Genomic DNA, 110643 nt, shown 5'->3' with positions numbered 1-110643 from the left:
TGAAAAATATTGAACTATTTTATTTATGATGAAATCCACTGGCTTTCTAGTTTTTATTAGATCACATATTCCTGCTACTCTGTGAATGTGTAAGTTAAGTATTTTCTTTCTTGTCACAGTCACCACTCACCACGTAATATCCTCATGGCTCCTAAGTTCAAGCACTAGTTCTAGATTTTGGGAACAGCCAAAGTGTTTTGTACAACACTCGCTGGGTCACTATTATGAAATGGTTCTTTGCATTAGTGTCCAAATGTACTTGGCCCTGTCCATTGACAGAAACTTACAGATGTTTCAAAGAACTCAAAAGGACTAAATAGTTGCTCCGTGATAATGTGGATGTCAAGATAACAAGAGACAGAAAGTAGAAGGGTGACTGCGACAGCCGGGGAGAAGGGCACAGCTGACAGTGCCCTTTCAGTTGGGGATGATGAAAAAGTCCTGGAGATGGAAACAGTGATGGTTGCACAACAAGGTGAATGTACTTAATGCCTCTGAACTGTACACTTAAACTCTACAAACAGGATGAATAAACTGTGGTATATGTACACCACGGAATACTATTCAGACATAAAAAGGGGGAGATTTTGTAACAATGTGGATGGATTTGGAGAACAGTCTCCTAAGTAAAGCACCAGTTTCCTCACTGCAGGGACCCTCCAGGGCTTGGCCCCACATGCTGTCTGTCAGTCCCACCTCTCCTCACTCTCCACAGGCAGTTTCACCAACACTCATTCCAACCCATGCACAAAAGAACCAACAATTCCCACACCCTTCCCACCTTTGTCCACATCTGCAACTGTTCAAGACCCAATGCCAGCTGACTCCAAGTATCCCCCAACTCCAAGGCTGCATCTGTCAGAGTAAGATTAGGGTACTGACCCAGTCTAATAACAGCCACTAAATTCCCACGGGCTGTTTCTAAATATCTGGCATCCTTACCATGACTTGATATTTAAACCATTCCACCATGATTCATAAATATTTCCGAGTTTTGAATCTCACAAATTCTCACCTTTCCCCCCACTTTACACAAAGGGGTTCATCTCCTATGACACAGATGAATGAGACAATTTGAAGAAGTACTTCAGCTCCTTGCTGAGAAATCTACAAACATCCCTGGCTTCTTACCCAGCGGTGGCTCCTGTCAAAATAGAGACGTCATCTCCACCCCCCAGCCAGTGTTTCTATCTGCTTTCCTTCCTCTCTTCTCTTCCAAGGACTTTACATGATTGTTATAAATTGAATCTCTTTAACATCAACATCTCCATCATTTCTCTATCCATCCCCTCATCACTTAAACTCAGTCTCTTCATTCTTGGAACAAAAACCTCCTGGGAACTTATTTTTTTCTCCCGTCTGTGGCCCATGCCTGTCTTCTTCCAATCAACTTCAAAGAACCACTGCTCAAAGTAGATTTCCTCACATCTTCTTGTGCTACCACTTACTAAGACCAAGGGTCATCTTTCCATAAATAAATACTGTTAAAATTACCAATAACTGCCCATACCTTAATCCACTGAGTATTTTAAGTCTTTTGCTTGGGACCAAAACAGAATTGGAACATGACCTCCTTTGGGGAATTTCCTTTTTCTTAGGCTTCTCTGACATCTCAGCTGTGGAAACACTGGGTGGTTTGATTTCTATTTTTCCACATAAACTAATTCCTCAGCTAGGTACTCTGAAATTGTCTGCCCTCTGCCCCAGGCCAATCTTTGTGGAAAAGGGCATTGACTTTTATAGCTCCCTCTTCCAAATAAGCTGCAGGCACCCTGGAGTCTCTCCTTCAGTTCACTCTCCAAGTCCTCAGAAAAGGGATCCAGTGTTACTTCTGAATTTCTTCCTGTGCCTGTACTAATTCAAGTCTGTCTACACCTGTGTTGTTCAGAAGCTGGGCAGAATGACACTGGGACAGAGTTTGAGTGTCCCTCTCTGACTCTGGGATTCTACTGTGATGCTTTCATGTCTGTGGGGGCACAGGGATTATCTGATTATGGGAGGGCTGTATAGAGTGGGGATTTCCCTGTGTGGCATGGGGAGGTGGCACCACTGCAGTCAGATCCCTTCCCATCCAAACTAATAATATTGATCATGCACTCGTACACATGTAATACCAAATGAGGATGTATACCAGGCTGAAATGAAAGCATTTTTGTGCAATTATATTAGAAATTTTTATCTAACTGTCAATGCTGGGTGATATTTTTAAACAAGTGGAAAAGTTAAGCAAAATTCCAGCGAAAATTTTTGACAAAAAAAAAAAAAATAAATCTGCATTCTTTATTAGAAGGCCTATGCGGGGGAGGAGACAAGATGGCTGACTGAAGCCAGCTTTCCACAGAGGCTCCCATCCAGAAGGAGAGTTAAAGGACAAAAATTCAGCAAGTAACCTGGTGGATTTGAGCTGCACTAAGAGAGAAGGTTGTAGAACACATGTCAACCCCACCGAGGTGAGCTGTGACCACAAGGATACAAACAAAAGGTACAAAATCCATCACCAAGCAGACAGGAGTCCCCTCCCCCATGAGAATGGCTCAGAGTGCCCCACAAACAACCGGGCAGAGTTCAAAGGTCCTCCCACTACACTCCATGGGAGAGACCCTCTAAAAACTGGACCTACCTCTCCTACTAGGGTGCCACGGCGTCCTCCTGCCAGGCATAAAACTGTATAAACTGTATATAGTCTCTACCTGGAATTCTGAGCTCCCAGTGCTCCACTTCACTCACACTGGGGTCTGGAGGCCAGTCCCTGTCAGTTGGTGGAGAGGGGACTGGACCGGAGTGGCAGTTCCCTGAGGCACAGTGCGACAGCCGTCCTTTGGTGACAATAAGGCCAGGCATAAAACTATGTAAAGCTGTGTAAAGTTGTGTGTGTTCTCTGCCTGCAACCCCAGGCTCCCAGCACTCCCCGCACTCCCCTCTGCTCTCGCTTCAAGGTCTGGAGGCCTGTCCCCCAGGGGTCCAGACTCTTGGGCAATTGCTCGAGGGGTGTAGACAGTGCTGGGCTGCAGCCGGTCGGTGCAGACTCTGGGGTACAGGAGCGGAGAGAGGACGGTTGGCCGGAGGGGAGCTACACCGGAGCAGCAGTTGCCTGAGACATAAAGCAGCAGCCCTCTTTTGCTAGCAATACGGCTCACTACAGAATATTCTGAAGCCACACCCTCTGTTTCCCTGGGCAACCAGAGACTCTGAGTTTGCCTGAGGCAACTCCAACTTGCAAACCAGGGAAACTCCCAGGGCAGGGCTGACCCAGAGGTCGGCTTTACTAAACCTAAGACGCACCTGGCCCTCAGGGGATCGTCAGCCTATAGACAATACAAGAGCAAAGATAAGCTGATTTGGAACTCAATTCAGCTGCTCTTCTGCAGGGGAACCACAGAGTTGTTCTGTTCTGTTCTGTCAGTAACATTAATCAGGGGGAGACTGGACCTCAGTGAAAACCCCCCAACCTTCATCAAGCACCCGAGGTTGTTAGGCCTCATCTCCTCCTGCTGGAGAGAGGCAGAGCGCAGCGGCCTGGCAGACTTCCTTGTGATTCAGGCAGGTACAAACTCCTGGAGTACCGATTCACTACAGGCAACTGGGTCAGCCAACTGCAGGGCTATCAGTGACTGGGTCTGAAGTGGTGCAAGGTGGGGAAGGAGGAAGCAACCTTCCCAGACTGATTTATTGGCTGGGTGGCTTCTCCTGACTCCATGCAGCACTGGAGCAAGCTACACCAGAGTAGTCACCAGACCCCTGTGATCCAGTTCCCAGAGACCTCTTAACTCTCTCACCCAAGACAGGTGCAGACTGAGACAATTGATTTGGACCTTTTTGAACTGAACCAATCGCCTGAGGACAAATCAGGTGGTGCCCTGGGTGCACGGTGGTAGGAAGGTTTGATTTTTCTTTTCCAATTGTTTGCCGGTGGGGGGGCAGGGTGACTTAATTGCTGATATTTCTCCACAGCTGAGACTTCAATCCAAAGTATCTGTTTCACTAGGGTGGAACAGAAACCAGCTGAAAACAAGACAGAACAACTTAACCTCACCACACCAGACAGGGCCCCAGTTTCTCAGGCCACAACACTGTGCAGGCCCTCGACAAAGCCCTAGGTGAAAAAATCAGAGGGAGTAAAACAACCATGGGGTGGAATCAGCGGAAAAACTCTCGTAACATGAATAACGATAATAGATCAACCCCCCCCCCCAAGGAAAGATATGGCAGATGCAATTGAAGATCCCATTCATAAACAACTGGCTGAGATGTCAGAAATCGAATTCAGAATTTGGATTGCAGACAAGATTAACAAAGTGGAATTAGGAATTCGAGGAGAAATTCAAAAGTTGTCTCAAGAATTTAACGAATTTAAAGACAAAACCACCAAAGACTTAGACACACTGAAGCAAGAATTTGCAGCCCTCAAAGATATGAAAAATACAGTAGAATCCCTCAGCAACAGAATGGAGCAAGCAGAAGAAAGGATTTCTGACATCGAAGATAAAGCCTTTGAACACTCCCAAACTCTCAAAGAGGAAGAGAAATGGACAGCAAAAACGGATCATTCTCTCAGAGAGCTCTAGGATAATTTGAAGAAGGCAAATATCCGAATCATAGGAGTTCCAGAAACAGATGAAGTGGCTTTGCTGGGCACAGAGGCCCTTCTGCATGAAATTATGAAAGAATTTTCCACACATGCCTAGAGATTCTGAAATTCAGATAGCGGACAGCTTCAGAACCCCAGCACAACTCAACCCCAATAAGACATCCCCCAGGCATATCATAATTAACTTCACTAAAGTTAATATGAAAAAGAAAATCCTCAAAGCTGCCAGAAGAAAGAAAACCATTACCTTCAAAGGGAAGAATATTAGAATGACTGCAGATCTCTCTGCTGAAACTTTTCAAGCCAGAAGAGGGTGGTCACCGACTTTTAATCTCCTCAAGCAAAATAACTTTCAACCCCGGATTTTGTATCCAGCTAAACTGAGTTTCATTTATGATGGAGAAATTAAATACTTTAACGACATTCATATGTTGAAGAAATTTGCCATAACCAAACCAGCTCTTCAGGATATTCTCAGACCTATCCTCCATAATGACCAACCCAATCCTGTACCACAAAAGTAAACTCACTCAGAAACTTTGGATCAAACTCCAATTTCCACACTGGCGAAAGGATTAAAAATACCCACTGGACTTTTGAAAAACTCGATACCCAAAACTTCACCAGACTTATCAATATTCTCCATTAATGTGAATGGCTTAAACTGTCTTCTAAAGAGGCATAGGTTAGCTGATTGGATACAAAAACTCAGGCCAGATATTTGCTGCATAGAAGAGTCACATCTTAACTTAAAAGACAAATACAGACTCAGGGTGAAAGGACGGTTGTCCATATTTCAGGCAAATGGTAATCAGAAAAAAGCAGGTGATGCAATTCTATTTGCAGATACAATAGGCTTTAAACCAACAAAAGTAAGGAAGGACAAGAATGGTCACTTCATATTTGTTAAGGGTAAGACTCAATATGATGAGATCTCAATTATTAATATCTCTGCACCCAACCAGAATGCACCTCAATTTATAAGAGAAACTCTAACAGACATGAGCAACTTGATTTCCTCCAGCTCCATAATAGTCGAAGATTTCAACACTCCTTTGGCAGTGTTGGATTGATCCTCCAACAAGAAGCTGAGCAAAGAAATCTTAGATTTAAACCTAACCATCCAAAATTTGGATTTAGCAGACATCTACAGAACATTTCATCCCGACAAAACTGAATACATATACTTCTCATCAGCCCATGGAACTTACTCCAAAATCAATCATATCTTAGGTCACAAGTCTAACCTCAGTAAATTTAAAGGAATAGAAATTATTCCATGCATCTTCTCGGACCACCATGGAATAAAACTTGAGGTGAGTAACAACAGGAATCTGCATACTCATACAAAAACATGGAAGTTAAATAACTTTATGCTGAATGATAGCTGGGTCAGAGATGAGATTAAGAAAGAAATCGCCAATTTTTTGGAACAAAACAACAATGAAGATACGAACTATCAGAACCTCTGGGACACCACAAAGGCAGTTGTAAGAGGGATATTTATAGCACTGAAAGCCTTCCTCAAGAGAACGGAAAGAAAGGAAGTTAACAACTTAATGGGACATCTCAATCAACTGGAAAAGGAAGAACACTCCAACCCCAAACCCAGTAGAAGAAAAGGAATAACCAAAATTAGAGCAGAATTAAATGAAATTGAAAACAAAAGAATAATACAACAGATCAATAAATAAAAAAGCTGGTTTTTGAAAAAGGTCAATAAAATAGATAAACCTTTGGCCAACCTAATCAGGCAAAAAGGAGTAAAATCTCTAATTTCATCAATCAGAAACAACAAAGACGAAATAACAACAGACTCCTCAGAAATCCAAAAAATCCTTAATGACTATTACAAGAAACTTTATTCTCAGAAATGTGAAAATCTGAAGGAAATTGACCAATACTTGGAAGCACATCACCTTCCAAGACTTAGCCAGAATCAAGTGGAAATGTTGAACAGGCCCATATCAAGTTCGGAAATAGCATCAACCATACAAAACCTCCCTAAAAAGAAGAGCCCGGGACCAGATGGTTTCACGTCTGAATTCTACCAAATCTTTAAAGAGGAATTAGTACCTATATTACTCAACCTGTTCCAAAAGGTAGAAAAAGAAGGAAGACTACCCAACACGTTCTATGAAGCAAACATCACCCTGATCCCCAAACCAGGAAAAGACCCAACAAGAAAAAAAAATTATAGACGGATATCACTAATTAATATAGATGCAAAAATATTCAACAAGCTCCTAACAAACAGAATCCAGCAACACATCAAACAAATTATACATCATGACCAAGTCGGTTTTATCCCAGGGTCTCAAGGCTGGTTCAATATACGTAAATCTATAAATGTAATCCAGCACATAAACAAATTAAAAAACAAAGACCATATGATTCTCTCAATCAACGCAGAAAAAGCTTTCGATAATATCCAGCATCCCTTCATGATCAGAACACTTAAGAAAATTGGTATAGAAAGGACATTTCTTAAACTGATAGAGACCATCCACAGCAAACCCACAGCCAATATCATATTGAATGGAGTTAAATTGGAATCATTTCCACTCAGATCAGGAACCAGACAAGGCTGCCCATTGTCTCCATTGCTTTTTAACATTGTAATGGAAGTTTTAGCCACTGCAATTAGGGAAGAAAAGGCAATCAAGGGTATCCATATAGGGTCAGAAGACATCAAACTTTCGCTCTTCGCAGATGATATGATAGTATATCTGGAAAACACTAGGGACTCTACTATAAAACTCTTAGAAGTGATCAAGGAATACAGCAGTGTCTCAGGTTACAAAATCAACATTCATAAATCGGTAGCCTTTATATATACCAACAACAGTCAAGTTGAAAAAAGAGTTAAGGACTCTATCCCATTCACAGCAGTGCCAAAGAAGATGAAATATTTGGGAGTTTATCTAACCAAGGACGTGAAAGATCTCTATAAAGAGAACTATGAAACTCTAAGAAATAGTGAAAGTATTAACAAATGGAAAAACGTACCATGCTCATGGCTGGGAAGAATCAACATTGTTAAAATGTCCATACTACCCAAAGCAATATATAATTTCAATGCAATCCCTATTAAAGCTCCACTGTCATACTTTAAAGATCTTGAAAAAAACAATACTTCGTTTTATATGGAATCAGAAAAAACCTTGAATAGCCAAGACATTACTCAGAAATAAAAAGAAAGCAGGAGGAATCATGCTACTGGACCTCAGACTATACTATAAATCAATAGTGATCAAAACAGCATGGTACTGGCACAAAAACAGAGAGGCTGATGTACGAAACAGAATAGAGAACCAAGAGATTAACCCAGCTACTTACCATTATTTGATCTTTGACAAGCCAATTAAAAACATTCGGTGGGGAAAAGATTCCCTATTTAACAAATGGTGCTGGGTGAACTGGCTGGCAACCTGTAGAAGACTGAAAGTGGACCCACACCTTTCACCATTAACTAAGATAGACTCTCACTGGATCAAAGATTTAAACTTAAGACATGAAACTATAAAAATGCTAGAGGAGAGTGCAGGGAAAACCCTTGAAGAAATCGGTCTGGGCGAGTATTTTATGAGGAGGACCCCCCAGGCAATTGAAGCAGCTTTAAAAATACACTACTGGGACGTGATCAAACTAAAAAGCTTCTGCACAGCCAAGAACACAGTAAGTAAAGCAAGCATACAGCCCTCAGAATGGGAGAAGATATTTGCAGGTTATGTGTCCGACAAAGGTTTAATAACCAGAATCCACAGAGAACTCAAACGCATTAGCAAGAATAGAACAAGGGATCCCATCTCAGGGTGGGCAAGGGATTTGAAGAGATACTTCTCTGAAGAAGACAGGCATGCGGCCTTCAGACATATGAAAAAATGGTCATCATCCTTAATCATCAGAGAAATGCAAATCAAAACTACTTTGAGATACCATCTAACTCCAGTGAGACTAGCCTATATCACAAAATCTCAAGACCAGAGATGTTGGCGCAGATGTGGAGAAGAGGGAACACTTTTGCACTGCTGGTGGGAATGCAAATTAATACATTCCTTTTGGAAAGAGATATGGAGAACACTTAGAGAGCTAAAACTAGATCTGAAATTCAATCCTGTAATCCCTCTACTGGGCATATACCCAGAAGACCAAAAAGCACATCATAACAAAGATATTTGTACCAGAATGTTTATTGCAGCTCAATTCATAATTGCTAAGTCATGGAAGAAGCCCAAGTACCCATGGATCCACGAATGGATTAATAAATTGTACATGTACACCATGGAATATTATGCAGCTTTAAAGAAAGATGGACACTTTACCTCTTTCATGTTTACATGGATGGAGCTGGAACATATTCTTCTTAGTAAAGTATCTCAAAAATGGTAGAAAAAGTACCCAATGTACTCAGCCCTACTATGAAACTAATTTAGGGTTTTCACATGAAAGCTATAACTCAGTTACAACCTAAGAATAGGGGAAAGGGGAAAGGGAGGGGAGGGAGGGGAGAGGTGGGTAGAGGGAAGGGGATTGGTGGGATAACAGCAGCGGTGCATCTTACAAGGGTATATGTGAAACTTGGTAAATAGTCTGTGAAGCTAGTGAATGATGCCCCATGATCATATCAATGTACACAGCTATGATTTAATAAAAAAAAAACTATGAACAAAAAAAAATAAAAAGGCTTGCCTACTCCAAAGTAAAAAAAAAAAAAAAAAAGGCCTATACTCTTGCTTACAACAAACAAAAGTAACTCTGCAAGTGTGTTTGAAGTCTACAACTATTGCAAGACATGTGAATGTATTTTCTAGATTTGAAAATGAATAAAAAAAAATTAAAGTCAAAGAAGTTAATAATGCGTGATCCCAGGATGAAAGTTTCAATTATTTTGGGACACAGGCACATAACACACTTTTAAAAGAAGATAATAAATATCCTAATTTCATCATTATATTGGAGATTTCACTTATTGACTATTCTGAAGAGAAAATTTAGTTCATCGCACACATCTGATTTACAAAACACAGCCACCAGCCTGTGTCTTAAATTCTGTAGATATTTCATTTAAATGGTTTTAAGCACCAGGAAATATCAATAATAGGTATTAAAGAATCACCATGTTTTTTGGACCGTCTAAAAATGATTCATGACTTTTGCTTAATACCACATTATCCAGATCGAGAAGTTTTCTTGACATATTTTTAAACGCATCAGTTATAGTGAGGCCCTGAAGGTGATTCAGCCAGTCGGAATTAATTAAAAATTATACACAACCACAACTGGAACTTTACCTAACAAATGCAAACATTGTAACCTAATCTTCTGTACCCTCATATTAATCTGAAATAAAAATCATTTAAGATCACTGGGTCATGACTAATTGTCAAACAGCAATTCTCTCAAAAAGAGGCAAGCTATTAAGCATATTTTAAAAATATTACAGATTAGTTTGCTTTCATAGAGCCAGGAAAGTAAAATTATACTGAATTCTGGTTCTGACGTTGGAGACACCAGCCGCTGACGGGGCGCCCAGGGCTCTGTGAGAAAGTGGAGACCAACCCCGGGTTCAGTCCAGACCACGAAGCTTCCGCGCTCCTATTAGGAGAAACGTCCTGGAGCAGCCGGGGACGAAGCTCCCTCCTCCGCTGTCAGTCCCCAGGTAGGGTTTTTCCTCTCTTAGGACGCCGCTACAGCTCGTCCAGAGGCCGCGGCGGTCTCCAGGGAGGAGCAGGTGCCCATGCGGGACGCGGTGGCTGCGCTGCGGGGGAAACACGCGCGCGGAGAGGCGCATCTGTGTCCGCGAAGGAAACGCAGTGCAGGGAGTTCGCGTCCAGTTTCACGAGGGCCTTGCGCCCTCTCCTGGCCATCTCTTGAATTACTGAACCCCAGAGTTCAGACCATTCAAAGCTCTCACTCTCCACCCGACAACAGCCGCAATGCTCTCCAGTATTCCTCTCCAGGGCATGGGAAACAATTTTCAGGTTAACCCAAACGCCACAAAACAAGTCTCGATAGATTTAAAAAGACTGAGGTAAACAAAATATTTTCTCTAACTATATTACAAGGAAACTAAAAAACATGAACAGAAGGAAAAACAGAAAATTTCCAAGTATGTGAAAATTAAACTCTACCTTACCTTACCTTTCTTCTTTTTTTGAGACAGAGTCTCACTCTGTGCCCTGAGCAGAGTGCCCTGGCCTCATAGCTCACAGCAACCTCCAACTCCTGGGCTCAAGTCATCCTTCTGCCTCAGCCTGCCAAGTAGCTGGGACTACAAGCGCCCTCACAACACCTGAATAGTTTTTCTGTTTTTAGTAGAGAGAAGGGCTCTGGCTCTTGTTCAGGCTGGTCTCCAACTTTGAGCTCAAGCAATCCGCTCACCTCGGCCTCCTAAAGTGCTAGTTACAGGGGTGAGTCATTACATCATAGGCCAGAAGCACAAAAACTTCCAAAACAGATTGAAAGAGAAATAGAAAATCTAAGAATACCTTTTTTTTTCAGATTAATGTGGGAGCACATAGAATTAGGTTACATTGTTTGCATTAAAGGATATCTTTTTAATAAACAAAAAGAATGAATCAGAAACCTATCAACAACAACAAAAGGCTAAATGGCTTTACTGGTGAATTCTATCAAATATTGGAAGAATGAATACCCATCTTTCTCTAATTGTAGTCCACCAAAGAGAACCAATCCTAACTCATTCTATGAGACCAACATTACTCTTTATAACTGCCTCAAAGATGTCATAAGAAAACTACAACCAGTACTTGTTATGTATACAGTTAAAAAAATCTTTATCAAAATGCTAACAAATTGAATACAGAAGTGCACTCAAAGGATTATGCACTATGATATGACCAAGTTTGATTTATCTCATGGATACAAGTTTGGTTCAACATAAAATACCAATTAATGTAGCAGACCACATTAATAGAATGAAGGGAAGAATCTCACATGATTATTGCAGTTCACGCAGAAAAATAATTCAACACCCTATCATCATCAAAACACTAAAAAACTAGGAATAGAAGGGAACTGGTTCAGCCTGATAAAAGGAGTTTAGGAAAACCCCATCTATAGCTGACATCACTTCTCACTCGTGAAAGACAGAAAGCTTTCCTTGTCAGATCATGGACTCATCACTTCTATTCAACAGCCTCCCAAAAGTTCGAGCCAGATATTATGAATGAAAAAGAAATAAAAGGCATCAACATTAGAAAATAAGCAAAAATATCCACTTTACAGATACATGATCTTGTATATTGAATATCTTAAAGAATATACACACATACCCAATTAGTGCTAATATGTGAATTTAGCAAAGCTTTAGTATACAAGACCAACAAGTGATACTTGGTTATATTTCTACACACTAACAATGAATAATCCATAATGGAAATTAAGAAAACAATTTCATTAATAATATATTTAGTAAGAATAAAATACTTGAGAGTAAGTTTAACCAAGGAGGTGTAAGACGTGTACACTGAAAACTACAAAATTTGTTGAAAGGAATTAAAGAAGGCCTAAATAAATGGAAAGACTTTCCATGTTTATAAATGTTAAGACTTAATATTGTTCAAATGGCAACACTACCCCAAATAACCTACAAATGTAATGAAGTTCCTATCAATAACTCAATGGCCTGTTTTTGCAGAAATAGAAAAACTGATTCTAAAATTCGTATGGAATTGCAAGGGGTCTCAAATAGACAAAACAGTACTGAAAAAGAACAAAATTCAAAAACTCATACATCGTGATTTCAGACATTACTACAAAGCTACAATAATTAAATCAATCAAAACTTTTCATCAGGGAAATGCAAATTAAAATCACAATGAGATATCATTTCACCCCAGTAAAAATGGCTTTTATTAAAAAGACAAAAAATAATGAATGAAGTTAGCAAGTATGTGGAGAAAGGGGAGCCCTCATACATTGTGGAAATGTTAATTAGTAAAGCCACAAGGGAAACAGTATGGGGGTTCCTCAAAAAACTAAAAATAGAATTACCATATGATCTAGCAATCCCACTACTGGGTATATACTCTAAAGAAAGGCAATCAATATACTTGCACAGTTGTCTGACTATTTATGGTAGCCCTATCCATAATAGCCAACATGTAGAATCAACTGATGTGTTTGTCAACCAATGAATGGATAAAGAACATGTGGTATAAGTATATATATATGTGTGTGTGTGTGTGTACACATACCATATAGTAGAATATTATCCATTCATTAAAAAGAAGGAAATTGTGTCATTTGGAGCAACTTGGATGGAATTGGAGGAAATTATATTAAGTGAAATAAGCCAGGCACAGAAAGACAAATATCATATGTTCTCAGTCATGTGGGAGCTAAAAAATGTGGATCTCCAGAAGGAAGAGATTGGTGACCAGAGTCTAGAAATGGTGGAGGGGGATGAAGAGAGGTTGATTAATGGAATTAATCAACAAAAATAGAATTGTATACAAGGAATAAGATCTAAGTTGATATTTTAGTAGGGTGACTATAGTTAATGATCTATTGTAAATATATTTCAAAAGAGCTAGAAGAGAAGAATTCAAATGTTCCCAGCATAAAGAAAGGCAAATGTTTGAGATAGTGGATATTCCAATCGCCCTGATTTGATCATTACACATGATATGATTGTATCAAAATATCATATGTACTCAAAAAATACACATATGTACAACAATTATATATCAATAAAAATAAAAGAAAAAACAATCAAAATGGTTCACTGGCATAAAGAGACAAGTATAGATGGATGGAGTAGAATTTAGAGTCTCTAAATAAACACATACCTATGATCAACTGATTTTCAAAGGAGGTGATTACGCCAGTCAATATGGAAAGATTCTTTCTTCAACAAATTGTGCAAAGAAAACTCGATATCCACATACTAAAGAAAGCAGAACCCTTTCTTCACGCCACATACAAAAAAATCCTCAAATGGATAAAATACATAAATATAAAAGCTTGGACTTGGCAATGGATCCTTAAACATGGCAACAAAAGTACAAGCAACAAAAGCAAAATAGGTAAATTGAACTCTATCTGAATTAAAAAGTTTCCTGCATCAAATGCCATTATCTATTGAATGAAAAGATAAACCACAAAATGGGAAAAATATTTACAAATCTGTCTTAGTATGTTTTGTGCTCTATAGTAGAATACCACAGTCTGGGTAATTTATAACGAGCAGAAATCTATTGGTTCACAGTTCTGGACAATGGGAAGTCCAAGATGGAGGGGCTGGTATCTGATGTGGGCCTTATTGCTGCATCATAATGTGGCAGAAGGTACCACATCGCAGAGGGCAAAGAGAGGGAAGGAGCGACGCTGATGATAATGGCATTAGTTCATTCATGAGGCAAAACTCCCATGATCTAAACACGTCTTAATGGTTCCACCTTCCAATACTATCACAATGACAATTACATTTCAACAGGAGTTTTGGAAGGGACACACATTCAAAGCATAACAAAGTCTTATAGTGTATAAGGGTCTAGTATGCACAATGTATAAAGAATACTTACAATTTAATGGCTACAGTATCATGGACTGTTCCTCAACCATATAAGGAAATGTAGCATCGATACCTACTATAACAGGAATGAACCCAGACAACACGCCAAGTGAACAAACCAGAGAGAGAACGCCACTGCATATTGTTTAATTCACTTATATGAAATGCAAAAATTAGGAAAATCCATAGAGACAGAAGAAAGATTAGCATTTGACAGAGCCTGGGAGGAGGGGGGAATGTGGGGTGATTGCCTGAGTACAGCATTTCCTTTTGGGATGGTGAAAAATTCTGGAGCTAGGTAGTGGTGATGGTTGCACAACATTGCAAATGTACTTAATGTCATTGAATTGTACACTTTAAAATGGTTAGAATGATGAATTTCATATCGTGTGTATTTTACTACAATAAAAATGTTAAAAATAATTAGGTATTTCATAATATTGTTGGATTTCTAGGCTACAGAGCAGAATCTCAGGGGATAGTATTAGAGCTATGGGAGAGGGTGACAAGTGCAGATGTTGACAGGAATAACGGAATCCTACACAGCACTCAGAAGACAGGAGTTAGCGTAAAGACAGCAGAAGAATGGAGGAAACTTAAACACGTATTACCAAGTTACAGGCACCAATCTAAAAAGGCTGCACACGGCATGATTCCAATTACATGACATTCTGGAAAAGGCAAAACTACACAGACAGTAGAGAGATTTCCAGGGGTCGGAGGGAGGGGTGATAGGCAGAGCACAGAGGATAGGCAGTGGAACTCCTCCGTGTGACAGTCTAGTGGGGAACACATGCTGTTCTACATTTGTCCAAAACCACAGAATATACAACATGTAGAATGAACCCTCTTGTAATCTATGGACTTTGGGCAGTAAAGATGTGTGACAGTGATGAGTGATCTTTGGATGATAATCATGTGTCAGTGTAGGTTACCAATTGTAACACACGTACCACTCTGGTGGGGATGTTGGGAATGGAGGAGGCTGTGAGTGGGGGAAGGGAGTATAAGAGAGATTTCTGTACTTCTGGTCAATTTTGCTATGAACCTAAAAATACTTAAAAAAATAAAGTCTAGATTCAATGCAACCCCCATCAAAATATCAATGACATTCTTCACAGAAAAGAATAAATAGAAAATAAATAGAAAAATTAATCTTAATGTTCATATGGAACCACAAAAGACCCAGAATAGCCAAAGCCATTCTAAGAAAAAAGAAGAAAGCTAGGGGAATCACATTACCTGACTTCAAATTATATGTAGTACTACAGAGGTATAGTAACTGAAACAGCGCAAAAACTGTTTCAGTTTTTACTGGCACAAAAACAGACACACAGTTTTACTGGGACAAAACAGACACACAGGTGAATGGAACAGAATAGAGAACCCAGAAATAAATCCATACATCTATAGTGAAACCATCTTCAATGAAGGTGCCAACAACATACAGTGGGGAAGAGACAGTCTCTTTAATAAATGGTGATGGGAAAACTAGGTACCCATATGCAGAAGAATGAAACTAGACTTCATCTCAGGCCAGGTGCAAAAAGCAAACCAAAATGGATTAAAGAATTAAATACAAGACTGGAAACTGTACAACAACTAAAAGAAAACATTGGAGAAATGCTTCAGGGCATTGGTCTGGGCAAGGAATTCTTGAGTAATAACTCTCACAGCACAGGCACCAAAAGCAAAATTGGATGGGATCACATCAAGCTAAAAAGCTTCAGCACAGAAAAGGGAACAATCAACAAAGTGAAAAGACGACCCACAGAATGGGAGAAGATATTTGCAAATTACCCATCTGACAAGGAAGTAATAACTAGGATACATCAGGAGCTCCAACAATTCAATAGGAAAAGTCAAATAATCCAATTAAAAACTGGGCAAAGTATGTGAATATACATTTATCAAAAGAAGACATACAAATGACCAACAGGGATATATAAAAAAATGCTCCACATCATTAGTCTTCAGAGAAATGCAAATCAAAACTTCAATGAGGTATCACCTCACCCCAGTTAGAAAGGCTTTTGTCAAAAAAGAGAGGCAATAATGAATGCTGGTGAGGATGTGGAGAAAGAGGAACCCCCAGACAGTGTTGGTGGGAATGTAAATTACTGCAGCCACCGTGGAGAACAGTATGGAGGCTTGACAAAAAACTGAAAATGGAGCTACCGCATGACCCAGCAATCCCCTGCTACGTATATATCCAATGAAAGTCAGTATATTGAAAAAGTATCTGTGCTCCCATGTTTACTGCGGCACTATTCACAGCAGCTGAGATAGGGAGTCAACCTAAGTCTCCAGCAACAGATCAATGGATGTGGAACACACACACAATGGAACAGCATACAGCACAAAGGAGAATGAAACCCTGCCACTCGAAATAAGCCAAGCACAGAAAGACAAATCTTGCTTCTATGTGGGAACTAGATATTACAAATAATTGACTTCACAGAGACAGTGAGATGATGGTTACCAGAGGCTAGGAAGGGTAGCAGGGAGAGACGATAAAGTGGGGATGGCTAACGGGTGCAAAAATAGATTTAGATAGATAGAATGAACAATATCCGATAGCACAGCAGGTGACTATAAGTAACAATAAGTTAGGGTATACTTTAAAATGACCGAAAGAGTGGAATTGGAATTTTCGTAACACAAAGAAATGATAAAGGCCTTAGGAGATGGATTCCCTAATTGCCCTGACTTGATTAATTCACATTGTATGCACGTGTCAAAACATCACATGTACCCTATGAATATATACAACTATTATGTACTCATAATAATAATTAATGATTAAAAAATCCCAACTGGTGTCTCTTATGGGCTGAATTGTATTCTCTCAAATTCCTGTGTTGAAGTCCTTATAACCCCCAGTACCCTAGAATGTGACTGTATTTGAGGAGAGTGTCTTTGAAGAAGTAATTACATTAAAATGAGGTCAGTAGGTAGGACTCATCCAATCAGTTAAAGGCCTTGAGAGAAGAAGGACTGGCCTCCCCCTAGGAGAAGGGAATTCTGCCCGCAGAGCACCTTCAGATTGAACATCAACTCTTTCCCGAGTCTACAGCCTGTTGGCCTATCCTTCAAATTTTAGACATTGGACCACAATTGAGTGAGCGAATTCCTTAAGATAAATCAGTCTCTCTCTTTTCCTCTCTTTATTTCTCCTTTTCTCCCCCATCTCCCTCTCTCTCTACACATGCAATCTATTCGTTGTTTCTCTGGAAAATCCTGACCAATATTAATATAAGGCCTTATTCCCCTTCAGATTCTAGTTAAAGCACAAGGATAGACATTTTCTTATGAATATTTTCCAGAAAATAAAAGCACTGGGGAAGTCCCTACCCCTATAGTAAATAAACTGCCCTCCCCATATATGTGTGCATGTGTATGTTTGTGTGTATATTTACTTAAAAGACTTATGGAGCAATTGGTTGAGTTTAAGAGAGAGGAGAATAAAACATAGATACATTAGAAGGGAACTAAAACTGCAAAGACAGAGTGCCAATGCTCTCAGTTTAAAGAGGAAAAATGAAGTTGCAAAAAGTGGAGTCCCCAGATAGCAGGCAAGCCTGAGAAGATGCCCCAAAGCAGGGGAGAAAATAGAAATAGAGGAAACAAGTTGAAAGGAGGTAATAGATGTGAGCAGAGAGAAACATACTCATCCACTATCTGATGATAATAATCCAACATATGGAGCAGTAAATGGAATTTCTGCAAAAAATGCGCAACAAAAGGAACAGAAGCGATACTGAGACACTTAAGTAGAAAACATTTGTAAATTGGCTGAATGAAGGATATTATTTTGTAATTACTCTGTCAGAAATTTTAATTGGCATTTCTCTTATAATGAACGCTGTTTCTTACATGTTAATAAGTAACTCATGCTGTGGAGCCCGGTGGTGTGTGCATGTAACCCTAACCACTCTGGGAGGCTGAGACAGGAGGATCACTTAAGCCCAGGGCTTTGAGGTTGCTGTGAGCTATGATGACACCCCTGCACTCTATCAGGGGACAGAACAACACTATGTCTCAAAACAAACAAACAAAACGAAAACAAGTAGCCCTCACCCTAACCCTAACCCACCACGCACAATGTAAGGGTACACAGCACACCCCCTGGGAGAGGGGCTCAACTACAACCCGAACTTTACCTAACAAACGCAAACAATGTAACCCAAGCATTTGTACCCTCATATTAATCTAAAATTAAAAAAGCACTTTATTTTACTGTATTTCATTTTCTATGAATTGTTTTGCCCTTATCTGTTTTCTGTTGCCTTTTTTTTTTTTTTCCTTGTCTTTGTCTTTCAGGGGCTTACTTTTTTGGTGACTTGAAGGTGGGAAAGGCGGAGAAATGTGAGGCTGTCTCTCAGGGTAAGGTCACAAACAGCGCAAGTTTGCTCTATTAAGAAAATGGGCAATTGACCCCGACGTGACTTGAACACGCAGCCTTCTGATCTGGAGTCAGACGCGCTACCATTGCGCCACGAGGTCGCCAAGGGAGTCTGGCGTTTGATCTTTAAAGCTGTTTGCTCCTGCACATCCTGGCCTTTTCCTCAAGCAAATCTTTTTTATTTTTCGCCCGAACTTGGGGCCAAACCAAAAAGGAGTGCAGGGACGGGTCGGAGGGCTCGGCGGGGCGTCCAGCAGCACTGCGGGGACGCCGCCCCCCGCCAGGAAGGTCGCCGGGCGCCGTGGGGCTGCGGGTTGAGGGCTGGGCCGCCCGAGGGCGCCTGGCGAGCCGGGCGCGGAGCGCTGGGTGGGGTCTCTGCCGGCCCGAACGACCCAGGCGGTTGTCTGCAGGGGGCGCAAGTCCCGGCAGAGCTGGGGGGCCAGCCAGGGGCTTCTCCCCGCCCAGGAGAAGCCAGAGAGACACTGGGGGAGGCGGCTGTGGAACCTGCGCCCTGCTCGGCGCCGGGGAGTGAGCGCTGGGAGGACGCCTGTCCCCTGGGTGTTCCTGTCTCCATCCAAATGATAAAAAGGGAAAAGAAGACTCTGCGGCCACGCTTAGAAAGTGACTTTGTAGCTTAGAAGAAAAGCAGAATACCGGCTCGGCGCCCGTACCTCGGTGGTTACAAAGCCCGCCACATACACCGAGGTTGGCGGGTTCGAACCCAGCCCGGGCCAGCGAAACAACAATGACAACGGCAATACAAAAATAGCCGGGCCTTGTGGCGGGCGCCTGTGGTCCCAGCTACCTGGGAGGCTGAGGCAAGAGAATCGCTTAAGCCCAGGAGTTGGAGGTTGCTGTGAGCTGTGACGTAACAGCACTCCACCCAGGGCGACAAAGTGAAACTATGTCTAAAAAAAAAAAAAAAAGTGCTCTGAGCGCTCACCCTTTATAAAAATTTATTTTTGAAAATGTAGACATTATAGACAAGTGTAATAAAAATTAAAATCAATAATCCCAGCCGGACGCAGTGGCTCACACCTGTAATCCTAGCACCTTGAGAGGCCAGGCCGGTGGAGAGGAGTTCCAGACCAGCCTGAGCAAGAGCGAGACCTCGTCTCTACCGATAAGAGGAAAACCAGCAGGGCCTGTGGCAGGTGCCTACAGTCCCAGCTACTCGGGAGGTTGAGGCAAGAGGATCCCTTGAGCCCAGGGGTTTGAGGTTGCTGTGAGCTAAGATGCACTGTAGCCTGGGGCAACAGAGTGAGATGTCTCAATAAATAAATAAAATAAAATAAAATAAAATAAATAAAATTTAAGAACTCAGTAATCCCACCATCCACTGTAAGCACTTTTCTGTACAGATTTCCTTCCACTCAAGGTATACACAAGTGTCCACCAATGTTTGTCAAACCTTTCTTACTGTATACAAGAATGACAGAAAACGGAACAAAATAAAAATACTGCTTATTGAAGTGTCACAAGGGAACACATTTGTCACTGTTAGCCAGGCCGAGGAACAGAACCTGCTAGCCACCTCCAAATCCTCCGTTGTCCCCCCTCTCCGCCTTCCACCTGACTCAGCAGGGTACCCCCTTCTCACTTTTCGTTACAGTTTTATCACACACACGTATACACATATATTTATAATGGCTAGTATGAATGTGCATCCCAAAACACTACAGTTTAGTTTTGTCTAATGAATGCACCACTTTTATTTTATTTAATTTATTTTTAATTTTTGAGACAGAGTCTCATTTGTCACCCTCAGTAGAGTGAGTGCTCTGGCATAACAGCTCACAGCAACTTCAATCTCTTGGGCTCAAGCGGTTCTCTTGTCTCAGCCTCCCGAGTAGTTGGGACTACAGGTGCCCGCCACCCCACTGGCTGTTTTTGAAGACAGGGTCTCCTTCTTGCTCAGGCTGGTGTCCAACTACCGAGCTCGGGCAATCCACCCGCCTCGGGCTCCCAGAGTGCTGGGATTACAGGTGTGAGCCACCTCCCCACTTCTAATCTAGTGTGGGGTCGATAGGTCTTGTTACTGCTGGTGTTAACCTCAATCGGCTGTGTGTCAGCTGAATTTCTCCACTGCAACGCTATTTTCCCTTTTGTAATTAATAAATATCTTAGGGTCAGTGTCGTCAGACTATGGAAACATCTTGTTTCTTCTCAAATTTGCACCCACTGATTGTGGCAGCCTTCTTGACTGCAACAATTATTACCGTGGTGTCGTCTACTGGTTTCTATTTCCCTTTTTCCATCTGCACTTATCATTGTGATTCTCCTATAGGAAAGAGCTGTTCTTCCTCGTTTGCTTACCTACCGCGTATTATATGTCCAGTTATTTATTTGCATCAATACAGACTTATGGATGTTTTTTCAGTGGTACAGAATACCATTTAATGGCACAGAATACCATTTTTCTATTATTTCTGAAAATGTTCGGGCTGCAGCCATCAGAAGCTTCTTCTGGTTGGCTCTTGTGTTCTTTTGACAGGCCCCCATCTTCATCTTAACACTTCCTCACTTCAGGGCACAAAGTATTCCAGGCTTATTTTGTGCTTTCCCTGTCCCCGCCCTAGAATCAACCATTTTTCCAAGGGGCACTGTTTCCAATTCAATTATGTTGTTCAGAAACCAAAAGCTGGGTTTTAGCTGTTCTGGTTGCAAGGTGTTATCCCTTCCCTTTTTCTTATTTGACAGTGAGAACCCCGGCTCTCTATATTGTACAGTACATACTTATTATGAAGTATGTGTATGAGTAGATATTTAAAGAAAATAATTAAAACCAATCAGGGCGTGTGTGTTTATGTATGTGCGGTGTGTGAACCTGAAATGGAACCTAAAAGTAACCAATAAGCTAACTGTATCACAAATGAATAACACAATCAAGATGAAGGCCTTGGGGACGAAAAGAACTAACCTAGATTACTTTGCAAGAAAAAGTAAACTGTAAATATAAAAACAAAAGGCTCAGCGTCCAGAGCACAGTGGTTAGGGTGCCAGCCATGTACACCAGGGCTGGTGGGTTCGAACCCGGCTCCACCTCCTAAACAACAACAACAACAAATAGCTGGGTGTTGTGGCAGATGCCTGTAGTCCCAGCTACTAGGGAGGCTGAGGCAAGAGAATCTGACACTAGGGCACTCACCAGAGAGTGACAAAGTGAGACTCTTGTCTCAAAACAAAAAAAGACAAAAGCTAAAGACATAAAAAACTATATACACACAATGTAATCATCTCAGTAAATATTTTCTCTCAGTCATGTGGGTTAATAATTCTGAAACACACATGCATGCACACACGTATACACATACGTACATGTACATATATTTACAATGGCTATTGTGAATAATGCTGCTATGAGCATTCGTGCCCATGTTGTGTGAACATAGTGTTTTCTATTCTTTTGGATATATAAGTAAGAGTGAAATTGCTGGGTCATATGGTAACTCTTTGGGGTCATATATTTAACTTTTTGAGGAGCTGTAAGACTGCTTTTATGGTCTCACCAACATTCCTGTTGCAATTTCTCCACGTCCTCACCAACATTTGCTATTTTTTCATCTTTTTCATTACAGCCATTTTAGTGGGTATGATGTGGTGTATCACTGGAGTTTTGGTTTGTATTTTCCTCATGAGTAAGGACTTTGATCATACTTTGTGCTCTTTTTTGACCATCTCTGGAGCAATGTCTGTTCAAACTCTTTGTCCATTTAAAAAACTGGATTGCCTTCATTATTGAGCTGCAAGTCTTTTATCAGATATTTGGCTTACAAATATTTTGTATCCATTTTGGGTTGTCTTTTCACATTTTTGATATCCTTTGAAGAATAAAAGTTTTAAATTTTGATGAAGTCTAATTTATCTATATTTTCTTTTGTCACTGTGCTAAAAATCATTGCCTATTCCAAGATCATGAAAATTTACTTCTATGTTTCTTCTAGTAGTTTTATAGTTCTAGCTTTTACTTTTAGGTGTCTACTCAATTCTGAGTTAATTCTTGTGTATGATGTGAGGTAGGGACCTAATTTCATTTTTTTAACTATGGATATCTAATTATCCCAGGGCCATTTATGAAAAAGTCTATTCTTTCTCCATTGAATTGTCTTCTCACTCTCACTGAAAAGCAATTTGTTTCTAATGATATTTTTCTTTCTTTATTGTGATAAAATAAACCATAGAATGAAATGGTAACATTTTATTATTTTTAATTTTTAAAAATATTTAAAAGTCGGGTGGCGCCTGTGGCTCAGTGAGTATGGCGCCGGCCCCATATACCGAGGGTTGTGGGTTCAAACCCAGCCCTGGCTGAACTGCAACCAAAAAATAGCCGGGCATTGTGGTGGGTGCCTGTAGTCCCAGCTGCTCGGAAGGCTGAGGCAGGAGAATCGCAGAAGCCCAAGAGCTAGAGGTTGCTGTGGGTCCTGTGACATCATGGCACTCTATGAAGGTGGTAAAGTGAGACTCTGCCTCTACAAAAAAAAAAAAAAAAATTTTTTTTTAAAGTAAAGTTCTGTGCCATTAAATACATTTACACTGTTATACATTGACAGTATCTCCAGAACTTCATAATCTCCCCCCAATGAAACTCTGCCATTAATAGTAACAGTCCACTCCTTTCTAACCCCAGCCTCTGGAAACAAACATTCAATAGTGTAAGAACTTCTTGTAAGTGAAACCATACAATATTTGTCCTTTCAGGACTGGCTTATCTTACTTAGCATAGTCTCTTTAAGGTCAATCGTGTTGTAGCATGTGTCAGGATTTCCTTCCTTTTTAAAGCTGAATAATATTCCATTGTCTGTATATAACACACTTGGTTTGTCTACTTATCCAGTGATGGACACTTGGATTGCTTCCACCCTTTGGCTATTATGATGCCACTGCTATCAACACTGGTGTACAAAAATCTGTTTGAATTCCTGCTTTCAATTCTATTGATTATATACCCATATGTGTTTATTCATGTCTGTTATTCATTTTCAGTTATTTATAAATGGCAATAAAAATTTTTTCACATATGGTACATGTGACATTTTGATATAAGTATAAATTGTGACATGACTTGATCAAACAAATTACATATACATTACCTTACATACTTAATCATTTTTTGTGGCAAGAACACTTAAAATCTACTCTCAATTTTCAAGCACATGATACATTGTTATCAAGTATAGTCACCATGAGGTATGATAGAGCTCTTAAAATTATTCCTCCTGAACTGAAATTTTATACCCTTTGATCATTATCTCCCTGATTCTCTCATCTCCTGTCTTTAGTAACACAATTTCATTCTCTACTTCTGTAAATTAAGCTTTTTTAGATTACATGTACAAGTGAGATCATGCAGTATTTGTCTTTCTTTCTTGGCTTATTTCACTTAACATAATGTCCTCTAGATTCATACATGTAATTGTAAATGACAGGATCTCTTTATTTTTAAAGGCTGAATAGTATTCTATTGCCCGAATGTATATATATACCATTATACATATATGTGTGTGTATATATATATATATATACATATATCACATTTTCTTTATATATATGTGTGTATATATATATATATCACATTTTCTTTATAAATTCATCCATTGATGGAACTTTGGTTGTTTCCATACTTGCCTATTGTGAACAAGGCTGCAATGAACATGGGAATACAGATAACTTTATAAGGTAATGATTTCATTTCATTTCCTTTGGGTGTACCCAGAAGTCAGGTTGCTGGATCACATGGTAGTCCTATTTTTAATATTTTTGAGGAAATTCCATGCTGCTTTTCATGATGGTTGTACTATTTTACCTTCTCACAAGCGGTGTACAAGTGTTTTCTTTTCTCCACATGCGAGCCAACACACTTGTTGCCTTTCATCCTTTTCATAGTAGCCTTCTGACACGTGTGAGACAATGTCTAGTGACTTTAATTTGCATTTCCCTGAGGATTAGTGATGTTGAGCATTTTTCATATATCTGCTAGTCATTTGTATATATGTCTTCTTTTTAAAAATGTCTATTTAAGTTTCATGCCCATTTAAAAAATAGGAATATTTGTTTCCTTTCTACTGAGCTCCTTCAGTTCCTTATGTGTTTTGGATATTAAACCCTAATAAGATGCATTGTTTGCAAATATTTTTTCTAATTCCATAGATTGTCTCTTTATTCTACTGCTTGTTTTCTTGGCTGTGCAGGAGCTTTTTAGTCTGATGCAACCTCATTTGTCTATTTTTGCTTTTGTTGCCTGTGCTTCTGGGGTCGTACCCCCCAACTCATTGCCCAGACCAGTGTCATGAAGCTTTTCCACTTTGAAGAAATCTAGCTGAGAATTTATCCATATGGATGAAAGACACCATAGCACAGTCTCAAGAAGCTCTACAAAACCTCAGTATGATTTAAAAACAAACAAAACAACTTCCACACCTAGGCTCATTGAAGTAAAACTTATGAAAACTAAAGACAAACAGAAAACCTGAAAAGCAGCTACAGAAAAACAAAAACAACAAAAGGATTAATAATAGACTTTTTAGTAGAAATTCTGGGAGCTGAAGACAATGGGATACCATTTCATTTTAGATGCTTATGAAAATCCCCCAAAATGATAGCTTAGAACTCTAGTCCAAGGGAAATTATCCTCCTAAATGAATGTAATATAGGGATCTGAACAGCAGATATAATGCACTAAAATCTTAGGATAAAATGCCAAAAGAATTAATCAGGAGGAAGGAAAATGATCCTAATTGGAACAAGGAATTTCAGGAAAGAATTAAGAGCACCAAAATAGCTAAATATGTGAGTAAATGTAAATGAACATTGGTTATAATAATAACAGTAATAATATCTTTTGGAGTTTAAAACATACATAGAAATAAAATATATAACAATGTAACAAAAGGAAGGGAGTAAACTGAATTAAACTGTTGGCTTTTTTCATTGTTTTGAAATGACAAAAATATTAACTTCAAGAAAGCTCCAATGACCCAAAAATTCATAGGGAATTTTAAGCGCAATCATTTTTAAACATTTCAGCCTCACGACTTCTTTATAGTTTTAAAAATTAGAGGAGAGCAAAAAGCTTTTATGTAAGTTGTTTCTACTGATATTTACCACAATTGAAATTAAAATTGGAAAAACTAAAAATATTTATTAAAAATAAACTACTACCTGATATTGCAAATGTTATGTTTTTAACAAAATATTTTCAAAACAAAAATCAGTGCAAAGAATGGTATTATTTTACATTTTTGAAAATTTCTTTAATGTCTGACTGTCTTAGTTTGCTGGGGCTACCATACAAAATACCACAGACTGGGTGGTCTAAACAATGAACCTTGACTTTCTCAGAGTTCTGGAGGCTGGAAGTCCAAGTTTCAGGTGCCTGAAGCATTGGCTGATAGTTGCCATCTTGCTGCCGTTTCCCATGGTCATCCATCTGTGTGAGCATAACCCTGTGTGAGCATAACCCAAATTTCCTCTTCCTATAAAAATACCAGTCAGAGTAGATTAGGGCCTGGCTTAATGAACTCACTTTACTTAATCACCTCTTTATAGGCTCTATCTCCAAATATCGTGACATTCTAGGGTACTGGGGGTTAGAGCTTCAACATGTGAATTTGGAGGAGGGTACGTTCATAACAGTGGTTTAACACAAGATAGTTGAATTCTCATATCTCCTTCTTCATTAAATCTTTTGCAGTATCACATGCCATGTAGCTTCTAAATAAATATGACTGTACACTCACGAGCACAATGAGAGTGAAAAGGTAAATAATATCATAGCATTGTTATGAAAATAGTTTTGAGAACAACTACTCTAGGGTTATCACTAAAATAATAAATGAGTGTAAATTGAATTGAAGATGAGATAATGAAAAATATTTGATTAATTCAAAGAAATACATGAAAGTAGAAATATAGGAAGAGACAGATAAAAACAAATAGCAAGATGACAGACTTAAACCAAACTACATTACTAATCATATTAAATGTAAATGGATTAAACAATTAAAGTATAAAGATGCTCAGACAAGATGAAAACAAGATCCAAATATATACTGATTTCAAGAGATATACTTTAAGGACATAGATTATTTGAAAGTAAAGGAGTGGAAAAAAGATACATCGTGTGTGTTATTTTTCTACTGCTGCATAACACATTGCCACAAACATTGGCTTAAAACAACAATTTATTAGCCCGAAGGCTAAGCATGTTAAGGCTAGATTTTCTGCTTGGGTTTCTTTTCTTTCTTTCTTTTTTTTTTTTTGCAGTTTTTAGGCAGGACTGGTTTTGAACCTGCCACCTTCAGCATATGGGGCCAGAGCCTTACTCCTTTGAGCCACAGGTGCCACCCATCTGCTTGGGTTTCAAAGGCTGAAATCCAGGAGTCAAATGGGTGTGGAGATTTGGGAAGAATTCACTTCTAAGCTCACTCAACTTGAACAGAATTTTTTTACAGTGGTAGGAATGAGGTCCCCATTTCCCTGTTGGCTGGCAGCCACGACTGCTCTCAGTTTCCAAAGTGTGTCCACATTCCTTGACACATATCCTCTCCATTTTCCAAGCCAGCAGTGGAGAAGGTATCTCATATTGAATCCTCCATAGTGTGTCAAATATATTTCACTGGAGAGCCCCATTCTTTTTAAGGACTTACTTGGTTAGGTAAGGCCCATTGAGGCCAATCTCCCTTAGGGTCAACTGATTTGGGACATTAACTAAATCTGTAAAATCCCTTTACAAAAGCACCTATCTTGTGTTTGACTGAATAACTGGGAACTGCATGTACACTTCGTGGGGTTAGGAATCTGGGGATCATTTTAAAATTCTCACTATCACATCATGCAGTCATCAAAAGAAAATAATTTTTGACTATATTAACCTCAGAAAAAATAGAATTTATTGTAAAAACCAATTATTAGAGACAAAAGTATTCAATACTGACAAAAGGGTCAATTCAGCAGGCATATATAAGAAAACTAAATTCGTATGTACTGAATAACACATAATCTGACAATTAAGTTCATGAATTAGCCACAATGCACTTACATGGACAGCACTGCACAAATAACTCTGTAAGATTTCATAACCAAGGTTTCAGTTGTGCTCATGTTGACATGTAGTGAGGTTTATTTTATTTTATTTTTTATTAAATCATAGCTGTGTACATTAATGTGATCATGGGGCACCATACACTGGTCTTATAGACCATTTGACACATTTTCATCACACTGGTTAACATAGCCTTCCTGGCATTTTCTTAGTTATTGTGTTAAGACATTTATATTCTACATTTACTAAGTTTCACATGTACCCATGTAAGATGCACCGCAGGTGTAATCCCACCAATCACCCTCCCTCTGCCCATTCTCCCCCTCCCTTTCCCCCTTCCCCATATTCTTAGGTAATAACTGGCTTATAGCTTTCATGTGAAAGCCCTAAATTAGTTTCATAGTAAGGCTGAGTACATTGGATTCTTTTTCTTCCATTCTTGAGATACTTTACTAAGAAGAATATGTTCCAGCTCCATCCATGTAAACATGAAAGAGGTAAAGTCTTCATCTTTCTTTAAGGCTGCATAATATTCTATGGTGTACATATACCACAATTTATTAATCCATTCATGGATCGATGGGCACTTGGGCTTTTTCCATGACATAGCAATTATGAATTGGGCTGCAATAAACATTCTGGTACAAATATCCTTGTTATAATGTGACTTTTTGGTCTTCTGGGTATATACCTAGTAGAGGAATTATAGGATTGAATGGCAGATCTATTTTTAGATCTCTAAGTGTTCTCCAAACATCTTTCTAAAAGGAATGTATTAATTTGCATTCCCACCAGCAGTGTAGAAGAGTTCCCTTTTCTCCACATCCATGCCAACATCTCTGGTCTTGGGATTTTGTGATATGGGTTAATTTTACTGGAGTTAGATGATATCTCAAAGTAGTTTTGATTTGCATTTCTCTGATGATTAAGGATGATGACCATTTTTTCATATGTCTGTAGGCTGTGCGCCTGTCTTCTTCAGAGAATTTTCTCTTCAAGTCCCTTGCCCAGCCTGTGATAGAATCGCTTGTTCTTTTCTTGCTTATACATTTGAGTTCTCTGTGGATTCTGGTTATTAAACCTTTGTCGGAGACATAACCTGCAAATATCTACTCCCATTCTGAGGGCAGTTTGCTTGCTTTACTTACTGTGTTCTTGGCTGTGCAGAAGCTTTTTAGTTTGATCACGTCCCAGTAGTGTATTTTTGAAGCTGCTTCAATTTAGGTCCTCCTCATAAAATACTTGCCCAGATGGATTTCTTCCAGGGTTTTGCCTGCATTCTTTTCTAGTATTTTTATAGTTTCATGTCTTAAGTTTAAATCTTTAATCCAGTGAGAGTCTATCTTAGTTGGTGGTGAAAGGTGTGGTTCCAGTTTCAGTCTTCTACAGGTTGCCAGTCAGTCCACCCAGCACCATTTGTTAAATAGGGAATCTTTTTGCCACTGAATGTTTTTAATTGGCTTGTCAAACATCAAATAATGGTAAGTAGCTGGGTTAATCTCTTGGTTCTCTATTCTGTTTCGTACATCAGCCTCTCTGTTTTTGTGCCAGTACCATGCTGTTTTGATCACTATTGATTTATAGTATAGTCTGAGGTCCAGTAGCATGAGTCCTCCTGCTTTGTTTTTATTTCTGAGTAATGTCTTGGCTATTCGAGGTTTTTTCTGATTCCATATAAAATGAAGTATTATTTTTTCAAGATCTTTAAAGTATGACAGTGGAGCTTTAATAGGGATTGCATTAAAATTGTATATTGCTTTGGGTAGTATGGACATTTTAACCATGTTGATTCTTCCCAGCCATGAGCATGGTACGTTTTTCCATTTGTTAACATTTTCAGCTATTTCTTTTCTTAGAGTTTCATAGTTCCCTTTATAGAGATCTTTCACGTCCTTGGTTAGATAAACTCCCAAATATTTCATCCTCTTTGACACTACTGTGAATGGAATAGAGTCCTTAACTGTTTTTTCAGCTTGACTATTGTTGGTATATATAAAGGCTACCAATTTATGAATGTTGATTTTGTAACCTGAGATGCTGCTGTATTCCTAGATCACTTCTAAGAGTTTTATAGTAGAATCCCTGGTGTTTTCCAGATATACAATCATATCATCTGCGAAGAGCGAAAGTTTGATGTCTTCTGACCCTATATGGATACCCTTGATTGCCTTTTCTTCCCTAATTGTGATGGCTAAAACTTCTATTACAATGTTAAAGAGCAGTGGAGACAATGGACAGCCTTGTCTGGTTCCTGATCTGAGTGGAAATGATTCCAATTTAACTCCATTCAATATGATATTGGCTGTGGGTTTGCTGTAGATGGTCTCTATCAGTTTAAGAAATGTCCCTTCTATACCAGTTTTGTTAAGTGTTCAGATCATGAAGGGATGCTGGATATTATCAAAAGCTTTTTCTGCATCAATTGAGAGAATCATATGGTCTTTGTTTTTTAAATTTGTTTATGTGCTGAATTATATTTATAGATTTACATATATTGGACCAGGCTTGAGGCCTTGTGATAAAACCGACTTGGTCATGATGTATACTTTGTTTGAAATGTTGCCGAGTTCTGTTTGTTAGGATCTTGTTGAATATTTTTGCATCAACATTCATTAGTGATGTTGGTCTATAATTTTCTTTTCTTGTTGGGTCTTTTCCTGGTTTGGGAATCAGGGTGATGTTTGCTTCATAGAACGTGTTGGGTAGTCTTCCTTTTTCTATATTTTGGAAGAGGTTGAGTAATATAGGTACTAGTTCCTCTTTAAAGGTTTGGTAGAATTCTGAAGTGAAGCCACCTGGTCCTGCACTTTTCTTTTTAGGGAGATTTTGTATGGTTGATGCTATTTCAGAACTTGCTATTGGCCTGTTCAACATTTCCACTTGATTCTGGCTAAGTCTTAGAAGGTGATGTGCTTCCAAGTATTGGTCAATTTCCTTCAGATTTTCATATTTCTGAGAATAAAGTTTCTTGTAATATTCATTAAGGATTTTTTGAATTTCTGAGGAGTCTGTTGTTATTTCATGTTTGTTGTTTCTGATTGATGAAATTAGAGGTTTTATTCTTTTTTTCCTGGTTTGGTTAGCCAAAGGTTTATCTATTTTATTGAACTTTTCAAAAAACCAACTTTTTGGTTTATTGATCTGTTGTATAATTCTTTTGTTTTCAATTTCATTTAATTCTGCTCTAATTTTGGTTATTTCTTTTCTTCTACTGGGTTTGGGGTTGGAATGTTCTTCCTTTTCCAGTTGCTTGAGATGTCCCATTAAGTTGTTAACTTCCTCTCTTTCTGTTCTCTTGAGGAAGGCTTGCAGTGCTATAAATTTCCCTCTTAGGACTGCCTTTGCGGTATCCCAGAGGTTCTGATAATTCGTGTGTTCATCATCATTTTGTTCCAAAAATTTGGCAATTTCCTTCTTAATCTCATCTCTGACCCAGCTATCATTCAGCATAAGGTTATTTAACTTCCATGTTTTTGTATGAGTATGCAGGTTCCTGTTGTTATTGAGTTCAACTTTTATTCCATGGTGGTCTGAGAAGATGAAAGGAACAATTTCTATTCCTTTAAATTTACTGCAGTTAGACTGTGACCTAAGATGTGATCAATTTTGGAATATGTTCTGTGGACTGATGAGAAGTATGTGTATTCATTTTGTTGAAATGAAATGTTCTGTAGATGTCTGCTAAATCCAAATGTTGGATGATTAGGTTTAAATCTAAAATTTCTTTGCTCAGCTTCTTTTTTTTTTTTATTGTTGGGGATTCATTGAGGGTACAATAAGCCAGGTTACACTGATTGCAATTGTTAGGTAAGGTCCCTCTTGCAATCATGTCTTGCCCCCATAAAGTGTGACACACACCAAGGCCCCACCCCCCTCCCTCCGTCCCTCTTTCTGCTTCCCTCCCATAACCTTAATTGTCATTAATTGTCCTCAGATCAAAATTGAGTACATAGGATTCATGCTTCTCCATTCTTTTGATGCTTTACTAAGAATAATGTCTTCTACTTCCATCCAGGTTAATACAAAGGATGTAAATAAAGTCTCCATTTTTTTTAATGGCTGAATAGTATTCCATGGTATACATATACCACAGCTTGTTAATCCATTCCTGGGTTGGTGGGCATTTAGGCTGTTTCCACATTTTGGCGATTGTAAATTGAGCTGCAATAAACAGTCTAGTGCAAGTGTCCTTATGATAAAAGGATTTTTTTCCTTCTGGGTAGATGCCCAGTAATGGGATTGCAGGATCAAATGGGAGGTCTAGCTTGAGTGCTTTGAGGTTTCTCCATACTTCCTTCCAGAAAGGTTGTACTAGTTTGCAGTCCCACCAGCAGTGTAAAAGTGTTCCCTTCTCTCCACATCCACGCCAGCATCTGCAGTTTTGAGATTTTGTGATGTGGGCCATTCTCACCGGGGTTAGATGATATCTCAGGGTTGTTTTGGTTTGCATTTCTCTAATATATAGAGATGATGAACATTTTTTCATGTGTTTGTTAGCCATTCGTCTGTCATCTTTAGAGAAAGTTCTATTCATGACTCTTGCCCATTGATATATGGGATTGTTGACTTTTTTCATGTGGATTAATTTGAGTTCTCTATAGATCCTAGTAATCAAGCTTTTGTCTGATTGAAAATATGCAAATATCCTTTCCCATTGTGTAGGTTGTTTCTTTGCTTTGGTTATTGTCTCCTTAGCTGTACAGAAGCTTTTCAGTTTAATAAAGTCCCATTTGTTTATTTTTGTTGTTGTTGCAATTGCCATGGCAGTCTTCTTCATGAAGTCTTTCCCAAGGCCAATATCTTCCAGTGTTTTTCCTATGCTTTCTTGGAGGATTTTTATTGTTTCATGCCTTAAATTTAAGTCCTTTATCCATCTTGAATCAATTTTTGTGAGTGGGGAAAGGTGTGGGTCCAGTTTCAGTCTTTTACATGTAGACATCCAGTTCTCCCAACACCATTTATTGAATAGGAAGTCTTTCCCCCAAGGTATGTTCTTGTTTGGTTTATCGAAGATTAGGTGGTTGTAAGATGTTAGTTTCATTTCTTGGTTTTCAATTCGATTCCAAGTGTCTATGTCTCTGTTTTTGTGCCAGTACCATGCTGTCTTGACCACTATGGCTTTGTAATACAGACTAAAATCTGGTATGCTGATGCCCCCAGCTTTATTTATTTATTTATTTATCTTTTGTAGAAAGAGGGTCTCGCTCTTTCTTTTTTTTTTTTTTTTTTTTTTTTGTAGAGACAGAGTCTCACTGTACCGCCCTCGGTAGAGTGCCGTGGAGTCACACGGCTCACAGCAACCTCTAACTCTTGGGCTTACGCGATTCTCTTGCCTCAGACTCCCAAGCAGCTGGGACTACAGGCGCCCGCCACAACGCCTGGCTATTTTTTTGTTGCAGTTTGGCCGGGGCAGGGTTTGAACCCGCCACCCTCGGCATATGGGGCCGGCGCCCTACTCACTGAGCCAAGGAGCTGCCCTCCCCAGCTTTATTTTTATTACTAAGAACTGCCTTAGCTATACAGGGTTTTTTCCAGTTCCATACAAAATGTAGAATCATTTTTTCCAAATCTTGAAAGTACAATGTTGGTATTTTGAGAGGAATGGCATTGAATAGGCAGATTGCTTTGGGAAGTATAGACATTTTAACAATGTTGATTCTTCCCATCCATGAGCATGGTATGTTCTGCCATTTTTTAATATCCTCTGCTATTTCCTTTCTGAGGATTTCACAGTTTTCTTTATAGAGGTCCTTCACCTCCTTCATTAGGTATATTCCTAGGTATTTCATTTTCTTTGAAACTATGGTGAAGGGAGTTGTGGTCCTTAATTAGCTTCTCATCTTGACTGTTATTGGTGTATACAAAGGCTACTGACTTGTGGACATTGATTTTATATCCTGAAACATTACTGTACTTTTTGATGACTTTCAGGAGTCTTGTGGTTGAGTCTTTGGGGTTCTCTAAGTATAAGATCATGTCATCAGCAAAGAGGGAGAGTTTGACCTCCTCTGCTCCCATTTGGATTCCCTTTATTTCCTTGTCTTGCCTAATTGTATTGGCTAGAACTTCCAGCACTATGTTGAATAGTAAAGGTGACAGAGGACAACCTTGTCTGGTTCCAGTTCTAAGAGGAAAAGCTTTCAGTTTTACTCCATTCAGTAAAATACTAGCTGTGGATTTGTCATAGATAGCTTCAATCAGTTTTAGAAATGTGCCACCTATACCTATACTCTTCAGTGTTCTAACTAGAAAAGGATGCTGGATTTTTTTTTTTTTTTTTTAATTTGGCCGGGGCTGGATATGAACCCGCCACCTCCAGCATATGGGACCGGCGCTCTACCCGCTGAACCACAGGCGCCGCCCGGGATGCTGGATTTTATCAAATGCTTTTTCTGCATCTATTGAGAGGATCATGTGATCTTTATTTTTGCCTCTGTTAATATGGTGGATAATGTTTATGGACTTGCGTATGTTAAACCAGACTTGCATCCCTGGGATGAAGCCTACTTGATCATGATGAATGACTTTTTTGATGATAAGTTGTAATCTATTGGCTAGGATTTTGTTGAGAATTTTTGCATCTATATTCATGAGTGAGATTGGTCTGAAATTCTCCTTTTTGTTTGGGTCTTTTCCTGGTTTTGGTATCAGGGTGAGGTTGCTTCATAGAATGTGTTGGGGAAGATTCCTTCTTCCTCAAGTTTTTGGAATAATTTCTGCAGTACAGGAATAAGCTCTTCCTTGAAGGTTTGATAGAATTCTGGAGTGAAGCCATCTGGACCAGGGCATTTTTTAGTTGGAAGATTTTGTATTGTTTCTTTGATCTCAGTGCTTGAAATTGGTCTGTTCAGGAGCTCTATTTCTTCCTGGCTGAGTCTGGGGAGAGGGTGTGATTCCAAATATTGATCCATTTCCTTCAGATTGTCAAATTTCTGGGCATAGAGTTTCTGGTAGTATTCAGAGATGATCTCTTGTATCTTCGTGGGATCAGTTGTTATTTCCCCTTTATCATTTCTGATTGAGGTTACTAGAGATTTTACTTTTATATTTCTAGTTAGTCTGGCCAATGGTTTATCTATTTTATTTATTTTTTCAAAAACCAACTCTTTGTTTCATTAATTTTCTGAATGATCCTTTTGTTTTCAATTTCATTGATCTCTGATTTGATTTTGGATATTTCTTTTCTTCTACTGAGTTTAGGCTTAGATTATTCTTCTGTTTCCAATTCCATAAGATCTCTTGTGAGATTGTTGATGTGCTCTCTTTCTGTTTTTTGAATGTAGGCATCTAAAGCGATGAATTTTCCTCTCAAAACTGCTTTTGCAGTATCCCACAGGTTTTGGTAGCTTGTGTCTTCATTGTTGTTATGCTCAAGGAAGTTAATGATTTCCTGTTTTATTTCTTCCTTCACCCATCTGTTATTCAACAGAAGATTGTTTAATTTCCATGCCTTTGGATGGGGTCGAGGATTTTTGTTAGAGTTGAGTTCCACCTTTAGTGCCTTATGGTCTGAGAAGATAGAAGGTAAAATTTCAATTCTTTTGATTCTGTTGATATTTGTTTTGTGTCCCAGGATATGATCAATTTTGGAGAATGTTCCATGGGGTGATGAGAAGAATGTATATTCTTTATCTTTGGGGTGGAGTGTTCTATATGCATCTATCAAGCACAGTTGTTCTAGGGTCTCATTTAAATCTCTTATATCTTTGTTTAATTTCTGTTTAGAGGATCTGTCCAGCTCTGTAAGAGGAGTGTTAAAGTCCCCTGTTATGATGGTATTATCAGATATCATATTGCTCAGACTGAGTAAGGTCTGCTTCAAGAATCTGGGAGCATTTAAATTGGGTGCATAAATATTTAGAATTGAAACGTCTTTTTTTTTTTTATTGTTGGGGATTCATCGAGGGTACAATAAGCCAGTTACACTGATTGCAATTGTTAGGTAAAAACCCTCTTGCAATCATGCCTTGCTCCCATAAAGTGTGACACACACTAAGGCCCCATCCCCCTCCCTCCCTCCCTCTTTCTGCTTCCCCCCCATAACCTTAATTGTCATTAATTGTCCTCATATCAAGATTGAGTACATAGGATTCATGCTTCTCCATTCTTGTGATGCTTTACTAAGAATAATGTCTTCCACTTCCATCCAGGTTAATACGAAGGATGTAAAGTCTCCATTTTCTTTAATGGCTGAATAGTATTCCATGGTATACATATACCACAGCTTGTTAATCCATTCCTGGGTTGGTGGGCATTTAGGCTGTTTCCACATTTTGACGACTGTAAATTGAGCTGCAATAAACAGTCTAGTACAAGTGTCCTTATGATAAAAGGATTTTTTTCCTTCTGGGTAGATGCCCAGTAATGGGATTCCTGGATCAAATGGGAGGTCTAGCTTGAGTGCTTTGAGGTTTCTCCATACTTCCTTCCAGAAAGGTTGTACTAGTTTGCAGTCCCACCAGCAGTGTAAAAGTGTTCCCTTCTCTCCACATCCACGCCAGCATCTGCAGTTTTGAGATTTTGTGATGTGGGCCATTCTCACTGGGTTTAGATGATATCTCAGGGTTGTTTTGGTTTGCATTTCTCTAATATATAGAGATGATTAACATTTTTTCATGTGTTTGTTAGCCATTTGTCTGTCATCTTTAGAGAAAGTTCTATTCATGTCTCTTGCCCATTGATATATGGGATTGTTGGCTTTTTTCATGTGGATTAATTTGAGTTCTCTATAGATCCTAGTTATCAAGCTTTTGTCTGATTGAAAATATGCAAATATCCTCTCCCATTGTGTAGGTTGTCTCTTTGCTTTGGTTATTGTCTCCTTAGCTGTACAGAAGCTTTTCAGTTTAATGAAGTCCCATTTATTAATTATTGTTGTTGTTGAAATTGCCATGGCAGTCTTCTTCATGAAGTCTTCCCCCATGCCAATATCTTCCAGTGTTTTTCCTATGCTTTCTTTGAGGATTTTTATTGTTTCATGCCTTAAATTTAAGTCCTTTATCCATCTTGAATCAATTTTTGTGAGTGGGGATAGGTGTGGGTCCAGTTTCAGTCTTTTTCTTGTAGACATCCAGTTCTCCCAACACCATTATTGAATGGGGAGTCTTTCCCCCAAGGTAAGTTCTTGTTTGGTTTATCGAAGATTAGGTGGTTGTAAGATGTTAGTTTCATTTCCTGGTTTTCAATTCGATTCCAAGTGTCTATGTCTCTGTTTTTGTGCCAGTACCATGCTGTCTTGACCACTATGGCTTTGTAGTACAGACTAAAATCTGGTATGCTGATGCCCCCAGCTTTATTTTTGTTACAGAGAACTGCCTTAGCTATACGGGGTTTTTTCCGGTTCCATACAAAACGCAGAATCATTTTTTCCAAATCTTGAACGTACGATGTAGGTACTTTGATAGGAATGGCATTGAATAGGTAGATTGCTTTGGGAAATATAGACATTTTAACAAAGTTGATTCTTCCCATCCATGAGCATGGTATGTTCTTCCAGTTGTTAATATCCTCTGCTATTTCCTTTCTGAGGATTTCATAGTTTTCTTTATAGAGTTCCTTCACCTCCTTCATTAGGTATATTCCTAGGTATTTCATTTTCTTTGAAACTATGGTGAAGGGAGTTGTGTCCTTAATTAGCTTCTCATCTTGACTGTTATTGGTGTATACAAAGGCTACTGACTTGTGGACATTGATTTTATATCCTAAAACTTTACTGTATTTTTTCATGACTTCTAAGATTCTTGTGGTTGAGTCTTTGGGGTTCTCTAAGTATAAGATCATGTCGTCAGCAAAGAGGGAGAGTTTGACCTCCTCTGCTCCCATTTGGATTCCCTTTATTTCCTTGTCTTGCCTAATTGTATTGGCTAGAACTTCCAGCACTATGTTGAATAGTAAAAGTGACAGAGGTCAACCTTGTCTGGTTCTAGTTCTAAGAGGAAAAGCTTTCAGTTTTACTCCATTCAGTAAAATATTGGCTGTGGATTTGTCATAGATAGCTTCAATCAGTTTTAGAAATGTGGCACCTGTGCCTATACTCTTCAGTGTTCTAATTAGAAAAGGATGCTGGATTTTATCAAATGCTTTTTCTGCATCTATTGAGAGGATCATGTGATCTTTATTTTTGCCTCTGTTAATATGGTGGATAACGTTTATGGACTTGTGTATGTTAAACCAGCCTTGCATCCCTGGGATGAAGCCTACTTGATCATGATGAATGACTTTTTTGATGATAAGTTGTAATCTATTGGCTAGGATTTTGTTGAGAATTTTTGCATCTATATTCATGAGTGAGATTGGTCTGAAATTCTCCTTTTTGTTTGGGTCTTTTCCTGGTTTTGGTATCAGGGTGATGTTGCTTCATAGAATGTGTTGGGGAAGATTCCTTCTTCCTCAATTTTTTGGAATAATTTCTGCAGTACAGGAATAAGCTCTTCCTTGAAGGTTTGATAGAATTCTGGAGTGAAGCCATCTGGACCAGGGCATTTTTTGGTTGGAAGCTTTTGTATTGTTTCTTTGATCTCAGTGCTTGAAATTGGTCTGTTCAGGAGGTCTATTTCTTCCTGGCTAGGTCTAGGGAGAGGGTGTGATTCCAAATATTGATCCATTTCCTTCAGATTGTCAAATTTCTGGGCATAGAGTTTCTGGTAGTATTCAGAGATGATCTCTTGTATCTCTGTGGGATCAGTTGTTATTTCTCCTTTATCGTTTCTGATTGAGGTTACTAGAGATTTAACTTTTCTATTTCTAGTTAGTCTGGCCAATGGTTTATCTATTTTATTTATTTTTTCAAAAACCAACTCCTTGTTTCATTAATTTTTTGAATGATCCTTTTGTTTTCAATTTCATTGATCTCTGATTTGATTTTGGATATTTCTTTTCTTCTACTGAGTTTAGGCTTAGATTGTTCTTCTTTTTCCAATTCCATAAGATCTCTTGTAAGATTGTTGATGTGCTCTTTCTGTTTTTTGAATGTAGGCATCTAAAGCGATGAATTTTCCTCTCAAAACTGCTTTTGCAGTATCCCAAAGGTTTTGGTAGCTTGTGTCTTCATTTTTGTTATGCTCAAGGAAGTTAATGATTTCCTGTTTTATTTCTTCCTGCACCCATCTGTTATTCAACAGAAGATTGTTTAATTTCCATTCCTTTGGGTGGGGTTGAGCATTTTTGTTAGAGTTGAGTTCCACCTTTAGTGCCTTATGGTCTGAAAAGATACAAGGTAAAATTTCAATTCTTTTGATTCTGTTGATATTTGTTTTGTGTCCCAGGATATGATAAATTTTGGAGAATGTTCCATGGGGTGATGAGAAGAATGTATATTCTTTATCTTTGGGGTGGAGCGTTCTATATGCGTCTATCAAGCATAGTTGTTCTAGGGTCTCATTTAAATCTCTTATATCTTTGTTAAATTTCTGTTTAGAGGATCTATCCAGCTCTGTAAGAGGAGTGTTAAAGTCCCCTGTTATGATGGTATTATCAGATATCATATTGCTCAGACTGAGTAAGGTCTGCTTCAAGAATCTGGGAGCATTTAAATTGGGTGCATAAATATTTAGAATTGAAATGTCTTCTTGTTGTAGTTTTCCCTTGACCAATATATAGTGAACATCTTTGTCTTTTTTGACTTTAGTTGCTTTAAATCCACATGTATCTGAAAATAAGATTGCAACTCCTCTTTTCTTCTGAATTCCATTTGACTGAAAATTTGTCTTCCAAGCCTTGACTGGGAGCTTTAATTTGTCTTTTGAAGCCAGGTGTGTTTCTTGCAGACAGTAAATGGATGGCTTGTGTTTTTTAATCCAGTCAGCCAATCTATGTCTCTTCAGTGGGGAATTCAAGCCATTAACATTTATTGAGATAATTTATAAGTATGGTAGTATTCTATTCGTCTTATTTTGTGAGAGTCCATTGCTTAGTTTTATCTTTTGCATCAGTGTGGAGGTTAGGTTCCGTCCTTTGATTTCTGAGTTCTTACTTTGCTGCTGATCCATTGTGGTGGTCAGTGTGCAGAACAGGTTGAAGTATTTCCTGTAGAGCTGGTCTTGTTTTGGCGAATTTCCTCAATGTTTGTATATCCGTAAATGATTTGATTTCTCCGTCAGTTTTGAAGCTTAGCTTAGCAGGGTACAGAATTCTGGGCTGAAAATTGTTCTGTTTAAGTAGATTAAAGGTAGATGACCATTGTCTTCTTGCTTGGAAAGTTTCATTAGAGAAATCTGTCGTCACTCTGATGGATTTGCCCCTGTAGGTCAACTGGCGCTTACTCCTGGCAGCTTGCAGAATCTTTTCTTTTGTCTTGACTTTGGACAGGTTCATCACAATGTGTCTTGAAGAAGCTCGGTTAGAGTTGAGGCGACCTGGGGTCCGATATCCCTCTGAAAGCAGTGTGTCAGAATCTTTGGTGATGTTTGGGAAATTTTCTTTTATAATATTCTGTAGTATGGCTTCCATTTCTCTGGGGCATTCTTCTTCCCCTTCTGGGATTCCTACAACTCATATGTTGGAATGCTTCATAAAGTGCCATAATTCTGACAGTGAACATTCTGCTTTCTCTCTCTTCTTTTCTGCCTCTTTTACTGTCTGAGTTATCTCAAGAACTTTGTCTTCTACCTCTGAAATTCTTTCTTCTGCATGGTCTAACCTGTTGCTGATACTTTCCATTGCATCTTTAAGTTCCCTTATTGACTGTTTCAGTTCCTTCAGCTCTGCTGTATCCTTTTTATATTCTTCATATCATTCATCTCTTAATTGATTCTGTTTTTGGATTTCCTTTTGGTTATTTTCCACTTTATTAGCAATTTCCATCATTGTTTCCATCATTTCTTTCATTGTTTTCAACATGTGTATTCTAAATTCCCTTTCTGTCATTCCTAACATTTCTTTACAGGTGGAATCATTTGCAGTAGCTACCTCATGGTCCCTTGGTGGGGTTGTTCTAGACTGGTTCTTCATGTTGCCAGAAGTTTTCTGCTGATTCTTCCTCATGAGTGATTTCTTTTATCTGTTTCCTTGCCCTAATTTTCCTTTCACTTCCTCTTGCTCTTTAAGTTCTTGTGCCTGTGGACTAAGGGTTACAGGACCAGAAGGGTGAGAAGGTTGAAGAGCAAAAAAACGATGAAAGAAAGGAGGACTGAGTGATAAGAAAAAAAGAAAAATAGAGAAAGGAGAGTGGGTGGGTATAAGGAATATTGACAAAAAGAAGAGAGGCACAGAAAGAGGGAGACAGAGCAATATAGGTGTACAGTAGGGTACTTTGACACAACCTTAAGAAAACTCCACCTTCTGGGGGTGCCCAGTTGCGTCATTCCCTTGAGGTCAGCAGCTCTTTGCTAACCTGGTCAGACACAGTACCCCACCTCCACCAAGTAGAGAGGAAGGACAAAAATGCTATAAAGCAAACCAAAACAAGGAAACAGAAAACTTTACGGGGATAAAATTGGGTGAAAAACCAAATGATAGCGGTAGAAACACTAGCAAAAATGAAGTTCTAGTTATTAAAAAAGGCAGCAATGGGAAATTATAATTAAACTAGAAAAATTGAGAAAGAAAAAGGGATCTGTATGGAAAAGATTGAAATTAAAATACAAAAGAACATCAACAACGTCAAAATAAACAAAAAACCCCAACCAAACAAAAAAAAGAAAAAAGAAAAAATACACAACCAAAAACAAAGCAGTTTGTATATGTTATTGAATATTGTCTGGGCAACACGTGGTCTTCTGGGGTATGAGATGTTAATCACAGTTCTGATACGACTGGAGGCTGCTGATTTCTCAAACCCCAGCAGGTAGACAGCCTAAATCTCTCTTCAGCCCACTTAAAAGGCACTTTGAACTTGTAAACTTGCTGAGCAGAAGCTTTACCAGCTTTCTCGCTGGAATCACTGCTGAAGTGGCTATCCACTTACCCAGTGTGCCAAAACTGGTCTCACTCTGCCCCTGAGGGTTAGGGCTGCAAGGCGGCTCAGACCCCACCCTTAGGCTACTTGGTTGCTGGGTTACCAGCTCCCACCCGTTTCTAGCTCTGCGACCCTGAGGGCGGAGCTTGCCGGGGCAGATCACTCACAATTGCTCCCTGTGACCCATAGCCAAACACTATTAGCTCTGTCTGGCTCAGCGGCTCAGACTGGGGCCCTAGAGAACAGCCAAAGTTCTCCGCACTCCTGCTCAGGCTCTCCCCAAGGCAGTTCAACTGAGTGCCAAGTCCAAAGACACCAAAACAGTTCACAGGTAAGGCCTTTCTGGTTTGTAGTCTCGCTGCTACTGAACTTACAGTTGCAGGCTGGTTTAGACAGATTGAACACACGCAACCATTTTTTCGTATGTTTCTTGGCCATTCATCTGTCTTCTTGGGGAGAAGGTGCTGTTCATGTCTCTTGAAAAAAGATAAATGGGCTTGTTTGCTCTTTTCTTGTTGATTTGCTTGAGATCTTTGTAGATTTTGGTTATTTGCCTTTTGTCAGATTTGTAATATGTGAATATCTTCCATTCCAAAGGTTGTCTATTTGCTTTAATTGTTGTATCCTTAGCTGTGTAGAAGCTTTTTAGCTTGATCAGGTCTAATTTATTTATTTTTGTCATTGCTGCAATTGCTAATAGGGCCTTCTTCATAAAACCTTTCCCTAGGCCCATATTGTTAAGAGTGTTTCCCATACTTTCTTCTAGAGTTTTTATTGTTTATGATGACAGCTTTGATGGCCATTCTAGAAAGAGCTCTAAAATGGGTTTGAAGGGTGGACTAGATAATCACACCAGTGAATAGCTTCTCAAGGAGAATATTTCAAAGGTGACCATAGTGATATTTAGCAATGAGGTATATAGCACTTTTTCTAGAACAAATTCACAAACTTCATTGTCAGACCTTGTATAGCTTCAAATTATATGATCATTGACAGAAATAGAGGAAAAGGTAAATCCAAAATCATAGTTGGAAAAGTGAAGACATCATTCTTAGTGGCTGACAGAATAAGTAGAAAAGTAAATCACTAGGAATATAGAAAATTTGAAGAAAAACTACCAACCAACTTGATCTAATCAATATTTATAGACCATTACATCTAATTGAAGAATTTTCAAGAGAAAATTCTCACTTCCATATTATTTTCAAATGAATATAGAGCATTAACGTTACGGGAGTACAAACATTTTGGTTACATAAATTGCTTTTGTACCATTTGAGTCTCAGTTACAAGTGTGCCGCTACCTAGACATGTTTTCAAAAGTGTTTGTACCATATTGCAGCCCAGCCACAGTGTGTGCTGTTTCACCTATTCTCAGCTTTGCCAACTCATGGTATTGTGAGAGTTTTGGTTTGTACTCTCATAATGTTCTGAAATAAAATTTAAAAAAGAAAAATCAAAAGGAAGTTTGGATGGGGACACAGACACAGGGAGAACACCATGGAAACTTGAAAGCAGAGATCAGGGTGATGCATCTCCAAGCCACGGAACCCCAAAGGTTGCCAATGACCACCAGAAGCTGTGACAGGCCTGGATCATATTCTCCCTCACAGCCCTCAGAAGGGGCCAACCCTGTCGACACCTGTATCTTGGGCTTCTAGCCTCCAGAAGTGGGAGATAATAAATACATTTTGCTTAAGTAAAAAAGAAAAAACAAATAAACAAAATAATTGGCAGTTTCTTAGAAAGCTATATGTATATTTACCAGCCACCCAAACTTAGAAATTTATGCAACATGAAAGAAAATGTGTCTACACAAAAACATGTATATGAGTGTTCATAGCAGGTTTATGCATAAAAGCCACAAACTGGAAACAACTGAAATGTCCAATGAGTGAATGAATAAACCATAGTAGTACATTTATACAATGGGCTACACACCAATAAAAGAGAATGAAATATGGACACACACCATACGATGGAATCTCAAAACTTTATGCTGAGTGTAAAGAAGGTAGATACAGAAGAGTATGCTTTGTAATTCCATTTGTATGAAAGTCTAGAAAGTAGATGTATTATTTCTTGGAGTCAGAGGTGGAAAGCATTGCCTGGGGAAGCATACACTGGGAAGTGTTTTGGGGTGGTAAAAATGTTCTGTTTTGATTGTGGTGGTGGTTATACAGGTGTTTAAATTTGTCAAAACGTGAAGTTAAATTATGTGCAATTTGTTATATGTAATGTCCCAATAACGATAACACACATCTATTTGATGCAGCTAACTAGATACTTAGAAATGTATAGTGTCAATATAAATATTAGCAAAAAAGAAATGTTGGAAATCAGTTATCTCAGATTTTATTTCAAGGAGCTAGATAAAAAGTTAATCATATTCAAATCAAGTACATAGAAGAAAATAAAAGATCATGAATCAATGAAGAAGATAATTATAGCTATATAAAAATTCAAAGTGGGTTTTTAAAAAAGATTAATAAAATGTTAAATCCTTAGAAAGTCTAAACAAGAAAACAAAAAGAGAATATACAAATTGCCAATACCAGGACTGAAACAAAGAACATCACTTTAGATCCTGGAGATACTAAAATTATAACAAGCAGATATTATAAAGTATTTAAGGACAATAATTGGACGTTTTGATAATACGATATGGATATATTTTTCCAAACTCTTACCAAAACTTAAAAAAAGATAGAAAATCGAGGGACTTTACCTAACAATTGCAATCAGTGTAACCTGGCTTATTGTACCCTCAATGAATCCCCAACAATAAAAAAAAAAAAAAAAAAGATAGAAAATCTGAATAATCCTTTGTTGATCAAAGTAATTGAATTGATAATTTAAACTTCTCTACAGGCACTTGTAGGCCCAGCTACTCAGGAAGCTGAGATGAGAGACAAGCTCAAACCCAACAGTTGAGCTATGATGCCATGACTCTCAACCCAGGGCAACAGAGTGAGACTCTATCTCAAAAACAAACAAACAAATGAAACAACTTCCCTATGAAGATAATACCTGCCCAGATGGCTTCACTGGTGATTTTTACAGAAAATAGTTATAGAAAAAATAATATTAATACCAATAATACTAATCTAATGCTTTTCCAGAGGATCAAAATCAAACAAACACAAAGCCCCTAAAAACAACAAAAAAGGAATTCTCAATTCATCTTATAAGCTCAACATAACCTTAATATAAAGCCCAACAAGATTACCACAAGAAAATATACAAGACAATATGGATAAAGACATAAAATCCTATGTAAAATTTTGACAAATTTAATCTAACAATATACTAAAAAGATAATCCAGGAAGTGCCTGTGGCTCAGGGGGTAGGGTGCTGGCTCCATATACCAAGGGTTTGATCCTGGCCCCAGCCAGCTAAAACAGCAATGAGAATTGCAACAAAAAATAGCCAGGCATGGTGGCAGGTGCCTGTAGTCCCAGCTACTCGGGAGGCTGAGGCAAGAGAATCACTTAAGACCAAGAATTGGAGGTTGCTGTGAGCTGTGATGCCAGAGCACTCTACTGAGGGCGACAAAGTGAGACTCAAAAAAAAAAAAGGCAATCCACAATGACCAAATGGAATGTATTCCAGGAATTCAAAGTTTCTTTAAACAAAGCAGGATGGTGGTTTCCAGGGTGTAGGAGTGCTAAACAGAGTTATTGTTTAATGGGTATTGTTTCAGCTTTGCAAGATGAAAAGAGTTTGGAGATGGATGGTTACATGGTATGACTTAACACTAGTGAACTGTACACATAATACTGGTTAAGATGATAAATTTTATATTGTTTTTATTTCACTGCAATTTATGTTTGAGACACAGTCTTGCTCCGTTGACCCAGGCTACAGTGCCCTAGAGCCATATCTCTCAGCAACCTCAAACTCCTGAGTTCAAGCCATCTTCTTGCCTCAGCCTCTCAAGCAGCTGGAACTATAGGCAAGTGCCATCATGTCCAGCAAATTTTTCCATTTTTAATAGAGATGGGGTCTTGGTTTTTCTCAGGCTGGTCTCAAACTCCTGAGCTCAAGCAAACCACCTGCCTCAGCTTCCCAGAGTGCTAGGATTATAGGCGTAAGCCCCTGTCACCTGGCCTTAGCACAATTTAAAAAATGTTTTAAATCAGCCCATATAAATCAAGCACATTAACAAAATGAGAAAAACCATAACCAATAGTTACAAAAAATGTATTTGATGAAATTCAATACCTATCACAAACCTCAGAAAACTAGGATTTGAGAACTTCCTTAATGTGATAGAGATTATCCAAAATTTATTACTCATATCATACCTAATAGTAAAGTGTTTAGTTTTTCTTTTAGATTCTGGGGAAAAAGTAAGGATGTCTATAATCTCTACTTCTGCAGGTCCCCGCCTCCTAAATTGCACATGAATTTTAAGGACAACCTATATATACACTGGGTATATCAAAGATATTATATACCTATATTGTGGCAAGAATCAGAAAATGAAATTAAAACAATAAAACATCAGATGCATAGAGCTAATTTAACAAAATTTCTATAATTGAAAAAATACAATGGTGTGTGGAAATGTGGGAGAACAAGGCTGAGGGAGTTGAGGAAGAAGAGGGCACCCTTTTGAAGTATTTACATAAATTGGATTTTTATGAAATGTTTTTGTTGGTAAGAATCAAAGGATGTGGATTATGAGAAATAGGATGATGGAAAGATAGAAGATGTGGATATTGAAGAGAGTAGGTATGCAGGGAGACCACACAGTGTATCAGGAGCCCCAAAAGTCTGTTAACATGACAGAATAGGCCTTGGAGAAAGGGACAAGAAATGTCTTGCTGAGGCCTGACCTTTCCCCAAAAAAAGCCTGTACAAAGGTTACTAGGGGCAAATAAGCCATGGCGAGAGGTGCTGGTAGCAGCATGTGCTTAAGGCTCTCCATAGAAAAGAAATAGTCTCTTGAAACAGCTTCTTTCTCTCCGGCTCCCTTAAAGGTCTGGCTTCAGCCTGTTGAGCCCGTCTGCCCTGCAGGGACCTGGAGACTTAATTGCCTCCATTGGAAACGGTGTGCATGGTCAAACCTGCTGTGGGCTCTCGCACCCTACTTCTAAGTCTTGTTCCTTTATCTATGAACTATATCCCATTTCCTTAGTTTATAAATAGCTTAGGGTGGAGTAAAGTAGTTTCAAAAGTGAGTTAAACCGTGGCTTAGCTGAAATTGTAAGTACCCCAAGAATGATGAGACATAGTGCTGTTTTTGTGATTATTCATTTGCTAATTTGGAGATAACGTAGGTAATAAACACTGAGTTAAGCCAGAAGGGAGGCCTTTGCTTTCCTCGCATTAGGTGGTGATGGTCCCCTGGGCCCATTTTTAAATCCTATCTTGTCTCTGTCTTTATTATTATTTTTTTTCTATTTCTTTCTTTTTTTTATTAAATCATAGCTATGTACATTAATGTGATCATGGAGCACCATACTCTGGTTTCATAGACCGTTTGACACATTTTCATCACACTGGTTGACATAGCCTTCCTGGAATTTTCTTAGTTATTGTGCTAAGACATTTACATGAAACTTAGTAAATGTGGAATGTAAATGTCTTTATTTCCTTCATTCTCTCATCAGCTCCAAGCATTGGAGATACCCCGGGCTGGTCTCCTACATACAATAACAAAATTAAGAAAAAAATGTAAAACTTGTACATTGCACAAATACACAAATTGCTGAAATTAAAATATTTATATAAGTGAAAATATTTGGCATCTTCATAGGTTGACTGTCTCAATACTGTTAAGGTATACATTCTTCAAAAGTTAATCTATTTATCTGATGTAATGCCAACAAAATCTGAGCTTTTGGGTGTGGGGCAATTGAAAAATATCATTCAACAATGTATATGAAAATGCCAAGGACCAAGAAGAGCAGTGATGACTTTGGACAAGAAGTAAAAATTTAGAAAACACATACAGTTGACCCTTCCTTGAACAACACAGGTTTGAACTGGTAGGGCCCATTTCTACATGAATTTTCTCCCACCTCTGCCACCTCTGAGACAGCAAGACCAATGCCTCCCCTTTCTTTTCTTCCTTAGCCTACTAAATGTGAAGAAGATGAGTATTAAGACCTTGACAGTGATCCACTTCTACTTAATAACTAGTAAATATATTTTGTCTTCCTTACAGTTTCCTTAATAGTTTTTCTCTAGTTTATTGTAAGAATATAGTATAGATAACATACATGCACCATATATAACATAACATATAAAGAGATACATATAACATACAAAATCTATTCACTCAACTGTTCATGTTATTGGGAAGGCTTCTGGTCAGTGAGAGGCTATTAGAAATTAACTGTTAGGGAAATCAAAAGTATCACATGGGTTTTTGACTCAGGGAGGGGGTCAGTGTTCCTAAGCTCTGCCTTGTTCAAGGGCCGACTGTACTGCCTGTTTTCATTAAGGATTTTTGGTATTGGTACAATGATAAACAAATAGAAAAATGAAATTGAACAGATAGTCCAGAAGACTCTCACATATATGATTATCTGGTTTATCGTAAATGTTCCATTGCAATACAAGGTAGAGAGAGGAAGGTGGCCTTTTCAATAAATAATGTTGAATAAATTGTATGCTTGTAATGAAAAACATTAATTTTGGTCTCTACCCCATACCATATATAAATATTAATTTCAGATGCATTATAGACATAAAGTGAAAAGTGAAACAGGAGATATGTGGAAGAAAATGCAGAAAGGTATCTTTATGACCTTGAGTTAGGAAAATATTTCTTTAACTAGGCAAAAAAAGCGCTAATCATAAAAGAGAAGATAAATTATTCTTCATCAAAATTAAGAACTATTCATTAAACGAGTGAAAAGGCAAACTGTGGATGAGATAATGTTTGTAATACAATTATCTAGAAAATATCTTGTGTCCAGAATAAAGATCCTACAAATGAATATAAAGTCAAGAGTTCCCAATACAAAAAAATAGGCAAAATTCTTGAACAGGCACTCCTCAAAAGATTTCACAAAGCCAATAAGCATCTAAAAAGGAACCTCAACATCACTATCATCATCCACTGAGAAAATGCAAATTAAACCCCAAATGAGATATCAGCCCACAGAACCAGGCTTTGGCACCTTACCACTCCACTGAAATTGCTCTGGTCGAGTTGGCCCGTGTTATCCCCATCCACTAACCTAACAGACACTTTTCAGTTTTTATGTCATTTGAAACTGCTCTCCATTCTCCTCCACTTGAAGTGTTTGCCTCTGAGCAGTGATAAAAGGCACGGTTGAGGTGTAGTGGGGATTAAGAGGTGAAATAGAATGATCAACAGAGTGGGCATCACAATATGTCAACTTCTTGACAGCAAGGCTCCTTAAGGCTCTGACTCTCAAACTTTTTAGTCAGAAAGTAGTATATTAAAACTATTTTTTAACTAACAAAAGTCTTGGCTGGGTGCAGGGGTTCATGCTTGTAATCCCAGTGCTTTGGGAGGTGGCTGAGGCAGGAGGATTGCCTGAGCCCAGGATTTGGAGGAAGATTTCCTAGTATTCCCAGAAGTTCCAAGCGTTCATTAATAGACTTGGGAGTTAGTGGTTGTCTCTCCTCTCTACACTTAATCATGCAAAATTTGGAGGCTTTACATAGGCCTATCTGTAAATTCACCTTCTTATGCCATTATGACCTTTCTTTGAGTGCCAGGCTGAAAGTGAAACTTCTTTCTGAGGCTTGTCTGGTCTGAAGTACAGACACAAGTTCCAGGATCCACTTTTCATCTATCTGGAATTTCCAACAACTTCTCCAAATGAAACTCAGTGGGTTGTAGGAATAAGGTGTTTAGTAACTATTTTGGAATTTAGGCAATATCAGAACCCATTCTCACGCTCTCGTGTACAGGAGTAGCTCTCCCCCCACTAATGTGTATCCAGTATCTGGCACACAGCAGGCGTGCAATAAATTACTTCACCACAAAAAAGGTTTTTTCATTTTATGTAAATGTTACATGTTCATTGCATAGAAAAACTTAAAAATACAGAAAAGCACAGCAAAGAAAGTCAAACAAACAAAAAATACTGGATACTCCACCAACTCTGAAACACCTACCATTAAAATTTTAAAGACCATTCCTTTATTCATTTCTCTCAAAAGTTCATACAAATACATAATATGACATATACAGTTTTATACTATACAGGCTGTACTTACATTCTTCTGTTTTTATAGTCACTCCCTCCTTATCTCCACTTTTCCTTTTCTCACTCCCATAAAGATAATCAGTATTAAGAGTCTGGTGTATATTCTTCCGTACCTACTCCCATGCATCTCTAACACATGCACACATAAATATATTATTAATGTATGATCATTATTTTAACAAAAATGAAATGTTATATACACATTTTATAAAGCAATTATCAAAACATGTGGAAATACATGGAAGCCAGTTAGTATAGATATAGATAGGACTCATTTTCAGAATGACTCACATTGTTCCATAACACAGATATATCATAATTTATCCAACCATTCCTGTAGTAGAAGACATTCATTTTGTTTCCAGTTGGTCCTCTCCCCCGGTCTACAAACAATACTGCTACAAACATGCTTATTTATTCATATTATTATGTGTTGATTATGCTTTTATTTCTGTGGGACAGATTCCCCAAAGTGAGACTACTGGGCCTAAGGGCATATACTATAGTTAATATTTTAATTATATATTGCTGGATTGCTGGTGGAAATAGAAGTTATACAACCTTAATGTAAATTATTTTATAAACCTCATTAGTAAAAGATCTCTTAATTTTTGCCATCTCCATGAAGGAGAAGTTTCATCTCACTGGTCATTTTATTTTGCATTTCCCTGAGCACTATTTAGATTCAAAATATTTTCGTAGGTTAATGGTCATCTATAGTTGTTCTTCTATGAAGAACCATCCAGTCCAGAGGGACTTAAGACTTGAATGTAAAAACTAAAGTTAGAAACAAACTTTCTAAAATCTTAGAAACAAACTGAGGATATCCAGGAATTAAGGATACCTCTTTTAATCTAAATGAGTAAATTGAGAATCTAAAAATGAAAAGATATAGTTTACTCTAAGAATAAAAATGTGACTCTATTTAAAAGTATAATGACAAATACTAGATTAAGATAAATATTTGCTACACAAATAACAAAGGACTAATATCTAAAATATATAAAAAGTACCTCAAGATTTATAAGAAAAGGCAGATAAACCAATAGAAAAATAGGCATATATATATAAATTAATTGAAGATAATTTGTTAAATGAGTAAAGTATGAAATCTGAATGAAGACTTTCATTTGTATGTTATTTTTCTCTAGTGTGAATTTTCTTATAACTTCTAAGGTCTAATATAACTAAATGCTTCTCCACATTCATTATGTTTCTAGAGTATCTAGTGTATATTGTGGGTGAATTTTTAATGAAGATTCCCCACATTCATAAAATATAGTTTATCAAATTCATCTTGTGGAGTTGACATTTGAATGAATGATTTATGGTTCTCTATATTAATTGAGTTTCTCTCTGATGTATTTTTTGATGTACAGTAAGGCTTGAACTACTCCTGAAGGCTTTCCTACATTCATTACATTTATAGGGTTTTTCTCCAGTATGCATCCTCAGGTGTACAGTAAAGTCTGAGTTAGTTCTGAAGGCCTTTCCACATTCTTCACATTTATAGGGCCTCTCCCCAGTATGAATTCTCTGATGTAGAGTTAGCTGTGATAGAGTAATACAACCTTTTCCACATTCCTTACAGGTATAGGGCTTTTCTCCAGTATGTGTTCTCCAATGCACTGTAAGGTATGAACCCCTCCTGAAGGCTTTTCCACAGACGTCACACTTATAGGGCTTCTCTCCACTGTGGATTTTCTGATGTTCTGTGACATGTACCATCTGGCTAAATGCTTTTCCACAGTCATTACATTTAAATGGTTTTTCTCCAGTATGTGTTCTCTGATGGGTATTAAAGCCTGAGTTACTTGTGAAAACCTTCCCACATTCATTACATTTATAGGGTTTCTCTCCCGTGTGCCTTCGTTGATGCACAGTGAGCTGTGATGTATTAGTGAAGGCTTTCTCACATTCATTACATTTATAGGGTTTTTCTCCAGTATGTGTCCTTTGATGTACAATAAGGTATGACTTAGTCCTGAAGGACTTTCCACAATCATAACATTTATAGGGTTTCACTCCAGTATGAATTTTCTGATGTTCCTTGAGATTTACCATTTTGGTGAATGCCCTCTCACAGTCACTACATTTATAAGGTTTCTCTCCAGTGTGAATCCTCTGATGCACAGTTAAGTGTGATTTTATTCTGAATGATTCCCCACATTCATTACATAGATAAGGTTTCTCTTCAGTATGAATACGCTGATGTATAATTAGAGAGGAAGAACGCACGAAGGCCTTTCCACATTCATTACATTTATAAGGTTTCTCTCCTGTGTGCATTCTGTGGTGTACAGTAAGGCATGAATAATTAATGAAGGCTTTTCCACATTCATTACATTTATAGGGTTTTTCTCCTGTATGAATTCTCTGATGTTCTGTGAAATTTGCTATGCGGTTGAAGGCTTTCCCACATTCATTACATTCATAGGGTTTTTCCCCAGTGTGAGTTCTTACATGTACAATAAGGCTTGAATTACTTCGGTAGGCTTTCCCACATTCATTACATCTAAAGGGCTTCTCTCCGGTATGAATTCTCTGATGAACATTAAATATTGTGGTATTCTTGAAAGATTTCCCACACTCATTGCACTTATATGGTTTCTCTTCAGTATGGGTCTTTTGGTGCACACTGAGATATGACTTATTCCTGAAGGCTTTTCCACAATCATTACATTTGAAGGGCTTCTCACCATTGTGAGTTTCCTGATGTCTTGCCAGTTTTGATTTGTCACTAAAAGCTTTCCCGCATTCACTACATTGATAGGGTTTCTCTCCAGTTTGAACTCTCTGGTGCTGATTCAGACGGGCACACTGGCTGAAGGATTTTCCACAGACATTGCATTGATAAGGCTTCTCTTTTGTATGGATTCTCTGATGTACCATCAGTGATGAAGAAGCAATGAAGGCCTTTTCACACTCATTACATTTATAAGGTTTTTCTCCAGTGTGGATTTTTTTATGCTGACTGAGATACGAAGGCTGGCTGAATGTTTTCCCACATTCGGCACATGCATAAGGTTTCTCTTTAGTGTGAGTTCTTTGATGTTGAATGAGTAATGACCTATAACGAAAGGCCTTTTCACATGTACTACATTCATAGGGTTTTTCTCTATCATTGGATTTTTTCCCCAAAGTAAGTTCTGAAGTCTGCTTTATGGTTTTGCTGCTTTCTGTGTCCTTGTAAACTATCTTCCCCAAATGGGTACCTGTAATAAAATCTAAATTCTCTGTGAAATTTTCCTCATGTATTTGGCATCTGCTGTGGGATTCTTCTGTGGCAAGTGCTGGTTCTGTAACAAGAACAGATCCAAATCTATAATCTCTTTGACCAGTGGGAGTTTTCTTGTGAGTAATTGTTCTTTGACTCAAATTACTGTCCTGACTATTTTGCTGTCTTAATATCCTGTCATTCCATTTCCATAATCCTCCCATTCTGGAATCCCACAGACCACTCTCGGTGAGTTTCTCTACTATGGCCTCCTGTGATAAATCTTCAGAAATGTCATCTGTTAGTGTAGCATTCTTGGTTCCAGGTTTGGTCTCTAAGTCTAGGGGGATAAAAAGAGAAAAATCAAGTAACTCCTTTCCTAGCTGAGGAAATTTTATTATCTTAACAGGACAATAACTCCCAACCACACTTTCTATTTGTTCTCATTCTTGGTCGATTAGCTCTATTATGAGGGTTTTCTCAAATTTCCCTGGAAGAACAGTTTATTCAAGTCTTTGTACATCCTATTCAGTAGAACTTTTATGGAAGAAAACATTTTGATTTCCAAAAAGTGAGTTGAACAACAAGCTTATCAAAAATAATACTTGTATTTACTGATATTTTTAATAGTGAGAAGTACTTAATCAAGAGTGACTTTTGCAACCTTTTTATGGACCCTAAGAACATTTTTAACAGTTCGTTAAAAATTCACTTTAAAAATATTCTACTATGGGTTATAGAACTTATGACTTGCTTACATCTGAAATTCAGTATATATATTTATTAGAGACATGGTCTCAATTAGTTATCTGGGCTAGAGGGTGGTGGCATCATCATAGCTTACTGCAACCTCAAACTCCTGACTCAAATGACCCTTATGCATCAGCCTCCTGAGTACAGATGTGCACCACCACAGTCAGCTAATTTTTCTGTTTTTTTTTTTGTAGATAATGGGGTCTCACTATGTTTCCCAGGCCAGTAACTCAAGTGATTCTCGTGCCTCAGCCTCCCAAGTGGCCCATGCCTGGCCTTGCAATTTAATATATTTTAGAAGACATTTTTATACTTTTTAAAACTGTTAATTCATTTTTAAGTAATCATGTCTAAATTCAACAGAAAAATTCTGTGGACAGCAAAATGGTTTTATGACTTTAAAACTCACTTAGAAGCAATAAATTTTAAGTTATTTTGCCTATATAAAATAAAAATTAATTTTCTGTCATGCAGAAATATTTTATATTTTACCATTCTTTACTTTTACCTTTTAATAGTTTTAATTATTTATTATTATTATTTTTTAGAGACAAAGTCTCACTCTGTCACCCTTAGTAGGGTGCTGTGGCATCACAGCTCACAGCAACCTCCAACTCCTGGGCTTAGGTGATTCTCTTGCCTTAGCCTCCTGAGTAGCTGGGACTACAGGTGCCCGCCACAATGCCCAGCTATTTTTTTGTTGCAGTTTGACCGGGGCCGGGTTTGAACCCACCACTCTCGGTATACGGGGCCGGCGCCCTACCCACTGCACCACAAGTGCTGCCCAATAGTTTTAATTATTGGAGTATATATGTTTATTGTCCTAGCATATTATATTGCCATTATCTGACAAGAATTTTTTTCTGTCAGAATAAAAGTTATAGAAAAAATAACAACTTGGGATTCAGAAACTAACATGTTTACAAGATCAAAAGACTATAAATTTGGAAAGCAGGCAAAACTGCTATAAAATATACTAAAATTATAAAAGCTTAGGATGCAAAAGGCCATTATATTAGCAATTAGAAATTTTCTTCAATAAATTTACTTGCAGAAACTTTATCAATATATATGTGCTAAATCTTCATCTTTCCTGAGTGGAACTAAAATGTCACTTCCTTTTAACAAGGATAAAAAACAGAAACCCAACTTTTACATTTCAAGAGAGCTGTACTTTGGTAATGTCAGACTTAAGTATTCTGGACCTGAATTATTTCTGATTACAATTAGGAAAGCTGGACAAAATAGAGAAACAAAGTCTGTCTGAAAGCAGCTGAAAGCTAGAAAGACTTAAAGAATTACTATGAGAAGAATGAACCTCCCCAAAGAGATCTCACAATCTATATATCCAGTGAGATAAGAATTATTTTACATTTTTAAGTGGTTAAAAAAGATATCAAAAGAATGGTACATTGTGACATATTAAAACTGCATAAAATTCATATTTTGGTGTTCATAAGGAAGTTTTAGTGGACCATAACTATGTTTATTGTTTAACATATTGTCTATGGATGCTTTTGTGCTACAAGGGCAGAATGGAAAGCTGCATCAGACTTATGACCCCACAGAGCCTAAATATTTGCTGCCTTGCTTTCATAATATATTTGCTGGTTCCTAAATTAGACAGATGGTTCACTGGTCAACAGATTCCTTTTTTCATTTGTTTGGGATTTTTTTTTTTTTTTTTGTGACAGAGTCTCACTTTGTCACCCCTGGTAGAGTGCTGTAGCCTTATAGCTCACAGCAACTTCAGACCCTTGGGCTAAAGTGGTTCTCTTGCCTCAGCCTCCCTAGTATCTGGGACTACAGTTGCCCACCACAACACCTGGCTATTTTTAGAGGTGGAGTCTCCCTCTTGGTCAGGCTGGTCTAGAACCTGTGAGCTCAGGCAATCCACTTGCCTTGGCCTCCCAGAGTGCTAGGATTACAGGTGTGAGCCACTGCACCCGGCCACAACAGATTTTATATAAGACAGAAAACAATGAAATGATACCTTTGAAATGCTGAAAGAATATAACTGCTAACCTAACATTCTAAACTTACCAAAAAGATTCTCCAAAAATAAAGGTCAAATAAAGATATTTTAGGCAGAGAAAGAATGTGACACAAGCATATATGAATAAAAGGAAATATTAAAGGGTGTTCTTTAGGTAGAAGAAAAATAATCTCAAATGTAAGCTCACCAATGAAAAAATGAGAGAGGAAAGGTAAAAATATGGGTCCGTTTATGATCACATATGTGATCTTACATACATAGAATTAAAACACAAAACTTCAAAAATATATGTGAGGTTAAATGGAATAAGCTGTTTTAAAGTGCTTGTGTTGCTTGGGAAGAAGGAAAAACCTGTATTAGACTATTGAATCAAATACATGCTTTAAAAAAAACTTATTTTGTTTTTTTGAGACAAAGTCTGACTTCGTCATCCTGGATAGAGTGCCATGGCATCATAGCTCACAGCAACCTCAAACTCTTGGGCTCAAGCAATTTTCTTGCCTCAGCCTCCCAAGTAGCTGGGACTATAGGCACCTGCCACAATGCTCAGAAAGTCTTTGTATGTTTATTAGAGAAGGAATTTTGCTCTTGCTCAGACTGGTCTTGAACTTCTGAGCTCAGGCAATCCACCCCCATTGGCCTCCCAGAGTGCTAGAATTACAGGCATGAGCCACCGCGCCCAGCCAAGGATGTATGCTTTAATCTCAGTGTTAACCACTGAACCAGTAATTAAAAATGTTATAACTACAAAGTGACTAGAGGGGGCAAAAAGAACAATAAAGGGTGATAAATCCAAAGGAAGGCATGAGTAGGAAGATAAAGATTACAGAAAAGGCAAAACTCTTTCACAGTTAAATGGTACAGTTAACAGATTATGTAATGATTGACTTATAAATGAACTGAACACTCCAAAGACACAAACTGTCAGATAGATTAAAAAAATTAACAATATGCTATTTATAAAAGAAAGTGTAGGTGAACAGATGAAAAACAATACCCTATACAAACAATAATCAAAGGAAAGATGCTCTAGAAATACTGGCAAAACAGACTTTAACACAAAAACCATTAACAGGTAAGACATTTTTCATAATGACAATTTACCAGAAAGATGTAATAATTCTAACTTCACATTTTTTAAATAACATAGCTTTGAAATACATAAAAAATTAAATGAACTAATATAAGAAACAAATTTACAGTCTCCCTAGAAGACTTAAAAAATATCTTTCTTAACCAATAGAATAAGTTTTAAGTATATACACTTTAGCTACAGAATTAAGGAACTCAACCTCTTGACATATCAATAGCACTGTACCAAGACTATACATTTTTTTCAAGTACACAGAAAATGTTTCCAAAAATTGACATTATGGTAAGTAAAGCAAGTTTGAAGAAACCTGCAAAAGCTAAAGAATACATAGCATGTTTTCCGACCACAGGAGTATTAAAGACAATAAGATTAGCAGAAAATTCCCAAATGGTACAAATTAAGAAAAACACTTCTAGGGCAGCATCTGTGGCTCAGTGAGTAGGGCACTGGCCCCATATACTAAGGGTGGCGAGTTCAAACTTGGCCCCAGCCAAACTGCAACAAAAAATAGCCAGGTGTTGTGGTGGGCACCTGTAGTCCCAGCTACTTGGGAGGCTGAGGTAGGAGAATTGCCTAAGCCCAAGAGCTGGAGGTTGCTGTGAGCTGTGACGCCAGGGCACCTACCCAGGGCAACAAAGTGAGACTCTGTCTCTAAAAACAAAAGAAAAACAAACAAACAAACAAAAAAACCCACAAAAAATAAAAACAAACAAACAAAATACTTCTAAATAACTCAAAGGTCAAAGACACCACAATATAAATCATTAAATATATTAAGCTCAAAAATTATGAGGATGCTACATAAAAAGTGTGATATATTCCTGATAGCTTTAATAATTAGAATGATCAAGAATCAATGATACAAGTATCCAATTCAAGAAGTTACAAAAGACCCACAAATTAAACCTTCAGAAGGTAAAAAAATGAAATAATAATAAAGAGCAGAAAGTAATAAAACAGATAAAATATAATGACAAAAGATTACAAATGGTTCTTTCAAAGCAAATAAACTCTAGCGAGACTAAGATAACAGAAAGAGGACCATCCCTTCAGATCCACATGAACATTTAAAAGATAACGAGGAGGCACGCCAGTAAGATTAACACTGAGATTAAATAGAACAATTCCTAGTTAAATATAATTTGCTAAACCGGAAAAATAGACGTAATAAATATGAATAGTCTATAAGTACTGAAAGTATAGAAGCCGTCATCAAACATCTTCACAATAAAAGCAGGAGGCCAAGAGGGCTTTCTGGTAAACTCCATGTCCCATAAGAAATATAAGTTTCCTTCTCTCATGACTCTTTCCTCACTATCAGCTGATGATCTTGCCTCGCACATTAGAAAACATGGCAACCATCACAACATCATCCCATCATCAGTGGACCCGTGTGGGCACCCACCTTCTCCATCATCCCCAGTGTTACAACACACGAGTGGCCTCCCTATTCAAGGTAAATTTCTTCTTTAACATTCTAGATTTTATCTCCTTTAACTTCCTCAATTTTGTCTTTCAGTGATGCTGTCTTTGGCAATATCGATTTCTACCTCTCCACTGAGGTAAAATCCTATTAGCACTCACACATGCCACAGAAACCTCCATCTCCAAAATAAAATGGGTGCTCTTTTTCTTTAATTTTTATATTATTTTTAAGAGATGGGAGGTCTCTGTCACTTGGCCTGGAGTGCAGTGGTGCGATCATGATCATAGCTCTCTGCAGCCTTCAACCCCGGAGCTCAAGCAGTTCCATCCCTACCCCTGCCACCCTTCCAGCCTCCAGATTGTCTGGGACCACAGACCCCCCCAGGGCTGGCAGTGTTTCTTGACTCCATTCTTTCTTTAGTTGCTGCTCCATTTTTCCTTCCCTCTTCACAGTGGGGAAAACTCCTTCTCTAAACTTGTCTAAACTATCTCCAATGCCTACTCACTCTTAAGTATACATAATATTTGATATATAAAAAGAATATACATAATATGTAACACATATATGAGTTATGAGTGGTATTATAATAAAATGAATATTCAAATTAACTTGAATCCATTTCTCTCAGACATCTCTAACTGCCATCACCCGACTCAAAGTTACTATCACCTCCTGCCTAGACTACTCTAACAGCTTCAACTTACTGTCTGCATAAAGCAGCACCTTTAAGTTTTAGCTCCATAAACAGAGTTATTTTCTAAAAATCCTCTCCAGGCTTTTTCACTTAGATCATCTACAAAGGCCTGACAGCTCCTGACTCTCTGACCTTCTTCTGTACTAATTTCCCCTCACTTCAACCACAACAGCTTCCTTTGATTTCTGGAACAACATGACATACTTTTCTGTATCAGAACCGGGCCCTGCTGTTCTCTTTGCCTGGAATGCTTCTCTTCTCCTCTGCCCTCCTCTGGCTTCTTCTGACCCTTTAGGTCTCAGCTTAAATGTTGCTCCTCCAGAAGCTCCCCTGATCACCATGTCTAAAGGAGGTACCCTCATATCACCCCAGTTTATCTCATAGCTGAAAGGCATTGCAGCCACCATTTAGTTTGTTTTTATTTACTTGCTAGTTGCCAATTGCCCAAAATTTAATCTTCATGAAGGAGAATGAAGGGACCACCATCTAGTCCATTTTATTCACTGCTGTAAGCCCTAGTATCTAACCCAGTTTACAGCATATAGATGTATAATAAATACTGATTAAAGAAATGAATATTGTATTTTAATTCTCAACTGACTACTTGCTTGTACTCCCAATTAGTTAAGAACCTGGAGGACAGGAAGAGGGCTCCCCCAAGGTTTCAGCAGTCTTACAGGTGAAGAAAGTTAAATAATGAGTTAATAGGTTTACCTTAAAAAACATCAGTGGGGACCATTATGAAAGCATTTTTAGGAAAATGAAGGAAGAAATGTGAGATATTAGTGAAATAGATGAGAAAAATGTAAAGTTAACTACAGAAGATAGAACTGAAAGGAATTTTATGTTTGAATAAAGAAGAAATGAAGAATAATTATGAAAATCATGTTCCCAGGAAAGCAGAGAATGGGATAGAGAAAAAAGTGGAGGACAGAGAAGGGAGACTGAAGAGGGAGTGAGAAAGATGGACTGAGAGACAGGGGGATTTTCTTCTGCTGAGACAGCTTTGAGCAAAGATACTGCTGAAGATATTTCAGATATTTTGCTGAACATCCCTCCATGATCTATTACTTGAAATAAATCCCACTTTCTTAACTCACCTGGATAGGGTGTTCTTGTGATTTCTCTCACCATGGCCCATGGTCCTTTCCCATTCTCCAAATGGGATATCATGTCTGGTTTGGAAACTGCAAGCCCTGTTCAGAGAAAAATAAATAGGAGTTGATTGGAGCTGTAAGGAAGAACTATTGCCAAATTCAGTCCCAGTTCTTAATTTTCTGTGCAGAATGGCCATTATTGAAAGTTGTTTTTTAACATTTTATTTATTTTATTTTATTATTTTTTTGAGACAAAGTCTTAGTCTGTGTCCTGGGTAGAGTGCTCATAGCAACCTCAAACTTTTAGGCTCAAGCAATCCTCATGCCTCAGCCTCCCAAGTAGCTGGGACTACAGGCTCCTTCCACAATGCCTGGTTAGTTTTTCTGTTTTTTAGTAGAGATGAGGTCGCTCTCTTGCTCAGGTTGGTCTCGATTTTCTGAACTCAAGCAATCCACCTGCCTCAGCCTCCCAGAGTGCTAGGATTACAGGTCTGAGCCCCCATGTCTGGCATTATAAAAAATTTTAAGAGTGGCATTATCCAACACAGCAGGGATCCTCAAACTACGGCCCGCAGGCCATATGTGGCCTGCCAAGGACATTTATCCAGCCCGCTGGGTGTTTTTGCCACCGCTGCCTGTCCTGCTTAGCAGCCGACTGGTCCCGGCCCGCAGTGCACATGTGTGGAATGTGCGCCACACTCTCCAACTCCCCTCCTTCTCTCTCTCAACTCCTCCTCTCATTCTTGGGACTAACTGATGCACACTTGCATCACTTGTTATGACTAGCAGTGACAAATATGGAACCAGACACTGACCATCTCATTAACCAAAAGCCAGGCCCATAGTTCCCATTGAAATACTGATAAGTTTGTTGATTTAACTTTACTTGTTCTTCATTTAAATACTGTATTTGTTCCCATTCTGTTTTTTTACCTCAAAATAAGATATGTGCAGTGTGCATAGGAATTTGTTCATATTTTTTTTTAAACTATAGTCCGGCCCTCCAACAGTCTGAGGGACAGTGAACTGGCCCCCTGTTTAAAAAGTTCGAGGACCCCTGTAATACAGTATCTGATAACCATATATGGCTATTGAAATTTGAATTATTTTTATTAAAAAAATTTCTTTTTTTTTTTTTTTTTTTTTGTAGAGACAGAGTCTCACTTTATGGCCCTGGGTAGAGTGCCGTGGCCTCACACAGCTCACAGCAACCTCCAACTCCTGGGCTTAGGCGATTCTCTTGCCTCAGCCTCCTGAGTAGCTGGGACTACAGGCGCCCGCCACAACGCCCGGCTATTTTTTTGGTTGCAGTTTGGCCGGGGCCGGGTTTGAACCCACCACCCTCAGTATATGGGGCCGGTGCCTTACCGACTGAGCCACAGGTAATATATGGGCACAAATAATTAGGTTACTTTTTTTTTTTTTTTGCATTTGTTAGGTAAAGTCCAAGCTGTAGTTGAGCCTTTCACCCAGGAGGTGTATCCTATATTCCTACCTTGTCCCTGTTTGGTGAGAACTGACAAACCTCCTCCCTCCTTCCCTCTCCTTCCTCTTTCCTCCCACGACCTTTCTAGAATTTAATTGTGTTTTTCTCTTGTGTGGGCCAGTGCTTTCTCATCTACTGGTTTCATACTAGTACTGAGTAATTGGATGCTTGGTTTTCCATTCTTGTGATAATTTACCTAGGAGGATGTACTCTAAATCTTCCAGGTTAATACAAAAGATGTAAAGTCTCTATTGTGGCTGAATAGTATTCCATAGTATACATATACCATAGTTTTTTACTTATCCATTCATGAGCTGATGGGCACTTGGGTTGTTTCCACATCTTGGTGATCGTGAATTGAGTTGTGATAAACAATTTAGTGCAAATGTCTTTATGGTAAATTATTTTTTTCTTCTGGATAGATACCTAGTAATGGGATTATTGGATCAAATGAAAGGTCTACTTTTAATTCTTTGAGGACTCTCCATACTTCTTTCCAAAAATGCTGTGTTAGTTTGCAATCCCACTAACAGTGTTCCCTTCTCTCTGCCCCCACACCAGCATCTGCAGCTTTGGGACTTTGTGATGTGGGCTATTCTGACTAGAGTTAGGTGATATCTCCAGGTGGTTTTGATTTGTATGAAATTTGAATTTAAATCAATTAAATTTTAGGCCAGGTGTGATGGCTCATGCCTAAAATGCTAGCACTTTGGGAGGCTGAGGTGGAACAATCACATGAAGCCAGAAGTTTGAGACCAGCCTGAGCAACATAGTGAGATCCCATCTCTACAAAAATTGAAAGATTAGTTGGGCAGGCGGTGGGTGCCTCTAGTCCCAGCTACTCAAGAAGTTGAGACAGAAGGATTGCTTGAGTCTGAGTTGTGGTGAGCTATGATGATGCCACTGCAGTTTAGCTCAGACAAGAGAATAAGACTCTGTCTCAAAAAAAAAAAAAAAGTGCAATTTAAAATTCAGTTCTTCAGGCTCAGCGCCTGTGGCTCAAGTGACTAAGGCACAGCCACATACACCTGCGCCAGTGGGTTCAAATCCAGCCCAGGCCTGCCAAACAACAATGATGGCTACAACCAAAAAAAAAAAAAAGTAGCTGGGCATTGTGGCAGGCACCTGTAGTCCCAGCTACTTGGGAGGCGGAGGCAGAATTGCTTGAGCCTAGGAGTTGGAGGTTACTGTGAGCTGTGATGCCACGACACTCTACCCAGGGCGACAGCTTGAGGCTCTGTCTCAAAAAAAAAAAAAAAATTCAGTTCTTCAGGTGGACTGCCCAAATTCCAAGTGCTCAATAATGGCTACTACCTGCCATATTGGACAGCACAGATACAGAACATTTCTATCATAGAAGAATGTTTTATTGTGCAGAGATGTTCTAGATGATTACAAAGATACCTCAAAGGAGCTCAATACTATGATCTAGATTTGATGGAATAATCTGAGTTTACTCCCGTCTACGGAAGTGGCTAGGAAAACTTTGGTTCGAAATCTGTAACATTGTCAACAATGTCCAAGATGCCAAGGAAATAAGTATTTCTTATTCTACCATAGGCAGACCAGTTAGTTAAGAGAGAGGAATAGCATAACTCCCAACAACATTCCCCTAAGATGAAGAGATTTTTGACACCTAAACTCTAATCCAAAATTTAGTTAAGAACTTTAGAGGATCTATATCTTGGGCAAACCTGGTAAAATGGGCAGACAGAACAACACAGAGGAGACGTTGCCCTTACCCAGGGAGGCCAGATTCCTGTAATTCTCCAGCATCACATCCTTGTGCAGGTCCCTCTGTGTAGGGTCCATCAACCTCCACTCCTCCAACGTGAAGTCTACAGCCACATCTTTAAATGTCACTGATTCCTAAAATAATTACACTGTGATCACTCAGAGACTACACAATTAGACTTGTTAGGCAGAATAATACATATAAAACTGGAGAAGAACTCCAGAAATCACAATCACCAAATTATTATATAGGTCAGCCAGTTAATCCTGTATGAGATGTATGAATCTTTCCAGTGACAAGAACTTAAAACCATGAAAGGAAGCTTATTCCATCTTCAGAGTGTCACCTGATAGCAGGAGTTTTTATTTTATTTTATTTTATTTTTTTAAAGAGATTACATAAGGTCATTTAATATTGATAACATGAAGGTATAACGGTTTTCATGCTTTTTATGCAAACAGCATATATTGTCAGTAATAGAAACATTAGCAGAAAGACAAAAGTGAGATGCTTTGACATGTCGCCATCAACCTAGTAAACCAAGTAAACAAAACTAAATGTTAGAGAATTTCAATCACGTGACAAACAAATTGGAGGTAATAGATGTATACACCTATATGATCTAAAAGAGATAATCTCTGGATGCCCTCAACACAGTTTTTTCAGAGGGCAATTTGGTAATATGTAGCCAAAGTCTTTGAAATGTGAATCTTCTTTAATCCTGAAATTTTATTTATTTATTTATTTTTAATAACTACATCTGACTGTCTATAAATATTGGCCCTACTGCATTATCTGGAGTCAACAGTATGGTTTCCTCCCTTCCTAGAAAGTATTTAAAATACTTGATAACAGCTAGTAGTCTCCACCCAAATCATCTTTCTTTCTTAAAACCCTCATTTATGTAAAGTATCAATTTTATTTCAGTTCCAATCAATAGAATATGACTTACTAAGAGATATATTTTTCCATTTAGATTGTGGATATAGAATAAAAAAATAGAAGAATGAGTTATACAACGTTTTTAATGGTTGCTTATTGGGAGAAGGAGGAAACAGTGTAGAGAGGAGGGCTGCAATGGAGGCTCAGCTCCTTTGAATATTTGGCTTTGTAGATCTGACTTTTGAAACATAATACTTCATATTATTACAAAATGAAAATTAAAAAAGCAATCCCTAAAAATTAAAAGTAAAATGAAACTAGTTGGTAGCATACCCATTCATCATAGAGGAACAATTTGAGTGACTTTAAAATACTTTAAATCCCTCATGAGATACATCCTGAGGAAAAAAAGAACTGTGAAACAAAAACAAAAACAAAACACTTTCAGTAAATAATCGTATTGGTTGTAGTGATGGAAATGCTGAAATGCTATTCTGCAACTACTGGGTAGGTATTGTTGGATAAAGCAAATCAGCATATTGATGTCATAAATTTGGCATGGGAGAAAGAAGATACAAATGTAATAATGACAAGATAAAGTTTAAAACTTCATAGCTCCAAATCTGAATTGGAAGTATCAGTATAAAATAATAAAGTATTTTATGTTTAAGGAAAGAATGAAACGTATTTCCTAGCTTCATCTACTAAAAGGGCTTAGGGACAATAACGAATGAGGCAGCGTTATGCAAGTCTGCTGTGACCTGTAAACATTACCTCCTACTCTAAGGAACCAGGGCCTGGAACATTCTGACACAAAAAGCAAGGAAGCTGTCCAGAACTACCAGGCTTACGTCTGACACACTGGGGCCAAGCTGAAGAGGCATCCTCTTGCCAATAATGTGAAAACTTGGGGAGCAATACAGATTTCAAAAATGTCTAATATGGTCATATTTATGAGTTTATAATAAATTATTTTTTAAAAACCTTTCTCATCTTTGGAGAATGCTGGAAACTGGCAAATTAAAAAAAAAGTATCAACTGTTTGTCCTTCCTGTCCTATGCAAACTACACATAGTTTGTATAGTAACCAAATTAAATAGTTGATGAAGGGAGGTTGTCCTTTATGGAAGTACTCCAGCTAGTAAATGAAAAAGGAGTAAAAATTAAAACATCACCACTCTGAAACCTCTAATGAATTAAGGGGTCATTGGGGGCTGCTAACATAAGAGAAAGGCCTCAATTAGGCATTACATATATTCTGATGGTATATACCCGCCAGCAATATGAAATAACTCTGCCAGAAATATCTTAAAAATCAAAATAACAAATAATTTAAAGAAAATACAGGGACAGAGGAGTGTGTTAAATAATCCTAAGGGAATGTAATCAGTAAAATCCATATTGTGTGAAATTCTAAATTAATGCTCTATCACTTTGGCAAACCCGGTAAAATGGGCAGATACAACAACACACAGGAGACATCATCCTTACCCAGGGAGACCTATAATTCTCTAGTATCACATCCTTGTACAGGTTATAGCAAATATAAATATATAAATATATATAAAAATATTTCCAATAGAAATATAATGCAAGTCATATATGTGACTTTATATTTTCTAGTAACCAAAATAAAAACAAAAAGGAATTGGTGAAATTAGTTTTAATAATATATTTCACTTTGTCCAATATATACAAATATGATAATTTCAACATGATAAATATTAATTTAAAACTTTACACTATTTTTATCATACTAACTTTTTGAAATACAGTATGTATTTTAAATTTATAACACATCTCAATTTGGACTAGTCACTGTGGCAGTTCTGAAGACTTAACTAGTGTAAAGCATTTAAAGAAATCTGTCTCCTTTAATCACTATGTTAGCCACGCAGAGATTTCAATGGCCACATGCAATAAAGAATACAGACTTTACAGATTAGTCCCAGAAAGTTACTAAACAAACAAAGCTGCTATAGCAGCAGCAATTGCAACAACAAACTCTGAAGAAGGGAGTTGATTTCAATAGCGACTACATTATATTATTTAAAATATCTGGCTTTCAACAAAAAATTACAAAACATACAAAACATCCATCCATATATATGGATCCATATACAGTAAACACCCCCCACCCAAAGTAGTCAACAGAAACTCTTCCTCTGAGGAAGTCAAGATATTGTAACTATTAAATACCTATTATGCTCAAAGACCTAAAGAACCACGTGTAAAGAATTTTTAAAAATTCTGAGAATGCTATTTTACTAAATAGGAATTCTACAGATGAAAAGCACAATAACTGAAATAAACACATCAGTAAGACATAACAAATTTAGACATGTATTCGCTTAAAAGAACCTCATAATACTAGAAGCAAAAATTTACATAATTATAGGGTTAATGAGACAATTGAACAGTAATAGCTAGAGACAGTGAAAGCAGTGCTGAGAGGAAAATTTATAACTGTAAAATGACTAGATTTACAAAAGAAGACATCAAGTCAATAACCTAAATTTATACCATAAGGAGGTAGAAAAGAGGAAACAATATTCTTTTAGAAAGGAAATAAAAAAAATGTTAGAATGAAGATAAAAATACAGAACAGAAAAACAATAGAGTAAATCAAAGACAAAAGTTGTCTTTGGAAAGATTAAAAAATGTCAAGACTTTATCTAAAATAAAAAAAGAGAAGACTCAAATTATGAAAACCTAAATGAAAAAGAAGACATTTCAATTGACCTTAAACAAATAAAAGGATTATAAAGAAATAGTATGAACAATTGTTTCCTAATAAATTAGATAACCTAGACATGAACAAATTTCTTATAAAGATATAAGATAGATTTCTTATAGAGACATAAGCTGCCAAAATTAACTCAAGACTACATAGAAAAATTTACCTAAACTTTCCATGAAGAGAAGCCTGGGTTCAAACAGCTTCACTAGTGAATTCTAACCAAGAGTCCAAGAATTAATTATTAAATTCTTTGCTACTAACTCATCCCCCAAATGGAAGGGAATAATTCCAAACTCATTTATGAGGCTAATATTACTAAAATTAGACAAAGATATCAGAAGACCACTACGAACCAATATTCTGATGAAAACAGATACAAAATTTTCAACAGAATACTACCAAAATAGATTAAGCAACAAATAAATATAGTATGCACAATGACTAAATGGGATTTATCCCAGGAATGCAAGGGTTATGTAATATTGAAAAATCAGTCAATAAATTAAAGAACATATTCATAGAATAAAGAACAAAACCATACAATCATCTTAATAGACTCAAAAAAGTGTTTGACAAAATTCAACAAACTTAGAAACAGAAGCAAACATCATCAACCTGATAAAGATCTTCTATGAAAGGGGCAGAGCAAGATGGCAGCCGAGTAACAGCTTCCTTGCATCTGGGCACCGTGAGTCTGGGGAGATAGGACTCCAGGCATCTCTGGCTGGTGGGAACTGCCTATCATCACTCCTATGAGGATACAGGGAGTCAGCGAGAGACTTCTGGACCCCAAGAGGAGGACTAAAACAGTGGAAAACCAGCAAGTGGTCGCGTGTGTTCAATCCGTCTAAACCCGCCCACAACTGTAAGTTCAGTAGCAGTGAGACTGCAAACCAGAAAGGCCTTACCTGTGAACTGTTTTGATGTCCTTGGACTTGGCACTGAGTTGAACTGCCTTGGGGAAGGCCTGAGCGGGAGTGCGGAGAACTTTGGCCGTTGTCTAGGGCCCCAGTCTGAGCCGCTGAGCCAGACGGAGCTACTAGTGTTTGGCGGTGGGTCACATGGAACCATTGTCAGTGATCTGCCCCGGCAAGCTCCGCCCTCAGGGTTGCAGAGCTAGAAACGGGTGGGAGCTGGTAACCCAGCAACCAAGTAGCCTAAGGGTGGGGTCTGAGCCGCCTTGCAGCCCTAACCCTCAGGGGCAGAGTGAGACTGGTTTTGGCACACTGGGTAAGTGGATAGCCACTTCAGCAGTGATTCCAGTGAGAAAGCTGGGAAAGCTTCTGCTCAGCAAGTTTACAAGTTCAAAGTGCCTTTTAAGTGGGCTGAAGAGAGATTTAGGCTGTCTACCTGCTGGGGTTTGAGAAATCAGCAGCCTCCAGTCGTATCAGAACTGTGACTAACATCTCATACCCCAAAAGACCACGTGTTGCCCAGACAATATTCAATAACATATACAAACTGCTTTGTTTTTGGTTGTGTATTTTTTTTTCTTTTTTTTTGTTTGTTTGTTTATTTTGACGTTGTTGATGTTCTTTTGTTTCTTAATTTCAATCTTTTCCATACAGATCCCTTTTTCTTTCTCAATTTTTCTACTTTAATTATAATTTCCCATTGCTGCCTTTTTTAATAACTACAACTTCATTTTTGCTAGTGTTTCTACCGCTATCACTTGGTTTTTCACCCAATTTTATCTCCATAAAGTTTTCTGTTTGCTTGTTTTGGTTTGATTTATAGCATTTTTGTCTTTCCTCTCTACTTGGTGGAGGTGGGGTACTGTGTCTGACCAGGTTAGCAAAGAGCTGCTGACCTCAAGGGAACCACCCAACTGGGCACCCAACCCCCAGAAGGTGGGGTTTTTTAAGGTTGTGTCAAAGTACCCTACTGTACACCTATATTGCCCTGTATCCCTCTTTCTGTGCCTCTCTTCTTTTTGTCAATATTCCTTATCCCCACCCCCTCTCCTTTCTCTACCTTTCTTTTTTTTCTTATCACTCGGTCCTCCTTTCTTTCATCCCTTTTTTGCTCTTCAACCTTCTCACCTTTCTGGTCCTGTAACCCTTAGTCCACAGGCACAAGAACTTAAAGAGCAAGAGGAAGTGAAAGGAAAATTAGGGCAAGGAAACAGATAAAAGAAATCACTCATGAGGAAGAATCAGCAGAAAACTCCAGGCAACATGAAGAACCAGTCGAGAACAACCCCGCCAAGGGACCATGAGGTAGCTACTGCAGAGGATTCCACCTATACAGAAATGTTAGGAATGACAGAAAGGGAATTTAGAATACACATGTTGAAAACAATGAAGGAAATGATGGAAACAATGAAGGAAACTGCTAATAAAGTGGAAAATAACCAAAAGGAAATCCAAAAACAGAATCAAATCAGAGATGAACGAAATGAAGAATATAAAAAGGATATAGCAGAGCTGAAGGAAATGAAACAGTCAACCAGGGAACTTAAAGATGCAATGGAAAGTATCAGCAACAGGTTAGACCATGCAGAAGAAAGAATTTCAGAGGTAGAAGACAAAGTTTTTGAGATAACTCAGATAGTAAAAGAGGCAGAAAAGAAGAGAGAGAAAGCAGAACGTTCACTGTCAGAATTATGGGACTTTATGAAGAGTTCCAACATACGAGTTATAGGAATTCCAGAAGGGGAAGAAGAATGCCCCAGAGGAATGGAAGCCATACTAGAGAATATTATAAAAGAAAATTTCCCAAACATCACCAAAGATTCTGACACACTGCTTTCAGAGGGATATCGGACCCCAGGGCGCCTCAACTCTAACCGAGCTTCTCCAAGACACATTGTGATGAACCTGTCCAAAGTCAAGACAAAAGAAAAGATTCTGCAAGCTGCCAGGAGTAAGCGCCAGTTGACCTACAGGGGCAAATCCATCAGAGTGACCTCAGACTTCTCTAATGAAACTTTCCAAGCAAGAAGACAATGGTCATCTACCTTTAATCTACTTAAACAGAACAATTTTCAGCCCAGAATTCTGTACCCTGCTAAGCTAAGCTTCAAAATTGATGGAGAAATCAAATCATTTACGGATATACAAACATTGAGGAAATTCGCCAAAACAAGACCAGCTCTACAGGAAACTCTTCAACCTGTTCTGCACACTGACCACCACAATGGATCAGCAGCAAAGTAAGAACTCAGAAATCAAAGGACAGAACCTAACCTCCACACTGATGCAAAAGATAAAACTAAGCAGTGGACTCTCACCAAATAAGACGAATAGAATACTACCACACTTATCAATTATCTCCATAAATGTTAATAGCTTGAATTCCCCACTGAAGAGACATAGATTGGCTGACTGGATTAAAAAACACAAGCCATCCATTTGCTGTCTGCAAGAAACACACCTGGCTTCAAAAGACAAATTAAAGCTCCGAGTCAAGGGTTGGAAGACAATTTTTCAGTCAAATGGAATTCAGAAGAAAAGAGGAGTTGCAATCTTATTTTCAGATACATGTGGATTTAAAGCAACTAAAGTCAAAAAAGACAAAGATGGTCACTTTATATTGGTCAAGGGAAAACTACAAGAAGACATTTCAATTCTAAATATCTATGCACCAAATTTAAATGCTCCCAGATTCTTGAAACAGACCTTACTCAGTCTGAGCAATATGATATCTGATAATACCCTCATAACAGGGGACTTTAACACACCTCTTACAGAGCTGGACAGATCCTCTAAACAGAAATTAAACAAAGATATAAGAGATTTAAATGAGACCCTAGAACAACTATGCTTGATAGACGCATATAGAACACTCCACCCCAAAGATAAAGAATATACATTCTTCTCATCACCCCATGGAACATTCTCCAAAATTGATCATATCCTGGGACACAAAACAAATATCAACAGAATCAAAAGAATTGAAATTTTACCTTGTATCTTTTCAGACCATAAGGCACTAAAGGTGGAACTCAACTCTAACAAAAATGCTCGACCCCACCCAAAGGCATGGAAATTAAACAATCTTCTGTTGAATAACAGATGGGTGCAGGAGGAAATCAAACAGGAAATCATTAACTTCCTTGAGCATAACAACAATGAAGACACAAGCTACCAAAACCTGTGGGATACTGCAAGAGCAGTTTTGAGAGGAAAATTCATCGCTTTAGATGCCTACATTCGAAAAACAGACAGAGAGCACATCAACAATCTCACAAGAGATCTTATGGAATTGGAAAAGGAAGAACAATCCAAGCCTAAACTCAGTAGAAGAAAAGAAATCTCCAAAATCAAATCAGAGATCAATGAAATTGAAAACAAAAGAATCATTCAGAAAATTAATGAAACAAGGAGTTGGTTTTTGAAAAAATAAATAAAATAGATAAACCATTGGCCAGACTAGCTAGAAATAGAAAAGTAAAATCTCTAGTAACCTCAATCAGAAACGATAAAGGGGAAATAACAACTGATCCCACAGAGATACAAGAGATCAGCTCTGAATACTACCAGAAACTGTATGCACAGAAATTTGACAATGTGAAGGAAATGGATCAATATTTGGAATCACACCCTCTCCCTAGACTTAGCCAGGAAGAAATAGACCTCCTGAACAGACCAATTTCAAGCACTGAGATCAAAGAAACAATAAAAAAGCTTCCAACTAAAAAATGCCCTGGTCCAGATGGCTTCACTCCAGAATTCTATCAAACCTTCAAGGAAGAGCTTATTCCTGTACTGCAGAAATTATTCCAAAAAACTGAGGAAGAAGGAATCTTCCCCAACACATTCTATGAAGCAAACATCACCCTGATACCAAAACCAGGAAAAGACCCAAACAAAAAGGAGAATTTCAGACCAATCTCACTCATGAATATAGATGCAAAAATTCTCAACAAAATCCTACCCAATAGATTACAGCTTATCATCAAAAAAGTCATTCATCATGATCAAGTAGGCTTCATCCCAGGGATGCAAGGCTGGTTTAACATATGCAAGTCCATAAACATTATGCACCATATTAACAGAGGCAACAATAAAGATCACATGATCCTCTCAATAGATGCAGAAAAAGCATTTGATAAAATCCAGCATCCTTTTCTAATTAGAACACTGAAGAGTATAGGCATAGGTGGCACATTTCTAAAACTGATTGAAGCTATCTATGACAAACCCACAGCCAATATTTTACGGAATGGAGTAAAACTCAAAGCTTTTCCTCTTAGAACTGGAACCAGACAAGGTTGTCTTCTGTCACCTTTACTATTCAACATAGTGCTGGAAGTTCTAGCCAATACAATTAGGCAAGACAAGGAAATAAAGGGAATCCAAATGGGAGCAGAGGAGGTCAAACTCTCCCTCTTTGCTGACGACATGATCTTATACTTAGAGAACCCCAAAGACTCAACCACAAGACTCCTAGAAGTCATCAAAAAATACAGTAATGTTTCAGGATATAAAATCAATGTCCACAAGTCAGTAGCCTTTGTATACACCAATAACAGTCAAGATGAGAAGCTAATTAAGGACACAACTCCCTTCACCATAGTTTCAAAGAAAATGAAATACCTAGGAATATACCTAATGAAGGAGGTGAAGGACCTCTATAAAGAAAACTATGAACTCCTCAGAAAGGAAATAGCAGAGGATATTAACAAATGGAAGAACATACCATGCTCATGGCTTGGAAGAATCAACATTGTTAAAATGTCTACACTTCCCAAAGCAATCTACCTATTCAATGCCATTCCTATCAAAGTACCTACATCGTACTTTCAAGATTTGGAAAAAATGATTCTGCGTTTTGTATGGAACCGGAAAAAACCCCGTATAGCTAAGGCAGTTCTTAGTAACAAAAATAAAGCTGTGGGCATCAGCATACCAGATTTTAGTCTGTACTACAAAGCCATAGTGGTCAAGACAGCATGGTACTGGCACAAAAACAGAGACATAGACACTTGGAATCGAATTGAACACCAAGAAATGAAACTAACATCTTACAACCACCTAATCTTCGATAAACCAAACAAGAACTTACCTTGGGGGAAAGACTCCCTATTCAATAAATGGTGTTGGGAGAATTGGATGTCTGCGTGTAAAAGACTGAAACTGGACCCACACCTTTCCCCACTCACAAAAATTGATTCAAGATGGATAAAAGACTTAAATTTAAGGCATGAAACAATAAAAATCCTCAAAGAAAGCATAGGAAAAACACTGGAAGATATTGGCCTGGGGGAAGACTTCATGAAGAAGACTGCCATGGCAATTGCAACAACAACAAAAATAAACAAATGGGACTTCATTGAACTGAAAAGCTTCTGTACAGCTAAGGTGACGATAACCAAAGCAAAGAGACAACCCACACAATGGGAAAGGATATTTGCATATTTTCAATCAGACAAAAGCTTGATAACCAGGATCTATAGAGAACTCAAATTAATCCACATGAAAAAAGCCAACAATCCCTTATATCAATGGGCAAGAGACATGAATAGAACTTTCTCTAAAGGCGACAGACGAATGGCTAACAAACACATGAAAAAATGTTCATCATCTCTATATATTAGAGAAATGCAAATCAAAACATCCCTGAGATATCATCTAACCCCAGAGAGAATGGCCCACATCACAAAATCTCAAAACTGCAGATGCTGGCGTGGATGTGGAGAGAAGGGAACACTTTTACACTGCTGGTGGGACTGCAAACTAGTACAACCTTTCTGGAAGGAAGTATGGAGAAACCTCAAAGCACTCAACCTAGACCTCCCATTCGATCCTGCAATCCCATTACTGGGCATCTACCCAGAAGGAAAAAAATCCTTTTATCATAAGGACACTTGTACTAGACTGTTTATTGCAGCTCAATTTCCAATTGCCAAAATGTGGAAACAGCCTAAATGCCCACCAACCCAGGAATGGATTAACAAGCTGTGGTATATGTATACCATGGAATACTATTCAGCCATTAAAAAAAATGGAGACTTTACATCCTTCGTATTAACCTGGATGGAAGTGGAAGACATTATTCTTAGTAAAGCATCACAAGAATGGAGAAGCATGAATCCTATGTACTCAATCTTGATATGAGGACAATTAATGACAATTAAGGTTATGGCGGGGGGAAGCAGAAAGAGGGAGGGAGGGAGGGGGGTGGGGCCTTAGTGTGTGTCACACTTTATGGGGGCAAGACATGATTGCAAGAGGGACTTTACCTAACAATTGCAATCAGTGTAACTGGCTTATTGTACCCTCAATGAATCCCCAACAATAAAAAAAAAGAAAAAAGAAAAAAAAAAAAAAAAACAGATCTTCTATGAAAACCCACATGTAACATCATACTTACTGGTAAACAGCCAAATGCATTCCCCCTGAGATCATGAACAAGACACACATGGCCGCTCTTCCTACTTCTATTCAATATTTTACTGTATGTTTTCACAAAGGAAACTAGACATGTAAAATAAATACAAGGTATCCAGATTGTATAGGACAAAGCAAATTTACACATGCAAATGTATAATCTCTATTTATAGATAAAATTATCTTGCATATGAAAAACCCTAAGAAATACAAGAAATATAAACACACACACACACACACACACACACACCACTCTCACCCACCCATTATAGCTTAGGCTTTGTGGCTCACACCTATACACCTATAATCCAAGCTACTTGGGAAGCTGAGGTAGGAGTCTGATAGGGGTTGTACTGAGCTATGATGATTCCACTGTGCTAATTCTAAAAATAGAGAAATAAATATAACAAAACAAAAAGCCCCCACTAGAAGTAATAAGCTAGTTCACCAAGTTTCAGGATACAAGATCAATGAACATTTCAAAAAGAAATTAAGAAAAAAATCTACTTACAATAGCAAAAAGAATAAAATACTTAGGAATAAATTTAACAAGACTTGTACACTGAAAACTACAAAACATCACTGAAAGAAACTGACAGATACATAAATAAACGGGAAGACACCATGTTCATATACTGGGAGACTTAATCTTGTTAAGACAGCATTATTCCCCAAATTGATCAACAGATTTAACACTGGCCCTATGAAAATTCCATATGACTTTTTTTTTTCTGAAATAGAAAAGGTGATCTTAAAATTCATATGGGAACACAAGGGCCCCCCAGTAGCCAAAAAAACCTTGAAAAAGAACAATGTTGGGTGGCAATTGTGAACTGAGCTGCAATAAACATCATCTAAACAAAATGCAATAAACATTCTAGTGTAAAAAAAAAAGAATGAACAATGTTGGGGAATCCTACTTTCTAATTTCAAAACTTACTTTAAAGCTATGGTGCTTAAGACGTTGTGGTACCAGCATAAGGACAGGTATTACATCAATGGAAGAGAACTGAGAGTCTATAAATAAATCCTTACATTTATGTTCAGTTGATTTTCAACAAGGGTCTTTTCTTTCTTTCTTTCTTTCTTTCTTTTGTTTTTTTGCAATTTTTGGCAGGGGTTGGGCTTGAACCTGCCACCTCTGGCATAGGGGACCGATGCCCTACTCCTTTGAGCCACAGACACCGCCCCCAACAAGGGTCTTTTCAATGAATGATGTTAGGTGGATATTCACATGCTAAAGAATACAGCTGAATCCCTACCTCAAACCATATATTAAATTCACTCAAAACGGGCTATAGACCTAAATGTAAGAACTAAAACTATAAAACTCTTAGAAGGAAGGATAGAGGAAAATCTTCATGACCTTTGATTTGGTCATGGACTTTTAGATATGACACCAAAAGCATACTAGAAAAAAGAAAAAAACCAGATAAGTTGGATTTCATAAAAATTAAAAACTTTTATGCTTCAAGGGACATAATCAAAAACTCAAAAAGACAACCCAGTACAACTACAGTTTGGACTCTGCCTAACAAATGCAAACAATGTAACCTAATCTTCCGTACCCTCATATTAATCTGAAATGAAAGAATCCCCCACAAAAAAAGAGTACACGGAAAGCTCTCTCATGCTTTCCATCACATGATGGCAGAGTGAGAAAGTGCCATCTGTAAGGAAACGGGTCCTTATCAGACACTGAATCTTCCAGCGCTTTGACTGTGGACTTTCAGCTGCTAGAACTGTAAAAAATAATTTTATTTTTAAAAAGACAACCCAAAGAATGTGAGAAAATATTTACAAACCATTTATCAGATAAACAATTTATAACTAGAAGATATAAAGAAATCTTACAACCCTAAAATAAAAAAAAAGGCCCAATAAAAAAAGGGCAATGGACTTGAATAGACATTGCTCCAAAGAAGATATACAAATGGTCAATACATACATGAAAAAATGCTCAAGAAAATAAGATACTATTAAATAAGATACAAGAAGATATACCATTTCACATTCAACAAGATGTATATAACAAAACAGACAGACATTATCAAGAGTAGTTGAGGATGTAGCGAAACTGCAACCCTCGTATAAGTACATTGATGGTGGGAATATAACATGGTGCACCTGTTTTGAAAAATGATCTGATAGCTCCTCAATATGGTGTCACATCACATCATTCCAATCCTAGGTATATATACCTAAGAAAAATAAAACATACACTCACACAAAAGCCTGTACACAAGTGTTCATAGCATCATTATTCACTACCCAAAAGTAGAAACAACTCTAAACTATCCATCAACTGACTAATAGTTAAACAATATCTGGTGGAACCATATAACTGACTGTTACTTGGCCATAAAAGGAATAAGTACTGATACATCCTACAACACAGATGAACCCAAGCATGAAGGCAAGCAGTCGCAAAAGACCACACAGTATATCTAATTCCATTTATATGAAATATCCAGAATAGGAAATCTACAGAGACAGAAAGATTAGTGTCTGTCAGAGGCTGTGAGGAGGAGGAATGGAGAATACTGCTAACACATACAGGGTTTCCTTTGAGGGATGATGAAAAATCCTGGAATTAAATAGCAGTGATGGTTGTAGAACTCTGTGAATACATGTATATTTAAAATCCAGTGAAATGTATACTTTATAAATTTCATAATAGTATTAGGAAGTTATTCTTTCCCTCTCAGGGAAAAACCAGTAAAGAAACAACGATAAAAAAAAAAATCAGGGAGTTGTGTTAGGTGAAGAACAAATCACACTGCCTATGGTGCACCAGTTTTATTTTCACTTTCCATTCATTTTTTCTTTCAATGACTGTCGTGCCTCAGTTGAACTTTCCAGTAATCTAACCATAGAATGTAGAAGTGTGAATTAAGCTCTAAAACACAGTAAGACTGCCAAAAATGGAAGTTTTGATGTTGGTGAAAGTGAACTCATTTACCTATCCCTTTATTCAGAAGGGACCTTTACTTGTCAAACTAAAGAAATGATTGCTAAAATTAATGTTTTATTTTTATTGCAAAAAGTTCCTGGAGAGTTAGAAGAGTACTGATTTTTTTCAATTACACTATCCCAGACTAACTCTATTCTTAATTTAATTAAAAATTAAAATTAAATTAAGAATACCTTTGAGAAGGACACAAAGTGGGGTGGAAGGAAAGCCTGGCCTGATGAACAAGGAAGTCTGGTGGACCAGTAAGAATGTGGGTAGATAGAAAGAGACAATAACCAATGACCAATAGAAAAGTTCAATAATGCCTGGAGGCAGAGAGAGGCCAATGAAATATCTGCAACCAATTTCAAATGGAGAGAAACTGCATCTGAGCCTTTGGGTCTCTCTCTGTCTCTTGCACCTTCTCTCCATCATGAGAGGGACCCACTTCCAACTCTATTTGGAGATGCTCTAAATTTTCTTTGTTCTTCCTAAATAAAATTTCTCTTTGTTACACTGAGACTTGTGCAGGTCACTTTCACACTGCCTATGGTGCCCCAGTTTTATTTTCACTTTCCCTTCATTTTTTCTTTCAATTATTGCCATGCCTCAGTTGAACTTTCTAGTAATCTAACCAGGTCAACTGGGTTCAGGGAACCCAGACCCCCAACAAATTTAATTTGAAATTAAGAGTACAATTAAAATCACCAACTACATGCACAATACCCACAAACCTTTAAAATATAGACAATACCCACTGTTGATTCTCAGTTTCAAAACTAGTCTTTTATATTTTTTGCTGAGAAAATAATATTAATAAGCCAGGTTGATGTAAAGTTTTCTTTTTAATAGAGTTTGAGAAAGTAAAAATTAGCTCAGACCAAGAAAACAAAATTCTGCTCTTCCATACTTCAAGCTAGGATAAGAGACAGATAAAACCAGCTGCAAAGTTGACAAAAATTAGTTATTTCTCCCAAGGTCATGTTGCAGCTATGAAGTGTCATAATGATCCCTTCTTTGAGTAACCAATGATTTGTTACTCACCACGAAGCTGTCTTTTAAAATCAAAGAAATTTTGCAGTTTGAAATCATACCAGTGTTTAAAGTATACCTAAAGAGACAGACAAAATGGACTTTGTGTTTAAAATGAGACATACCCTCCAAAACAGAATCATCAGACATCTTATTTTGCCACACACAGAGCCAAATTCTACCTCTATTCCTCCACCCGAAAGTAAACATAAGATGTATGTTACTTATATATTTAACCACTACATACATGCCTGACTTGTCATAAATATTCGTATTTCCCTCCAGCCCTCCTCAATATATACGTAAGACTAATTCCATAAGACACATCTACCAGTTCTTTGCTCCCTTCTGCTGAGGGTACACTTTTGGTTTTCCCCCAAAGTTGTGTTTGTTTTTTCCTCTTAAAATTAAGTGTCTCCCTGGGCGGTGCCTGTGGCTTAGTGAGCAGGGCGCTGGCCCCATATACCGAGGGTGGTGGGTTCAAACCCAGCCCCGGCCAAACAGCAACAAAAAAATAGTCAGGTGTTGTGGCAGGTGCCTATATACCAGCTACTTGGGAGGCAGAGGCAAGAGAATCGCCTAAACCCAGGAGTTGGAGGTTGCTGTGAGCTGTGATGCCATGGCACTCTACTGAGGGTGATAAAGTGAAACTGTCTCTTAAAAAAAAAAAAAATTAAGTGTCTCCCTTTCCTTCCTCCTTAGAGCTCATGGTCTTTTACTAACACAGGAGAGAATATTAAGTGACTTCAATGCACATAAGTGGTCTTGATTTCTGATCTAAGTGCATATTTCACATGAGGAGCTTGTGAATGCACTATTTTACCTTTATCTTAACTTCATATTTTCTAAGGAAGCAGAACCCCAAGTCCACTTTGCAGTCTGGACATGCTGTTGATACCTTCACATAGAGCCCACTTTGTTTTAAGCCTATCAAACCAATGATTTCATTAAAATTTCTTATGAATTTCACCCTTCCTAAGAAATTAGGTAATAACCCTATCTCTTTCTTTGTCCTTTACTGCAATGGCAATGAGCCCTTAATACTGAAAGACTCAGCCTAGTGATCTTTGATTAATTGAGTAGGACCACATATTAATTTTTATATCATTATAAAATTACAAATAATCATTTGATTTTAAAGGCTTATTATCTCCTCTTCATCTTGAGGCTATACATATCTTGCTCTTTTTTATGAAATTAAGTTGCAACACTTGCTGGCACTGTGATACTCTCTATGACTTCATTGGTTTTAGTTTGTGACGTCACTAGTATATAAATATCTTAACCTTATCCATTAGAAAGTATCAAGACTGTTTTGACGTGTTCCTTTTGGTCTGATTATAATCATGCATATACAAGTTCTTCATCAATCTTCTACAGTTTCTTTGTTAGATGCTTAAACTGTTAATAGAAAACATATACCTAGAAAACAAAGGACATTTACCAATGAAATTTATTCTTTTGAAGAACTGTGCTAGGGAAAAAAAAACCTTAAAAATATAGACAAAAGCCACACTATACACAAAAAGAAAATTAAATTGATGATTTGTAGATAGTTATTATTAAAATGTTGACTCTATTAAAATTAAACAAAGCTAAGTTTAATACTTATAAAAAGCATGTAGAATTTAAGGAAAAGCCAGACAAAATTAATCTTCTGCCAGGGAAGAATCTTCCTGTCAGGAAAATAATAACCATATGAATTATTCACCATGTCAAAAAGTATTGTATTTTCCTGAGGTTCATGATTCACAGTATAAAACTATGAATATTTTTACCTTAAAATTTTAAAGTCTATGCTATTATTGTTAAAGGAAAATTAAAAAGAAATCACTGGTCCAGTACCACATTTTGAAAATTTTATATATTAAGAATGAATCCCAGAATATATTTTTTCATAGAAAGAAAAAGAAAAATCCCATTTATACAAAATGTTTCTGGAATAAAAAAACAACTATCAAAATACAGTTTTCAAAAACTTAAAAACATAGTTCTCCTAAAAGCATAGTGAACAAAGATTTACTTAAATCATTTGTTGACAGACCAGCAGCTTAAAAGAACTGGTTCTAAGAAGATGCAAGAAACAGATGTATAGAGAATGGAAAAAAAGAATGCTGGAATAAGATTACAAAATTAGATGCAAAGCTGGTTTACACCCCACAAGACAATAATACCACAACTTTGGGTATCTTTTCTTTTATATAGAAATAATTGGGAACTTTTCAATCTTTTATAAGTTAACATGTAACTTTGAGGGTTTGAATATTAATCAATAGTAAATGTAAGTCAAACAATGCAACCTTCCTCTGCTATATCCAGAGCATGGTCTAATATGACAATGAAAGTACATATGTTTGTCTTTTGCCTTATTTCTACATTTTGGAAATTTTTTTAACATGATACATTTTTAATTTTTATTTTTCCTGGAGAAATTTCTTATTCTGATTCTGTACTCAGAAATAAGAAAGTAAGCTTAACAAATATAATGAAATAATTATATAAACTAGATGTGTCTTAAGACTATATTCACCAATGTTAATGTATTCTTGATATTTTTAATAGTATAATAGTAGGTCTTACAATGCAAAGCAAGAATCAGACTGTGATTGTAGGATATTTTACCATCAGCAATTATGATGTGACTATCTGTCAGATTAGGGCTGCCACCTCCAAGAGAAATGAAATCTCTTAAATTAATACCATAAACCCTGGAACTACCATACCTATCAAATACTACATGTTAATTGTGAACTTGCAATTCACTGGGAACATTAAGAATTAGGGGCAGTAAAAAGGCATTTTCTCTTTATTCCTCTTCTATACAAGAGGTAAATATTATCTTTGTTTCTTCTATGGGAAGATGAAGATCTTCATCTGGCTGGGTAACTTCATGACTCTAAAGGGACACAGGGTAAAATCACTCAGTGACAGGTTGCCTATAACCTGAAACAGAGACTCAACGAGAGCCACCAATCCACATGGGTGTGGTGTATATAGGATGCCCTCCTTTATGAAGGACTAAAATTAAGGTCCCATTGTAACATTCAATTATAATCTTCTTTCTCCTTGTTTGAGACAAAGACAAACACACCATGATTCAAGAAGATAAAACTGCATAATTTTAAAAATATTTTATTTTAGAATATTACAGGGGTATACACATTTTAGTTACATAATATGCTTTTGTACATTTTAAGTAAAAGTTGTAAGTGTGCCCTTCACTCAGAATATGTGCAGTGCACCAGTTAGGTGTGAATTTACCTTACCCTCCGTCCACCCCCCACCCCTTACTTAATTTCCTTAAGAGTTTTACTTCCGTATACGTACATAAGTATTGATCAACTAGTTCCAATTTAGTATTAAGTACATGTGATGCTTGTTTTTCCATTCTTGATATGTTCCACTTAGAAGAATGGCCTCCAGTTCTATCTGGATTGTTACAAAAGATACTAAATCACTATCCTTTTTATGGCCGAATAGTAACTGCTTAATTTTAAAGGCAGCTTTTAACATAGAGCCTATCAAAACAAAAGTAAATTTATAATAAAAGGCCTTCAGACATTCCATAATTCTGCTTTTTCATATGGGGATGAAATCTATTTCTCAGAAAGTATCTATCCTGCTCAAGAATAATATTCAAAATCTATTAACACCACCTGTTTTCTATAATTGAAAAATTAATACAGTGTCTAGGGGGGCATGATTCCATAGTTACTCAGGAAATATTTCATCAACTCCTCATAACATTGTTTTCTTCTAAACCTTAGAAACAAGGGCTTGATTTTATAAGTAAAGTGAAACTTTACCTTGTAGTAATAGTTACATATTTTAGATTTTATGCCATTTGAAAATCATAGATAGGAAGACTATATACTTGATTTCACTAAGAAAAAATGTTATTTTAGTTACTTCCTCCCAAGTTCTGATCTAAAAAAAGTAAATTCTTAGTTTCCAGAAAATTAATGATGATAGGAACCCTCAGCTCTGATAATTAGGGATGGGATTGATTAGGCTGCGGTATCTGACTAGATAAATATGGTTGGATTCAGTGATCAAGTGTAACATTTTGGTTTTTAATTTATCTTCTCAAGGGTGTATCTTAAGAACTATTTACACCAGTGGTTCTCAACCTTCCTAATGCCGCGACCCTTTAATACAGTTCCTCATGTTGTGGTGACCCCCAACCATAAAATTATTTTTGTTGCTACTTTGTAACTGTAATTTTGCTAAATATAATTTATTTATAAAACTGTAATTTTATAAATATCTGATATGCAGGATGGTCTTAGGCGACCCCTGTGAAAGGGTAGTTTGACTCTCAAAGGGATCATGACCCACAGGTTGAGAACCGCTAATTTACATGTTACACAGTCTGGTTGCAAAGAATAAAAGATCCCTAGTACAGGGCGGTGCCTGTGGCCCAGTGAGTAGGGTGCTGGTCCCATATGCCGAGGGTGACGGGTCCAAACCCAGCCCCAGCCAAACTGCAATAACAATAATAACAAAAAATAAAATAAAAATAAAATAAAAAGATCCCTAGTATAGCTTATTACAGATCATTACAACAATAAACTGTATTTGTTGGTATTACCTTTCTTCAGAATATCCTACTTCTAAAAGTCATTGCTAAAATACAATTTTTATCATATTAATACTCATCATAAATACACTCAAACACACATATATACCCATACGCACACATGTAAATGTAAATGTCCTCAGGGAAACATTAAAAGATTCATCTTAGATATCTAATTTCCACCCTTATCTGCCACAACTTTCCAAATTAGTTTACCCACTCTTCTCTGCCCCTGAGCTTTGCCCTTAAACTCCTTTTTCACCTGAAGTATCTTCACAATTTAAATTTCACTTCTACTTGGGTACCTGCTTAAATCTAACTATCCTCATGAGTTTCCTGCGACCACACTAATGTCCCTTCTCTTTCTTACACAACACTCACATTTTTATCATACTGCTAAGCAACTGCTATTCACCTAAATAAATCATGTAAATGTAAATCATGTAAAAATATTCCTTCTGTATGCCTTACCTCAAGGAGACTGTAAGCTCCCTCCAGTCATGGCTGTATCTTAAACACGTTCTTTCTCTCAAAGTCATCTATGAAGTTTGATTACTTCTTAATGGGTAGAAAAGAGATCACAGAGAGTGCCATAAAGGGAATGGCCCCTATGAATTAGTGTTTGTGTGTGTACATACTTGTGTACACATTTTTCCCCGAAATTTCCTGAATAAAGTTTCCCAGTAGAAAAATATTACATTCTTCATCCCCATAAGTAACTGAGATTTTTCTGGGAATAATACAAATTTAATATCAAAACTAAAGATGCTTATCATAATTAAAGACAGCCCAGGTATTTTTGGAAAGATCATGTGTCCTGATAGTTGGTTCAGTGTATGATGAGTCCTCCTATAGATTACAACCTTTATGAGATGAAGTCAGTTTTCATGGGTCAATTTGCTTCCATTCCTATAAGAAGGGGTGTGCATAAAGAAGAAAAGTCACAAGACTTCAGGAAAAGTAAACAAGCTTTCAGACTAAGATAGCAGGTCAGAAACAGGAAATACCAACTCACCAGAGGTCCAACTGAAAAAACCACAGCAGCCATAATCTCTGCCTCTGTGTCCCCCTCTCTGGAAAGAGTGGAATCTTGTAGAGACAGATCTGAGGAAGAGAAATAACCATGAACACCAGTCCTGCCTTGGGAACTGTAGACTCATCACGTTGGCATCCTGACACACAGGTGAGTGTAACCTCCCCAAGCAAACACAAGAGTAATCTCAAGATCAGTGAGGGACAAAGATCCTTGGTTTTGGAGAGCTTGAGACTTTAATGCTGTTATGTATAGTCACAACTAGTAGGCCAGACATCGTACAAGGAGATTTTAAAATTCTTTCTCATTGAATCCTCTCAGCAACCCAACAGGAATATTCCCATTCCATAGATGAGGAAACTGAAGCTTAGAAAAATCAAAGTATTTACCCACGGCCATAAAGAGGCATGACTCCAAGTCAATCTAAGTCCAAAGCCTGTATCTCTTCCATAAGTCAATATGCTGTATGAAGTGAAAGAATATAATTCCATCTTTCTTTGCCACAATCACCACCTCATCTAACAATTAAATATTCTAAAAGTCTCCTCTTCTGCTTTTCTTGTGAAAAGTCAGTTTCCTAACATTTTCAGAGACCTCAGCTTCATGTAAGGAATACACTACAACTTCAAAATTTAAATGATATTAGAAACTCTGACATGTCCTCCCAACCTTGTATTCAAATATATCTTTATCCTTTGTATATTAGGCAAATCTAAATAAAAGGAAGTGGGGATAACAATAACAATAGAAGGGATATGAAATTCAATGTACAATACATTAAGGATTAGTCCTTTTGTATTGAAAAAAGTACATGCCTAATACAGTTTTTATACTGTGGTCAAACAGGATGGACCTTATTGAGGGATGCCTTGGCACTGGTTCTGCTTTTCTAACTTTGATTAAGGATATACCTTTGCTGATGCTGGGTTTGGTTCAAGAACTAAGGGTGACTGATGTATGATATTGTCTTATGCCAAATGGTATAGATTGTTAATATAAATTCTTCTAGAATATAACAGCCTCATGGATCAAAGGGCAGTGACATAATAAATATCCAGTTTTTGAGAAACTCTACTTTGCCAAAAAGTACTACAATTATATAGCCCTTCAAGTAGAAACTTTGTTATGCTTAAACATGCTGAATCCACTCCTGCCCTGAAAGTGCACCTTGCTTCCTGCAAGGTTGTAGCTTTTGTTCAATAAATATAACAGAACTCAATCTAACTTTATAGTTTATACCAATGCAATATTTAACCATTATCTTTATATTGACATAAAACCAAGGCTGTCATGAATGCAAAAACATTAGATATAGAAATGAGATAAGATATGAGTATAGTGAAACTTACACTGTTAAGGCCACTAAATTAAAATTTTCCAACTTCTAGAGGAGACCAGGGTTGAGTGAAATCAAGAAAATATGTGAGTATCTTAAAAACGTAGAATTATTCGACGACACCAGGTTTCACTAGGCACAATGAAAATGTTTTGGTGGAAGAGAAACAATGAGAAGTTGAGGGAGGGAAAAGAGTGCAGCGGAAGGGAAAAACTGCAAAAAGGACCAGTCTTTGTTATTTACAGAGGGATAGAATGGTGCCTGTGGCTCAAAGGAGTAGGGTGTTGGCCCCATATACCAGAGGTGGCGGGTTCAAACCCGGCCCTGGCAAAAACAAACAAACAAACAAACAAACAAAACAAAACTGCAAAAAGGACCAGTCTTTGTTATTTATTGATAAATAGCTTGGACAAAGGACTGGTCTTTATTGATAATAAACTTTATTTATTAATAAATAGCAGCAAAACTCAAGGCCATTTTGGCCAGCTTATACAGGCTGTGTGCAAACTATTTTTGTTCCCCACAGTTCACCTTTTGATATAAAGAGCCAAATTACCCCTCATTTTAATGCTAAAACCTCACCCTGAAATGAACATGGAATGTATGTTACATATGTTTACCCCATGTGCCCCTGCCTTACTTCCCTCATGAATATTCATATTTCCCCCTGCTCAGTACACAGGTAAGGCTAATCCTGTGACACATACTGTACATACCAGCTTCCCCCACCCTTCTGCAGCCATGCAGATTGTTTCTTCCTTTGAAAATAAAGTTGTTTCCTTTCCTTCCTCTGTGGTTCTTCCTCTCATGGTCTTTTGTTAACAAGATTACCAACAAAAGTGGTTTTACCTTACATTAGTGTTTCTCTACATTTTTTGTAGGTCATGGATCCTTTTGAAAACCCAATGAAAATTATGATTCCTCTCCCAGAAACTCCCACATATAATTAGAGGGATCTCAGTTCTGAGGATGCAAACTCTCACTAGACATGCTTATTAGAAAGTAAATTCTTTAGCTTCATCTAAGACCTAAGTCAGGGTCTCAACTCTACAGGAAAGTACCTCAGGTTTTTAACCTTAAATATTGTCCTAAAGTCAACTTCTGAACCTCAAATTAAAAACTCTTCTTTACACACCTTGAAAACCCAATTGAAATATGTTTTACCCAAAGATTCTAGAGCCCAGGCAAAGCTATGCCCCACGTTAGTTTCCTCATCCGAGTTTCTGCCTCCAGCCAGGCGTTTGTTTAAATATTCTTCATCTCGCTGGTTCAGAAGCGATGATTTTGCTAAGTTTGATGACAATTTAAAACAATAACTGAAACTGCCCTAATGAATATTAACAATAATTTCATATCGACACCAATAAATCTTAATTTTGGGGGGGTTGGACCCCATTTGAGAATCTGACTTTGTCCAGAATAATGCACATTCATAAGTGATGTTGCAAATTACTTTAAGGAGCTTGAAGACCATCTCTCTCCCAAACCCTACACTGACCCTTAAGTTAAGAAGCCCAGTTTTACAAGGTCGCAAAGAACCAAGACAAACTATTTTTCCCATACACCAAAGCAAATGTACAAAGAGCAACATAAGACATTTCAATTCAAGGAACATGAGCAATAGTTTTCTGCACCTTTAAAATTTGTTAAGAATGACCCTGCATCATTTATTTAGAATTTCTTTTTTTTTTTTTTTTGAGACAGAGTATTACTTTGTCACCCTTGGTAGAGTGCTGTAGCATCATAGCTCACAGCAACCTCAAACTCTTGGGCTCAAGCGATCCTCTTGTTTCAGTTTTTCATTTTGGGTAGAGACAGGGTCTCACTCTTGCTCAGGCTGGTCTCGAACTTCAGAGCTCAAGTGATCCCACCCACCTCGGACTCCCAGTGTGCTAGGAGTACAGGCATGAGCTACCGCATGTAGCCTAGAATTTCTTTTAAAATCTGTAATGATTAATAAAATTCTCCTTGGCAATAAATCATGCATGTAAAACGTTTAACCAAACTGCAATAAACATTTTATTTTATAATCAGAACAATACTATTCAACATACAGTATGTCAGCTTGACCTAGATTGTGTAAATCTATATACATATATGGAGTAAGCCAGACTACTAAGACCTCTAAGACCTGGGGCTGTGATATTTATCCTTCTTTCTACTTTTCTGTATTATCCAAGTAGACAAGAAGTATCTATACATGTATAAGCAGAAGTCTGGTATAAGAATAAAATCCCAGAGTGGCGGTTGACATCCTCAGTCAGGCTCTAACTTTGGTTTGGCTACCGCGATTACAGATAAGTCTCTTGAACACAATCAGTTATTAGCAAATGAGAGTAACCACCTGCTTCTCCTTCGACATTATACAGAAGATATCTAGGATAACACACGTATTTCACCAGTCACAATTTCCCTATTTTGTTTTGGATGCTGTCTTCCCAAGTATTGCAAAAGTATTAAGAAAAAGGGAGAAACTTCACTTGCTGTGGTCCCTAAGCCAGTGTAGCTATTTAAAAAGAATAAAGGGTCCGTGACATTGCTGAGAATTTTAGTGGACGAATCCAGCATCTCCCAACCAATGCAATCATACTATTGTTAGGTCAGGGAGTGAGTGACAAGTGATTTAAAGGTGGTTACAGTGTTCGAAATGTCATAAAATGAGCCGACAAAGAAAAGCTGTCTCGGTTACTAAGAGTAGCGCAGGTCACCCTATGTGAAACCTACTTCCGACCCTGCTGTCTCAACAAGCCAGGATGGAAACGCTCCCTCCACCTCTGCGCGCTTTCCCCAACTGGGAAGGAAGGGAAGGTACGGTCAGGGCCCCGACCGCCCGTGACGAGCCCCTCGCCCCAGCTCCGCGAACGAGCCGCGCAACCCCAGGGCAGCCAGGGCGGCCCGGCCTCCTGGGGAGGTTCCTGCGTTCCGACCCGGGCGAGGAGACCATACCGAGCCGGGGACCGCCCTGCGAGGGAGGCCGTGCCGAGCCCGCGCCCACACGCAGGCAGGAGGCCCAGCCCCATTCGCCTCTCCGGGGTGGGCGGGTCCGCTCGGGGGCAGGGGCTCTGTAGGGAACGGCCACGCCCCGGACGCCGCAGGGAGTCAAGCGCGAGGGAGGGCGGCCGAGAACCCAGGCTTGGCGCCCGGGGCAACGAGTACCTGGTGGCCGAACTGAGGACAACTGTGAGCACTCGCAGAGCAGGGCGGGAACGCTTCCAGCAATGGCGCGGGCTCGGCTGGGCCGGCCTCCGGGTAGGCCATTGCGCCTGCGCAGGGGCCTCGGAACTACAGTACCCAGCACCCTCAGCGCCCACTCTTCCCCGCCCCTTTTGTCTGCGCTAAGAAGAAATTGCTGATGTACTATTTCTGTGAGCTAAAAGATTCAAATTGGATACTCTTCTTTTGAGAGACTATGACTACGTATCAAAAGCACCAGCACTGGAGACAAAGAAGAGTGACACAACTCTTGCCTTGGAACATTTATGTGCCACTGAGGAAAGCCCTTGGAGAGAACAGGTCTTCTGCAATTTATTTTAAATCTGAGCGCCCAGCCGGTGTATGTCCGGGCTTTTGGTTTTCCTTCCTTTAAGTTCTTGCCTGAAAAATATAGATCATGCCTTCATTACAATTTCTGGGTCTTTGAACTAGAGCTTCCTGTCTCTACTCATCTAAATGTTAATGATGATGACAATAATAATAACTTGATTTCCTTCGCCGTACTTCTATGCTTTTAATGTCCAAAGGCCATATTCTTCACAGGTGGTCAAGTTTAGAATCCTCCAGGACTCCAGAGCTGCTTCCTCCATGCCGAGACCATTTATTTAACTCGTTTCTGCTCTGCCTTGTATCCATTAAAACCTCTCTCTGCTTTTTTAATTGTGTATGAGACCCAGACAGGGTCAGCCCTCTGCAGAGGGGAATCTGCTGGGAAATATAAAGCTTAGCGAAATTGAACAGAGCATAAAACTGGACTGTTGAGATATTAAAGAGCCAGTAAGTACCTTTGGAGATAATATGACATAATCCTTGAACTATTACTATCAGAAGGGAAATACAAGTGGAAAAACCAAGCTTCTGGAGATAACGAATGCAATATATGAAATGAAAGATATACTTAATTGGATTAAGAACAGATTAGATACTGCAGAAAAATAGAAACTGCCCAAAATAAAACACAGAGAAAAAAGATGAAAAAATGAACAGAGCACCGGTGAGTTACAGAAGCTATCAAGTAACCAAACTAAGAATCCCAGACAGAAGAGAGAGGGAGTAGAAAAATATTTGAAGAAATAATAGCTAAACATTTTTTAAATTTTAAAAAATTTTGATAAAAATTATAAGCCTACATATCCAACAAGCTCAATGAAATCCAAACCAAAAAAAAAAGAAAAAATCACACACACACACAAAAAAAATCTTGTGATCAAGAAAATCACACCAGAGCACACCATAATTGAACTGCTACAAACCTAGGTCAGGAATGGAGGCTCATGCCTGAAATCCCAGCACCTGGATTACAGGCTAATATAAGAGGATTGCTTTAGATAAGGAGTTGGAGACCAGCCTGGGCAATACAGTGAGAAGAAAAAGAAAAAACCAATTAGCTGGCATGGTGTCTAGCACCTATAGTCCTAGCTACTCAGGAGGCTGAGATAGGAACATCACTTGAGCTCAAGAGCTTGAGGTTGTAGTGAGCTGTGATCATGCTGCTGGGCAACAGAGCGAGATCTTATTTCTAAAAAATATAAATAAATAAATGATAAAACTAATTGCTACAAACCAGTAACAAAGGGAAATCTTAAAAACAGAGGAACAAAGATATGTATGTACCTGGGAACAAAGATAATTACTTTTCATCAGGAAAAATAGAAGACAGTGGAGCAATGTCTTCAAAGCAATGAAAGAAATTAACTGTCAGCCTGGAAATATATACCCTTAACACATTCTACCTAAATGAAAGTGACTCTGTAAAGAGATGGAGTAGATGCACTTCTTCCTATACCTCCTCCTAAGTATGGCTAAAAGCCCCTGATATTATATATAAAACAACTGTAAGTAGATTCTGAAAATTGGACAGAAGACAGTTCAGCTAGGGACCCTGCAACCTGAGGAAAAATATGTGGGTGAGTTTCCTGGGTTTTGTTTTTGCCTCATGTATCTTGACCTGGGTGCCGAAGAAGCTGTCGACCTGAAATGTCAATAGATGCAGGCAAAAACAAACAAACAAACAAACACCAAAAAAAGCCTGCTCTCTTCAGCCAAAGAACTAAGAAAAGGGCAATGTGGCATGCCAGAAAACTGTTAAGATGATAACCACTATACTCCAGCTAAATGCCACAGAATAAAATGGTGATCCCACCCTATCCCATTAGCAAAGGCTCACTGGGAGCCTAGACTTCTACCATCACCTAAGTGTAAACTGGGTGTCCCTTTGGCCTGCAAGGGTGATGTCAGAGAAGGCAATGTGAGGAATAAAGACTTTCATTCATACCCGGTGGTACTGAGCCTTGCCACACATAGTGTTAGTGTGGGTCTTCTGAGAAGCAGTAATAAGGTGTTCCTGCTCTCTGACCTGAGGTGTTAATCAGTGGTGACCTAGTGAGAAAGTTCAATCCCTGCTCAGCAGTAACAAGGAATTTCCCCTCCCCAGAGCTGTCACTGGAGGCTGAGTAGAGAACTTAGACTTCCACCTCTGTCAGGTTTGTTAACAAGATGTCAGTTCACGTTCTCTGGTTCTTGGTTCCCAGTACTGAAGAATGGTTACTAATACCAAGATGACAGAATAAATAAGCAGAACAAGTAGATGCAAGCAGGCAAAGGGCCAACGTTTAATAAAGCAAAGTACATTCCAGAGAGGGAATGGGTTTATATGACAAAGATCCTGAGTTTAAAGAGTGTAGTAGGCATAATGCACTCTCAAAGTTAGTAGAGAGCAGACTGCGTCAATGAGCAACAGCAGCCCCCTAGGGTTAGCATTTGTCCTTTATGCTAATCCTTAATGATTAAAGAGTGGAATATTCATGAATTTTCTGGGAAAGGGAGAGTTTCCAGAACTGGTAGTCCTCCCCTTTCCTGACCTTATAGGGTAACTTCTGAGGGTTGCCATGGCATTTGTAAACTTCTGAGGGTTGCCATGGTGCCAGTGGTGATACTATGCTCATGAGGGCAGGTCACTTGAGGACACTGTCACCTTGTTTATAGGCATGCTCCAAAGACTACCTTTTGTGGTATTGATCATATCACCATTTTTTGGTTTCTCTGCCTCTTTCTGGTTGGTCAGTACTTGGAGATCCCTATCAAAGATCAAACATCTGTTCAGCTCTTAGAAACCCCTTGGTTATTCCTTTTTGGAAGCCTCCTCTGGTCAGTATGTTCCTCTTACTATAGACAAAGCATCTCCTAGTGCCATCTGTTTCTCACCCTTCTTGTCCATACTTAACACCTCCACCTAGCCATAATCCCTCAGCAGAGTGAGGAAGCTTGCTGAAATGCAAGATTTAAATAAGACCCAGAGTATTATAATACTCAAAGTGTCCCCAAATTTTGCAGAAGACAGGCATCTACAGATTCAAGATACTAAGAAAATGTCCAGCAAGACAAACACAAAGACATCCAGGCTAAAAATGATAATGCTCAAACTCCTGAGAACTAAAGACAGAGAGAAATCCTGAATGCAGCAAGAGAGGAATAGCATCTTATGATAACAGAAAAACAATTTGAGTGACTCAGATTTTTGTCCCATACGTTGGAGGCCAGAAGAAGGAGGGACAACATTTTTCATGTACTAAAGAAAATAACTTAGCTCGGAATCCTATATCAAGTGAAAATATCCAGCAGGAATGAAGAGGAAATCAAGAGATGAAGGAAAACTAAGGTATTAATAATTTGTGACCAGCAGACCTACTCTAAAAGAATGGCTAACAAAGTTCCTGAAATGGAAAAGAATTTTTTTTTTAAAGTGAAATTTGGAGTATCCAAAAGGAGGCTAGAAAAATGGAAAGAGTAAAAAAATATAGTTTTACAATAAACTTATATAGTAGGGCAAGCCTAAGCAGAGATGACATCTGAGTTATAAATTTACTCCAATTGTATTGAAATAGTGCTTGGTTTGATTTTCACTGAATTGACTTGGATTAAGAAGGAGATATTTCAAAAAAAGAAATAAAGATTCTTCTCTTTATTAATGTAATAATTTTTAGTATACAACTAAATTTCACCTTCAGTCATTGAATCCTGGGAAAATTCATTGCCAGCTGTGGCAGGCAGAATAATATCCTCACAAAGATGTCCACATTCTAATCCCCAGAAACCATGCATACAATACCTTGTGTGGCAAAAGAGACTTTGTTGATGTGATCAAAGACATTGAGAAGGGGAGAGTATATTAGATTATCCAGGTGGACCCAGTTCAATTTATGACCTTTTAGAGTAGACAACCTTTCCTGGCTATGGTCAGAGAGGAAGTGACTACAGAAGAAAGGTGGAGTGGGATGTGAGACTGCTGGCAAGGTTGCAAGCAGTAAGGGACCCACGTGCTGAGGAACATGGGCAGCCTCTTAGAAGCTGGAAAAGACAATGAAACAGATGATTCCTTTGAGGCTGCAGAAAGGAACACATCCCTGCCAGCACCTTGATTTTAGCTCAGTGAGATCCATACTAGACTTGTGATCTGCAAAACTATTAAATAACAAATTTGTGTTGTTTTAGGCCAAAAAGTTTGCGAATGACTGTGGATTTCTCACTCGAAACCATGGAAGCCAGAAGGAAGTGGTGTCAACCCACAATCTGAGTTTAATCGGAGACAACACAGTAAAAATTCTTCCCATTATGGTTCTAACCTAAGGACTAAATTCCATTGCTTAATATAAACTGTGCTAAAACTCTTCATGGAAATGAGCAAAAACTATTGAGTGCCTAAATCTAAACATTTATAGCAGCGAAACTAAAGGAAAACTAAAAATAAGAGAATAAGCAGCATGACAACCCCAGCATATTCTTAAGTAAGACTGTTCCATAAAATCAGATCTTAAAAAAGCAAACTAGTCATTGTCTTCATGTTCTACCAAAATAGAACTTGTGACTGTTCTATGATAATATTTTTCAAATCAAAGGTATATTTTAAAAAGTATTACACATTTAAGACTTTACAACTTTGAAATAGTTTCCACGTGATTGTTACCAGCACTTACAAGAAAATCTTGCTGTGACAGCTCTTTGCCTTTGCATTCTCATGCAGCTAACTGAGAAAAAGTGATGTGGCAGTTTTACAGGACAGGACTGTGATGGCCACTGTTGCATTTCTTTACTTTTATTAGTGACATGTGCACCATGTCCTACTTCTGTTATGGAAGCCATGTTTCTAAATCTTTCACACAGCACCAGGATTCCAAAAGTAAGCTATAAATTATGTTAAAAAGAGCTTTCTTTACTTCTACTGGAATTGGAATTACAAGTTATGTTTTATATTTTTATTGGCAGATTTTTTCTTCTCTCAGACATTACTGCCCTTTAACAAAGCTCTTGAGCTTAATAAAAGTAGCCTCTAAGAATTCATATCTTTTACAATGTTAGAATGAGATACTTTTAAGTTAAATCAGTTCTTGGTCCATTGCTAACTGCAGCTGCCTTTCGGTGTAATTTAACACGTATGTGCTGGGCAGTTACGTCAGTGATATTCAGCTATTGATTTAATACGGTTCTAATAGCTTAGAGGAAGTAATGACAATGATTTGAATGAGTCTTTTCCTTTTGCAAAAAGTACACACATAACAACTTAATAAAACACAGTTTGTAAGTTTTTGAGGATCTTCAAATGCAGCTAAATATTTCACAAACTTACTTGCACGCATTATGTGTTTGTTGTAGGTGGAATCACATGAAAAAAAGTTTAAACTTAGTGCTTTATTCTTTTTTTTGAACATATAAAAATTATTTTATTACTGATGTACAGTTATAAAGGTAAAAACACATTAACTAGGAGAACAAAGAATAACAGGATGGACACACTGTCAAAAAGAACTCAAAAACTCTACCCTGTGATTTTTTTGTACTGGTGGAGACTCATATGTCATTGTCTTGATCTTAGTTTTCACAACGACAATGTCCTCAGTGGAGATTCTGGTCTTCTGTGATATCTCAGACATCGTCACCAGCTCCATTGTAACCACTGGTGGCTCAGGCAGGTCTGAGAAGGGTGAGGGAGCAAGCTGTCCAGAAGCTGCTTCATCACCGGCACCGGATCCTCGGTTGTCCAAGCCTGGCTGAAGTGAAGATGGCTTTCCTGCTGTCAGAAAAATGCTTTCTGGTCACCAAAATAAATTTTTATCTCCTCTTTAAGCAGCTTGGAGATGTATGTGTTTGTCATTTTTAACATGGACACAGATGTAATGGATTTCGTGGTCCGTAACATGCCTGAAGTGCCACCAACTTGCCACCAATCTTCAGATAAAGCAACTTGCACATTATCCAGAACTGACTTTGGAAGAAGGGTCCAGCCTCTGGCTGCCTTCCCCTTGGCTGACAGTTTCCCTCTGCTTAACAATTCACCCTGGGCCTTAATGGTTTAAATGATTCTCTGAATTTAGGCAGATTTTTATTTTTCATTTAGGTTAAGAAATGCAGGAGAAACATCCAATCTGTATGTTTTCCTCATGTCCAAACTCAGCCTCTTGAGTGTTTCTCCCAGGAAGAGTGAATTTCACCCATGAAAGCAATGGAGGGAAGGATGCCTTAATATTTAAGAAATGAAAATCAATCTCAGCCAGGTGCAGTGGCTCATGCCTGTAATCCTAGCACTCTGGGAGGTCAAGACTGGTAGATTGCTTGAGCTCACCTGGTTAGAGACCAGCCTGAACAAGAGTGAGACCCTGGCTCTAAAAAAAAGAAATAGCTGGGCACTGTAGCAGGTGCCTGTAGTCTCAGCTACTTGGGAGGCTGAGGCAAGAGGATCGCTGGAGCCTAAGAGTTTGAGGTTGCTGTGAACTATGACACCACAGCATTCTACTGAGGGTGACAAAGACTGCCTCGGGCAGGTCTGAGAAGGGTGAGGAAGCACCCAGAAACTGTCCAGAAGCTGCTTCAGCACTAGCACAAGGGTCCTCAGTTGTTCACACCTGGCTGAAGTGAAGATGGCTTTCCTGCAGTCAGAAAAGTGCTTTCTACTCACCAAAATAAGTGTTATCTCCTCTTCAAGTGTCTTGGTGAGGTAGGTGTCATTTTTGACATGTACACAGATGTGATGGATTTGTGGGCAGTATCGTGCCCACCAGATTCATCACTAATCATTGGATAATCACATCAGCATTCACAAAATACTCATCACTGGTGGAGATGCATTCAGAGCGCCTTGGTAATCAGGTGCTACTGTCATTTCTAAAAATCTCAGGCAGGTCCGACAGGGTGAGGAAGCAAAAAGCATCTGTTCTTTATTTCCTCAGAGTGCCCATTATTTTGATTTTTAAAATCCTGCTTGAAAACTATTTGAAAGCTGTTTGAGATATGTGCTACTCTAAACAAGTGATGTTAGTATCCTCTGCTTCTGGCATAAGGTTATGTAACTTAATGTTAAATGTCTTGATGTGTGAGAGATAAAATGAAGCTTCTTAATATCTGCTTTTTAACTGAGGTCATATCCATTAAGATATTGTGAAAAGCAGACATTGTGAAAAGCTCCTTGCATAGCTGTGGTGCCTGCTGCCAATTGGTTTTATCCAAATCCAGTGACAATGTTTATCTCTTTGTGTTTTGGAGATCATTTTTGGGGAGGAATTTGCTGGTTAGAGAGCAAAAGCATCAACTCAGTGAAATGCCCCAGCTTAAAGTGGAAAGCACGCTGTGTGAAAAGAAACACTTCCTGAGGAACTGGATGACTTAGCCATTTTACTATTATAAAATCTTTAATTAAAAATAAGTTTAGATGTCTTCTCCTCTTCTATTTCATGCTTTTTATTACGTAAAGCAATATCTTATGTATACTGATATGCCCTTCTTTGAACTTCCATCTTTATCTGACAGATTGCCAAACATCTTGGATGTTCAGTATGCTTGAGAGAGGTTACTGGAAAGAACATAATTTTTCCGCAGGGAAAGATCAAAATATCAATGTTTGGTTTCTTGTGTAGGGTTTGTAAGGTTATGAATATTTTTGTCCAGGTTCTATTTCTGCTCTTTATTGAAAATAAATAATCCATTTGCCAAAAGAAGGAAAATATTCTGAAAGTTTCTTTGGCAAGAGTATTATTTAAGTTAGTACTTTGATTTCTTGTGCTAATTATCATATTATCATGTAGACACTTTTTAAATATATATAAAACTTACTTCAGACTACCATGATGAAAATAAACTAGTAATTTTATGACTTTCTCTTTTAAAAATCCTGCATTTGGCAGGCTGGGCACGGTGGCTCACACCTATTATCTCAGCACTCTGGGAGGCTGAGGTGGGTGGATTGCCTAAGCTCACAGGTTCAAGACCAGCCTGAGCAAGAGTGAGATCGCATCTCTAAAAATAACTGGGCGTTGTGGCGGGTGCCTGTAATCCCAGCTACTTGGGAGGCTGTGGCAAGAGAATCAATTGAGCCCAAGAGTAGAGTGCTGTGCACTCTACCGAGGGCGACAAAGTAACACTTTGTCTCAAAAAAAAAAAATCCTGCATTCGGTATCTTTACATTTTCTGAAATGTATCTGTACATTAGAAATTCATGTGGCTTAGCCGCCTCCCCTGCACGTGGTCTGCTGTCTGCCTGGCACAGAGCTAGAAGGAAGAATACCCGGCAGTGGGGAGTGAGTACGTACATGCTGTGGGGAGGCAGAGCCCTCTCCTCTGTCACAGCTCTGTCACAGCATCCTGGGCTGGGCTGGAAATTAAGACAGCTCTATCACAGCATCCTGGGCAATGAATAGCCTTAAGTGGCCTGAAAGTGTTCAAATGAGAGAAATGGTTGCACACCTCTCACTTTATTTTAAATCAAAAGCTAGAAATGATTAAGCTTAGTAAAGAAGTCCTATTGAAAGTCAAGACAGGACAAAAGCCAGTCCTCTTGTTCTAGTCAGCTAAGTTGTGAATACGAGGAAAAGTTCATGAAGGGATTAAAAGTGCTACTCCAGTGAACAAATAAATGATAAGAGAGCAAAACAGCCTTATTGCTGATAAGGAGAAAGTTTGAGTGGTCTGGACAGAAGATCAAACAAGCCACAACATTCCCTTAAGCCAAAGCCCAATCCAGAGCAGAGCCCTAATTCTCTTCAATTCTCTGAGGCTGAGGGAGGTGAAGAAGCTGCAGAAGAAGAGTTGGAAGTGAGATGTCACTTCCTGAGGAGGAAGGAAAGAAGTCATTTCCATAACATGAAAGTACAAGGTGAAGCAGCAAGTGCTGATGGAGAAGCTGCAGCAAGTTACCCAGAAAATCTAGCTAAGAGAATTGATGAAGGCAGCCACTAAACAAGAGACATGATGAAGGTAGCCACACTAAACAACAGATCTTCACTGTAGATGAAGCAGCCTTCTATTGGAAAAAGATGCCATCTAGGACTTTCTTATAGCTCCAAGGGAGATGTCAGCACCTGGTTTCAAAGCTTGAAAAGACAGACCAACTCTCTTGTTAGGGGCTAATGCAGCTGGTGACTTGAGGTTGAAGCCAATGCTCATTTACCATTCCAAAAATCCTAGGGCCCTTGTAAGAGAAGTATGCAAAATCTACTCAGCCTGTGCTGCATAAGGGAAACAACAAAGCATGGCTGACAACACATCGGTTTTTAGAATGGTGTACTGAATACTTGCAGCCTGCTGTTGAGACCTACTGCTCAGGAAAAACAAGATTTCTTTCAAAATATTACTGCCTGTTGACAACACACCTAGTCACCCAAGAGCTCTGCTGGAGATGTACAAGTTGATGAACATTGTTTTCATGTTTGTTAACAACATCTCTTCTGCAGCCCACAGGTCAAACAAAAGTTTCAACTTTCAAGTCTTATTATTTAAGAAATACTTTCACAAGGCTATAGCTGCCACAGAGAGTGAGTCCTTTGACAACCTGGGCAAAGTAAACTGAAAACCCTCTGAAAGGGATTCACCATTCTAGAGGCCATTAAGAGCATTTGTGATTCATGGGAGGAGGGAAGAAGATCAACATTAACAGGACTTAGGGAGAACTTGATTCCAACCTTCTTGGATGACTTTGAGGAGTTCAAGACTTCAGTGAAGGAAGTAACTGCTGATGTGGCAGAAGTAGCAAGAGCTTTAGACTAGAAGTGGAGTCTGAAGATCGGACTGAATTGTTGCACTCTCACAATGAAGCTTAGATGGATGAGGAGTTGCTACCCTGTTTCCCCGAAAATAAGACATCCTCTGAAAATAAGACCTACTTACAGGAAAGATAAGACTTCCCCAGAAAATCAGACCTAGTGCATCTTTGGGAGCACACCTTAAAATAAGACACTGTCTTATTTTGGGGGAAACAGGATACTTATGGGTGAGCAAAGAAAGTAGTTTCTTCAGATGGAATCAACTCCTGGTGAAAATGCAGTAAGTATTGTTGAAATGCCAACAAAGGATTTGGAATATTACATACACTGAGTTTGATAAAGCAGCAGCAGGGTTTGAAATAAGTTCTACTGTGGATAAAATGCTTCAAACAGCATCAAGTGTTACAGAGACGCCTTTTGTGAAAGGAAGAGTTGATAGATGTGGCTGACTTCATTTGGCTGTCTTATTTTCACAAATTGCCGCAGCCAACCCCTGCCTTTGGCAACCACTATCCTGATCAGTCAGCAATCGTCAACATCAAAAAACCCTCAACCAGTGAGAAGATGATGATTCCCTGAAAGCTGAGATGATCATTAGCATTTTTTAGCCAGAAAGTATTTCTTTTTTTTTTAAATATACATTATTTATTTATTTATTATTATTATTTTATTGTTGGGGATTCATTGAGGGTACAATAAGCCAGGTTACACTGATTGCATTTGTTAGGTAAAGTCCCTCTTGCAATCATGTCTTGCCCTCAGAACGTGTGGCACACACCAAGGCCCCGCCCCCTCCCTCCTTCCCTCTCTCTACTTTTCTCCCCCGACCATAACCTTAATTGTCATTAATTGTCCTCATATCAAAATGGAGTACATAGGATTCATGCTTCTCCATTCTTGTGATGCTTTACTAAGAATAATGTCTTCCACTTCCATCCAGGTTAATATGAGGGATGTAAAGTCTCCATTTTTTTAAATAGCTGAATAATATTCAATGGTATACATATACCACAGCTTGTTAATCCATTCCTGGGTTGGTGGGCATTTAGGCTGTTTCCACATTTTGGCGATTGTAAATTGAGCTGCAATAAACAGTCTAGTGCAAGTGTCCTTATGATAAAAGGATTTTTTTCCTTCTGGATAGATGCCCAGTAATGGGACTGCAGGATCAAATGGGAGGTCTAGCTTGAGTGCTTTGAGGTTTCTCCATACTTCCTTCCAGAAAGGTTGTACTAGCTACAGTCCCACCAGCAGTGTAAAAGTGTTCCCTTCTCTCTACATCCACGCCAGCATCTGCAGTTTTGAGATTTTGTGATGTGTGCCATTCTCACTGGGGTTAGATGGTATCTCAGGGTGGTTTTGATTTGCATTTCTCTAATATATAGGGATGATGAACATTTTTTCATATGTTTGTTAGCCATTTGTCTGTCTTCTTTAGAGAAGGTTCTATTCATGTCTCTTTGCCATTGATATATGGGTTTATTGGCTTTTTGATGTGGATTAATTTGAGTTCTCTATAGATCCTAGTTATCAAGCTTTTGTCTGATTCAAAATATGCAAATATTCTTTCCCATAGTGTAGGTTGTCTCTTTGCTTTGGTTGTTGTCTTGTTGGCTGTACAGAAGCTTTTCAGTTTAATGAAGTCCCATTTGTTTATTTTTGTTGTTGTTGCAATTGCCATGGCTGCCTTCTTCATGGAGTCTTTCCCCAGGCCAATATCTTCCAGTGTTTTTCCTATGCTTTCTTTGAGGATTTTTATTGTTTCATGCCTTAAATTTAAGTCCTTTATCCATCTTGAATCAATTTTTGTGAGTGGGGAAAGGTGTGGGTCCAGTTTCAGTCTTTTACATGTGGATATCCAGTTCTCCCAACACCATTTATTGAATAGGGAGTCTTTCCCCCAAGGTATGTTCTTGTTTGGTTGATCAAAGATTAGGTGGTTGTAAGATGTTAGTTTCGTTTCTTGGTTTTCTATTCAATTCCAAGTGTCTATGTCTCTGTTTTTGTGCCAGTTCCATGCTGTCTTGACCACTATGGCTTTGTAGTACAGACTAAAATCTGGTATGTTGATGCCCCCAGCTTTATTTTTGTTACAGAGAACTGCCTTAGCTATACGGGTTTTTTACTGGTTCCATACAAAACACAGAGTCATTTTTTTCCAAATCTTGAAAGTACGATGTTGATATTTTGATAGGAATGGCATTGAATAGGTAGATTGCTTTGGGAAGTATAGACATTTTAACAATGTTGATTCTGTCCATCCATGAGCATGGTGTGTTCTTCCATTTGTTAAAATCCTCTGCTATTTCCTTTCTGAGGATTTCATAATTTTCTTTATAGAGGTCCTTCACCTTCTTTGTTAGGTATATTCCTAGGTATTTCATTTTCTTTGAAACTATAGTGAAGGGGGTTGTGTCCTTAATTAGCTTCTCATCTTGACTGTTATTGGAGTATACAAAGGCTACTGACTTAAGAACATTGATTTTATACTCTGAAACATTACTGTATTTTTTGATGACTTCTAGGAGTCTTGTGGTTGAGTCTTTGGGATTCTCTAAGTATAAGATCATGTCATCAGCAAAGAGGGAGAGTTTGACCTCCTCTGCTCCCATTTGGATTCCCTTTATTTCCTTGTCTTGCCTAATTGTATTGGCCAGAACTTCCAGCACTGTGTTGAAAAGTAAAGATGACAGAGGACAACCTTGTTTGGTTCCAGTTCTAAGAGGAAAAGCTTTCAGTTTTACTCCATTTAGTAAAATATTAGCTGTGGGTTTGTCATAGATAGCTTCAGTCCATTTTAGAAATGTGCCACCTATGCCTATACTCTTCAGTGTTCTAATTAGAAAAGGATGCTGGATTTTGTCAAATGCTTTTTCTGCATCTATTGAGAGGATCATATGATTTTTATTTTTGCCTCTGTTAATATGGTAGATAACATTTATGGACTTGCATATGTTAAACCAGCCTTGCATCCCTGGGATGAATCCTACTTGATCATGATGTATGACTTTTTTGATGATAAGCTTTAATCTATTGGCTAGGATTTTGTTGAGAATTTTTGCATCTATATTCATGAGTGAGATTGGTCTGAAATTTTCCTTTTTGGTTGGATCTTTTCCTGGTTTTGGTATCAGGGTGATGTTTGCTTCATAGAATGTATTGGGGAAGATTCCTTCTTCCTTGAGTTTTTGGAATAATTTCTGCAGTACAGGAATAAGGTCTTCCTTGAAGATTTGATAGAATTCTGGAGTGAAGCCATCTGGACCAGGGCATTTTTTGGTTGGAAGCTTTTTTATTGTTTCTTTACTCTCAGTGTTTGAAATTGGTCTGTTCAGGAGCTCTATTTCTTCCTGGCTAAGTCTAGGGAGAGGGTGTGATTCCAAATATTGATCCATTTCCTTCACATTGTCAAATTTCTGGGCATAGAGTTTCTGGTAGTATTCAGAGATAATCTCTTGTATCTCTGTGGGATCAGTTGTTATTTCTTCTTTTTCATTTCTGATTGAGGTTACTAGAGATTTTACTTTTCTGTTTCTTGTTAGTCTGGCCAATGGTTTATCTATTTTATTAATTTTTTCAAAAAACCCAATTCCTTGTTTCATTAATTTTCTGAATGATTCTTTTGTTTTCAATTTCATTGATCTCTGATTTGATTTTGGAGATTTCTTTTCTTCTACTGACATTAGGCTTAGATTGTTCTTTTTCCAGCTCCATAAGATGGCTTGTGAGTTTGTTGATGCGCTCTCTTTCTGTTTTTCAAAGGTAGGCATCTAAAGCGATAAATTTTCCTCTCAAAACTGCTTTTGCAGGTTTTGGTAGCTTGTGTCTTCATTGTTGTTATGCTCAAGGAAGTTAATAATTTCCTGTTTTATTTCTTCCTGCACCCATCTGTTATTCAACAGAAGATGGTTTAATTTCCATATCTTTGTGTGGAGTTGAACATTTTTGTTAGAGTTGAGTTCCACCCTTAGTGCCTTATGGTCTGTGAAGATACAAGGTAAGATTTCAATTCTTTTGATTCTGTTGATACTTGTTTTGTGTCCCAGGATATGATCAATTTTGGAGAATGTTCCATGGGTGATGAGAAGAATGTGTATTCTTTATCTTTGGGATAGAGTGTTCTATATGCATCTATTAAGCACAGTTGTTCTAGGGTCTCATTTAAATCTCTTATATCTTTGTTTAATTTCTGTTTAGAGGGTCTGTCCAGCTCTGTAAGACGAGTGTTAAAGTCCCCTGTTATTATGGTATTATCAGATATCATATTGCTCAGACTGAGTAAGGTCTGTTTCAAGAATCTGGGAGCATTTAAATTGGGCGCATAAATATTTAGAATTGAAACGTCTTCTTGTTGTAGTTTTCCCTTAACCAATATAAAGTGACCATCTTTGTCTTTTTTGACTTTAGTTGCTTTAAATCCACATGTATCTGAAAATAAGATTGCAACTCCTCTTTTCTTCTGAATTCCATTTGCCTGAAAAATTGTCTTCCAACCCTTGACTTGGAGCTTTAATTTGTCTTTTGAAGCCAGGTGTGTTTCTTGTAGACAGCAAATGGATGGCTTGTATTTTATATCCAGTCAGCCTATCTATGTCTCTTCAGTGGGGAATTCAAGCCATTAACATTTATTGAGATAATTGATAAGTGTGGTAGTGTTCTATTCATCTTATTTTGTGAGAGTCCATTGCTTAGTTTTATCTTTTGTATCAGTGTGGAGGTTAGGTTCTGTCCTTTAATTTCTGAGTTTTCATTTTGCTGCTGATCCATTGTGATGGTCAGTGTGTAGAACAGGTTGAAGTATTTCCTGTAGAGCTGGTCTTGTTGTGGCGAATTTCCTCAATGTTTGTATATCCGTAAATGATTTGATTTCTCTGTCAATTTTAAAGCTTAGATTAGCAGGGTACAGAATTCTGGACTGGGAATTGTTCTGTATAAGTAGATTAAAGGTAGATGTCTTCTTGCTTGGAAAGTTTCATTAGAGAAGTCTGCAGTCACTCTGATGGATTTGCCCCTGTACGTCAACTGGCACTTACTTCTGGCAGCTTGCAGAATCTTTTCTTTTGTCTTGACTTTGGACAGGTTCATCACAATGTGTCTTGGAGAAGCTCGGTTAGAGTTGAGGAAACCTGGGGTCCGATATCCCTCTGATAGCAGTGTGTCAGAATCTTTGGTGATATTTGGGAAATTTTCTTTCATAATATTCTCTAGTATGGCTTCCATTCCTCTGGGGCATTCTTCTTCCCCTTCTGGGATTCCTATAACTCGTATGTTGGAACGCTTCATAAGGTCCCATAATTCTGGCAGTGAACGTTCTGCTTTCTCTCTCTTCTTTTCTGCCTCTTTTAGTATCTGAGATATCTCAAGGACTTTTTCTTCTACCTCTGAAATTATTTCTTCTGCATGGTCTAACCTGTTGCTGATACTTTCCATTGCATCTTTAAGTTCCCTAATTGACTGCTTCTGTTCCTTCAGCTCTGCTATATCCTTTCTATATTCTTCATATCGTTCTTCTCTGATTTGATTCTGTTTTTGGATTCCCTTTTGGTTATTTTCCACTTTATGAGCAGTTTCCTTCATTGTTTCCATCATTTCTTTCATTGTTTTCAACATGTGTGTTCTAAATTCCCTTTCTGTCATTCCTAACATTTCTTTACTGGTGGAATCATCTGCAGTTAGCTACCTCATGGTCCCTTGGCGGGGTAGTTCTGGACTGGTTCTTCATGTTGCCTGGAGTTTTCTGCTGATTCTTCCTCATGAGTGATTTCTTTTATCTGTTTCCTTGCCCTAATTTTCCTTTCACTTCCTCTTGCTCTTTAAGTTCCCATGCCTGTGGACAAAGGTTTCAATGAGTCCTTTTGGTATAGGACCAGAAGGATGAGAAGGTTGAAAAGTAAGAAGGGATGAAAGAAAGAAGAAAAGAATGAAAAGAAACTAGAGAAAGGAGAGGGGGTGGGTAAAAGGAATATTGACAAAAAGAAGAGAGGCACAGAAAGAGGGAGAAAGAGCAATATAGGTATACAGTAGGGTACTTTGACACAACCTTAAAAAATCCCAACCTCTGGGGGTGCCCGTTTGGGTGGTTCCCTTGAGGGCAGCAACTCTTTGCTAACCTGATCAGACACAGTACCCCACCTCCACCAAGTAGAGAGGAAAGACAAAAATTCTATAAATCAAACCAAAACAAGCAAACAGAAAACTTTATGAGATAAAATTGGGTGAAAAACCAAATAATAGGGCAGAAACACTAGTAAAAATGAAGTTCTAGTTATTGGAAAAGGCAGCAATGGGAAATTGTATTTATACTAGAAAACTGGAGAAAGAAAAGAAAAAATCTGTACAGAAAAGGTTGAAATTAAAAAACAAAACAACAACAGCAGAATCAAAATAAACAACAAACAAACAAACAAACAAAAACCAAAATAAAGAACAACCCAAAGCAAAGCAGTATATATATATTGTTAAGTATTGTCTGGGCAACAGGTGGTCTTCTGGGGTATGAGATGTTAATTACAATGCTGATACGTCTGGAGGCCTCCATTGATTTCTCAAATCCCACAGGGTGGACACCCTAATTTTCTCTTCGGCACTCTTAATAGGCACTTTAAGCTTTTAAACTTGCTAAGCAGAATCTTTCCCAGGAAAGTGTTTGTCACTGGAATCGCTGCTGAAGTGGCTATCTACTTACCCAGTGTGCCAAAACCGGTCTCACTCTGCCCCTGAGGGTTAGGGCTGTAAGGTGGCTCAGATCCTGCCTTTAGGCTGCTCAGTCACTAGGTTACCAGGTCCCGCCCGATCCTTGCTCTGCAACCCCTAGGGCAGACCTTATTGGGCAGTTCTCTCACAATGGCTCCCTGTAGCCCTAAGCCAAACACTATTAGCTCCGACTGTCTGGCTCAGCGGCTCAGTGGCTCAGTCTGGGGTCCCAGACAACACCCAAAGTTCTCCACACTCCCACTCAAGCTCTTCCCCAGGCAGTTCAACTGAATGCCAAGTCCAAAAACACCAAAACAGTTCACAGGCAAGGCCTTTCTGGTTTGCAGTCTCACTGCTACTGCACTTACAGCTGTCGGCGGGATTAGACCAATTGAACACACGCGATTACTTGCCAGTTTTCCACTGTTTTTGTCCTCCTCTTTGGGTCCAGAAGTCTGTCGCTTACTCCCTGTATCCTCAAAGGGATGATTATAGGCAGATCCCACCAGCCAGAGATGCCTGGAGTCTTATCTACCCAGACCCATGGTGCCCAGATGCAAGGAAGCTGTTACTTGGCCGCCATCTTGCTCTCCCCAGAAAGTATTTCTAGTTAAGGTATGTATGTACATTTTTTTTAGATTTGCTGCTGTTGCACACTTAATGATGTTGTGTAAACATAACTTTTATACGTTCTGGGAAACTAAAACGTTCATGTGACTCACTTTATTGGGAGATTTCCTTTATTGTAATAGTGTAGAATGAAACCCACAAAATCTCCCAGGTATGCCTGTACTCAATGATTTTTTTTTTTTTTTTTTTTTTAGACAGAGTCTCACTATGTTGCCCTCAGTAGAGTGCTGTGGCATCACAACTCACAGCAACCTCAAACTCTTGGGCTTAAGCTATTCTCTTGCCTCAGCCTGCCGAGTGGCTGGCACTGCAGGTTCCCACCACACTGCCCTGCTATTGTTATTTTTGTTGTTGTTGTTGTAGTAGTTGTCATTGTTGTTTGGCTGGCCCGGGCCAGGTTTGAACCCACCAGCCCTGGTGTATGTACCCACTGAGGTATGGGCACAACCCTCAGTGATGTTTTTGATGAACTCAGTGGTGATAATGACAAATGTGACTTTTCTGACATTTCATATTGAAATGTGTTAATACTTGGAAGATCTGCATAATTCAATGAAATTATGAAATCATGCTTGTGTAATATATTTGTTCAAAGGGCAGATTGAGAGATAATGGATTTTAATAGAGTCCTACAAGTTTATTGACATTGTTTCAGATTCCATCTTTCAACTAACCTTAAAGAAACTACTTGTCAAGTCTCAAGACAAGAATATTCACAGTGATTAGATTAGGTTATTAAAACACTTCTCTTGTTTCCAGCCACATGTTCATGTGAGGCTGGGTTTTCTTCACATAATTAGATCAAAACAACATACCACAACATATGAAAGCAGAAGTGTATATGAGAATCAAGCTGTCTTGTATTAATTCTGACATTAAAGAGTTTCAGAAATTCTGGTTTATTTTTGTTATGAAATGGATTTATTATTCATTCTAAATTAATTGCTAAATAATTAAAAAACCTGTGTTAGTTTAATGTGCTATAAGTATCAATAGGTGGAACCCACTTTAAAGGGGGGTTGAAGGGGGTGGCACCTGTGGCTCAAAGGAGTAGGGCGCTGGCCCCATATCCCGGAGATAGGGGGTTCAAACCCAGCCCTGGCCAAAAACTGCAAAAAAAAGAAAAAAAAAAAGTTATTTGAGAGTGGAGGGAGGAGGGTAATTTGTGGGACCATATCTACTGTGCATCTTACAAGGGAACATGTGAAATTTACTAAGTGTCGAGTATAAATGTCTTAACACAGTAATTAAGAAAATGCTGAGAAGGCTATGTTGAACAGTTTGATGAGAATATTTCAGATTGTATATGAAACCTGCACATTGTACCCCTTGATTGCACTAATGTACACAGCTATGATTTAATAATAAAAAAATTAATAAAAAACAGCTATGCTTTAATAAAAAAAGTTTAAAAATTCATATGGCTTGACAGATCTTCTTTTTTGTGGCTTTTTATGTGGCGTAATATTGTACATATGTTGGATTTGTGTTTTGGGCTAACAATGAAAATGTACAAATTTGTATAAAATGTCATGTATGCAGGATAGAAAATGTTCAAAACAAGAAAAATAGATAAGTGGCATAATTGTTTTTCTTTTGAAAATATAATTTATGCTTCAGTAAACTGTTGGGTACCTACTTTTTAAAAACATTTTGCAATTCACAATTTTTGGTTTTGACATTGCTTATGGTGACACTTGACATTCAATGCACTCTTTAATTTTTAAAATTACAAAAATGGGTTGGGTGTGGTGGCTCATGCCTGTAATCCTAGCACTCTGGGAGGCCAATGTAGGTAGATTGTTTGAATTTAGGAGTTTGAGACCAGTCTGAACAAGAGCAAGACCTCATCTTTACTAAAAACAGAAAAATTAGCTGGATGTTGTGATGGGCGCCTGCAGTCCCAGCTATTCTGGAGGCTGAAGCAAGAGGAGGGTTGAGCCCAAGAGTGTGAGGTTGCTGTGAAGTGAGCTATGAAAACCTGGCCCTCTAGCATGAGGCAACAGAGTGAGACTGTGTCTCCAAAAAAAAATTCTGAAAATGGTGCATCATATAGACAAAATAAAGAATATATGAATTTTAGAAATCAAGGTAATAAACGGTTCTATAAAATGTATTGCATTCTCCTGTTTTCTAGGCACTTCTATTTTTGTGCCATAATAGAGTTTTGTGCCCAAACATGGTGATGTGGAGAGATCTGACTGCAGCCCGCTCATGTATGTCACCCTTGCTATGTCGCACACCTCGGAGGGCCTGCAGTTCCAAACCGAGTCAGTACTCCCCACAGAAAGCTGCCCCTTTGCAGTACCTGTGGCCAGTGCATGTGTTTACTAGCAGCAAAGTGCAAATCTTGTGGAGATGAACCAAGGGTACTGGGTATCTGAGGCATGTTCTAGAAAGGGAGGAACAGACCAAGATGGTCTTTTTTCTTTTTTCAGAAAAATTGATTAAACCATGAGAAAACAGTAAATGTATTGATTTTGTATGTAGTTTTAGTTTTTACTGTTTTGATTATGTATGACCATGTCATCATATGACATTCTCTAACAGAAGTTCTATGAGAAAGTAAAGTACATGTACATATGGGTACAGCAGGCCTACCTCCTTATGGTGACCACCTCTGTACGTTGACCAGTTTGTTACAGTCCCTTAGGCGGTCAACTTACAGAGATTCTACTGTAGTATTTTTATTTGCATTGTTATTTTGCTTTTTAAAGAGTATTTTTGATCCATAGTTGTTTGAATTCATAATGCAGAACCCATGGATATGGAGGGCCACCTGTGCTGTGATATGTTTATTTGTGCCTTGATATATATATATATATTTATTCATTTATATGTATAATATTTATATATATATTAGTTCAATCTTATCACATAGATGTTTTAATCTGACATTACATCATAAGCATTTTTTCCTTTTTTTTGCATAGTATATCTGGCTTGTTATAGTCATTACAACTTCATTTATATATATCAGTTTCATTGTAAATATGATGGAGGATTAGTTCTCGTTCCTTTGGATGAAAATTCAGGCAAGCCCCATATTTTTGGGGAAACAATTCCATGAGTATATTTGTAAAAACACAAACCATGATTTAGAAAAGAATATGTGTAATCCCAGATCATAATCTAAGGATTCAGTCTGAATATAAATAGCCCCTTTTCCAGCTTGCTATTGTTTCACACGGGGAAGCCCACAGTAGAGATGGAGGGCACATCAGCCCTTAAGATCAGCTACCTGGTGTTTCTCCACTCTGGGAGCTGGGAGAGAGAGGAGGGGTAAGAAAGGACCACACTTGACTGGTCATGTTGTAGCTCGGCCTTGTGCTTTTCGGACTTGGTTAGGTTTAAAGGTGACTCAACGCTGCCATAGCGGGTACTTTTTTTTTTTTTAATTTCACATTTTTAAAAAAATTTTATTATTTTTTTATTGTTAAATCATAGCTGTGTACATTAGTGCAGTCAAGGGGTACAATGTGCTGGTTTCATACACAATCTGAAATATTCTCATCAAACTGTTCAACATAGCCTTCATGGGATTTTCTTAGTTATTGTATGTAGACATTTGTATTCTGTATATAGTAAGTTTCACCTGTACCCATTCTAAGATGCACCATAGGTGTGGCCCCACCCATGACCCTTGCTCCACCCTAACCTTCTCCCTTCCCCTTCCTTGGCCCTTTACTCATAGTCTTGTGCTATAGTTGGGTTATAGCCTTCATGTGAAAGCTATAATTTAGCTTCATAGTAGGGCTGAGTACATTGGATACTTTTTCTTCCATTCCTAAGATACTTTGCTAAAAAGAATATGTTCCAGCTCCATCCATGTAAACATGAAAGAGGTAAAGTCTCCATCTTTCTTTGAGGCTGCATAATATTCCATGGTATACATGTACCACAATTTGCTAGTCCATTCGTGGGTCAATGGGCACTTGGGTTTCTTTCTTTTTTTTTTTTTTATTAAACCATAGCTGTGTACATTAGTATGATCATGGGGCACCATACACTTGGTTCATATATCGTTTGACACATTTTCATCACATTAGTTAACATAGCTTTTGTAGCATTTTCTTAGTTATTTTGCTAAGACCTTTACATTCCACATTTACTAGGATATACCCTTGTAAGATGCACCGCAGGTGTAATCCCATTAATCCCCCTTCTTCCCCCTCCATCCCCCCTCCCTCCCCTCCCTTTCTCCTTTCTCCCTATTCTTAGGTTATAACTGGGATATAGCTTTCATGTGAAAGTCCTACATTAGTTTAATAATAAGGGTGAGTACATTGGGTACTTTTTCTTCCATTCTTGAGACACTTTACTAAGAAGAATGTGTTCCAGCTCCATCCATGTAAACAAGAAAGAGGTAAAGTCTCCATCTTTCTTTAAGGCTGCATAATATTCCATGGTGTACATATACCACAATTTATTGATCCATTTGTGGATCGATAGGCACTTGGGCTTTTTCCATGACTTAGCAATTATGAATAGGGCTGCAATAAATATTCTGATACAAATATCTTTGTTATGGTGTGATTTTTGGTCTTCTGGGTATATGCCCAGTAGGGGGATTACAGGATTGAATGGCAGATCTATTTTTATTTTTTTTATTTTATTTATTTTTTTTTTATTGTTGGGGATTCATTGAGGGTACAATAAGCCAGGTTACACTGATTGCAATTGTTAGGTAAAGTCCCTCTTGCAATCATGTCTTGCCCCCATAAAGTATGACACACACCAAGGCCCCACCCACCTCCCTCCTTCCCTCTTTTTGTTCCCCCCCATAACCATAATTGTCATTAATTGTCCTCATATCAAAATTGAGTACATAGGATTCATGCTTCTCCATTCTTGTGATGCTTTACTAAGAATAATATCTTCCACGTCCATCCAGGTTAATACGAAGGATGTAAAGTCTCCATTTTTTTTAATGGCTGAATAGTATTCCATGGTATACATATACCACAGCTTGTTAATCCATTCCTGGGTTGGTGGGCATTTAGGCTGTTTCCACATTTTGGCGACT

At 38.1% G+C, this 110643-nt stretch overlaps 2 protein-coding genes and 1 non-coding gene across 3 annotated transcripts; all 3 read right to left on the bottom strand.

Moving 5' to 3' along the window:
• Positions 1–18563: 18563 nt before the first annotated feature.
• Positions 18564–18635, bottom strand: TRNAW-CCA (transfer RNA tryptophan (anticodon CCA)). Its single transcript has one exon. It is a non-coding gene; the product is annotated as a tRNA-Trp (tRNA).
• A 7183-nt stretch (positions 18636–25818) lies between these two features.
• On the bottom strand, positions 25819–90571 carry LOC128571007 (zinc finger protein 316-like). The gene is made up of 6 exons (XM_053570706.1): positions 90545–90571; positions 88213–88426; positions 83703–83791; positions 63175–63301; positions 59950–60045; positions 25819–26009 (listed from the first exon to the last, which is right to left on the bottom strand). Exons 1-6 carry the CDS (start codon positions 90569–90571, stop codon positions 25849–25851), a joined length of 714 nt encoding a protein of 237 aa, XP_053426681.1. The 3' UTR covers positions 25819–25848.
• On the bottom strand, positions 50130–53528 carry LOC128569903 (zinc finger protein 624). The gene has a single exon (XM_053568595.1). The coding sequence runs from the start codon at positions 53109–53111 to the stop codon at positions 51006–51008; it is 2106 nt and encodes a 701-aa protein (XP_053424570.1). The 5' UTR covers positions 53112–53528; the 3' UTR covers positions 50130–51005.
• Positions 90572–110643: the final 20072 nt, after the last annotated feature.

This window comes from Nycticebus coucang, chromosome 18 (genome assembly GCF_027406575.1).
Source record: "Nycticebus coucang isolate mNycCou1 chromosome 18, mNycCou1.pri, whole genome shotgun sequence".
In the NCBI taxonomy this organism is placed as follows: domain Eukaryota; kingdom Metazoa; phylum Chordata; class Mammalia; order Primates; family Lorisidae; genus Nycticebus; species Nycticebus coucang.
Note: the sequence above shows the minus strand (reverse complement) of the source record. Positions and strands in the feature narration are given on the sequence as shown.

Bases quoted from the DNA above. Each gene is read 5' to 3' on its own strand.
- LOC128569903 (XM_053568595.1), bottom strand. From the start codon at position 53,111: ATGGGAGGATTATGGAAATGGAATGACAGGATATTAAGACAGCAAAAT.
- LOC128571007 (XM_053570706.1), bottom strand. From the start codon at position 90,571: ATGTGTGGCAAGGCTCAGTACCACCGG. The intron at 88,427-90,544 runs GTATGAATGAAA...TGAATCTTTTAG, and splicing joins GCAAGGCTCAGTACCACCGG to CTCACAGAAATAGTACATCA. The intron at 26,010-59,949 runs GTGAGTTAAGAA...GTATTTTTATAG, and splicing joins CACAAGAACACCCTATCCAG to GAAGAGGAAATTTGGGTTAT.